Source organism: Rattus rattus, chromosome 13, assembly GCF_011064425.1.
Source record: "Rattus rattus isolate New Zealand chromosome 13, Rrattus_CSIRO_v1, whole genome shotgun sequence".
Lineage (NCBI taxonomy): Eukaryota > Metazoa > Chordata > Mammalia > Rodentia > Muridae > Rattus > Rattus rattus.
This window is the reverse complement of record NC_046166.1, coordinates 12,147,303-12,283,785: the sequence shown is the minus strand read 5'-3', so window position 1 is coordinate 12,283,785 and position 136,483 is coordinate 12,147,303. Positions and strand designations below refer to the sequence as shown.

The following is a 136,483-nucleotide window of genomic DNA, read 5'->3' as shown; positions in this document are numbered from 1 at the left end:
CCCGGGTGTCCCTTAGTCCCCAAGTTCTTATAAGGCAGAAACCATCTGGACATGCTGGCTCACACCTGTCATCCCAGCACTTGGGAGGCCGAGGTGGTAGAACACTCCCAAGTTACCTGCCTGTAAGGGTCACACCGTAAAATACCAGTAAAGCGATGAAGAAGAGCCTGGGCGACCCCGTACCCGAGGCCTTTTGCTTTTCCATGGGTTAGTTGATGCTTGACTAAGTTGATATACATATAAAATTAGACAGGTTTTTTGTTTGTTTTGGGGAGGGGGGGTGGTTGGAGGTTTTTTTTTTGTTGTTTGTGCTGTTGACTAAATTTGACAGAATAACTGTCTAGCTTATCTCGTAGCTGCTGTTCCCCAAATCTCACCCAAGGTTAAGGTCTGAGCTACCACTCTAGGATTAGACTGATTGGTTTTGGTATCTTGGTTTCAGGATCTCCACTGGTTTACCTAGGAAATTCTTAAGTGTCAACCTCATGTTTCTGAGACCATACATAGATGGTACCCCCCCCCACGCCCTCTCTCCAGCCACTTGTTTTGTAGGTTTGTGTTTTGCTGGGGGTGGAACCAAGCCCTTGCGTACAGCAGACACACCTCCCACACTGAACTACACTGCAGCTGCTCCTAAATTCAAGACCCCAGTGCTCAGAGGACTCCAGGTATGCCATTGTATGCCTAGGCACTGTCCTTTCTGAGAGGGTTCAGAGTCCAGCTGTGTGTCTCCTCCACACCTGGGCACATCTGCCTTCTAGACTCCGCCTAAGCTAGATTTCAGGTAGAGTCTGTTCATCCTTTGTCAACTTTAAGGTTATGTCCTCGGAACAGGCCAGGGCTCCACGCCCCACCTCACCAACCAGCCTTTGGAGAGGTGTGCAAGATGGATCCTCAGGCTTCCCTTGTGTGCACCTGTGACAGCCCGTGTCTCCATCTGGAAGGTTGGAGTCTCATCAGCCTGTGCTCCTCATGAGAGCGGCTTTCCATCCCCAATAGCCAAACACCCCCCAGCCAGGCGAAGTGGTATATACCTGTGATCCCAGCACTGAAGAGGTAGATCAGGAGTTAAGAATCCTCCTCAGGGGTTGGGGATTTAGCTCAGTGGTAGAGCGCTTGCCTAGGAAGCGCAAGGCCCCTAGGTTGGGATCCCCAGCTGGAAAAAAAAAAAAAAAAAAAAAAGAACAAAAAAAAAGAATCCTCCTCAGGCTAGCCTGGGCTACAGGACCTTGTGAGAATAAAACAGGAACTAGAGGAATGGTTCAGCAATTTAGAGGCCCAAGTTCAGTTCCCAGCACCATTGTCAGGCAGCTAATGGCCACCTGTAACTCCAGCTCCAGAGGGTCTTACAACCTCTCTGGCCTCTACACATAACCTGGACACTTACAGCATTTATACATAAAGATAAACCTGAAAAATAAAAAGGAATTGGCAAGATGGTTCAGAGTAAAATAGTTTGATGTCAAATCTGATAACTAAGTTTGGTCCCCAGAACACAATGGAAGGGGATAATCAACTCCAAAATTTGTCCTCTGACCTCCATATGTATGTCATAGCATGCAGACCCACAATCACACACACAGATAACACATATAAAAAGGGAAACCAGGCATGATGGTTTAGGTTTGTACTCCCAGCAGTTGACATGGAGACAGGTGGTCCCTGGCTCACTGGCCAGCTGCCTAAGCAAAGTAAGTGGTGCCTAAAGGAGCACATAGGTCCCTCTGGCTCCGGCATGCTTTTGTACACATGAACATTCACAAAAACCCGAAAGGCAACCCGATTGAGATGTCAGTCTTAAAGAAGATTCCATTGAGCCTGAACCTAGGTGGTGTTTTAGTGTTTCGGTATCAGATGTGTAAACTATGGGAAACTGCTCCACAGTGTGGTTGAAGGGGAAGTTTTTCTTGTAGATAATAAGGGAGAGGCATCTGGAAGGGTCCAGAACAGGGAGAGGAGTAGATGGAACATGGCCAGCAGACTGGGTTTGTCCATGGGGGGAGAGGGAGAGACGATCAAGAGATAAGGAGCCAAGAAAAAAACCAAAGATGACCAAGAGCACAAATACTCTATAGCGACAGGCTTTTAAGGGAGAAAGATGCTAGGGGAGGGAAGCCCATGTACTAGAGAAGGGTAGGGGGTGGGAGAGCCACAGGTGGTTATAAAACAGGAAACCAGAAGGAAAGGATGCACTAATAAGCATCGCAGGTTTGTCCTCGTTTCTTTTGAGTCTGGCAGGCATAGTGCCATTTTACTTTAGTCTCTACACTTGAAAGGCAGGCAGAACTGTGATTTGGAGGCTAGCCTGGTCTACATAGTTCCAGGAGAGTTCCCCTATCTCCTAAAACAAACCAAAAAAAGGATCTGTTGCTCTGTCACGCAAGGCTAGGGTCCCCACTCTGGTGGCAGTTTTTCTCCCTCGTCCTAAGGGGGTAAGCATAAGCTGCTGCAAAGTGGATGTGACCCGGAAGTGCATCTCTCACTGTCCTCTCCTTTTCTCCCCTGAGGGCTGAGACATGCTCCTACGTTGGCCACCAGAGGTCAGAACAAACCCAGGAGCCAGTTAGGCATGTCTACTAAGTAGGGACCCTGGAAGCCTTATCCTGGAATCAAAGTAGCCAGACTGAAGGATAGAAAGGCACAGAAATGGGCTGGAGAGATGGCTCAGCGGTTAAGAGCACTGACTGCTCTTCCAGAGGTCCTGTGTTCAAATCCCAGCAACCACATGGTGGCTCACAACCATCTGTAATGAGATTCGATGCCCTCTTCTGGTGTTATCTGAAGATAGCCACAGTGTACTCATATATAATAAAATATATAAAAAAAAAAAAAAAAAGAAAGGCACAGAAATGGAAGTGTTTAAAAACACAGTGTTCCTCCAGAAGACCTGGGCTTCATTCTCAGCACCCACATTGTAGCTCTGTGATCCACTTGTTCTGCTGTCTGTGCGTATACTTGTGGTACACAGACATTTATGTGGATAAAACATATATATGCACATGCATACACTTTTTGAAGCAGGAGTGAAGTAGAAACTTACAGTTTCTTTGAAAAGTCAGTTGTGTTGGATGATGTTTTCTGGGGCAGACATACAGAGTGTTTTCCTGAAGGGGACACCAGTGAAAGGATGTTTTGCTAAGCAAACACGTGAAAGGACACATGGTGTTAAGTATTGCTGCACTTCCCTATTCCTTAAACTTCATAGAAGCACACCAAAAAGCTTGTAGTGATCCGGTGATGTCTTGCTACTTCCATGGACGCCAGCTGATTGGCAGAGTGATGTCAGCTGATACAGATTCCTGCGGAGTTTTGCTGAGGCAAGACCCATGGGAGAACACATGATGTTTGGAGGGAGTATAAAAAGGACTCAATAGGGGGTTGGGGATTTAGCTCAGTGGTAGAGCGCTTGCCTAGGAAGCGCAAGGCCCTGGGTTCGGTCCCCAGCTCCGAAAAAAAGAACCAAAAAAAAAAAAAAGGACTCAATAGACAGTGATGGGAGTATGGGGGAGGGGCTTGCATAGCTAGCTTCGCAGCACTTTGTTGGTCTCATGTCTTCCTTGATCTTCACTTGGTTGAGAGAGACACAGTAGAGAACTTCCGGTATCCCTGCTGGTCCTGGTAGCTCCTGCTGACTCCTGTCCACTCAGCTGAGGCCTGGCTGTTTATGCTAGGCTGAGCCACCACTGCTGATTCGTGTTTGCTCTCCTGACTACTGAACTGGACTGCTGGTGTATATCCTTTCCAGCAGATGGGATTTGCTCCAAAGAACAATTTCTTTTTTTTTTTTTTTTTTTTCTTTTTCTTTTAGTGTAGAATAGAGTTTATTCAGGGCATGGGGAGGGGAGTAGAAAGGTTAGAGAGACAGAGAAAGACAGAGAGTAGAGGAGTAGAGGCCAGCCATGAGCATGTGGAGAGAAAGGGGGAGGGGAATGGGAAGAGAAGGAGAAGATGAGAGGAGGAAGGCAAGAGTCAAAAAACAATCTCTAAACAGGTCCACTTCCCCATGTCCTCTCTTTTCCACTACCTCTGGAGGGTGGTAGGCTAGAAGGGAGGTTAAAGCATTTCAGAACTCTTATTAAAAGTAGGTTTTGAAAAATTGAAGCCTATACAGGTTTTTTCCGTGTAGTCTATCTGTCCTAGAAATTGCTCTGTAAACTAGTCTGGCCTGGAACTCAGAGATCCACCTGCTTCTGCCTCCTCCGCCATGGGATTAAAGGTATAACAAGTTAAAAATGAAAAGAAAAACGGGAAATCTTGGAGGGCATGCAAAGGAAAAGGAACCTGTTACTCGGGAATCTGATTGAAGCCTCTTGCCAGTAGGAAAACAGGAATTCCAGTCCAATTACTAAGAGCCCAGGCCTTTCTCCCTTCTCAGGTACAATCTGGAATTTCCTCAGAATCTCATTTACAGGGATAGGACATGTACTGACCCCTGGTGGCTCTGGTTTCATTTTATATTATACTCCCATTCAAAGTTTCTGCAGAGCCACCTCATTTATCTCCTTCAGAGGATGAAGACGGAGCCTGCAAGAGTCACTGGCTCTAAGTGCTTACACCCACCCTGAATTCAGTCCCCAGGAACCACGTGGTGGGGGAGGAGACTGATTCCTGCAACTTGTCACCTGAACGCTTCACTGTGTAGTGGGCCCATATAAAAAAAATTGTAATGAAATGTAGAGGGTTTTTTTCTTCTTCAGGCAACCATGTGGCCCTCACTAGCCTGAAACTCACCCTGCCTGTGTTTCCTGAATAGTGGTATCTAAGGTGTGTGTTACTATGCCCAGCATTAAAGAGTTATTTTTATTCATGTGCATATTTGTCTGTGATATGTACATGCAATGCCCCAGAAAGCCAGAAGAGGTCATTAAATTCCCTGGAACCGGAGTTATGGGCAGGTGTAAGCCAAAAGTCAAGTCCTCTGGAAAAGCAGTATGTGTCCCTAACTGCTGACCAGTCTCTTCAGCCCAGTACATGTAACTGTTAGGGAGGGAGGGAGGAAGGGAGGGAGGGAGGGAGGGTGGGAGAGAGAGAAAGATTTCTCTAGCAACCTTTAGAGATGTAACCTGAGAGTTGACAAAATGGTAATGTGTATATACCATTTTGTCAATATATGTCTAATGCTGCACATGACCTTGTGCCCTCTTCTGATCTCAGAGGTCATTGCATACACACACATACCCACACAAATGTGCATACGTATATGACTAATAATAATAAAACTTTAAAAATAATTATTTTTTACCACATGGTCTGTGTAGCCCTAGCTGGACTGAAACTTGCTCTGTATATCAGGCTAACCTTAACTTTATAGAAAGTTCCCCAGCTTTCTGCCTCTTGAATTCTGGGACTAATGGTATATGCCACTCTGCCCAACTTAAAAATACATATCTTTAATCTACAGCTGTACTTCATAAACTGGCTAGACATAATATTCTTTTCAGTGTCAAAGCCACAAACCCCAGCCTGAGTCAAGATCCCAGAAGGCCTAGGGGACTATGTCAAAACTAATGAGGGTGGCAGCATGGAGCTGTCTCTGTCACCTCAGCATAGACATGTCCAGGCTGAGACCTCCTCCACAGGGCTTCTAGGTCACTGTTTAGTCCCAGCCTCGCACTTCCCTGTGATTTGCCAAACCAGCCAAGAAAAGGCCCAGGTTTCCCAGGTATCAGCATGGCATTACCTCTGTGATGGGACATTTGCAGAGCAACTCTGTATCAAGGCACTGGGGAAATGACTGGGAATTCTGTGGACACATCAGGCCTCCTCCCCCAGATAGGGAACTTTGAAATGCATACTTTGTTACTGAGGAGGTAGGTGCTGCAGAAGACAACTCTGTAGTCTATTCTCACTCCTAACAACTGTGTGTGGGCTTCAGGAATCACACTCAGGCCATCAGGTTTGCTCAGCAGATGCCTCCTCATCTGAGGGGTCACGAAACTCCCAACAGTGTAACAAGGGTCCAACATATGGTAGATGGGGACAGTCAGAGACAAATAGGGGATGCTGTGATGGGAGAAGGAGATTGTGCGACCAATTTAATCTTATCCCTGGGGGTTGGGGATTTAGCTCAGTGGTAGAGCGCTTGCCTAGCATGCGAAGGCCCTGGGTTGGTCCCCAGCTCCAAAAAAAAAAAAAAAAAAAAAAAAAAAAAATCTTATCCCTGACTAGCTTACAAATAAATGAGACTCAGACTGCGGTTACTTTATTTGGCTTTGACAATTACTGAGGAGTCATCCCTAACCTCCTGTTTTAAGTGTTGGGCTGGCTGCCTCCACAGCAGTGTACCCCAGATACTGTTTCTCCTGGTCATGTGCTCACTGCCCATCTCAGAGTGGCTCTCTCTCTCCTTCCTCCCGCTCCTTCAACTAGGTCATTCCAAATCCACCTTCCTCTGATCCCTTCACATGTGGGGTAGAAATTTTTAATCCCAATCTGGGGTTTTTACTCTGCCTTTGACCATTTCATTTCTAGATAAAAGACACACGCAACCTTTACGTTTATAATAAGCCTTAATCAGCACTAGACCTGGGCAGATTAGAATCTACTTTTTTTTTTTTTTTTTTAAAGATTTATTTTATTTATTTTATGTACAGCATTCTGCCTGCATATGTGACTGCAGGCCAGAAGAGGGCACCAGATCTCATTACAGATGGTTGTGAGCCACCATGTGGTGGCTGGGAATTGAACTCATGACCTCTGGAAGAGCAGTCAGTGCTCTTAACCGCTAAGCCATCTCTCCGGCCCAGTATCTACTTTTTTATTGATAATCCCGAGTTGTTATTTATATGTTTCATCTGGATGGTTCTTAAACGCCAACTGGCCAGCCCTAAAGGCCATGTTTTTTTTGGTTCCTAACCCATGATGTCTTTCTTCTCCATTCACTTTCTGTCTCTAATTTGGTCCCTAACTAGAGGAAGTAAGTGTCACCTTTATTTTTTTTTTCTTTTTTTCGGAGCTGGGGACCGAACCCAGGGCCTTGCACTTGCTAGGCAAGTGCTCTACCACTGAGCTAAATCCCCAACCCCGAGTATCACCTTTAAAGTCAGTGTAGGCTCTTCTGTGTTTCGAATTATAATGGACGCTTTATTTATACACGGTTTTACTTGGTATTTTTATTTTGTCAGGTTTTGAATCTAATAGGAAGGTTATCTTTGACTATATTTAGCAGTTTCCCAGCTCCAGGTCCATGCCATCTTTAATCAGCAAGCCTTTTGCAACCAAGACAACCTTTATTACACCACACTATGTGCAGCTGCCCTCGTCCTTGGAATATGTGTAGCTGTCTTCAGACACCAGAAGAGGGCATCAGATCCCATTACAGATGGTTGTGAGCCACCATGTGGTTGCTGGGGATTGAACTCAGGACCTCTTAACCACTGAGTTCTTTTTTTTTTTTTTTTTTTTTTTTTTGGAGCTGGGGACCGAACCCAGGGCCTTGGGCTTCCTAGGCAAGCGCTCTACCACTGAGCTAAATCCCCAACCCCAACCACTGAGTTCTTAAGAGCTCAGTGTTTTTTTTTTTTTTTTTTTTGTTCTTTTTTTCGGGGCTGGGGACGGAACCCAGGGCCTTGCGCTTCCTAGGTAAGCGCTCTACCACTGAGCCAAATCCCCAGCCCCTAAGAGCTCAGTGTTCTTAACCACTGAGCCATCTCCAGCCCTCCCCTACTAAATTAAAAAGCAAAACACAAAAGCATTGGCTTCTCCTAAGGGTAGAAAAGCTGAGAGGGAAGAATCAGCTCCTGCTCCCTTCGAGTGGACACTTCTAGAGACCACAGCTGTGGATGAGCCGCTTCATATTCTCCCAAGCCCGGCACAGCAGGTCAGCCCAGCCCTGTCCTCCGGAAATTAATGCTCTGCATTCATGATGTGGGAAAATGTAGCCTAGGTTAGCTGCCATTGGGAGGCCAAAATACCTCCCTGTAAACAAAGGGATGGGGGTAGGGGGCACAGAAGGAGCGTTGCCAAGGGAAGCACAGCAACAGCAGGGAGACAGAGACAGGCAAATCTCCGTAAATTCTAGACCAACTTGGTCTACACAAAGTCAGGGCAGGACCCTCCACTCATGGATACAGGAGCTAACAATTATCAGAGATTCAATATTACACATTTTCCTTAAAAGTTATTATATAGGTTTTTGCTTAATAACAATTAGGAGGGTCCTTAGCAATTTAAAAAATGTATATACCTCAATCCTAAATTTATATAAAGAGAAAAGGAGCCCAAAAAGAGATGAGACAAACACATAGATACATCAAACATAATCACAGATACCCAACCACAGGACCAAACGTAGCTTAAAAATAAATGGGTATCTTTAGTTATGATCTAATCAAAATAGAGCCTAGCCGAATGGCCAAGGTACTCGGGAATGTAATTTTTTTTTCTTTTCTTTTTTTCGGCGCTGGGGACCGAACCCAGGGCCTTGCGGTTGCTAGGCAAGCGCTCTACCACTGAGCCAAATCCCCAACCCCCAGTCAGTGCTCTTAACTACTGAGTCATCTCTCCAGCCTGGGAATATAATTTTAAGTTTGAGTCTTATTTCTAAAAACATGGGGCTAAGAGGCAAAACCAGGACTTTACTAAAACAGAGATATCTCTTGGCCAAGCCAGTCATCCTGGCTCTGGGGAGGTGGAAGCAGAAGGGTCAGGAGTTCTTGGTTTTCCTCAGCTACACAGAGTTTACTCAAGCCTGGGTTCCATGAGGCTCTGGTTCAAATATTTGGCAGGGGAATGAGCGAGAGATAACCCAATCATTAAGAGAATTTACTGCAGGCTGGAGAGATGGCTCAGCAGTTAAGAGCACCAACTGCTCTTCCAGATGTCATGAGTTCAAATCCCAGCAACCACATGGTGGCTCACAACCATCTGTAACGAGATCTGATGCCCTCTTCTGGTGTGTCTGAAGACAGTGACTGTACTCGTCATATATAAAATGAATAAATAAAATCCTTAAAAAAAAAAAATGGAAAGAATTTACTGCTCTTGAAGAAGACCATACAAACACACAAACACGTACAACTGAGCCATCTCTCCAGCCCCACACTTTGTACACATACAAATTTTAAATATTATTTCTGTTTGTTTCTTTCAAGTCTCTCTGTGTAGCCCTGGCTGTCCTAAAACTTGCTCTGTAGACCAGGCTGACCTCAAACTCACAGAGATCGGCCTGCCTCTGCCTGACGAGTGCTGAGATTAAAGGTGTGCGCGGGCTACCTTGGCCTGGCTCCTTACATTTTTAACAATTGCTTTTGTTTTGTTTATGTGTATAGGTGTTTGGCCTATATGTGTTTGTGTCCGTGTGCCTGGTGCCAGGCCAGAGAGGGCATGAGACAGTGGTGAGCTGCCATATGGGTGCTGGGAAACAAACCTAGGTCCTCTGGAAACTTTGCTTTGAATGTTAATAATAGAGAGGGGAAGGGGCTGGAGAGATGGCTCAGTGCTTAAGAGCAGTGACTGCGGGCTGGAGAGATGGCTCAGTGGTTAAGAGCACCCAACTACTCTTAACATGGCATCGGATCCCATTACAGATGGTTGTGAGCCACCATGTGGTTGCTGGGAATTAAACTCAGGACCTCTGGAAGAGTAGTCAGTGCTCTTAACCACTGAGCCATCTCTCCAGCCCAACACACACCTTCTTTAAACCCAACCTACACTCAGGAGGCAGACAGGTAGATTTCTGTGAGTTCAAGGCCAGCTTGCTCTACAGAGAGAGTTCCAGGACAGTCAGGGGTACAGAGAAACCCTGTCTTGGGAAGACAACAGCAAAGTCCCAGCTGGGCTGGGGAGATCAAAGCTTGAGGTCCTGGAGTTCTGATTCTCAGAACAGTAAAAGCAGGAAAAAGCAGGTAAAGTGGATGGGCATGGTGGCCACCTGTAATCCCATCATTCAGGAGGAGAGCCAGGAAATCCCTAAAGCAAGTGGGCCAGCTAGACTAGCAGACTCAAAGAGCTTCCCAGCCAATAATATGCCCTGCCAGATTTATAGGGTAGATAGATTGAGGGAGACGGGAGACATTAACCTCAGGCCTCTACACATAGATGCACACACCTTCACACGTGTACACACACACACACACACACACACACACACACACAGGACCAGTTACCACTGTGTGTAACCAAATAATGACCTGATACTCAGGACCAGCGAGAGTGGAGAGAATAGACTCTTGTAAATTGTCCTCTGGCCTCCACATGTGTACCTGTACCATAGTAAACAAACAAACCCATACACACAAATAAAATGGAATAATAAGAGATGTGGCGGCTTACATTTTTTTAAAGATTCATTTATTTATTATATATAAGTACAAGGTAGCTGTCTTCAGACACACCAGAAGAGGGCATTGGATCCTATTACAGATGGTTATGAGCCACCATGTGATTGCTGGGATTTGAACTCAGGACCTCTGGAAGAGCAGTCAGTGCTCTTAACCACTGAGCCATCTCTCCAGCCCCACACTTGTATTTTTGAGACAGGATCTTTCTATATAGACCTGGCTGTCCTGAGCTCACCATGCAGACCAGGCATATCTCTGTAAGTTCCAGATCAGCCTAGTCTACACGAAGAGTTTAGGAGAGCCAACGGTGCACAGTGAGTCTGTTTTTTAAAAGGAGGGGGATAAAGTAATGAAAAATAAAAGAAAGAACAAGAAGACAGAAAGTACTTCAGAAAAGAAAACAAAAACAAAAACAAAAACAAAAACAAAACCTAAGCCCCAGGTCTCCGAACTGCCCAGTTGCACCTTTCCTGCTTTTCTGCTGTAGAGAGACAAAGCTACCAGCCCTGCTCCTGATGTTTGTGGTGAGTGAGAGCTTCTCTGGACTCCCCTATTGCCTTGCATATTATTGATATCGGCATCTAGAGGGATGTCCTGAGAAGACAGAGGATTGGGATAGGACAGAAGTCCTCTGAAGGAAAAGGAGTGACTGTCTCCAACCTCTATCCAGAGCCCCCTCTGTGTCTGGATCCCAGTTCTGGAACCACACCAGGTGTAGGTGGTGGTGGTATATCTATGCCACGCATGGGTCAGAAGAGGACAGAGCTGAGTCAGTCCCAACTCTTGGAATAATGTGCAACCCCACATCGTGGACCCAGGGCCCCACAGGGATGTGGCCTGAGCCATCTCCCACCAGGAGTAAATGATGGAGTACAGATGCCTCAGAGCCAGGCCCCAATTCACGTACTCCAGTTACCCATTCACTGTTTCTCTAACCTTCCCCAGGAAAACAGACTTTCTCTCTCCAGGAAGCTCTGCCTGCCTCTAGAACATTCTCTGGCAGTGACCTGATGGAAGGAAGTCACTATTGGGCTACACCCAGGCCCCTTGTTCACAGGACGGTGTTCTTTCACCAAGGAGTCCTTAGAGCACAAGCATAGGTGACAAAGCAGGCTTTTCCAAAGCTCACCCCAGGTCGTGTCAGCTGCCAGAGGCTGAGTGGCTTTTGCATCCGAATTGACCCAGAGACAGCATCAATGTGCTGCTTTGAGGTGATTTATGGCCCGTAGCCATTTCATGTTTCCAGAATCCTATAAGGTCATGCCTTAATGCACTCCAAATGCTGGACATGCTGCTACCCCTACACTACTGGGCACGTGCTATCTTACTGTGTCAGTCTCCTAAGCAGCTAGGTCAATGATGTGTTTGTTTGTGTGTTGCTTATTTTAGATGGGGTGGGTGGGTGTTGGGGTGGAGGGGAGTGTGATTAAAGGCAAGTTACTAGTTTGAGACAGGTGTGTGGCAATTAAAGGAGGGGGATTAAGGGCAAGTGTGACCACACCTTGTGTCTTTTCAGTGACATCTTTGATCCGTGTAGGGGGCTAACAGCAGGGGTCTGTTACACCAGCAAGACTAAGGCAAGAGGATCTCAAGTTCTGGACCACCCTGGGTTACATGAGAAGACCCTGGTTAAAGATGGGGGAGGGAAAGGGGGAGGGAGAGGGAAGGAATGAAAACCTACCATTTGGGAGGCAGAGGCCACCAGGGCACCAGGCTGCCCCGGGGTACAAAATAGGATCTTGTTTCAAATAAACAAACAAACAGGGATGTGGCTCCTGTTCTGTTCTTTGTGGAGTGCTTACCTAGCATCCACAAAGCCTTGCATCACACAAACTGGATATGACAGTGCTGCAGGCTCAGCATCTGGGAGGGGGAGGCAAGAGGATCAAGAGTTCAAGGTCAGCAGTGGGAGGGAAACACCTTTGATCCCAGCCATCCGGAGGCAGCTGATCACTGAGTTCAAGGCCAGTGGTCTACAGAGTTCCAAAACAGCCAGGGTTACATGGAGATATCCTGTCCTCAACAACAAAGACAATGACAAGTTCAAGGTCCTTCTGAGCTACACACGTTTGAGGCCAACCTGGACTTCAGGAGACCCTAGTCCTGGGGTAACTCTGATCTCAGCACTTGTGGGGAGGAGGCCAGAGAGCTCAAGGTCATCCTAAACTACAAAATGAACTTACCCCTTGGCAGTAAATGATCTATGAGAAACTTCCCTAGAAGCTCTGGGCTTGCTTCCCTCCTCCAATCTCTTGGACACTATGTGGAAGTCCTCAGGACTGAGTTCCCTCAGGTTTGTTTCAGTTGGTCACACTTGTCCCTTCAAACAAAGGACATTTCTAAATACAAAGCCTGCTTTTCTCAGCATCTTCTTTGAGATGTTGAGCAGCCATCAGCTTCTGACAGGGCTGGGCCTGTCCTTCTGGCCTTTGCAGCTCAGATGAGCCTCTCTCCTCCCCTCCCCTCTCCTCCCCTCTCCTCCCTTTCCCTCCCCTCCCCTCCCCTCCTTCCCTCCTCTCTTCTTCTTTCCTCTCTCATTCTTGTTTCTCTGCTCTTGGTTAAGAGCAGAGTCTACTCTTCCATAGGGTTGGGCTTTGATTCCCAGCACCTAAATTGGAGGCTCACTTCAGGTAAACATCCAGACTCAGAGCAGATGCCTGGAGCAAGATGTTCTGATGTTCCAGCAGGAGGCAGCGTCCTCCAGAAACCAGAAATCTGAACAGAGCCCACGTGATCACTCTTTGGGCTCCGTTCATTTACCTGTGGGAGGGAAAGGAGGGACTAGAGTAAGCGAGACCACACCCACACTTGAGGGAGGCAGAGAGGCGCCTGCCTGGGGCTTCAGCTTGTGTGTAAACTGGTGTGGTGGTGCTGTCTTCAAACCCTACAGAAGCTCCAGTGAGCTCACTTCCTCCCTCCTTCCTATACAGCCCAGGAAGAATGCTTTCTCTTTCGGAAACTCTAAATGGAGATGCTCTTCCTAGTGGAAGAGGTCACTGTTGCTCATTGGTTAAAGCATCTGTAGATCAGCTGATCAGAAGTTGATGGTCATCCTCGGCTGCGTAGAGAGTTTGAGTTCAGCCTAGACTACATGAAAGTAAAATATCTTGGTGCCAGAGAGGGAACCTGAGTTCAGACCCAGCACCATGTTGAGTAACTCACAACTACCTGTAACTCCTTCACGTGCCTGCGTCATTCACACCCTCCCACACACATATACATCATTAAAAATCAACGTGTGTGTGTGTGTGTGTGTGTGTGTGTGTGACAGAGCTCCCCTTGCCTCTGCCTTCATTTTGCTGGGATCATCAGTCCTGTTGAACAATAAAATAAATATTAAAAAAAAAATTGGCCAGCAGCTTTGTGTGGTGGCACAGGCTTGTGGTCCCTTCTTCAGGAGTCTGAGACAGGACCATCAGGCAACTTGAGCTACATGTTAAAACCCTGTCCTCAAAATGCTTTGCTGAAAGGGCCCCTGAGCTCCGTCTGGCCTTGCTTCTGTATATTCTAGAAGCTAATGTCAATAAGCTACAGTTTGCTCCACCCTAGCTTGTAGGTGTCTACCTGATTTTCTCTAGGGAAGCACAGGGGTGCACGTGGCAGCCTGTTGGTGCTTTTGTACCTGATCATTTTTCCCTCTCAAAACAGTGATCCGGTTCCATAGAGGAACTAGGACCAAGCCTCTCTCTCTCTCTCTCTCTCTCACACACACACACACACACACACACACACACACACACACACTAATGAATGAAGATGCCTGCTGGGATGGAGGGTGTGGTACTTAGCTCTGTGCAAGGCAACGGCCACTTAGTGACTCTGTATGGCTTTACCTAGCTCCCTTCTCTCAGTCTTCCCTCCTTTCTTGCTTCTTTCTTTTCTTCCCTCCTCTGTCCCTCTCCCTACCATATAGCCTAGGCTGTTGTGGAATTCCATAGGTAGCTAAAGATAACCCTTAAATACCTAATCCTTACATGTTTGCCTTCTAAGTGCTGGCGTGACAGTTGTGGGTTAACCTGCGGTTTTCCCTCCCTTTCCTCATTTTTTTCTCTTAAAAAAAATAAAGATATATTTAATTTTTATTAACATGTGTCTATCTGTGCACATGTGCCCTGCAGGTGGCCTTAGAGGACAGAAGAGGGCGTTGGATCCCTTGGAGCTGCACACAGGCTGCTGTGAGCTGCCCTGTGTGGGTATTTGGGTCACCCTCAAGAGCAGCAAGTGCCCCTAAGCCGTCTCTCCAGAGCCCACTTCCCTTTTCTGTTTTTTAATTCCCCTCCCCTTCCTCTGCAAGCCAGGCTTTCCTGAAACTCACAGTAGTCCTCTTCTGAAGAAGTGCTGGGACTACAGGCTTGAGGCGGCACCTGGCTTTTGTGTTCTCAAAAGCGGGTCTCACTTTGTAGCTCAGACTAGCCTTCAATTCAGGATCCTTCCCTCCGCAGCCTCCTGTGTGGCAACACAGACCTGGGCCCTCCCTCCTGGGGGTTCTAACCTTTTTGCTATCTGTCTGTGGCGTTACTCAGCGGTCAGCTCTCAGCGCTGGTGGAACAGCTTCCTCTGAGCGAGGGAGGAGACGTCTCTGGAGACCAAGCAGCAGGTCTCTCTGGCTGGCAGAGGCCCCGCCTTCCTAACGCCTGTGGGGCCGCCGGGGCCAGCTCCCACTTCCCTATATGGGTGTGAATGTCACTCAGCCTGTTCACCAACTTGGTTTCCCAGACCCAGGAAGGGCCACGCCTTGGTGAAGAGATGCAATCAGCTTTCACCAGGGAAAGGAAACTCATCCTTCAGTCACATGGCTCCTGCTTTAGTTCATGTTATAAAACTAGATCTGTCTATGAAATCCATGGTGGTCTTGAACTCACCGAGATCCTCCTACTTCAGCCTTTCTAGTGTTGGGATGACTGTCGGTGCACAGCCATGCCTGTCTTGCCAGCTCATTTTGACAGAGGTATTTTGGTGGTTTGGGCCCTGAGCAGGCTGCCCTTAGCTCTGAGGTTCAGGAATTTCACTAGGACATCTACCTGGAGGAGTCTCTCTTCAAAGAGAGTTCATCTCAGAGAAAGAAAAGGTTTAGGAATTGTTTTCTTAGCCCAGGCTGTCCTTGAATTAGGAAAATAAGGATGGCCTTTCTGAATCTCTTGCCTGTATGTCCATAATTCTGGGGCTGCCATCACGGTAAGAGGGTGTATTGAGCTGAACACTAACTAGAATATTGCTTATCAATTTATTTTTTTATTTACAATTCAAATGTTACCCCCCTTCTGCTGCTTATCAATTTCTTATTTTTTTTCATGTGTTTTGCCTGCACGTTTGTATGTAAACCACATTTGTCGGATCCTGGGAACCAAAGACTGGGTCTTTTGTAAGAGTAACAATTGATCTAAACCACTGAGTGATCTCTCCAGCACCTTTTTTTTTGATTTTTAATATAAGCATGCTTTCCATGAGACCATAGTGCTTTCTCACCTATGAACATGATGCTAGGTTGGAGATTTAAAGTTTTTTATGTGTATGAATGCTTGGCCTTTATTTGTGTAAGTGTACCACATGCATCAGATCCCCTGGAACTGGAGTTACAGAGGGCTGTGAGTCACCAAGTGAGCACTGGGAATCAAATCTGGTTGTCTGCAAAAGGAACAGGTGTCATAATTGCTTCTGGATCTAAGATTTAAATATTACAACTCTCAGTTAAGATGTATTGCACAGTTGATGTAGACCAATAACACTAGCTGAGTGTACCTGCCTTTCTCTTCTGCATACAACGGAGGAGTTAGATAATATGCTGACCTTTGATCACATCAATAATTGTTGATTGAACAATAAAGTACGCTAGGTGTAATGGGACACATCTAACAAGAGAACTATGTGTACTAGGTCATCCTGGACTACATAGTAAGTCCTAAGCCAGCCTGGGCTACACAGTAAGACCCTTCTAAAGAAAAACAACAAAAGTTATGTGTATGGTACCAAGAGATCACTGATGGACTGATTCTTGTGCTTGCAAACTTCCTAGTTAGTGACAGGAGTTAAACTAGCTCCTTTGGTTCACATCTCCAGTGTAAGCCTTGGAGAGGATTTCTGATTTTGTTTGAAGGAGGGTCTTTCTATGTAAAGCAGGATGCCTCGGCCTCCCCTGTGCTAACATGTGCACCATTAGGCCTGGCTTGGGGTTCTGATTTCGTACATAGTGAGGGTGATAACTACCCTTTTTAGGAAGGCTCTGCCAGCCCTTGGGTTCAACATTAAAGGAATGTGGTAGCTCCTGGAGCAGAGGTGCCAAAAGCGTGTAGACAACACATCTTTGTGTTTACCATGGCTTCCTTCCTTAGCCGGTGATGTTGCGCTGGCCTCTAGTTCTCATCCATAATTTTATTTGATGGCTTCCTCAACATTAGTATAGCAATTTTTTTTTCCCGGAGTTGGGGACCAAACCCAGGGCCTTGCCCTTGCTAGGCAGGCGCTCTACCACTGAGCTAAATCCCCAACCCCAGCAATTTCTTTGTATCACTTCAATGTACAGTTCTGCCTGGTGTAATAAATAGGTCTGTCTTTCCCTTTCTTGCATTCCTCTTGGCTCGCCTTCCCTTTGGTTATCTGTGTACCTGCCTATGCCTGCTGTACTGAGCACTGGCAACCACAGCTCCTCATTTGCATCTTCAGAATTGAAGGTCCCTCTCCTCACAGCCTTTTTCATTACGTTGACTCACTAGGTTATTTGGTTACCTATTTAGACAAAGCCGGGTCCTTTGGGGGAGGGCTGTAAATCAGGAAAGGACTTTGGAATGAATTAGGGGTCAAACATGGTAGTGCACTCCTGTCATCTTGGCACATGAAAGATGGAGACAGAGAGGAGTTTAATACCGTCTGGGCAACGCGACACTGCCGAGGAAAATAAGAGGAGGCTCCAGAAGAAGCTCCGCTAGTAAGCTACTCCACTAGTAAGCTACTTGATTAGCACAAGCCTTGCAGAAGCTGGGTGTGAAGGCTTATACTTGTCATGCCCGGGATGGAGAAGCCTGAGCAAGGCCTTACTTGTGACTCAAGGATATTTAAGGCCAACCTGGGCTACATGAGATCCTGCTTAAAAGGGGACAGAACTGGAATGATGGCTCAGAGGTTAAGAGCACTTGGCTGCTTTGCTAGCCCAGGTTCGATTCCTAGACCCTACAAGGCAGTTCATAATTGTCTGTGACTCCAGTCCCAGGGGAGCTGACACCTTCTTCTGGCATACAGTTGGGGGACTGTACTTGGTGCGGACAAGCAAAGCAACCGATTTTGCTTCAACTTTTGCCCAGTGATGTGCTGGTTTGGGACTATAGATTAGCTTTATTTGCAAGTGGTTGGAGAGCAGAGAGATTTTTGGAAAGTTCCTATCTAGCAGAGAAATTGTGCAGATGGAGAAGGTCATCCTCAGCTACATAGTAGCAAGTCTGAGGCTAGTCTGGGATACAGGAAACATATCAGAGCATCCTGCAGACTTGGCACGGCATGCTGTCCAATTCCAGCACTTGAAAGACAAAAGAAGGGGGGATCTTTTAAGTTTGAGGGTAGCATGCTCTACACAGATCTCTAGGACCCTGTCTCAAAAACAAAACAGTGAGCTCAAAGTGTAAAGGTTCTTGCCACCAAGCCTGAGGCCCTGAGTTTGAGCTCTTGGTCCCACATAATAGAAAAGGAGGCTCACTCCTTCAAGCTGTCCTCTGTCTTAAACATGCTTGTCATGGCATGCACATCAAACCCAATAAATAGAATAAATGCTAAATAATAAAGGGCCCCTCCCCCAAACCAAACAGAAGTAAAAACGAAAGAACACCAAAGGCAGAGAGAGGCAGGCAGGTATCTGTGAGAATTGTTAAGTTTCAGGCCAGCCGGGGCTACATAAAGAGGCCAGGTCTCAAAGAAGGAGAAAAAAACGTTAAAAGGCTACAACTTGAGTAAAGGGTGAGGGGAAATCTAGGACCTCTCCAGCCCCAAAATTCTCCTCTAGGTGTGGCGGTACAAGAGCTACAGGGTTGGGGGTGGGGCTTCCATTCGGATAGGTGCACGTATTCCAGTAGTATTCAGGAGATTCAGGGATGCTGAACCCCGCCACTCCCAAAGTATTCTCATCCAGGCAATTCTCAGAAAAGTAGGTGAAGGCCGAGATCGCCGACGGTGTCCTCAGAACCGGACCAGCGACGCGAACCTAAAGATTCTCCTCCGAACAGGCCAGGGACCCGTCCCAGGATTCTCTTCAGAAGGTGGCGGCGGCCACGGCCACGGTTCCAACGGAAGAGCCTAAGAGCCCCAGCGGCTATGGGAACCAAGCCAGGTCACCAGCCACTTGAGGTCTACTCAGAGGCGCCTGTCCAGGCCCGACAGCCTCCGGTGCATTGTGGGTGGGGCGCCCCTGCAGAGCACAGCGGGGAACCCTCAGCTTAGCCAGTTGCTGGCCGCCCAGCGGCCCAGTCGAACCGCCCTCCAAGGTCCCAAGCAAGCCGGCCACGAATTGACGTGTCCTCCAAGACCGCACCCCTCACGGCATTCCCGCCCCAAACCTAAAGCCCACCCCCATGGCGAGTTGACTGGTTCTGTAACCCGCTCCATTCTTCCATTGGATGCTTGTCTGTCAGTCATCCTGGCCCACCCCCTAGGTCCGTCCCAGCCACCGGCGCGATCCGGAGGGCCAGCCGGCCAACGCGCTCATTGGCTGCTGCGAGCTGTCTGTCTTGAGGCTGGCCACACCCCCAGTGGGGTGCGGATCTTGAGCGCCCCGGCCAGACTTCATTGGCTTGCGGCGCCGCCACTCGGAGAGACGTGCCTCAACCCGGAAGTGTGAGAGGCAAAATCTGCCTAGCAACCGGGGAAGCCGGGCTGTGAAGCGGGCAATTTCAGTGTGAGAAGGAGCGGTGAGACCGAGCGGCGGCTCCGAGCGCGCCGCGGCAGCTCCTTCCGCCCGGGGTCAGCGCCCCGGCGCGCGCACGCGCACCCTCGCTGCCTGAGCGCGCCCCGCGCCGCCCGCGCAGTCGGTCCGTCGGTCGTCCGTCGTCCTGTCGCCGCCGCCGCCTCAGGCGCCACCCGCGGGAGCCGTCGCCGTGGGACGAGACCAGACCGGACCCGAGCGCTCTGCCTGAGGCTGGCCCGGGGCCCAGCTGCGGATCGCGCGGAGCTGAGCAACTTCGGTGAGTGCGGGGCAGGCGCCGCTGCCGGGGTCCCCGGCTTCCGGTGCCCCGGGCTCCCCCGGCTTCCGCTTGGCCGGTCTGGTGCGTTTCCCTACCGGACTCTTTAGGGAAGCTGCGTCTGAAGGCCCCCTGTTTCTGAGAGCTCCCCTTTTCCGTGGAGGAGCCCCGCGTGTCTGAAAGTGCCCTTTTCTGGGGTACTCCTTGTTTGAGGGCACCCTTTCTTTAGGGGACTTAGTGTCTGAAGGTGCCCTTTCTTTATAGGACCTCACCTCTCTGAGGGTGCTCCTTCTCTAGAGAACTCCTGCCTTTCCGCGAGTACCCTAGAAAGGGGGATCTGTGTTTCTGAGAGTGTCCCCTTTCTGAGGGGAGCACTGCTTTTTCTGATTCAACTTTTCTGAGGAATCTAACCTGAGGGACTCTTGTTTATCCGCATCCTCCCTCTACCCCACCTATGAACCCCTTGTTCATACTTGTGAGGGAGAACCTCTTTGAGAAAACCTTCAACTCTCTCAGGGGAGTCTCTCTTATACAACTACCTTGTTGAGAGGAACCCTATTTCAGACCTCCTGAGTTCCCAAGGGGAGCCCCTACTTCTGAGACCCTTACCTCCCAGAGGTACCCTGTCTCTTTGAGGGTCTGGAGTCATTCTTTGAGCACACCCCCCCCGCCCTTTTCCAGGATCTTTGGCTGGCCAAATTTTGTCTGATGAGTGCTCCCCCCTTCCTTTCTGGGATTCCTTGCCTCCCTCAGGAAGGTTCCACTTCCCTTAGGAGACGCTTTCTTTCAGAGGACCTCTTCTACGGAGGATGTTTCTGAGATCACCCTGCCTCTCAGGGAGGGAGCCTCCTCCCACAATTTTCTAAGGAGGTTATTTCTCTGCTTTTTCCTCTTTTTTTTTTTTTTTTTTGTTTTTGGACTGATCCGCTCTCTGAAATTCTAACCCCGCTTTTTTGCCCTTATTTTTAGTGACTTTTTCTCCAAGTTTTCTCAAATCTGAAGTGCTCCTTGGAGGTTTTTCCCCACTTTTCTGAACTGTTCCTCATTTTTTAGCAAGCTTTACGGCTCCTTTTTTTTGGAGGGCAGGGAGAGTATCTCACTGTGTAAGTCACTTGACGGCCTTGAACTCATAGAGATCTGCCTGCAGAGGCCCTTGTGAGCTAGAATTAAAGGCGCATGTCCTCACAATTTTAATTTTAATTTTTTTTTTCAGAGCTGAGGACTGAACCCAGGGCCTCGAGTTTGCTAGGCAAGCGCTCTACCACTGAGCTAAATACCCAACCCCTTAATTCTAATTTTTTTGAGACTCAGTTTTGTTACATTATACAGATCAGGCTGTCCTTGAATTAAGATTTTCCTGCAAGATTTTCCTTGAGTTTTTTTCAAAGAGACAGGGTTTCTCTGTGCAACACTGGCTGTCCTTGCTCTGTAGATGAAGCTGGCCTGGAACTCACAGATCCGCCTGCCTCTGCTTTTCCAGTGCTAGGATGAAAGGCGTACACCCTTCTTTCTTTTTTGAGGCAGGATCTCACAGGGGCTGGTCTGGAACTCACTCTGCACCCAGGGTAGCCACAAATTCATGGTCATCTTCTTGCCTCAGCCTGAAGACTGATAGCATTATAGGTGTGAGCCACTATTCCTGGCTTTTTCCCCCACTTTAGCTAGCTGTCCCTTTTCCTAGTAAGAGACAATGTGGATTCCTCTTATTCCTGAGGGGTACTACAGCATAGGAGTTCCCCCACCTACTTGTCTGGGATTTTTCCCTTCTTGAGATTTCTCTCCTTCATTTTGTGGGAGAGACATCATTTAGCCTCGAAGCCACTGATTTTAAGATCCCTCTTATTTCTGTGTGATATCCAAGTCTCTATTGTGAAGGGAAAGACTTACAAATGTTTTCTTTTGTTTAGTTTTCTTTCTTGACAGTTTTGGGGTTTCTCAGTTATTATTGTGTTTTATTTTTTAGACAGGGTCTTTCACTGTGTAGCCCAGGTTGCTCTCAAAGTGTCCTTGTATATATATATATATGTAGCTAGGCTGTCCTTGAATCATCTTGTTTAAGCTTCCAGAGTGTTGGATTTTTTTTTTTTTTCTTGACTTTTATCTTAACTTTCATAGGACCGAGACTTTTGTGGCTAGAGGGAAAGTTGGGAGACCAATATGCAAAACAAAAAACAGCAAAACAAAAATTTTCCTCCCTAATGCCTTTCTATGTTCTGGGATTTGAGGATGTTTGTGGGTATGTTACTCTTATTTTCTATCTTTTTTTCCCCTTTTTTTTTTTTTTTTTTTTCGGAGCTGGGCACCGAATTCAGGGCCTTGCGCTTGCTAGGCAAGTGCTCTACCACTGAGCTAAATCCCCAACCCCTTTTTTTTCCCCCTTTTAAAAAATTATATTTTTATTTTTGGAGACAAGATCTCTATTATGTAGCCCTGGCTGGCCTGGAACTCACAAGAGTTCTTCCTGATCTTCCTGCTTCTGACTCTTCAAGCACTGAGATTAAAGTCATTGGTCACCATACCAACTTTCCTTTTTTTGAGACAGGGTCTTGTCATGTAGGTCACTCTGCTCTCAAACTTTTGATAGTCCTCCTGCCTTAGCCTCTTAAGTGCTGGCATTTTAGGTGGGCAATGTCCCAAACTTTATTACATTTTCCTGACATCCGAGGCCAGTGTCAGAAGACTGTGGGCACTGAGAGACAAGGCAGAAACATTGTCTCCCTTTTATCACAAGGTCAAGCCTTATGTATGTTACTTCCTGTCCTGTTCCTCAGTCCTCTTGCAGACACAGGACCTTCCCTTCCTGAAGAAAAGAAAGCACTCCTTTGCTCTTTCAAGGCTTCCTGCTGCGTTGAGCCTCTGATTTACTTCTTGATCAAAAGAGGAGCCCCAGGTTGTGACCTTGGTTTGAAAGGACAAAAGCAGGAAACAGGTCATCTTAGGTCTGGAAAAGGTGCAAAGGGGGCAAGAGACAGTGGAGTTAACTACGTTTCAGTAAGTTTTAGGTGACTTTGACCTGGCCCAAAGGAAGGTTTTCCATGGTGTTTACAAATCTCTTATGTATTTTTTTAGTGGCCCACCCTGGATTCCAAGTCACTGCAGTAGCTAATTTTATCTGCTTTGCCAAGGCAGAGCTCTCAGGAGCCTAAGGAAATGAATGCTGGCATTGAGAGATGGTCCACAGGACAGAAATGAACTCAGTTTGAAATCTGAGTAAGTCCTAACCGCTTCGAGTCCCACAGGCTGGTTTCAGGCTGGGAACCAAGAGAGCTGGCCTGAGCAGAACACCAAAGTGGGTGAGCCGTTTGCTTTTAGCCTTGCAACAAGTTGTGTCCCTCGCTCGGTTCAGCTCAACCTTTACTTTTCTTTCTAGTTTGACTTAACACAGTCTTTCCCTGTTCCTTTTCCATCTTGGTCTTCCTTAATTTGAATCTTTTGTGAAGACTTCTGCTGAGGCTATAATTTGAGTTCTAAATCTGTCAGTGGACCATGTGGACACAAGTTTCAACTCGAGCTATTTTCTTCTGTGGAGAAGCAGTTGGAGAGTTTCCTGGGTCCTCAGCTCTTGGGGTAGTCAAGTCCAGGCAGGAGGCTGCTGCAGACCTGTTGCTTTTCCATTGCTTCTTGCTGGTCATCAGTAGGTCCTTGCTCTTAGTGAAGAGGAGAGATGGTGAGGAGCTTGGGGCTTAGGGTGTCCTGGGATGAGATCTACATGTATATATTTATTACTTGAAAGAAAACCCAGCTCATACAGTATTCAAAAAAAGAGGTAAGTGCTGACTTTGAAGTGAGAATTGTTTCCTGTTTGTTACTGTAACAAAATAATTGAGTCAGGCTACTTTATAAAGAGGTTTATTGACTGCTGAGATGGCACAGGGTGTTATGGCAAGAGACAAGAAGAAAGCTATTAGTGTGTGTAACTATGTATGCACACCTGTACTCTTTTATTGTTATGTATGTATACATGTACATCTGTCTATCTGTCTGTCTACTATGAATGAATGACAGAATTTCTCTGTATAACCCTGGCTGTTCCAGAACTCACTCTGTAGACCAGACTGGTCTTGAACCCAGAGATGGCTTGCCTCTGCTGGGATTAAAGATATGCCGCTATGCCCAGCTTTTTCTTTTCTTTCTTTCTTTTTTTAATGTTTATCTATGTGTGTCTCACGCGTATATAAATTGGAGTGCATCAGAAAAGGGAGTTGGATCCTCTGGAACTGTGGGTATTGGGAAATGAGCTTGGGTTCTGTGTAAGAGCAGTAAGTGCTCCTAACTGCTGAGCCATCTTTCTTCCCCCCTCTTTTTTTTAATGCATCCTGTTTTTTTTTGTTGTTGTTGTTGCTGTTGTTGTTTTTTTTAAGATTTATTGTTTATATATGAGTATACTGTCTCTCTCTTCAGACAGACCAGAAGAGGTCATTAGATCCCATTACAGATGGTTGTGACCCACCATATGGTTGCTGGGAATTGAACTGAGAACCTCTAGAAGAGCAGTCAGTGCTCTTAGCCGCTGAGCCATGTCTCCAGCCCTCTCTTAAAAGGTTAACAGATTAGCCAAGGGGGCTTCACCCTAAGGATTGATTCTCTTTTATTCTAAAGCTAACCCTTATATTTGCCATTGTACCCAGACTCATGTGTGTTAAGCAAGTGCTTTTTTACCATTGAACTGCACTGAGCTGTATTCTGAGTCTTTAAATATTTTTTAAGCATTTTAACTTTTTTATTTTATGAGTATGGTATTTTGCCTGCCTGTTAGTGTGGATCACATTGATATATATTCAAAAGAGGGTGTTGAATTCCTAAAACTGGAGATGGAGGTGGTTGTGAGCTACTGGGTGGTTCTGGAAGCTGAACCTGGGTCCTCTGAAAGATCAGTTAGTATTCTAAACTACTGAGCCATCTCTCCACACATACACCCCCAATTTTTTATTGTAGTTGTGAGATAGAATCTTGATATGTTTGTTGTTCATTCTGACCTTGAAGCTCATTCTAGCTCAGAAAGGCCTTGATCTTGGAATCCTTCTGCCTCAGATTCCTGAGCAACAAATATGGACTCATGTCTAAACAGCATATAGCCTGGTTAAATTTCTACTCTTGGGGTTGGGGATTTAGCTCAGTGGTAGAGCGCTTGCCTAGCAAGCGCAAGGCCCTGGGTTCGGTCCCCAGCTCCGAAAAAAAAAGAAAAAGAAAAAAAAAATTTCTACTCTCATTTTTTGGGGAAGGGCATGGTTGAGACAAGGTCTTATGTAGCCTCTGGAGTCATGCTTGCTCTGTACCAAGACCAGCCTCAAACTGCTGATCCTCTTGCTTCCCATCTTCCTAGTGTTGGGATGAAAGACCAATGCTACCATACTTGGCTTTCTCACCTAATAACAGCACAGTTGTGGTCTCTGTTGTTGGGGGTTGGGGAGGGTCTTAAACTACACCCATATCATAGCAGGATAATACCTCCTTTTTGGAGGTTTCCCTTTTGATGCTTTAAGGGGCTTCTTTGTCTTAGTTGTGTGGTTTACCAAGTTATAGCACAAACCCAGCATGTTACTAAAGATTGGAGTACACTGCTGTGAGTGAAAGTGAAGACTGGCCTGCTGCCAGGAGGTGCTCATAACTTGAGGGAAGGAGTGAACCTGAGGTAGTAGACTACTTGATGATCAGCACAGGTTGCTTATGATGCTCATGAAGTTAGGGCCCTGGCCTGGACTCCCAGACCAGGAAACATTCTGCCAAAGCTAAATATCCTCAGAGAGAAACAAATGTTGGAAGTTTTTCAGTTTTTCTGTGTTCTGTTACCAGATGTGAGAAAGATTTGCCATGTGGCAGGCACTTGTGTTTGCTTTGGCCTTGGCATCTCCTTCCGTCAAATGGGGTAATTTGTGAGTGAAGGGCAAGTAGAGAGATGCATAACTAATTAGACCGGAGGCAAAATAGAAGATAATGAACTAGAAGAATTGTGGGAAGCCAAAAAGTAGGTGAGCTGCAATCTTAAAGTACCCTGTCCCGTTTTGAAACAGTATAGGATGTGGAGCAGTTACCTGGTGAGTTACAACTTGAAAAATGAACCTTTTTCGTGGTAATGGATCAGATTTGGGAACAAAAGACTGGGAAAGTGTTGTACAAAGGCACTTAACTACACATAATAATAGTACTTTAAGAAGACTGGACGTAAGGCTTACTGCCCAGGAGGAGACTGGAAGTCATCTGAGCTCTGGGATCTAGCTCTAGAGAGTTGCAATGCTAACCCCAGTCCTGGGGCTGAGAGGAAACTAGGAGAAGGTGGATTGGGAATGAGAGGGCAGGACAGTTGCATGCATCCTCATCTCTGCTTTTTGGGATAGGTATTCACTACGTAGCCCAGACTGGCCTCATGATCCTCTAACTTAGGAACCTTCTGTCTCCTGAGGGTGGAGATTACAGGCATGTGTCTCCATGCCCACATGGGATACTTTTTTTAGTGGATTTTTTTTTCTTAGTAATTAGTGAAAGCCCTATAATCATGGTGGGTGAATAGTGTGGCAACAGATGGATAAAACCCAGGGGGGAAATAACCAGTGAAAAATCTGAACCAGGCCCTTCAATGTTGGAAACAAGTCAGTCTTTTATAGCCCAAGCTGACTCTAAACTCCACACCTAGCCCAGAATGCCCTTCATCACTGATCCTTTTGTGTCTACTTCCTTAATGCTGGAATTCAGAAGTCTAACAGTATGTTTAGTGACTTTGGCCTTTTTTTATGGGAGGGGGAGGCAGTGTCTCACATAAAATTAGGATTGTCTGTTAGTTTGTCATTTTATCTGTGTAAACAGGGTATTAATCTGTAGACCTGACCAGCCTTGACTACCTCTGCCTCCTAAGTGCTGGTATTAAAGTCATGCCTGGCTTGACTTGACTTTTAAGCTCCCCCTCCCTGAGGGTGTTTCTTTGTGTAGCTCTGGCTATCCTGGAACTAACTCACTTTGAAGACCAAACTGACCTCAAACTCAAGAGATCTGCCTGTCTCTGCCTCTTGAGTCTTTTAACATTTTAAGTAATGTCTACTAATCTTAAACTTTGAAAAGGGTTTTGGTTTGATATATTAAAAACAATTTTTGGTCCCCAGCTCCGAAAAAAAGAATAGAAAAAAACCAAAACAAAACAATTTTTATTTATTTCAGATGGGGTTTTTCACTGGTCATAGAAGGGTCGTTTGGTTGGCCAGGGAGCCCCAAGGATGTGCCTATGTTCACCTCTCCAGTGCTGGGATTAGAGGGTTCTTCACCATGCCTGGCATTTTGAACCTAGATTTTAGGACTAGAAGACAGGGGCTTACTGTGTCATCCAGGTTGGACTCAAACACATGGCAATTCTGCCTTAGCCTCTCTAGTGCTGGAACTGCAGGCATGAGTCATTATGTAAGCTAGCTTATTTTATTTATTTAATTAAAAAGTGTGTGTGTGTGCGTGTGTGTGCGTGTGTGTGCGTGTGTGTATGTGTGTGTAATCAACTTAGGGAATTCACTCTTCCCCTGAAATTACACTGTCTCTTGAGCCACAAATGTTGCTGTTGGATGGGTAGCCCCTCCACTCTATCTATTTGTCTAACAGGAAAATTTTCAATTTTTTTTCCATTTTAAGGATCTTTAAAGCAATAAAAAAAAGCCTTGGGTAGGTAGAACCAGTATTGATTTAGGTACTTTTTTTTTTGAACTGGGGACCGAATCCAGGGCCTTGTGCTTGCTAGGCAAGTGCTCTACCACTGAGCTAAATTCCCAACCCCGATCTAGGTACTTTTATTTATCAAATATGACGTGGTTATCGGGCAGTGCTGAAATGCATGCATGTGGGTCCAAATATTGCCCCTGTCCTGCTCCAGCCAAGGAAATGTTGATTTATATAACTGAAATAGCCAGGGAAGTCAGGGTTTCCTTCCTGCTGCAGACAGCACTGGTGTATTTGTTCCCTGTGGGATGCTGAGGATAAGAAATAAGGAGCCTCTTTGGGAACTGGGAAATGACTACTGTATGGGGTAGAAGTCTAATGAATGAGGTGTTATTTGTAATGTCCAGTGTCATGGCCTGGCCCTATTTGCAATCCCATCCTTTGTGATATATCACAGAGTATGTATAGATTCCTTATAAACTGGCCTGTAAAGGTTACATGAGTAATTAAGGAAGTGTTCTAGCCAGCACTTGGGAGTCTGAGGCAGGGGGATTGTAAATTCAGCCTTGGCAATATAATGAGATTTCTTACTCTCTGTTCTCCCACAAAAAATGAGCTGCTATGGCAGGTTTCTGTTTGCCATCAATAAGGTGGATTTATTTTATTTAAATTACACACATTTAGCTGTTGTGGGAGGGCATGTAGTCAAAGGACAACTTTTTCAGTGACTCCTCTCCTTCCACCATGTAGGTCCCTAGGATTAACCTCAGGTTGTCAAGAAAATAAAGTGTTTTTATTTATTTATTGAGGTTCTAAGGATGAGGTCTTAGGCTCTCAGTCTCATTAAGCAAGTAGTGTTACTATTGAACTACATCTCTAGCACCATTTAAAATATTTTAAATTATATTTATATATTTATTGATTGATTGATGATTTGTTGAATGATATAGGGTCTCACTATATCCTTAGCTAGCCTGGTACTCACAGAGATCTGCTTGCCTCTGCTTCTGGAGTGGTATATGTCACTGGATGTGGTACCACACACCATTAATTCTAGAACTTGAGAGACAGAGGCAGGCAGCCCTGAGTTTGAGGCCAACCTGGTCTATGGAGTAAGTTCCTAGATAACCACAGCTGCATAGAGACCCTGCTTCAATATTAATTATTTAAAAGCAGATTTATGTGTATGGGTTGCATTAGGATTCTCTAGAGTAACAAAGCTTATAGAATGAATTTCCCCCCACCCCTCTCTATATCTGGCTGCAGTCCAGATAGTCCGACAACGCTGGCTGGGAATGAAAAGTGTAAGAAGCCAGTGGCTGCTCAGTCAACAAGACTGGGTGTCTCGGCTGGTCTTCAGTATGTGCTGGAGTCTTGAAGGGAGCTCCAGTGCCCGTGAAGGAATGGATGTGCCAGCAAGCAAAGCGCAAAAGCTCTTCTTCCATTGTCCTTATATAGGTTCCCAGCCGAGGGTGAGGCCCAGATTAAAGGCGAGTCTTCCCACTTTAAAAATTCAGGATCAAGGGGTTGGGGATTTAGCTCAGTGGTAGAGCACTTGCCTAGCAAGCTTAAGGCCCTGGGTTTGGTCCTCAGCTCTGAGGGATAAAAAAAAGCCGAACACCAAAAATCAGGATCAAAGGCATGGCATATGCCTTCTCTCAAAGGTCCAGATTAGAAATGGATTCACCCACTTCAAACCAGAAAAAAAAATCTCTTACAGGTACGCTGTTCCTTTCTGCATTGTAGTCAAGTTGACAACCAAAAATAGCCGTCACATGGATGTTTGGCTTATCTGTACCACATGTGTTCCTGGTGCCCAAGAAGGCCAGAAGAAGGTTTAGGATCCACTAGAAATAGAGTTACAGATTGTTGTTAGTTGCTGGGAATTGAACCCAGGTCTTCTGTAAGAGTAGTCAATGCTCTTAATCATTAAGCCATCAACACCAACCTGAGGAATGCCTTTCAAAAAGTTATTTTTGTATGTGTTCATTTATTTACTTATTTATTCTGTATGTGTGTGGGTGTTTAGTGCATGCCATGGCATGTGCGTGGAGGTCAGAATCTGAGTATCAGCAGTCTGCCCTTTTCTGCTATGTGGGCCCAGAGGATGAGCTCAGATTGTTCGGCTTGGGGCAGCAAGACCCACTGAGCCATCCTGCCACTCCCCCACCCTCCTGCTATTAAAAAATAATGTAGGTCTGGTGATGTAACTGCAGAGCATGTACAAACCCTAGATTCAGTGCTCAGCACAGTTTAAACTCAGTGTAACTGATGCAAGGGGATCAGGAGTTATTGGCTACATAGAAAGTTTGATGCTTGAATGAGATACAAGAGCCTGGGAGACCTTGTCTCAAACAAATACTTAACTTAGTTTGAATTTAAAAATTGGAAGTATGACGTTTATTGCTTGATGTAACTTCCCATGCCGGCAAAAATCTCAAGAGTGTTTGCCTGCCTGAAGTGAGCCCTGGGTCTCACCAGTTCGGAAGTGAGCAGAATGGTGGCTTTTACTGAGCTGCCAGCCCAGCTGCAGACAAGGAGACAAGCCTCAACACCATGGGATTTCCTGGAGGTTACCCCTTGATGCTGCAGCCAGTCTCATTGGGAGCCTGAGTGTCTATTTCTGGGAGGTTTCAAGATGAAACCTCACTGCTTCTCTAACTTCCTCGCCTAGCTTCTGTTTCTTCCCTGGAAACAGAGGCCAGGAGGCTCTGTGGCATTTGCAAGGTTTATGATGGCTTTTGGCAATGGTTGATTCATGGTAACTGGCTGAGAAACCAGAGAACCTGGGGTAGTCAGTGAGAGCAGAATGCTCAGCTTTGAACCTGTGGAAACCATCATGCTGTGTGTTTGAGTCCTATGACATCCCTTTAGGGCAGAGGTATTAAAGTAGTTAAGAGCTAGGGGTTGGGGATTTATTAGCTCAGTGGTAGAGCGCTTGCCTAGCAAGTGCAAGGCCCTGGGTTTGGTCCCCAGCTCCGAAAAAAAGAAAAGAAAAAAAATAGTTAAGAGCAAGTAAAGTCTATCTCACACTGAAGCTTTTTTCCTTTTTTTGGTGGTGCTGAGTGTGGAACCCAGAGAACTGCTCATGTTAGGCAAGCCCCAAGAGATATAGCTACTTTCCTACTTGTACCTTCTTACTTGCTTTCATTAATTTTTTGAGACAGGGTCCTGCTGTGTTACTCAGGCTGCCTGGGACTCCATCTTTCTGTCTCTGTCCCCTTTTGACTACAGGGTACAAAATCTTCCTTTGTTGCCCAGGTTGATCTTCAAATCCTGGGCTCAACTGATTTCCCACTGTAGCTGGGACTGTTGGGCTACCTAGTGTTTTTTTTTGTTTGTTTGTTTTTTGTTGTTTTTAATTAATTTATTTTATTTATATGAATACACTGTAGCTGTTTTCAGACACACCAAAAGAGGTCATCTGATCCCATTACAGATGGTTGTGAGCTGCCATGTGGTTGCTGGGAATTGAACTCAGGACCTCTGGAACAACAGTCAGTGCTCTTAACCTCTGAGCCATCTCTCCAGCCCAGTTTTTTCTTTTTTTCTTTTCCTTCTTCTGAGGTTCTTGCTATTACCCTCGGAATTCAGGAACCTTTGGGATTACCACCATCCTTGGCTGGCTTTAAACTCTCACAGTTCTGTCTTATATCTACAGTTCTGAGATTATAGTGGGTACTACCCTATTAGCTTGAAATAAAAAAAGAAAAAAATCAGGGCTGGAGAGATGGCCTGATGCTTAAGATTGCTTGCTGCTCTTCTAGAAGATTCAAGCTCAGTTCCTAATACTTAGATTGTTTACAGCCACCTGTAACCTCAGATCCAACACTCACTACTGGCCTCCTTGGGTATCTATAGACAGACATGGGTTTGGTAGTGTACACATTAATCCTGGTACTTGGGAGGCAGAGGTAGATTGATCTCTCAGCTTGAGGCCAGCCTGTTTTACATAGTATGACCCTGTCTAAAGCCCCCAAAAGTATTTAAAAAATATTAAGAAATTCAGACAAGGAAGATTACTAGACATTATCATCTGACACAGAATCTCTGACCCAAACTCACTATGGAGTCCCAGGGAAGCTTGACCTGCTCCTCCTTTTGCCTCCTTTTGCCTGCTACCTTCTCAGGGCTGGGATGCCAGACACGCACTATGGCAGTCCCAGGGACAGAACACAAGGTTTTGTGTGTGCTGATTGAGGATTCTACTACCTGAGCCCCTTGGCCGTTGCTGATTACCTGGGGAAGGTGAGGGTTCTAGTAACTGCCTGCCTTGTCATGTATTGTAAAGTTAAGAGTGCACGAGGTTCCCTTTATCCTGATGTCACTCTGTTCTATCTGAATAGGAAGGTGCCATTTTGACATTGTTGTTCTGGGGTGAGGCTGGAAGTCTCAGGCTTGATGTTAATCTACCCAGGTCAATGATTGGACAGATATTTGTTTCCCTTAAGTATGGACTGTGTCAGGGCTGGAGTCAGAAAGCAGGTGGGTTCTCATTTAGAGAACAGAAGTGGAGTGTGAGGGGAGTAGAAAGAGGACTGTAAAGGAGTTCCTGATAGGCCTTTTTCTGTTCTCCTTCCTCTTAACACGATTTGGGAGATGGAGAGAAAGGCCCACCCTGGAAGTGGCTATGAACAAGTACAGTCACTGTGCTTGTGACTAGCTCCCATCTCTTGGTTCCTGTTGCCCGTGAGTGGATACTAGCTTCCTCTTTATTTTCTGTGCACTCTGAGAACTCTGTGCAGACTTAGTTCTTACACCCCAATTTAAGCACTGAAAATCCTTCTTTGTGAAATGGCATGTATCCACAAACCCAGAGACCCTATGGGACAGGGTGGACAACCAGAGCACTGGTGTCCTGTTGTGATATCACCAGGTTACCTTTTGAGGGGCTACCAGGGAGGTGTTATTCCAGAGGACCAGCAATTCCTGGCACCCACATGACAGCTCACAACTGTAACTCCAGTTCCAGGGATTCCAAACCCCTCATACAGACAAGCATGCAGTCAAAACACCAATGCATATAAAAATAAAAATAAGTTAAAAACAAAAAAAGAATACTTACTGCTTTTCCAGGGGATCCAGGTCTGGTTTCCAGTACCTTCATGGCAGCTCACTATCATCTGTAACTCCAGTTCTAGGGGATCCAATACTGTCTTAGTCAGGGTTACTATTACTATGAAAAAACACCATGACCAAAGCAGCTTGGGGAGGAAAGGGTTTATTTACCTTACACTTCTTACATTAATGCTTACACTATTAGCATTAATGGCAAGACAGGAACTCACACAGGGCAAGAACTGGAGGCAGGAGCTGATGCAGAGGCCATGGAGGATGCTGCTTACTGGCTTGCTCCATATTGATTACTCAGCCTGCTTTCTTACAGAGCCCAGGACCACAGCCCAGGGATGGCCCTCCCCACAATGGGCTGAACCCTCCCCCATCAATCAGTAATTGAGAAAATGCCCTAGAGATTTGCCTAAACCCAGTCTTATGAAGGCCTTTTCTCAATTGAGTTTTTCTTCACTCAGATTAACCTAGATTGTGTTGAGCTGACATAAAACTAGGTAGTACACATACTCTTTTTTGGCTTTTACACATGTGACACATGCCAGGAAATACATGCATACATATATATATTCCCAGAATTATAAGTGTGAGTTACTCTAACCAGCTGGTCTCAGACTCTTGAATTTATTATTTATCTGTAGTGCTGGGGTTGGACCCCCTGAGTTTTATCTCCTATTCTCAGGCTCTTGAGTTTAAATGATCTTCCCTCCTCTTGAACAGCTGGGTCTACAGTCATGTGCTGTCATGTTCTGTTACCAGCCCTATTTTTATTTTCTTGGTTCTGGGGATAGAACCTAGTTCTTCACCCATGCCCAGCATGATGTCTACTTTATTAATGAACAGTAGCCTGGCCCTACCACTAGTGGTTTTACTTATTTTTTTGTTAAATAGATATAAAATTCTGGATACCCGGAATGCTTTCCATAATTCATCTGATAGGAACTTCTTCAAATGTCACATCATTAGAGAAGGGCTTAGCTTTTCCTGTGTGACCCAACCTTCCTGTTTTTCATTTCTTTCTTCATTCTCTTCTCCTATCCCCTCATATGGGGATGCCTTATTCTGTATGCCTTGATCCTGAAAACCTGACTGGGATGTTGAAAGAATGAGGAAAGAACAGACAGACAAGCTGGGATCAGGTGGGCTGTGCTTGTTCCGATTGAGGTCATCTACTGTATAACAACCTGGCACCTTTGGGTGTTTCTTTTGTATAGCACAGAGGGGAGGAGTTAGCTAGTCTGGGTAGGAGGTTCAATAGGGGAGCAGTCTCATTTGCATCCCGGAGGAGGAAGATGTATGCGCTAGTCTTTGAAAACACTGCCAGCATTTAAACTGGAACCAGAGGTAGGCTTTGCCATCCCTCTAACCTAACCCTGGGAGAAGGTTTTATCAATTCCCATGGCTTCTGAGGCATTGGCTCCTTCATGTGGCTGTGCCCATGCCAACAATACACATCCACTGAGGACTTCATCCACTCTTTACACATTCACCCAGGACTTTCTCAGCTCTCTACAGTGGAAAAAGATCTTAGGGCTTCCACATGAACAGCAAGCCCACTGCCCTCTAGCACTAACCTAGTTTTAGCTTTCTTTTTTATTTTGAAACAGGGCTGTCTAAATGCCAGACTTTGGGAAAAGGAATTTCTTGAGAGACCTGACATTGTCTTAAGTTACCCAAGCTGGCTTTGAACTCACTTTTCTAGTCTAGACTGCCTCAGCCTCTCTGCTGTCAGGATGTCCTGTATCCCCATCCAGATGGTTCTTTGGTTCTTATGCTGCTGGGAACCAAGGACCTTGAGCTTGCTAGTCACTGGCTTATCTCTTTAGCTGCAACTGAATCTTTTTTTTAAATACTTTTTTTTTTTTTTAAGAGCTGGGGACCGAACCCAGGGCCTTGTGCTTGCTAGGCAAGCGCTCTACCACTGAGCTAAACCCCCAACCCGCTGCAACTGAATCTTAGCCTCCCCTTCTCTCTTCCTCTTTTTAGTTTTTTGAGGCAGGATCTCATATAATTCAAGGTAGCCATGAACTCCTGATCCTCCTTCCTCTGCTTCCTGAGTGCTTGATGATGTTTGTACCTGTTGTCCTTAGTGTTTCTTAAGAATGCATCTGTAAACTGGGGTCATTCTATCTTTTTTTTGTTTTTTTTAAGATTTATTTATTTATATGTAAGTACACTGTAGCTGTCTTCAGACACACCAAAGAGGGTATCAGATCTCATTACAGATGTTTGTGAGCCACCATGTGGTTGCTGGGAATTGAACTCAGGACCTCTGGAAGAGCAGTCAGTGCTCCTAACCACTGAGCCATCTCTCCAGCCCCATTCTATCTTTCTTATTCTCCATCATCTTCTAGAGCATGCTCCTGTTGGCCTATCACCTGCGATGCTATTGGTACCAGTGTTCTTTCTACAAGTTCTTTTTTTTTTCTTTTTTTTCTTTTTTTTGGAGCTGGGGACTGAACCCAGGGCCTTGTGCTTGCTAGGCAAGCGCTCTACCACTGAGCTAAATCCCCAACCCCTTTCTACAAGTTCTTGACCATCAGTTAGGAATGCATTTTAAGTTTTGTTCACCAAAAACTTGAATGGAACTTTCAGTAGAATAGAAAAGTGCAGTGTCCAGCTGAGTGTGGTGGCTCACACCTTTAAATCCAGCACTAGGGAGGCAGAGGCAGATAGACCTTTGAGTTTGAGGCCAGCCTGTTCTACAAAGCAAGTTCCAGGACAGCCAGAGCTACACAGAGACCCTGTCTCAAAAAAACAGAGAGAGGAGAGAGGGAGGGAGGGGGGAGGAAGAGGAAGAGGGGATGAGGAGGAGGGAGAGAAAGAAGAAAAAGGAAGGAAAGAAAGAAAGGTGCAGTGTCTCCAGTATTCAGCAGCGTACCCTGCACTGTTCCAGTGCTCTTGCTGTGGATTCTTTTTTTTTTTTTTTTGGTTCTTTTTTTTTTCCGGAGCTGGGGATCGAATCCAGGGCCTTGCGCTTGAAGCGTTCTACCACTGAGCTAAATCCCCAACCCCTGCTGTGGATTCTTGAGCCAACCCCAGCTTCTGCTATGAAAGGAGACCCAAACTTGGAAATTTAGCCCCCAAGTTTTTTTCTTCCCTTCAGTACCTTCATTGTGTAGGAACAGGCTCAGATGTTAGTTTATTTAATAGTGCATTAAAAGATAATTAGGGGGTTGGGGATTTAGCTCAGTGGTAGAGCGCTTGCCTAGGAAGCGCAAGGCCCTGGGTTCGGACCCCAGCTCCGGGAAAAAAAAAAAAAAAAAGATAATTAGACTATTTTTTACAGTGGTTGGGGAGTAAGGAGGCTCGGCTATTATTAGTAAAGTTTTTTTTTTTTTTTCTTCCTCTCCCCTCTTCCCTGGGCTTCAGGCATGTTGGGCAAGGTCTCCACTGTTGAGCTTCAACCCCTGCTAGAGAAGTGTTTTGAAAGTGGTTCACTAACATCTTTTTTTTTTTTTTTTTTTCCTATTCTTTTTTTCAGAGCTGGGGACTGAACCCAGGGCCTTGTGCTTGCTAGGCAAGCGCTCTACCATTGAGCCAAATCCCCAACCCCGGTTCACTAACATCTTAAAGTGGTTCACTAACATCTTGTTCTTAGGGCAGAGAAAGCAGAGGAAAACATGGTTGGTAATTAGGGTGTCTGCAGCTTGGACAGTGTTGTGAGCAGCTTCATAAAAGTCAGCCCAATGCATCAGGGCAAGGAGATTTCCATTCAAACAGCCAAGCCATAAAAGGACCCCCAAAGAGGCCTGCTCCCACTACCGCTTCATCATTTGTGTCCCTAGCTCCGTTTCCGTCATAGAAGGAAACCCTGTTGTGTTTTACCTTTGCTCTCTACCCAATATTTTCTCAGCTAGAGAAGTTGACACTGTCCTCTGGAGCAGCCCCCTGTCACCAGTCCAAAAGGTTGTGTCATTAGCTCATTAGCATGTCACAGCTGATGCCTCCTTCTTTAAACTGGACAGTTTGTCACCTTGGTGGCTCACAAAGGGCTCAACAGTTTAGACTCTGGAATCTACCCTGGCTTGGAGTTTCAGGGTTCCCATTTGACCACACTTGGTTCAGTTCATGGTTAATTAAGTTGGCATTAATCGGAACCAGGTGAGGTAACATTTTGCTTGTTTTGCTGTAATGCACACCATCTGATTAAGCACTGTGGCATCAGTGGCTCTTAGAGCAACAATGCTATGTGCAGTGGAAGCCCTGGATTCTGCCTACCTATCCTTCCTTGTGCAGGGATGAAACAGGAGGACCGGGACAAGTTTAAGAGCTTTTTTGTTTGAGCAGAAACATTTGCATTTCTTTTCCAGGTCCCTCACTGATTGATACTTTGTATCTTTTTGAGGTTGAAGAGTGCCTCTCTCGTAAGATACTGCAAGGTGTTGCTTTTAACTTGGAAGGTTTAGGTATAAGTAGGGGTCAATGACAAAGTTGCCAACTGTGAAACTCCACAGAAATTCTGACGGACTTTGGGAAGGCAGCGTTGAGGATAAGAATTTTTTAAATTTTTCAAATTTGGGTTGAGACCCACTTATGGGTTAAAAGTATTTTGATGTTTTTCCCAACACAACAGAAGCCATCAGATTACGTTACAGTTGTTGTGCTGTAACACATTCCAGTTATGTGTGTTACAAAAAGGCACTTCAGTTTTCAGGAGTCCAGATGTCTGTCTCACCACCATTTTAAGCTGGAATAGGAACATGGCAGGAGTCACTGTTTCAGTGATTCTGATATTAACAACTACTTTGTGACACTAGGCTTTCTTTTTTCTTTTTTCATTTTGTTTTTTTCCCCTCAAGACAGAGTTTCTCTGTGTAGCCTTAGCCATAGTACAGGCTGGCCAGGAACTCATCCACCTACCTTGAGGTCTGTCTGTCTTTCTTTCTGTTTTTTGTATTTAAAAAATTGATGTCATGAGTGTTTTGCCTGCGTGTGCATCTGTGTACCACATGTGTGCTTGTTGCCTGAGGAGGTGAAGAGCCTCCGTGTGGGTGCTAGGAATAGAACCCATGTCTTTCACAACAAGAAGTGCCCTTAAACCACTGAGCTAACTCTTAAGCCTTGGACTTTGTTTTCTTAAAGTTTCTTTCTTTTTTTTTTCTTTTTTCTGGAGCTGGGGACCGAACCCAGGGCCTTGCACTTGCTAGGCAAGTGCTCTACCACTGAGCTAAATCCCCAACCCCTTAAAGTTTCTTTATGATGTGTATGAGTGTTTTTCTGCTGTACTAGGTATGTGTTTAAAGACAGAAGGCATAGATCCTTATGGAAGGTTGTAAGTCACCATGTGGGTGCTTTGGTCTTCTGCAAGAGCATCCAGTAGTACCTTTAACTGCTGAGCCATTGCTCCAGATGTGTTTTTTAATTAACATATTTTAATTGAGAGTGTGCTCAAGTCAGAGGACAACTTTTGTGTATGGAACTGAGGTCGTTAGGTTTGGTGGCAAGCTTCTTTAAACTACTGAGCCATCCTGCTGTCCTGAAATAGGTTTTCTATGAACTTTTTACTTTCCTTGTTGAAATTGTAAATTGGCTTTAGATGCTTCATAACCTCTCCATACTTGCTTCCTTTCTGGTTATTATTGTCTCCTTGGTGTTACTTGAGAGGGTTGAGCGCAGGTTTGTTTTCTTGGAATTCCTTCTTCTACAGAGGCATAGGCCAGATGTGGATTACTGGAAGGGGACAGCTGTCCACCTCTGTATCTGGAGGTGGTTTGGCTCAGTGGGTAGGTTGAACTGTCTGCGGCTGGGGGAAGGAACCGCTGAGCCCATCGCACCCTCTCATTGGACGTCAACACCGAAGTTCCTGAGAGAGAGCCTTGCGAGGCCCCGGGCGCGTGTCTCAGAGTCACCAGAGGTGGCCGCGCAGGGCTCGGGCGAGGTCAGCGTGAGTCAGCCCTGGGCGCGGCCGAGCTGTTCACACTAAGCTGGCCAGGGCTGAGGGGCGCTTAGCAGCCCAAGCGGGAAACCCATCCGCTTAGCGCAGTGTCGCCTGGTCTATGGGGCAGGGAGGGCGGCGCTTCCGGGTAGGTCCTCCCAGCCTCGCCTCCAGGGGACCCCGCCCACAACAGACCCCGCCCATAACGAGCCCCTCCTTCTCGGGCCCCGCCCATCCGGGCGGGCGGGTGGCGTCGCCTTTAAGAGCTCCCCGGTGTTTTGGGGGCCGCGGGCCGGGGCGCGCTGACCTGGTGCGCATGTCCCGGGCGGTGACGCCGGCGCCGGGCTCCATGTGTGCGGCCGAGGGGCGCATTATCTGGCCGGCGGCGCGGGCGGGCGGAGCGGCGGAGCGAGCGCCGCGGGCCCGAGCGGCCCCTCAGGCGCAGCGAGCACGCGCGGCCGGCGCCCCCCGCCCCCAGCCCCGTGGACACGCGCGCTACCCCTGGGCCCGGTCGGCGCGCGGCCGGGTAAGTTCCCAGCAAACTTGGCAAGGCGGGGCGGGGGCGCGGGAAAGTGGGAGCGCGGTCGGATTCGGCGAGCTACGCTGCGGTTCGCTTCGCCTGCGCCGCTGGAAAGTTCCCTGCCGCCCGCGCACGTGGGGCTTGGGTCCGGGGTCCCGGGAAGTGGCCGAACCGCCTCGCTACCTCCTGAGCTTTTCAGGCTGGCAGGCCGCCCCAGTGGGGGCGGCGGGCGCCCAGCACGTGGGCGAGTGGCGTGGGGTGAGAGTCCACGCGAGGGTCGGGGGTCCCGGCCAGGCGGCGGCGTTGAATCCGGCGGCGGCTGCTGCGGCGGCGGCGGAGGCGGCGGAGGATCCCGTGTCAGAATAAGAGTCCCCGCGCGCCCACGCCTGCAGGGCCGCCCCCCCCACACCGTCCTGCTTGCGCTCGCGCCCTTCCTGCTTGACCCCGGGCAGCCACGGGACCCTTCCCCCTCTCTAGGTTCCTGGCTTCCTCGTGGCCCTCCACTTTAAATTTGCCTCCGGTCTACGATGTGGCTCTAATAATTTCTTTTTTCTTCCACCTGGAACGGGTTGGCATCAGTGACTAGACAGCAGCAGCTGGCCTTTTAAAGGGATTAATGCCAAGAATCGGAATTGATCACTTCAACAAGGAAAGGCTTCTGGGCAGGCCTCAGCCTCAGCAGGACACCGATATGGGTCTTCGGTCTCCGGGACCCAGAAATGAATGGGACCCCTCATTAGGACCTGTATGGCAGTCTGTGTGGTGTGTTTCCTCCCCACCCCTGCAGTTTAGCAGAGTTCTACGTACCTGACCCACTGCAGGTAGTTCACCCTTATCTTGGGGCTTTGGATTCTTTAGGACAAAGTCCGAGGGAGTCTCCTGAGTCTTACTTTTTTTTTTTTTTTTTTGACGGCATTAACTTCTTTTTGTCTTCTTGGAGTAGGCAGCACTTCTACGTCCCTGTTAATGTGTGTCCATTCACAAAGCGATAGATACCTGTTGTGGACATAATCCTGTGTGCTGAATCTGAGTCTCCCTCTTGTTCTGGTCTCATCCTGCTGTTTGGTGGTTACAACTTATCTTTAAAGCAACATTGCACCACAACACTGTGAATACCCTCCAGTCCAGTAGCTTATACCTGGCTCAGTGTGTCTGGGCAAGTTTCCGTTGCAGGTATAGTGAGTACCAAAAATGATCCCTCAGATGTAGGGTGTGTAATACCTAATTTCCAGTTGAGTTACAGCTTCTACAGGTCCTGCTGTTCCTTCCGGGCTGCTTAGTGGAGGGGCAGTGATTGTGCATTCCCTTTTGCATCAGAACTGGGGAACGATGCTGTTTTCAGCCTGACTGTGAGACCTCCCCCAGCTCCCGGACTTTAGGCAAGCTTCTTGTACCTCTGCAGTGTTATCTGATGACAGAACACTGTGCCAGCTTTTCTGTGTCTCTGGAGAACAGAATCCAGCTGGCCTTTGAGGGGCACAGTCACCAAACTTCTGCCTCAAACCCACAGTTCTCTACAGGAAGCAGTTAAATGTGGGAATTGCCCACCCTCTACTACCCCCTCTCTATCCACCTCTTATTCTTCATTAAGTTCTGAAATATTTTAAAAAACAATGTTATTTTTTGTGTGTTTGTACTTATGAGCATCTGTGGAGTCAGGACAACTTTCAGGAGTTGCTTATCCTTCCACCATGTGGGTTTGAGAGAAAGAGCTTGCATGATGAGGCTTCCGGGCAAGTGTCTTTTCCAGCTGATCAACAGGCCAGCCCTCTCTTTAATTCAAAGATTGCCTTTCCCTTGGAAGCTATGTAGTTCAGGAAATGGGAGCATTTGTGCATTACTGATTGATCGCTATGCCTTGTTAGTTCCACTTTGATGACATTTCTTTAGTGTCATGTCATCTCTATTAATGTGTCATTTGATAGGTCCTGTGATGAAGCATGTTGTGATGGTGACAGATCTTTATAATGCCTGGGTACAAGCCTCCTTGGGAAGCTTTCTGGAATCTGTTGTGTCTGTGTGCTGCCCCACCTCCACCCTCAGTAAGGAGCTATTTTGTGTTGGTTTTGTTTCTTTTTGAAGCAGGGTCTCACTCTAGCTAAGGTTGACTTGGAGCTCACTATATAGCTTAGGTTGGCCTCAAACTTGTTACAATCCTCAGCCCTTCTTTGAGTAATAAAGCCCATCCTTAAGACTTAGATGTTCAGTTCTCCAATAGCTGTCTGACTTGTTCTGCACCATTTATTCTGTGAATTTCTGGCATTGCAAGTAGTTATTTGCAGATTGATTTATTCAGTGCATATCGGTGTGCATACTGTGCCTCTGGCTTTATACTAGGACTCCCTGCTTAGAGAGGTGCAGTGAGATTAGTGGGCCAAGAAAACTTGGGGACAGAGGGAGAAGGGCTATATGACCTTGTGGACCTGGTATGAGAACTTTTTCCCTTTTTGGGGGTCACAAAATAAGTAGAGATTGAGTACATCAAGAGCAAAAGGAAGTTTCTGGGTAGAAAGTACTTGAACTGAAGGCAGCTGGAATTGTGTTCTCTCTCTCTCTCTCTCTCTCTCTCTCTCTCTCTCTGTCTCCTCTCCCTCTCCCTCTCCCTCTCCTCTCCCTCCCTCCCTCCCTCCCTCCCTCCCTCCCCTCCCTCCCCTCTCCTCTCTGCGTGTGCACCTCCGGCTCTGCTGGCACTGCAGCAACCCCATCCCCAATAATAGGCTTGGCAGGCTGGCAGCAGGTATTTCCCCTGAGAGCAGTGGGAAGTATCAGTGGAGCAGACAGAGCCCAGGCCAGACCTCACTTACTAGATCTGAACAGACAACTGAGAGGTGGTTTCCCACTCAGCTCCACACTCAGCAGTGTTAGCCTTTTCGGGAGAAAATTAAGATCTTGACATGAACAGTCTTGGTGTTCAGGCCTTTCCGAGAGTTGAGTTTAAGACTGCCCCAGTACAGCAGCTGAGTGCCTGAGTTTTGAGACTCTAGTGTTTTTGTGCCTTACAGGGAGCGGCAGGACTTTTTTCTTTGCCCTCGTAAGTGAAGTAATTTATGCTCAGCGTAGAGAGCTGGGAAGATTATGAAACAGGCTGGTAGGTGCAGTCTTAGAGGAGCATGGCTGGGGTTTCCTCCTAAGAACCAGAAGAACAAGTTGTTAGCGCCACAGTTTGAGGCTGAGTGTGATCATGGTCAGTGTGGATGCAGCTTCAGGAGGTGACAAGACTGTCAGGTAGCAGGGACTGACTTCATCGTCACCTGAACGAAGTGACCTCTTTGGATTGAAGTACTAAGGCAGTGGTTGAGCTAATCACAGCAAAGTAGATGTCGCCAGTCTTGGGGAAAGAAGAGTGCCTGTTCTGCTTGGCACTAGAAGGCTCCTGCCAACGTGGACCAGGACTTTCCGGTCAGGAGAATGTCAGGCTCAATCCCCGTCACTCCCCCTCCCCGAGCTTTCCAGGCTATATTTGTGACCTCTTTTTGTCTGATGAAAATGTAGGTTACTCTTTTAGAAGACAAAGAATTTATTTTAGTGGAATACCTGTAGGTAGACTAAGGACGGCCCTCAGGTTGCCCAGCCAGGACCTCTTGCTCCTGTGTGGGCTGCACTGGTCTTCTGTCTTCATCTTCGAAGAAGTACTTGTTGTTTCCCAGATGAGATCCTTAGGGATTTTTGTTCCATATTCTGTTCTACTTTCAGTTCTGGGTTCTTTATATGAAAGATAAAGATGTCACCTATGTCAGGACCCAGAGCATCCATCTGGGCTGGGGGATGGGGAGGGAAGAGGAGCTCCTGGCAAGCTGAGGTAGTTGTGGGGGGGAGGAGGTTTGAGGTTGTAGGACCCTTGGGGCTACTTGTCCTCAAAGATAAGCAAGGTACCTCCCAGATGGAAGTGTGGCTGGGGAGAGGGTAAAGGCCACTTGTTTTAAGGATTTGTTACCAACTCTAGCAGTTCTTTCCAGCCCTGAGCCTGACCCACCTGGCTAGTTTGGTAGGTCTGTTCCTACAGCCGACCTGAGGTGGTGCCTTTGAGTGCTTTGGGCTGCTGGATGGCCTGACTTAGCCGGCTCTGCCAGGGTGTGAGCTCCTCCTGCCACTTGCAAGTGACTGCTGCTGAACCGCCCTTTGGTCTCCTTTTCTGGAAAAGGGGTGGTGCTTTCTATCTGCTTGGAAAGAGTGTGTTAGGAGTTAGTGAGATAAGGAATGCTCACAGTCTCTTCATGCCTGGGGTAGAGACGTGGGCTTCAGCATAGTGGAGTGCTGTTAGGGACGCCAGGCCACTGTGTACTCCTGTATGGAGCACATTTCACCCTGGAACTGATCATCAGATGTCTGTGTGCCCTGCAGAATCTCACCTTAGCTTTGTGTCACAGCTTGGCCTCTTGTTCCATTCAGATGAAGGAGGCAAAGTCCAAAACCATGAGGAGGTGCTTGAGGGTCACCTGGGTTGTTCTCTGAAGAACTCATACTCCACCTTTCCTTCCCTTTCTTCTTCCCTCCTTCCCTCCCTCCCTCCCTCCTTCTTTCTTTTTGGCTAGTCTCTCAGGCCTCTGGCTACACCAAGTGGCCAGATTGGCTCTGTCCTTGTCAGGAAAGGAGGCAGCCTTCTTATAGAGCCCAGCACTCTAGCTTCAAGGTGGCCTCTTCAGTTTTTACTAGGCAGGTTGCCACGGACCCTTTGGGAGCCGTGGATCCTACTTAACTGTCTTTGTCATGGCGTAGCTACTGGTGGATTGTGGGGTGGTGCATGCAGTGGCCCCTGGGTGCACTAGGGTCTTTAACTTTTCTAGAGTCCCTTCTAGAGAACAGCTTTCCAGGTAGCTCTTCAGCTAGCTTGGGTAGGCAAAATTGTCCACCAATGCTTAATTTAGCCTTTTTCATCTTAGGTGGCCACCTGACCTTGTAGCCCCAGCTTGTTCATCTGTTGGCGAGTGATTTTTGATTTCCTAGGATAGCTGTGAGGAAAGTGGGAAGTGTCAATAAACAGGGTATTCCAGCCTCTGCTCTTCTCACCTTGAGACTGGTTACCACAATGTAGCCCTGGCTGGCCTGGAACTTGGTATGTAGACCAGGGTGGCCTCTTAATTCACAGAGATCTGCTTGAACCTGCCTCCCAAGGAGTTCACTACCATGTGACTGGGCTTTCTTTATGGTAGAATTCCACCACAAGCCAAGGATGTGGAGGTTGGTTTGTTGTTTTAGATTTACGTATTTTATTTTGTACACAAGTGTTTTACCTGCATGTTCATCTGTACCAGGTGTTGCCTAGTGCCTGTGGAGGTCAGAAGAGGGTATCAGATCCCCTGGAACTGGAAGTTACAGTTGGTTGTGAACCACCGTGTGGATGCTAGGGACAGAACTTGGGTCCTCTGCAAAACAGTCAATGCTCCCAATTGCTAAAGTATCTCTCCAGCCCTGGATGTGGAGGGTTTGGGAGCAGGATTCTCACCTGCATGCTGGCTGGCCAGGTTATCTTGAAGGAGAAAGGAGCACCTGTGTGATAAACCTGTTGCCCTACCCCATCACTGCTCCAGACACTGCTCCTGCACAGGTGGCCTTTGGGACATATTTGGCACTGTGGAACACATCCCTACCTTAGCTAACTGCTCACCTCAGCTGGTGACCTGGGTACAGGTTTCTGTTCTTTTGAGTTTCCAGGTGTGGGTTTTGTACAGAGATGTAGTTTCTTGTGTGCTCATTCTCATTCATGTTCACAGATGAAACATTTTTTTCCCATCTGCTGCTGGAGGTTTGACTAGGAAAGCAAAATGGCATGTATGCGCAGTTGTTCTTGTGTGCTCGTTCTCTACCTTGTTCCTTTGAGACAGAGGCTCTCCCTGAGCCTGGAGCTCACTTGTTTTTACCTTGGCTGGTGTCCAGCAAGGCTCAGCAATCCTGCTCCCACCACAGCACTGGTAGGTACGAGGCTGTGATCTACTCGTTATGTCATGCTGGGAACCCAGCTCCAAGTTCTTGTGTTGGAACCACAGGTTCTTTTACTTCTAAGCCATCTAGTTAGCCCCTGGTTCCTATTTTTTGACTGTAGACTAGGCTGGGCTTGAACTTATGGTATGCCTTCTGCCTCTGCTTTCTCAAGGCTGGAATTACAGGTATGTGCCATGAGTGCTTAGCCAAACCAAATTGTCTTAGAGCTGGGTTGAATTGGTTGAGTTACTTTTAAACCTGTGACATACTTGGCTTGGGTGTCATTGACTGGGTGCCTGAGTTTTCTCCAGTGTCTCATTTGGTGCTCCAGTTTTTGAGTAGGTTGAGTCTTATAAGTGGTAAGGTTTCTTCAGAGAATTCTTGAACCAGTTCTGTCCAGAGGGTTCTCTTACGACCATTGATAGGACACAGTTCCTGGTATGCCTGCCTTTTTCTTAACTTGCTTGGTAGATGAACTCATGACTCTTGCATCACTCCAGGAAAGCTTGCTTGCTTGTGACCAATGGCTCATTGGGTAGCTCTCACTGCCTGTGTTGACCAGGCTGGCCTCTAATTCAGAGATACACCTGCCACTGTCTCCTGAGTGCTGAGACTAAAGGAGTGTGTCACCTGTTCAAAGATTTATTTTTCATTGATTTGCTTCTTTAATGCCTCTTTGTATGAATGTATGTGTGCTTTGGGTATACCCAGTGCCCACAGAGGCCAGAACAGAGTGTGGGATCCCCTGGCATTGGAACTGAACCAAGAGCAGCCAGGTCTCTTAACCACTGAGTCATCTCCAACCTGTTGTTTGTTTTTGCAGTAAAATTTTGTGCAATCTTTTCTCCTGTCCACCTGCAGAAGTCATATTTCCTGGTGATGAATCCTAGGGAAGAAGTAGGAACTTGACATCAGTAATGGGTGGTACTGCCTCACCTATTTTATTTTTCTTTTTGAGATAGGGTCGTTCTATGTACCTGACTGTTTTAGAAATCACTGTGTAGAGCAGACTGACCTTGAATTTATAGAGATTGACCTATCTTTGCACTCTGAGTGCTAGGGTTAAAGGTGTATCATGGCACTTAGCTGTTCATTATTGTGTGTGCATGACGTGTAACTGGGCATTCCTCTCCTTCCACCTTTAACCGGATTCTAGGGAATGAACTCGGATTGCCAGGCCTGTAGCACTTAAGTGCCTTTACCTGCTTAGTCATCTTTCGTTTTGAAGTTTAGGTCCTGAGTATGAGGGTCATCATGGTTAGATTTTTCAGGCTGTTTCATTAAAAATGGAACTGTTAGGTCAAGGGTGATTAATGGTACTAGTATGCTTCAGGCCCTGGGACGAGCACCGCAATAAAATAAAATAAAGAGTACCTTTTTGGGGATAAGGAGATAGTTCAGTGGTAAAGCTAGACAAAGAGCAGGCACCTGTAATCCTAATGTTCCTACAGAGATGGAAGTGAATATAGGAGAATCCTGGGAGTCTCAAGGGTTAGCCATCCTACTGCCTACAGCACTGAGCGCTTGGACAGAATACTCTGTCTCCAAGTGGAAGGTAAGGGCTGAAGCCTGAGGTTGTTCTTTACCTCTATACATGCACTTTGTCTTGCATGCACCTGTATTGGCAGACAGGCAGCGACACACACACACACACACACACACACACACACACGGGGGTGGGGAAGGGAGGCACACAGACACAGAGACACAGACACAGACACAGACACACACAGATTTTGAAAAGTAGCCTTTTGGGCAGCAGACCGATGTAGTATCCCCTGTGAGCTTTCCTTTGTGCTCTGCTCTGTTGAACCCCATACTTTAGGGTGAGCCAGGAGACTCTTCATGGTACAAACTGGAAATTAAGGCCCAAAAGGGAGAGAGACTTCATACCATTGACTTGTAGTAGGAAGGAGCTGGGTGCGGGCTCCTTGTAGAGTATCCCTGGTCAGTTTGCCTGACCTGTCATTTGTTTTAGGTTTGCTTAGTTTGTTTATATAGGTCCAGTTTCCCTTCTCCTGGCCTTGTCTGCTTCTGAACTTGAAGTCATTGTGTCTTCTCTGCTGAGAAGAGGACAGGATGTGAGAAGGAAGTTATGCAGAGCTGCTTCAGGAATCTCAGGGCTTCCTATCCCAGAAATATAGCGTGATGGTTTAAAGCTTAAGCAGTGCTTCCTTATCTCATTAAGAAGTAAATGTGATCTGGGTGGTGATGGTGCATACCTTTAATCCCTGCACTTGTGAAATAGAGGCAGGCGATCTCTGAGTTTGAGGCCATCCTGGTCTACAGATCGAGTTCCAGGATAGCCAGGGCTGTTATACAGAAACCCTGTCTCAAAACAAACAAACAAATCAAAAAACAAAAGAGTGTAGGGGTTGGGGATTTAGCCCAGTGGTAGAGCGCTTGAGGCCCTGGGTTTGGTCCCCAGCTCCGAAAAAAAGAAAAAAAAAAGAGTAAATGCTCCTAACTGTAGGCCCACTTGAGATTCAGAATTAGCCCTGGCAGTGGGGAGCAGCAAGCAGAGTACCTATCAGCCCTGTGGCAGCTCTGGCAATGCCCAAGTTTGTCCAGGGGGAGGTAAGCTTGGCACACCCTGCTTAGGGTGATGTTGGCAGAGGGCTCAGTGTCTTGCATAATCCCCCAATCTGTGCTAGAGTTGGAGCCCCAGGTCCTGTGTATGCTGCATGTCAGGCTGCCCCTTTTGTATGACTTTTATGTCTGGAAAAGTCCATTGTGGTTCTTGGAGTGTTCCCCACAGCATCACAGAAGACATGGAGCCGAGGGTCTTGGTTTGGGATTGGGAAGGTGACTTTTCTGATACTAGAGATTGTGGGAAGTGCAGAGGGGTTTTCTCTCTCCAGAGATAGAAAGCAACAAAGATAGGTGGCCCCAGGGAAGGAACCGTACAATCTTTGTTGTAGATTGAGTTGGCACGAGGTTGCTATCTTTTGGCAGTGATTGGAGTTCCCTGTATTGTCATGACTTAACTGAAGAAGCAGGAAGGACAACAAGCTGCTCATGGTCATCAGTGAGACTCCTGAGTCGGAAAGGCACTGTTGGGTATTTTAAAACTTATTTTTTTTATTGGGGGCAGGTGTGGAACCCAAGGCTTCATGCATGTTAGACAAGAGTATTACCCTTTTTGAGTTATTTTAAAAGTTTATCCAAAGGCTAGGGATAGAGCACTTCCCTAGCACACATGAGTTCTGAGGTTCAACACCACAAAAGAAAAAGCAAAAATTCCATGGGCACATGAAAGCCTAAGCTGCCATTGTGGTCCTGGAGTGCGGCACAACTCAGGCTTTTTTCCCCATCATGAAGTGACTGGGTGGAGAGCAAGATGGGGGTTTCTGAACAGAGCTGCTTAACTGGCAGGTTGGGATGGATGACAGAAAGACAAGCATGGCCCCAGTCCTTGCCCAGCGACTTTTGAGCTTTGAGCAGCTTCTTTATTACTTCAGCATCTCTGTGCCACCCTCTCCCACTATCCTAGGCAGAGCTATGGTTTCTTAGGAGTAGTGGAGTAGCCAGTTCACCCTCTGGACCTAGGGTTTATGGACAGTGTAATGGGCAGGCGTTGGGTCATTGTTGAGCATTTACACAGGAGAATGTGAAGTGTACCTGCGCAAGACTGTGTGGGCTTCTGTGCAGGAAAGCCCTGGGGAAGGAAAGACCGTTGGCAAAGACAGGTTGACACTCCTATGACCTTGGGTTTGTCTGCTTAAATAAAAGAGGATAGGTGTCAAGAGATACATTGGGCAGGTTGGTGGTAGTTAACTGGAGTCAGAGACTAGGGACTTTTTGTCTGCTTGCTTGACAACTGTTGGGAGTAGCTCCCAGGCTCTGCCTCTCGTGAGCCCTGACTGAGATCCTGTGCTAGTTAGTAAATTGTCCTCACTTGGCCTTGGAGGCCAGTGAACTGGGGACTGGGAAGAGCTGTAACAATGCCTTTAGACAAGAAGTCAGTGCGAGGCTTTTTGAGATGGCACTTGAGTGGGGACTAGAGGGTAATGCAGATTCTAAGACTGAGTCTGAGTTTTAGGGGTGCAAAATTGGTAGTTAGGTAGAGGGGGGAAGACCTGGATCCTAGAGAGGCTAGATGTGAGTGAGATAGCCCATAGCTCTGGTAGCCTTTTCCTGCTTTGTTGCCCTGAGTGGAAATGTGGTGTGACCATCTGCTCTCTGCGAGCTTAGGGAGTGAATCTGACCCTGGAGGAGGTCATCATTCCTCCATAGACAGTAGTGCTCTGTGCAAGTGAGTGTGGGGAGAGTTGAGAGAAAATTGTGGCAGGTCTCTTGCATGTGCAGGAACAGCCTGCTCAGTTTTTCTGTCAAATTAGAAGGACCCAGCCCCTACCGTAGCTGGGAAAAGAGCTTTTCAGCAACTAACTTAAGAGTTAGTTGGGAGCGCATGTATTCAAGGTTCTTAAGCTATTCAAGCTTGGAGGATTTTAAGTTTTTATTTATATAATTATTTTTGAGACAGGTCTCATGTAACCTAGACTGATCTGGCACTTGCTGTGTAGTCAACTAGCATTGACCTCCAGATCTCCTGCTTCCATATCTTTCATTGGGATGAAAGGTGTCGGTTACCACATCTGATCTTTTGATTCAGGGTCTCTTCATAGCCCAGACTGGGCTCAAACTTGGATGTGTGAACCACTGTATCTGGTGTCCAATTTGAATTTTGGAACCTTTTCCAGAAAGACCCAGGGAAGGAGCTAGTATGATGATGTTTGCTGCCAAACCTGTCAGCTGAGTTCCATGCCTGAGACCTGCATGGTGGGAGAGAACTGCTTCCTAGACGTTGTTCTTCCGCACATGCACACCTTATGCCATAGAGAGGGTGGGCTGGGGCTAGAGATGGCTTACAAGTTAAGATGGCTTTTCTTCCAGTGCACACACATCAGATCCGGGGTATGTAACATAATCTGGGGACTGGAGAGGTGAACCAGTGAGTGAAGCACTTGCTATGCACTGAGTTTGACTTCTCAGCAGGAGCAATGTCTGTAGGACCAACATTCACTATGGGGTGATGAGATGGAGACAGGAAAGACTCCTAGTTCACACAACCAGTTAGCCTGCCATCAGCAACGGTAACAGGTGCTGCCTTGAGATGGAAGGTGAGGACTGACGTCATCTCTGACCTTCACATGCAAGGCATGGCACTTCTTTCTGTGCCTGTATTCACACACTTAGGCATTATGTGTGTGCACATGTGTACACATAGGAAATTTCCTCAGAAACACTTTATCTAGTAGCTTTTGTGATGGTTTCATGAACTGCTCAGATGATTTTGAGTTTTAGTTCTTTTGGCAGACTTGGGAGGAAAGATGGGTGTTCTTCCCAGGATACTGGCCTGAAAGTGGGAAGAGGATGTGGTTGTAGGTAGGGGACTTTGAGTTAAAATGGCATATAAGTGATCATCGTCAGGGTCCTGATTGGATACTGGATAGGAGAGGCTAGGATGAGGTATGCTCTGGTGACTGCTTACCCTTAGAAGTTTCTGCATACAGCCTTTCCCCCTTCTTGAGACAGTGTCTCCCTGTGCAGTTTAGGCTGGTTTTAAACTTTGGATTCTCTTGTCTCAGTTTCCTGCCATTCTTGGCTGCACACATACTTTGACCCTGATTGTCTCCTGTGCTGTCTTGAGCTATATGTATGTTATCTGTTAGAGATGAAGGTAATGATGGCTGTTGGCTTATAAACCAGCCTGCAATTTGTAAGTCTCCAAATCCCCTTTTTCTGCTTGTAGACTGGCAGGCAGTTACTGTCTTGTTAACAGGGGCTGGTGGTTGTGGTTGACTGTGTTTCTGGAACTTACCAAGGATTTTTTTTTTCTTTTTCTTTTTTCTTTTTTTCGGAGCTGGGGACCGAACCCAGGGCCTTCTACCACTGAGCTAAATCCCCAACCCCATCATCAAGGATTTTAAAACAAAACCCTGAGTCTGCCTGGAGCCCCAGGCCTGGGCTATGGAGAGCCTGGGGCTAGAGTCCCATCAGAATCAGGAGTAACCTAGGCCTTCAAGTGCTACTCTCTCTACTATTGTCAACACCTGAGAGACTGGGACAATGGCTCTGACATCTCAGCTTCAGGTTCCTCACTGTCAAGTGTGGTCTCAAGGGAAGTACCTTATGTGGAAGGGTAGCAGTGATGGAGACCTTGAAGGTTGTGATGGCAGTGCTTCCTAATAGTGGGTGGGTTTTGCTGGTACCTCCTGGGTATTGGGGGTGATGCTGGCAGCCCTTGATTCTGGTTATGGGGATCAAAGAATATTTATTAGGCATCAGAAGACTAACCTTTATGGTCTACCAGCATGTAGACCGCGTAGTTACTTGTTTACTGTCTTGTGTTGCCAAACTGGTGTATACTTGAGATTGGAGTTAGCAGAGGTTTCTGAGACTGCTCACAAATACCAGGTCCTGTCACCTGGGAATGTGGAGGTGCTGAAATCAGTTTTCCAGAGGTGAGGTTAAATGGGAACCATCTTACTCTAGACTGCAGATTTCCCTGTGGCCATTTCTTTTCTTTTTTTTTTTTTTTTTTTTTTTTTTTTTTTTTGGAGCTGGGGGACGAACCAGGGCCTTGTGCTTGCTAGGCAAGCGTTCTACCACTGAGCTAAATCCCCAACTGTGGCCATTTCTTTAGACATGCCTTTTTTTTTTTTTTTTTTTTTTTTAAATAAGCTTTTGTGGTACAGTGAAGTGACTTGGTAGGCAAAGGTGTTTGAGTTAATCCCTGGTCCCACATAGTAAAAGGAGAGAAGTTGTCCTGTGGCCTCTTCGTGCATGTTCCCACACAGAAATATAATGAAGAGGATCCCAGACAGCTGGAGATGTGGCTTAATGGTTAAGGGCACTGACTACTCTTACTGGGTTTGGTTTCCAACACCTACATGGTGTCTCACAACCATCTGTAACTCTACTTCCATGAGATCGATGCCCTCTTTGACATCTGTGAGCACCAGAAACACATGTGGCACACTGATATACAGGCAAAACAGCCATACACATAAAATTAAAATAAAATAGATGTGCATAGGGAAAAAGAGACAGATGGATATTTGTGTGTTTGATGCCAGTCTCATCTATCACTACTGAGTTTCAGGCCATTCATTCAACCACCCTGCCTTAAAAGTAAATGAGTAAATAGATGTACTTTTAAATAAAGCTTCGGGTTGATGTGTGAAGCAGTTTGCACATACACATGAAGGCTAGGGACATGAGTCTTTTAAGATTCTGCCTCATCTTGACATCTCTGGCTGGGTATGGTGGCACATGCCTTTAATCTCAGCATTCATAAGGCAGAGGCAGGAGGATCTCTGAATTCTGGGACAGCCAGAGCTACATAGTGAGACCTTGTCTTTAAAAAAAGAGTCTTTAAACTAATAAATGTGTGCATTGCCACATTTACATATGTGAAGGGTCAGGACAACTTGCAGAAGTTGGTTCTCCCTCCACCGTGCAGGCAGCAGATGTGGCTAATGCCTTTGCCTAGGAGCCGTCCTGTGGGCCTTGTCTAGTGCCTTTGCCTAGGAGCCGTCCTGTGGGCCTTGTCTAGTGCCTTTGCCTAGGAGCCGTCCTGTGGGCCTTGTCTAGTGCCTTTGCCTAGGAGCCGTCCTGTGGGCCTTGTCTAGTGCCTTTGCCCAGGAGCTGTCCTGTGGGCCTTGTCTAGTGCCTTTGCCTAGGAGCCGTCCTGTGGGCCTTGTCTAATGCCTTTGCCAGGAGCCATCTTGTGGGCCTTGTCTAGTGTCTTTGCTAGGAGCCGTCCTGTGGGCCTGGCCTTTTGCTTTGAGACAGGTTTGCTTGCTGAGCCCTCCTGACTTGGCTGAGTGCTGGCTAGTGAGCCTCAAGGAGCCTCCAGTCTCCTTAACCAGCAGCACCTCATTGGTTCTGGTTGAATTGTTGACTGACTGTTCACTGGTTAAGCCATTCATTGTAAGCCCTCCCTTCTCTGTCTCTCAGCTTCTCACTGTGCATCTCTGGCTTGAACTCAAAGAGATCCACCTGCCTCTGCCTCTTGTACTATTATTTAAAGGCCCACGCCACCACACTCAGATAGCTTGTGCCTGCCTGCCTGCCTGCCTGCCTGCCTGCCTGCCTTCCTTCCTTCCTTCCTTCCTTCCTTCCTTCCTTCCTTCCTTCCTTCTCTTCCTTCCTTCTCTTCCTTCCTCCTTTTTTTTTTTTCTGGAGAGGCTTGTGTAATCCTGACTGGCCTTGAACTCGAAGTCGTCATCGTGTCTCAGCTTCCCTGGAATGCACCACTGCACTTGGCTTTATTTTTAATTTGAGATAGGGCCCGGACAGATGGTTCGGTAACTATAAGAGCCTTGGCTGGTTTTGGCAGGATACCTGGAATTGATTATAGTGTCCTCATATTGTCTCAAAAACCCTCTTAATTTCATCGATCAGGCACACACATGGCATATAGGGAGGCAAAATACCCATAAAATAGGAAAATTTTAAGACAGGATTTTACTCTAGTTCAGGCTGTGGAAGTCTTTTGAGTACTGCATTGGTAGGTAGCATCACCGTGCCTGGCCTTTGCTCTGAGCCTTTCCTACCTGAAAGGACAATCACAACCAGAACATAGTGCAGGCAGGGGACTCTTGAATGGCCTCTGTTGAGTTTTCCACACACTCTCCATGCTAGACTCTGCCTATGGGATAGGCTGCCTTGGCGCTCAGGATTCCAGGATGGAGATGGGCATTGTGATGCTCCTATTTTCCCTCTCCTGGTATTAATTGATGGGGGATCTGTTTGTTTTGTTCCCCTTACATGGAGTTGATGTGCTGGGAGCTGGCCCTCTGTCTAGTGTGGCATTTTGTACACAGGCTTCTAGGAGATTTGGGGTGCTCAGGTTTCCATTTAAGGGAAGAGTGTGGCCAAGATGAAGTAGTACTCTCTATTCTCCTTGCTGGTATCCTGGACTTCTCTTGCTTGTACTGTAAGGTGAAGTTGCAACAGGTGTGCTCCAAGGGAATTGGAATGCTGTGGTAGGCCAGGGCTATCTAGGAAGGCCAAGTCCAGGGTGCTTGGGCAATGCTCTTAGAACACCAGCCACAGGCTTTCCTGGGCCCTTTTCTGCCATGCATTTGGGAAGTTGCAAGTACTGGTTGATGCTGGAGCTTGTCTGGGCTATGATCTGATAGGAAACAGGTCCTAGGCCCTGCTTTGCACTGTGACGTCCCTGTGCATGCATGGTCCTGGAGGGTTCAATGACACAAGTAGCTCAACCTTGAAATCCTGTAACATGGCTCAGACACCAAGGGCACAAGCTGTGTGTTCCTCCCCCCCTCCCTGAAATAATGTCCTTGCAGGTAGAAAGCAGTGATAGGTGCCAGGGACAAGCAGTAGGTGGGGAGGTTCACTTTCACAAGTTCTGTAAACTATGGTCATAGTTTTGCTTTAAAAATAAAAAGATTTATTTATAAAGATTTATATAAAAATACATTAGCTGTCTTCAGACACACCATAAGAGGGCATCAGAGATGGCACTACAGATGTCTGTTAGCCACCATGTGGTTGCTGGAATTGAACCCAGGTCTTCTGGAAGAATAGGCAGTGAGTGCTCTTAACCATTGAGCCATCTCTCCAGCCCATATTTTTACTTTTCATACTTCATTGAATGTGTGGGCATGGGAGGAGTTTAGAGGACATCTTTCAGGAGTTGTGTTTTGTAGAGGTTGAACTCAGTTGTCAAGCTTGGCAGCCTTTGTCTGCTGAGCCATCTAACTGGCCCATGTAAACTTCTTTTGGATGGGCATTCAAGACAGGGTCTTTCTGTGTAGTCCTGGATTCATTCTGTAGACCAGGCTCTACTCAAACTGAGCTTTCTCACAGCCTCTGCCTCCCCAGTGCTGGGATTAAAGGGTTGCACCACCACCGCCTGGCCCTCATGTAAACATTTTTAATAATGCAAAACCACACATTTAAGAATGGTCACAATAAGCCTGGGTTGGTTACCAGGTGAAGCAGAGTAATCTCCATACTGTGGGTTTGAGGCCAATTTGGACTATAGTAAGTCTCTGACGTGGGGAAGTTAAGAATTTTACCTTGTGTACATTTACTATACAAAAAAATATGACCTCAAAAATAATCTGTAACTATGAGAACATGGATCTGTCTGCCAGGGATAGTTTAGAAAGAGACTAAGGCATAAACATTGCAGGCCTGACTTGTGTCAACTGCTAGGGGATTTAGAGAAGTGCATGTCACTCTAGAAAGTTCATTGTGACATCATCTTGTGTGTAGAATATTGGAGCACAGAAATTCCTTGGTGTTCCTTTAGCTCCCGTAGGAGCAGAACCTAGATACGCTTCCTCCAGCTTGGTGGGGTGACCCTCCTCAAGCCCCTGAAAACACCAGGAAATATTGGGGAGAGTCTTAGGTCTTCCAACTGCCCTGCTTAGGGGGGGTCACAGGTATTCATCATTTTTTCCATTGCTATTTGTCAGTGTGTCGGGTAGTTGGAAGTATGTTACAAACTGATGTGTTCTCACAGAGGGCAGCTAGGAAAAACTGTCTCCACATTTCAGGCTGAGTCCTTAGTGACCTCAACATGTGGCCCTTGAGCAGCACACACCAGCAGGACATCCTGTAATTCAGCTCTCTGCTCACAACAGCTCCCTGGAGCCCGTGTTTGCTCCCACAGGGCCAAGGTTTATTATTCTCAAGGCTGCTCCCCTCTTTGTTGCCCAGTGGGGCTCTCCTGAGTTTCTGATGACTGTTTCTGATGACTGTTTATCAGTCTAAGTTCTTAGGTTCCTCCTCTAGCAGCTTGTAGAACTCAGGAAGACATGTTCCTCTTCAGTATGGGTGTTGCAATGTTGAGAAGGAGCTTCAGGGCTCACCAGGCAACCACTCTCCAGGAACTTCCTGTGTCCTGTTGTCTGGAAGCTTCCAGAGTGCTAGGCCTTAACGATAGAGGCTCAGTTATGGTACTTGTGGTGCTGGGACCCACTAGCCTCCAGCCCCTCTTCTTTGCTTTCCGACCCGGGGATTGAATGGGCAACTGAGTGGGCAGCTGACTTATCACTAGCCAGCACATGGGCACTTTGGAGGTCCTAAGGACTTTAAGAACTCACACCAGGAAAGGGGTTGGAGAAAGGAGTTATCACAGGGGAGCAGTCCCAGCTTCCCAGCAAAGAAACCATTTCCTTTTTTCTTGTCACACTTCCTTCAGGTGTCTGACAAGCTTTTCACACACTGAGCATCTCAGTGCCGAGCACCTCAGACCTTGCTGAGGCCTACAGACCTTGGCCTCGGTACATTTCAATATGCAGGTGTGTGCAGTTCCCATCAGTTGCTTGGACATTGGAGGAACGTCCACATCCACACAGGAGCTGAGACATTTTGAGGAATGGCTTTAAATTACAATAGCTAAAGTAAGAGTAGTTGTTTCCCGTGGAGGTCCTACCTGAAGAGAGGCTGTCAGTTGGTCCATAGCACAGTACTGAGGGGGCTTCAGGAGGACTGAGGGCCACTGAGAGCCACAGCTGACCAGAAGCATTTTGGAACCTTTAGACTGGCCAGTAGGGAAGGAGAGTGTGGTGAAAGTTCCTGCTCTCTGGTCTGTGAGAAGTTAGGCAGGACACTGAACCTCTGCAGTAAGAAAGAAGGGAGGGGTGCTGGCTAGGGGCTCAGTAGGGACCTCTTGCCTGCTTTGCACAGCAGAGGCTCTAAGCTCCATTTCTAGCATCGCAGCGGAAAAAAAAAAAAGGAAAAAGGGTGCATGTACATTATGCCAGCCACTAGTACCAAGACAGCAGTGAGTTCCCAGCAGTCAGAGGGAGCAGGCTTTTCTAGACTCAAAGTTGGGCCTCTGGGACCTTTAGCTGTGAGAGAGGCTGAAGCAACAGCTGCTCTCTGGGAGGCCTGAACTCATGATGGGGGCTGGGGCCCACATGGCTGCCCTCTAGCCTTAGATTCTGAGGAAGGACGGAGTTTGTATTTATGACTGGTTTGCCCTAAGTTTGTGATGGAAACATTGTTTGTGGGTGCTGACAACAGTGTAGGGGGGACAGGACATGGTCCCAGCTATTGCCACATCCTAATCTATTTAATTTGGCTGAGTGTGCTGGTTGGGGAGTGCTTGCTTAAGTGACAGGGACTCGCACTAGAAGTGGGAAAAGGGAAGGAATGGGCTTCTTTGCATGACAGGGACCTGGGCAGACAGGTGGGCAGGTGTGAGGAGCAAGGAAGGGAGAGAGACACGCTTACTAGTCAAGATGTGTGCGTGCGTGTGGTGTGCGGTGTCATGTCCATCCATCCGTCCGTCTTCAGGGATGTTAGGGATAGCTCATTGTGAGGAGATGATTTATCCTCCATCAAGGCCTTTGTTACCATATAGGTAAGGGAAGGACAAGGTGTGCCAGGGATTGTGGGTGCTAGGACTTGAGATGGTGGACAGGACTCTGTACCATTCTTATCCCCTAGTGCTAGCTTCAGTTGCCACGGGGATGGGCTGTATGGCCAGTTTCCCCACTGGCTCCTTTGCTTTCCTGGGACTGTTTCTCTAAGTCTCTAGTCTGCTTAGTCTGCCATGTCCCTGCTCACAGGGGACATGGTTAACAAGGCTTTTTGCCCTAGGGAGAGCAGGCACTGCTCAGGTTCCCTGGGGGTGACCTAGAGCTGAAGCCCAAGCTATGCCCTGTGCTGTTGTGGCTGGGGTCCCTCTGCTGAACAGCTCCAAACTGCTCCTTGCTAGCCCTTAGAGGTGAGGTTCCTTATTACCATTTGAGATAGTGCTTTTGGTTGTACTCTGTCATGTATCACCACTGCTCAACTCTGTCATTGTATAGACAGACACAAACAAAGAGGGAGGGAGCATTGGTTGTGGCTGTGTCCCTGGAAAACTTTGTTTGAATATAGGTAGCAGGCAATAGGGTGCCGATCCCCAAGTTGGAAACTGAATGTGAGCTGGAACAGAACTTAGCGATAAAGCACATACGTAGTGTGCATAGTACTAACTAGCACCTGGGAGGAACTGGAACTCTGAGTTCTAGGCCACCCGGGCTACATTAAGAATTATGAAGCCGGGTTGGGGATTTAGCTCAGCAGTAGAGCGCTTGCCTAGCGAGCGCAAGGCCATGGGTTCGGTCCCCAGCTCTGGGGGGGGGAAAAAAAAAAGAATTATGAAGCCTCAGCCAGGTGGTGGCTTTAATCCCAGCACTCCAGAGGCAGGCAGATCTCTGTGAGTTTGAGACCAGCCTAGAGAGTTCCTGGACAGCCAGGGCTACACAGAGACATCATGTCTTGAAAAGCAAAATAAGAAAAGAATTATGATTTTGTGTTGCTGGGTATGGTGGCACATATTTTAATCATAGCACTTGAGAGGTCATGGCAGGCTGATCTTTGAGGTCTATCTGTCTGTCTCTATCTCTGTCTCTGTCTCTGTCTCTGTCTGTCTGTCTCCCCAAAAAAACCAGACTTGAGTCTTTGGTTTGACCTAATCCTTTTCAACCTGCCAGCACTATGGTGCCTCCTTTGGTGCTCTACTAGTATCTGCCTTCTCGTGTTGTGAGTTCTACTCATAGAGAGGGTCCAGGTGAGCTTTGTGAAGTAGATGCTTGGTTTGTGCAAGGCAGGTGCACTCTGGGTTTAGGAGAGTCAGAGACAGGAGCAACAAGAAGGGCTGGGCTCTTGGGTCTGTCAGGAGGACACAGGGGCCAAGGTGGCAAATGTTTGAGTGCAGATTGCAGAGATGTCAGTGAGGACAGGCAAAGAGTAGAGGAGTACAATCATGCATGTCCAGGCGCAAGAGTGTAGTATAGCCAGCCCTTCCTGTCAAATGCTAGTGCCTTCAGACACCTGTGTTGTCTCCTGTGTTGGCCATGAGTAACCTAGTGGGGTCTTGCTTTTGCCTTCATCCTGGTGTTAAAAGGAGCATCCTCAAGGCCTTGCCCCAGAGGATCAAATGACAACAAAAGATGGCGCAGCCACAGTGCCAAGGCTTGATTTCATGACCGTGAAATGCATGACTGAGACTCCCATGCCTGTCTTCCTGTCAAAGTGTGGTTTCTCTCCAATTAGGACACAAGGTCAGGGTGGGTTATAGGAGAAGGGTATATGTGTGAGTGGAGGACCCAGGTGCAGGGTCAAAGCTAAAACATAATGACTTATCAGGGGAGGTAAAGAGTCTCCCATGAGCTGGTAATTGTGCACTTAAGGGTTACTTGATATTGTTTTAAATGTATGAGTTTGGCATAAAAACAGCAAAGCTTTCCGAACCCAGTTAGTGAGGTGCAGTGGTGATCACATGATTACTTTAGTTTCAAGAAATGCTCCTTGTTGTGGGAATGCTAAGTGGGTTCTGCTAGGTCTCTACTCATTTCTCGTGAGATTCACATTGACTGATTGGAGGGGCTGCTGCACTGGGCTCCCCAGACTGATTCCTCCATCCCAGTCCTATTACTCAAGTACAAACTTACAGCACTAGCTTATGTTACACGTTTTAGGTTTCTGACTTGAGGCCAGGCAGAGACTGATCACACAGCCTGTGCCTTATTGCTTGGTGGGAAGGTCCACAGATTCTGGAGCTATTTTGGGTAGGGGTGTGCTGAGAGTGCCTTTCTGGGGAACTCTGGAACAGACTGGGCTGGGGACCACTAGCAGGTACAAGAGGCAACAGAATAATAAGTTCAAGCACTTCTCCAAGATAGTGGCTTCTGGAATGTGGGGAGGCTGTGTGGATTAAACATTTCTTAGATTTTTTTTTTTAAAGATTTATTTATTTATTTTTATTTATTATGAGTACACCGTAGCTGTCTTCAGACACACACTAGAAGAGGGCATCGGATCCCATTACAGATGGTTGCGAGCCACCATGTGGTTGCTGGGAATTGAACTCAGCACCTCTGAAAGAGCAGTCAGTGCTCTTAACCACTGAGCCATCTCTCCAGCCCCATTTCTTAGATTTTTAAGTGTCACAGTGGCCTGGTAGTTTATTGTGGATTATTGTTTGTATGTTTTGCTCCTTCAAGAGTGCCCATACTCAGGTGAAATCTTAATTGGTAGATAAGGCTAGAACCTGTGATTGGGCAGTGGAAGGAAAGGCGAGAAAGGGGAGAGAGGTGGAGACGGGAGAGAGCAGGACGAAGGAGGGAAGAAGATGGAGCTGACCCAGGTGGTCTGGAGAAACCACAAGTAGCTAGGGATTGCATAGTAGGGTCATGGAGTAAGTAATGTAGGATACATTTGCCCAATCTAGGTGTGTAGCTTGTATTTATATCAATTGAGTTTTGTGGGTTTTGTGTGGGTTTTGGAGTTGAAGATTTACTGTTATAATCTGGCTGGTTTATTATAAGACTCCAATGTTATGTTATGGGGCTAAGAGGATCTGAACTAGGCCTTTCTCAGTTTTTTAAGAGTGGAGACTTGGTGTTTATTTTCATTATTTGAAGCTAGTCTATTGTTTACTGTCCAAGCTGTTGGCTCAGACAATCTTGCCTCAGTCTCCTGTATAGCTGTGACTATAGGACACATATAGGTGCAGGCATCCCTCGTGATGACCTGGATTTGAGATTCCATCTTTGGAAAGGTTTTGTTTCAGATGTGAATCGTCTACTGTGGGTGGATTTTTGGTGTATAAGGCTGGAACAGAGGGCCAAAATGAGTTTCATTTGGGTGCATGGGCACTGGGCTGGCTGGCCTCTGGGGTGTGTAGATACTGATGCTTTGAGTCCAGTCAACTGCTAATACATTGATCGATGGATTAAGAAAGTACGTGGTTTGTGAGTGAGTGAGTGTGTGTGTGTGTGTGTGTGTGTGTACGCGCGCGCGCTTGTGCTTGTACACATGGGCGGGCCAACTTGTGAGAGTTGGTTTTCCTATTTACCATGTGACTCTTGGGGATTGAGCTCAGGTTCTCCGGCTTGGTTAAGTGCCTTTACCTATTGAGCTATTTTGCTTGTCCAGAGGCTTCTTGAAATAAGGAACCCAGTTCAGAAACATCCCTCACCCTAGCAAAAAGGACAGAAGTGGCTGAAATTCCAGACATATTTAATATCAGAACTAGCAGAACTGAGTTAGGGAGGAATGTATACTTCTGATCCCAACAGACAGAGACATGAAGATAGCAATAGGTTTAAGGCTAGCTCAGGGATATGCAGAGAGGTTTAGGTTAACCCTGAAATTAGGTGATCTTCCTATTTCTCACTCTGAGAGTAGAAGAGTATGCCACCACACTCAGCTTCTTTTATAGGCTGTGAGTCCTCAGGCTTGTATGGTGAGCACTTATGCCACAATTGTGTGCCCAGCCTCTGCTCAGGGTTTCTAAATGGCAGATGCATTGTATTTGGTCAGTTGGGAAGAGAATTTGTACCTCCTAACCATGAATAAGGGATTTCTTTCCATTTGTTTTGTTTACTTTTGTGATGTTGGAGATGGAATCAGGCCAGGAAAGCTTTAGCTCTGTGGTTTTTGGTGTTTTCTTTTGTTTGTTTGTTTTGAGACAAAAATCTCTGTCTTGTTCTAGAGTCAAATCATCTTCTTGTCTCAGTCTGAGGCGAGTACCAGGACTTTAACATGACTGTAGGTTTTTCCCCCCTTGTGCATCATGTTTTTATGCTGTTGTAAACAGATTCTGTTGTAGTTTTCAGTTCTGACTGATGTACCTCTGTGGAAACACAGCTGACTTTTTGCACTAATGGCCTGTGATTGACTGGGGCCAGGGTCTTGCTAAATCAGAGCATCACAAATTGAAAACACGCAAGGGTTGACAAAGTAACTTAGCCAGTGAGGTTTACCACCACCGGACCACTCAACCTGAATTTAATACTTAAAACCTACATGGTGGAAGGGAAGAAGCAGCTTTTGAAAGTTGTCCTCTGACCTCTCTATGCAATTTTACTGCTTTCTTTGCTGGGTGTGGGACTGTCAGCTGGAGGTGTGGGCATTGGCCACCAACTGGGAGACATGATCAGGCTGCATATTGCTAGCCTGGGAACAGGTTGAAACTTAGAACTGAAAGGTGGCTTCTGCAGAAATTGTTGCTTTTGTTCTACATACAGTAAAGTTGAAATCATCACAGGGTGGGGTCTGTTTGTGCTGGCCTTGATCCTGAAGAGAGACAGGTGTTTGGGTACCTATACTAGGGTTTCCTGCCTCTGTCTGAGAAGCTTGAACTTGGTGGGTCAGGCAAGTGAGGGTTAACAGCATTTGTTGGATTTCCCAGTCTGCATTGAGCTGGAAGGCCCTGGTAGTGTCTGCAGCAAGGGCTTTTACATGGGAGGGGCCATGTGCTCTTTGATACCCAAAAGTCTCTCTGGCATTTACTTCTGGCTTTACTAGGCAAATTTTTCTGTGAGAATATTTCTTACACCCATGAGTCACAAATTTCTGAACTGAGTTTAAAATGAAAGATTTCTTGGTGGGCATGGTGGTGCATGCTTTTAATTTCAGCACTTGGGAAGCAGAGACAAGCAGACCTCTGAGCTCTAGATCAGCCAGAGTTATGTGCTGAGAGCTTGTATTATAAACTGAAAACTAAACGGAAAAGGTTTCTTTGTAAAAGTGTATTATGAGTGTGTCTTACTTACATGTATGTGTGCCATATGGGTGCTAGGAACCAAACCTGGGTTCTCTACAAGAGTAGCCAGTGCTTTTAGCTGTTGAGCCATTCCTTTAAAAACAACAAAGCTGGTTTCTTATTAGTACGTTTTCCTGGCAGTTGTATGGACACAAAGAAAGAGAATAGAGGTGGTATTGACACTAGGCAAGCCATGTGCATAAAATTCTGAAAGTGGAACCCAACCTGACACCACAGACTGGGGCCTGTTTTTGGAGCCACTTTGCCCATGACCTTGGACTTCTTTAGCCATATGTCTCACCTATCTAGCATAAGTCTCTTCTTCCCTGGGCACTTATGCCCTCCTCATTCTCATTGACAACCCTGTACTTCTTTTTTTTTTTATTTTTTATTTATTTATTTTTTTTTTATTAACTTGAGTATTTCTTATATACATTTCGAGTGTTATTCCTTTCCGGTTTCTGGCAAACATCCCCTCCCCCTCCCTTCCTTATGGGTGTTCCTCCCCACCTCCCCCATTGCTGCCCCCCCCCAACAGTCTAGTTCACTGGGGTTCAGTCTTAGCAGGACCCAGGGCTTCCCCTTCCACTGGTGCTCTTACTAGGATATTCATTGCTACCTATGAGGTCAGAGTCCAGGGTCAGTCCATGTATAGTCTTTAGGTAGTGGCTTAGTCCCTGGAAGCTCTAACCCTGTACTTCTACACTGGTGGTGGTTCAGAGCGGGGACCCCACTGGTCTGGGTACTAGGCAGGTTTCCTGAGTATTAGGTGTCTATTTTATAAAATGGGGTCTACCCAGAGGCCATCTCCACATTGATCAGTAACTGTCAGTTTGCTCTTAACCATTTTGTTACTCTTGGCTTGCTGTGAGGACAGCCCTTCAAGCATTTACTGTGTGTTCTGGGTGATAAATGAAAACTATCTGGATTTGGCCTATTACTCAGTGTTATTGTCATGCTATTGTTGAGAGCTTTGAAGATAGGTCTGGGGTGTTGTTCACAGGTTACCCCATGTCCACTAGGCCTTAGAAATGGATTTGCTTGTCTGGGCTCCTGCTGTGGAGGGCAGCAATGGCAGATTTCATTTCCTATGGCTGGAGGCATTTTCTACTGTGGGTGCTGGAGACAGAGCCAGGTCTTGCTCACACTTGGCAGGCTCTACCACTGAGCTATACCCCAGCCCTGGAGAAGTTTGAAATTTCTGGATTCCCAACCATCGTATGGAATTCAGTGTTTTTCTTTCTTTTGGTTTAGGTTGGCCAGCACATTGAGCCAGCACATCCACATAAGTTGCCTTTTGACAGAGCTGTGGCCATGACGGCATGGTAGGACCAGCGTCGCGGACCCTGAGGCCAGGTGAGTGCTAGGGACTGGTGTCTGTGGATTGGAAAGCTGGCTTAGACAACCTCCACATATCCGATAGGGCTCTGCTCGGGAAGGAAGACAGGGGGCTGGGTCCCTGTGACATCAGGTATGACCCTTGAGCCTTGGGATAGACATCATGTTTATTGGTCATCTGCTTAAAAGCTTTGGGGTGGCAGGGATGACAACCAGAGGTTAACCTTTGATCTCCAGCTGTATCTCCTCCTAAGTGGCTAGAATTGTTCTTTAGCCACTGCCCAGCTAGCTCTAATGTGGGAACTGCAGAATGCAAAAGGCCAGAACTCCACATGGGGAGGAAGGGCCTTTCTGTCATCACCAGGGCCTCAGAGTGACATTTTAGCTCCACACCATGTACCTGTAAAAGGAGGAGGAATTGAGTGGTATTCTAGAAGTAGAACATGGCTATGAAACCTCCTAAGACAGCTGTCTCAGTTTTAAGACTTTAAGACCATAACATGGTGTCTTGCCAAATGGTTCACAACCACTCATTGGCATCTGGTTGGCTACTGAGTGAGATTTGGTTTCTCCGACATCCCTGCTGTGATGGACACTGGCTATGACAGTGTTAGGGTTTGGTATTTTATTTTATGTGTATTAGTGTTATACCTGCATGTGGGTGTGTGTACCACTCAAATGCCAGGTACCCAAGGAGCTCAGAAGAAGGCATCAGATCCCATGGTATTGAAGTTAAGGATGGCTCTGAACACCATGTGAGTGTTGGGAATTGCTGTGTCCTTTGTGAGAGCAGCAACTGCTTTTATTCTTAACCTTTGAGCCACCTCTCCAGCTGCTTACTTTGGTTTCTGAGACAGGGTATTACCATGTAGTCCAGGCTAGCCTTGAACTCACCTTGATCTTTTGTCTCAGGTTCCAAGTGCTCAAATTACAGATTTGTACCACCAACTCTGGCTTGTTTCTTGAGAGAATATTATTATGTAGCCCTAGATGAATCCCAGGTAATCCTCCTGCCTCTGCCTCTGCCTCTGCCTCTGCCTCTGCCTCTGCCTCTGCCTCTGCCTCTGCCTCTGCCCTGCCTCTGCCTCTGCCTCTGCCTCTGCCTCTGCCTCTGCCTCTGCCTCTGCCTCTGCCTCTGCCTCTGCCCTGCCTCTGCCTCTGCCTCTGCCCTGCCTCCTGCCTCTGCCTCTGCCTCTGCCTCTGCCTCTGCCTCTGCCTCTGCCTCTGCCTCTGCCTCTGCCTCTGCCTCTGCCTCTGCCTCTGCCTCTGCCTCTGCCTCTGCCTCTGCCTCTGCCTCTGCCTCTGCCTCTGCCCTGCCTCCCAGGTGCTGGGATTGTAGGTTTTAATTTATGTTTTCTAGGATGTGTCCTGGTTTAATAGTTGGCCATATTTACCTTTTACTGCAGCTAGCATTTTCTGATCCCTGGTCTTCATGTGCTGGGCAATTCCTGGCTATTACCAAGGTCCACACAAACCACGTGCCCACCCTAACAGGTCCTTCTGCTGGTTCAGGTTTGTGGACAAAGTATGTATCCTTGAATCTCATTTGCTGGGGGTGCAGGTGTGTGCGTCTAGCTTGTTTGGTAGAGATGATGCGCACTCATGTGCTGAGATCATGTGCTGAGCTAGAGATCCCAAGTTAGGCATGGCTTTAGAAAAGCATATGCTTCCCAGAGAAAGTATACATCGATAGCCACAGCACAGTCAGGCATTGTCTTCCTGCTAAAGAAAATTCGTGCATATTGCAGAGTCCCTGAGACATCTTTGCTGGAGAACATTCAGCTGTGGGTTCTGATTGCTCCTGTGGAGATTAGTCAGGCCCTACCAGAATCATACAACTACTGTCTGTTTACCTAGAACCAGCACCCAAAGCTATCCTGTGGGTGCTGGGAAAGGACAGTGACAGGGAAGCTTATCATTACTATGCCAGCACCTGGATGGAGGGTGTGGGTAGTGACCCTGTGTTCTTTGGTGACAGTAGAGACAAGGTGAAGGAAGCAGAGATAATGCTGGCTGGAGCCTCTTGTACAGGGTTCTATCATCTTTAGTCCTATATAAAGTACAGCATGGATCCATTTTCCTAAGGAAAAGTGTGTATGTTTGCTCTTTATTACTACAAAGTTCATTGCTCTGCATGTGCGTGCATACACTGTTGAAGGGCATATGTTCACATAGCAGGGTGACTGTCAGGTCTTGTTTTCTCCTGCATTTTATTACTAGATGGCAATTTTGTAAAGCTGGTTTTTGTGGAGTCAAGTTTTTGCACTTTTATTGTTTTTGTTTTATTTTTCCTGTTAGATACTATAGAAGAAAGAGATAATGTCTCTAAGGACCAAAAGAGAAGGGCAGAACTTGAGTCAAACTTCAAATCACACTGAATTTGCGTTAGGAGAGTGACAGTTGTGTCAGAAAGGCCCACCGTAGTAGCACAGATCAGGTGGGACAGGTGATTGCCAGCAGTAGCAAGTCCTAGAGTTATGTGCGTTGAGTCCACTACACTGGTGCAACTCGGTGGGAGAGTGCTGGCCTACTGAGACCCTGGCTTCATCCATAGTCCATACGAAAGAAAAAACACAATTGAGGGTGATCTAGGTCCCAGCTTCTTGGAAGGCTGTGAAGCCCAGGAGTCTAGGTCAGCCTGTGCAGCAGAGTGAGACCCTGGACTATAAAAGTAAATAATGGGAAAAGTCTCCGAGTTCATGTTGGCTCTCAAAGAAAAAGAAGCTGGCAAGTCCTTATTCTCCTTTACAGGACGTTGTGGAGCCAATGTGGTTTCTTTCGCATGTGGAGGAGACGAAGCATGTACCCTACTTCTCTAAACTGAACTTGGTAGTACCAAGATACAGAAGAGGGAGGCCCATCAGCATGGACTGTGTTTATTTCTAGAGACACGGTTTTGCTGTATAGACCAGACAGACTAGTCTCACACACACAATTCTCTGGCCTTAGACTCCCCATTGCATGGGTGATAGTCATATGTCACTACAGCTTTTGAGGAAGGTCTGTAAATAAGTGACCAGTTTGTCACTGGATAGTACTGTGGAAGGAATTGGATTTGCATAGTAAGTAGCCTTAGTGGCCAGCATAGCAGTTGTCACATTCACTAATTACTATGAATATACAAAACTCTGAGTTTAGTTTTACAACCACAGAATGAATTTTTGTTGTTTTGTTTTCTTTTTGAGACAAAGTTTCTCTGTGTAGCTCTGGCTGTCTTGGAACTACTCTGTAGAAGAGGCTCAAACTCAAGAGATCTGCCTGCCTCTCCCTCCCTAGGGCTAGGATTAAAGGCACGTGACACTGCTGCCAGACTCAGAATGAGTTATTAAGAGGTGCAGACAGGGGGTTGGGGATTTAGCTCAGTGGTAGAGCGCTTGCCTAGCAAACGCAAGGCCCTGGGTTCGGTCCCCAGCTCCGAAAAAAAGAAAAAGAAAAAAAAAAAAAAAGAGGTGCAGACAGCCATATTCAGTGGCTACCAGTGTCTAGAGTTCGGGCAAGGTGGTGGTGTGAACTTCCAGAAGGATGTGCCTGGCCATTTTGTCTCAAAGATCAGTTTACAGGAAATTGTTCATATGTTCACTGCAGAAAGCTCACTCACAGAACCCAACTATGGCAAACAAATGACTTTAGTGGGTGTGTGGAGAGGACAAACATATTCATAGAGAGGGGGGATGAGCTGTTAAGTGGTTCAAAGTGTCACCAAGGGCATGTTCAAAGCATTGGCTGGCTTCACAAAGGCCAGTGTAGGCATGGAAGACAGACCTGGGGAGTGGACATGTCCCATCGTGGCATCATTGTTACTTTGTGGGTGTGCTTGGAGTAATAAAAATTTTAGGGTCGGGGTTGGGGATTTAGCTCAGTGGCAGAGCACTTGCCTAGCAAGCTCAAGGCCCTCGGTTCGGTCCCCAGCTCCGAAAAAAAGAAAAGAAAGAAAAAAAAATTTTAGGGTCAGCAAGATGGCTCAGTATGTAAAGCACTTCGCAATAAACTCCAAATCCACCTGCAGTGAACCACTGAACCTTATGCCTCAGTGGCAAGTGCTGAGCTTTGGCTGAGTATGTGCTGTTACAGTGTCTGCAGTATCAAGAGTTGATTCCTTGATTGTAGATTATAGTGCTGAGAAGGCCACTTCTCATGAATAAACAGTGTAAGAGGACAGGAGTTAACCTTTGAAACTTTGAGACACCTTTGAAACTGTTCTAATCCCAAGCCAAAAATTCATTTAATGATTTTTTTTTTTTTTAAATTCAAGCCAATAGCTCAAATAGCAGGATTTTTGTTCTTTTCTTTTCTTTCCTTTTTCCCACCCCCCTTAGACAGGGTTTCTCTGTGTCTCCCTTGTGGTCCTGGAACTTACTGTGTTACTCAGGCTACCCTTGAACTCTGAAATCTACCTGCCTCTGCTGGCTAAGTGCTGGTATTAAAGGTGTGTGTCACCACAGCTCGACTGTATTTAAGCCAGGGTCCCATTAAATAATGCTAACTGGCCTAGAATTCTCTATGTAGTTCAGGCTGGCCTCAAATAATCTGAGATCCACCTGTCTTTTCTAGAGGGCTAGGATCAAAAGGCATGCCTTCTTACACCAAAGTCCTTGTTTTGAAAGAGGATCTTAAATGGTGGTCTAGGAACTGCAGGGAACCACAGCCTTTCCCAACACATCTGTTCTAGAGTTCCTTATCCCACATATGTTTCACAGGCCACACTGCCAGGTATTCGAACCTTTGCCCTGGGGCAAGGCTCATAGTCCCATTTGTGTGATGAACTACTGTCTGGGTCTAGCTGTCTGGGTCCCCTGATAGCTGCCATTGCTGGCATGGTAGCTGCCGGCTCTGGAGCTGTACTTGAAGCATCTTTCCTTAAGAACCAGCTCTTGCTATTGATTACCAGGCTCAAATAGCTGCAGCCCTTGGGACTTGGACATCACCTCCCCTGCTCCCACAACAAAACAAAACACCAACCAGGCAATAGCTAGCTAGCCATTTTAGAAAAAAATGACATTTTCAAAGTGTGGTATCTGGTGGCATTCAATATACTCATAGTTCTCTCTAATTCCAAGACATTTTAACATTTTATCTTTTATGTATATGTGTGCATGTGGGTGCTCAAAGGCATTGGATCGGGGTTGGGCAGCAGTAGAGCACTTGCCTAGCAAGCGCGCAAGGCCCTTGGTTCGGTCCCCAGCTCCGAAAAAAAAGAAAAAAGAAAAAAAAAAGGCATTGGATCCCCTGGAGCTGGAGTTGGCAGGCAGTTGTGAGCTGTCCCTCTGGTCCCCTTATTAGTCATTTAAATGGCTGCAAGAAATGTCTATTCAAGTGTTTTCCTGATTGTATGTGTGCGTGTGCGCGTGTACGTGTTTCATTTTGTTTTTTTGAGACAGGGCTTCTCTATGTAGCCTTGGCTGTCTTGGAACTCACTTTGTAGTTCCTTGAACTCAGATCCACCTGGCTAGTCCTTTGACTTTCGAATTGACATGTAATTTTGTTCTTCCTTGGAGGGGGAGCTGCTGTGAACCCAGCAAGCTCCCTTGACTGTCCCTTAGCCATAAGAATGTTTCCTCTACTGGTAAGATGTTTTGGATACCAGACCCTCAAGGAGAAGATTTTGTGTGTCTGTTTCACTGTATTGATATTTTGTTTATGTTTTGAGACAAGGACTCACTTTGTAGCTCTATGTGTCGTGAAATACATTCTTGTAGATGAGGCTGGTCTTGAACTTACTAAAGATTGCCTGCATCTGCCTCCCAAACTGGGATCAAAGGTGTGGGCGTAGCTGGTAGTGGCAATTGATGCTCACAATTTCAGTTTTGATGCAATCTAAATTATCTTTGTGTGTGTGTGTGTGTGTGTGTGTGTACACACTTGTGTATGCACATGTATCCCTAGAGGCCAGAGGATAACCTCCGAATGCCTTAGGTGCCTTGTTTGTTGAGAGCAGGTCTTCACTGGCTAGGCAGGCACAACTGTCTCCCTGTGGTTCAGCCACACTCGTGCTATTGCCCTAGCACTTTGTAAAGTGTGTTTTATGGGTGGCAAGGTCAGCACTGCTTCCCAGCTCCAGAGTTGCTGTTGGTAGCTTTTGGTGAGATGCATGAGAACCTACTGCCAACTCCAAGCCTCACCTGTGCTTTAAGAGTCTATAAAATTAGGTCTTTGAGAGCACTGACTGCTCTTCCAGAGGTCCTGAATTCAATTCCTAGTAACCACATGGTGGCTCGCAACCATCTCTAATGGGATCTGATGTCTTCTGGTGTGTCTGAAGACAGTGACAGAGTACTCATATAAGTAAATCTTTTAAGAAAATTAGGTCTTGGGCTGGAGAGATGGCTCAGTGGTTAAGAGCATTGACTGCTCTTCCAAAGGTCCTGAGTTCAAATCCCAGCAACCACATGGTGGCTCACAACCATCTGTAATAGGATCTGATGCCTCTTCTGGTGTGTCTGAGGACAGAAACAGTGTACTTATATATAATAAATGAATAAATCTTTAAAAAAAAAAGAAAATTAGGTCTTTGGTCCATTTTTTAATAGTTCAGTTGTTTTTTGTAACAGTGTCTCACTCTGTAGCCCAAGCTGGATTTGAACTTAAACAGTTCTCCTTTTTCAGCATCCCACTTGTCAGGAATACCTATGTGGTAATCCACTATGGTAATCCAGTTAGGTTTGGTTTGGTTTTTCTAGATGCCTTGCTCTGCTGTTCAGACTAGGCTGGGCTGCAGAAGTGCTGCTTTGCCCGCCGGCTTCTGTTTGCTTTCAATTGCTGTCTTCTTTCTTGGCATGAAAATTCTTCTGGCATAGTTTACAGGAGGGGAATAAGGGAAAGCAAGTGTGCTCTAGTTCTTTTCTAGTTTGTTTAGCAAGTGTCTATCCAGTGTCTCTTTTGTGCTGAGCATTGTGCCTGCACTGGACCTTGGTAACATGGAAGAAAGAAGTGTCTCTTGTCTGAGGAAGGGGTCGGAATATATAAACGGATGAGCATGAGGACAGAAGCTGCACGTTTCACCTGAGACCTAGTGGAAGAGTCCTGTGGGTAGGGAGCAGAGCCAGCCTTTCCTTTAGGATTGAGGAGTGGTGGGTGGTGGGGTGGCAGAGTCTACTAGAGGTCGAAAGCTCATGACCTCCTCTGTGATGCCTCATGTGGTAGCTCAGCTCTGTGAACTGGAAGTGGCTGCAGCTGCAGGAGTGTGCAAGGGGAGCTGTCTGCCCACAGGCGTAAAAGTATTAAGGGTTCTAACACGATTCTTCCTTGTCGTGGGCTGTAGAACCTCTTTTTTTCTTAGAAGTGGGCTGGCTTCAAAGCCCCATCTTCCTACCCTGAGCCTCCTACAGGGAGGAGCAACAACCAGCGCCACTACTGTGGCAAAGGTTGCCTATGTGGAAGGAATGTGGGATACATCTTGGTCCTTCACTTTTTACTCAGCATGTCCTTATGGAAGATGTTTCTTCTGAATCTTTGGGTATATTGTGTATGACAGGTACTAGCATGGATGAAGGACCAGGTCCTAAAGGAATGGTCTCCCTGTGAGGGTTATGGACTCTTGTTTTGTGATATTAGTGGTCTCTAAGGCTTAAGAGATGCTGTGGCCTGCTAGTCCTTCCTCATAATGATACCTCAAATTTTGGATTTGGGTCATTACACAGCTCTCAGTTTTCCTTCACATGGCCACACTGGACAGCACATTCCTCTCCCTGGGCCGAAGGCCAGCACAGGACACAGCTTGAGGTCAGGTGTCTTAATGTGGGGCTACTCCTAGCTTGGCCTCACACAAACATACCGGGGAGACTGAGGACTCTTGAGATGACACACATATAGCTGGTATGTTCCCTATTTGTAGACCTTACTCCCTGCCTGCCTCCCTTGGGGCTCTGATCAGGTCAGATGCACAGCCATTTCTTGTCTGGCTGGATTTAAGAGGTGGCTGTTCCTAAAAGGGGGCTGTACAAAGAAAGGTACACGGGGGCCAGGCTGGTATGTGGCTACTGACTTTGAGGTTTGCAGCACTTAGCTGGATCTAGGGAGGCTTCTGTAGTTTCTCTCGGGGCTGTGGTATTTCATGGGGATGACTTGTTCCTCAAAACTGCTTTGATTTTTGCCAAGGTTATCTGTACATCGAAGTGTATAGGAACCCAAATACAGATTTGATTCTGTGATTCTGAGGGAGGAGCTCTTGACTAGCACAGGATAGATAGGTGCTGCCACCAATCTTTACTTTAGGCCTAAAATTTTACTTAGATATTGATTATGTACTTGAATATCTTAAAATGACTTATAATTTATTCATCTTAGTTTTCTTTTCTGTTTCTAACTTTTATTTGTTTTGAGACAGAGGGTCTCTCTATAGCTCTGGCTATCTTGGAACTCTGTGTAGTCCAGGTTGGCCTACCTCTGCCTTTGGGTGCTGGGATTAAAGGCATGCAACACCACACCCAGCCTTTAATTTTCTTAAATATATCTTAAGGAACCTTATTTTGGAAGCATCTTTTACATATCTCCTACCTTAATAAGATTGTAGAAAAGTGTTTATTTGCAAAAGCAGACACTCGAACCCTCTGTCCTCTCCTTTTTCTCCTACTCCAGCTCCCAGCCTTGTACATACTAACCAGGTGCTCAGTCCCTGAGGTCCCCTCAGTCCCTGGGTTTTGTTTTGAGATAGGTTCTCACTCTGTAGTTGGTAGCCTGCACTTACCCTTCCTGACTTGACCTGCTGAGTGCTGAGATGACAGGTGCCACTATGCTGGCCCGAATGGTTTTCTGTACTCATGCAACAGCTCTGCATACTGGGGGCTTGGAGTGGTCTGTTGTTGGTCAGCATTGCCTTAGAAAACAGGCCTTTACTTAGAGAAATGGTAAGAAATGGAGGCTGGGGGAGGAGCTGAGCAGGTTGTGTGTATGTATATACATACCTGTAAACATTAGGAGTGCATACATGTATGTTTGTACATGTTGTGCAAGGCTGGTCTGCGCGCTTGGTGTTCTGGAGCTGAGGTATAGAAGTGTCTGATGTTTCCTTTGTCGTGTGTTTACTGTCTGCTGACAAGTTGTCTGTCCTGTGGAGTTGGATGCTCTTCAGTCAGGCATCTTGTCTTGGACTCAGCCTCTCTCCTTGGCATCTAGATGTCATCCAGTGTTCCCTGCTCAGGTCTGGGAGTCTTCAAGTAGTCATTGGAGGCTGACAGGCAGCTTTGGAAATACACACACCCTGTCCCATAGGACAGAAGCACCTGTGGGTCACATATTTTGTATTTTAAGAATCCATGTCCTAGTCTTATCTTCAGATACTAGGTGAAAACCTCAGAAGTTTCTTGCCTAGTCTCCAAATTCCGGAGCCCCAGCATGGACTGGATAAGGTGTCCCACTTGGTTTGGAGTCAAGTACTGTTACTCAACTAGGTCTAGAGTTCCTGAGGAGGATGGCAGAACTTAGACCCAGTATCAGTTCTTTCTGGGACCTCCGTCCTTCCCTCAGGACCTTCCCCATCCTCATGGATGAACCTGCCAGATAAACCTACCTCAGGGTTTCACTGGCGCACATGGCCCCTCACCAAGCTTTAGATGCCCAGAGACCTGTTCTGGTTTCCATAGCTCCATTCTTCCACAGAACCTCCATGGGCTATAGGTTTCTACACCCTTGGCTATAGTGTGCTCAGGTTCTATTTTCCCCGAAGTCCTCACAGAGGCATCTCTGAAGTCCTTGGCTGAGCTCTGCACCAGAACTGAGAGCTCAAGTGTCCTTCTCTGAAGCAGTTGGATTTGTAGCACACCACTTTTTTGTCTAATGGGGCCTCTTTGCCTTTAGAGTTCCACATATGTGAGGAAAGGCTAAGGCCACCCCTGCAGCTAGCTGCTTGTCTATGCTTTTCAGAGACTAAGGGTTGGGGCCTGAATTTGGGTTGAAATTGCTGGTTGCATGTCTTTTCTGAATCCTCCTTCATTCAAGTAGATGTGCTCTGGGGTGTGTTTGAGAAAGCAGGCCTGTTAACTGCTGTGTTAAGATACTGGAAACTGGATTGGCATAGCTTTGTTCTGTGTAAAACCAGAAACACTAGGCTAGATGGCCTTAAAGGCTGGAGGCCCATCATGGTGCATAGTTTTATTTGGACACAGTCATGCACATTGGAGTATGTACAGTCAGAACCGCCAGACAGAGTCCTCCCACAGACAGCACATGACCCTATATCAGAGGTACTAGACTACTCCCATAGTTTTTGTGACAGATCTTACTATACAGCCCTGGCCCATGGTATTCACCCTGTAGTTCAGTCTTGTCTCAAACTCATGACAAGCTTTCTGTCTCAGTCCTTTTCAGATTGGGATGATAGGCTGCTGGTAAGCATTTTAAAACTCATTACTCAGCAACTTGAAATTGTCTCCTTCAGTCTGTTTTCGGTATCACTCCCATGTTTTTTCCAAATGCTGATAAGGGAAGAATGGGGAAACTGAGCCTCCACTCTGTTCTTTGCCCTGGATCACCTAAGTTGAGTTGGAGCCTTTTTACTTGGCCTCACCAAGGCAGTATTTGAAGGTTGAGACTTGGCTTTTGAGTCTGAATTCTTCCAGCAGAGTTCCAGCCACTCTGTCATTTGGATGTGTGGCAGGAGGTGGCTTGGGCCCACCCAGGCAGGTCTAAGTGTCTGTTTTGGTTTGGAGGAAACTTGCCTGTCACAGCTTAGCTGTCTTCTCCCTTATACCTTTCCAGATGCTCGGGGGCATGGCTATAAGAGCATGGCTGTGCTGTGTGGTCAGAGCTTCTGGGTCCCAGTTGCTGATGGGGGATGACCTGGCCTCCAGCTTGGAGCACAACTCTCTGGAGAGTGCCAGCTACAGGCCAGGAGGAGCCGGCAGCAGGGCCTCTTGTGTCATATGCTTGGGCTCTGTATGATCCTGGGACAATGGCACCTTGGCATGTCTTTCAGTTGTCCTGTCCTTGTCACCTGACTTAGTGTAGGCTGCTTCATAAGGCCTGCTTTCTTCCAGACAGGAAGTGAGACAGGAAGTGATGGCCCCTTAAAGCCCCAGGGCAGAGGCTACCCTTAAGGTGTGTTCCACAGTTGCAACCAAACTGTAGTCTTGAATTTTCCATCTCAGTTTCAGAAGAGTCCATTGCTTGAATAGAACCAAATAAAAGTAGAGCAATCCCCCTTCTGCTCTCTGGGCTTCGTGGAGCTTCAGAGCACATCTAGGAGGAAATGTGTTCCCACAGCACTGTCTTATCCTCTGTGCCCTACTATTTATCAGTCAGACACTACTTTAGAGTAAAGGTGGACTCTGTGATCCGGGGCCCAGACCCCCATGCTTCCCTGGATCACCATGCTATCACCTCCCCACAGGCTGTCTGGACTGTCTCCATTAGGACTGAGTCTCCACCTGGCCTCTGCTTCTCTGCTGCTTGCTCTGACCACTTAGTCTTGTCACCTGACACCCTTGGCCATTTCAGTCTTCGCCCAGCTGTGCATTCCTGAGCACCAAGTAATCCCCAGCCCCTAGGACAGCAGCTCCTCTGGTAAAGGCCCTGGGCTGCCAATGAGTGAAGGGGTGGGAAATGTTTTCCTTTCCCTTCTCCTTCCTACCTCTTAACAACTCCTTCCTCTTTCCCTCTCATAGCACTAAGGTTCCCAGGTTACAAACATTAGCTGTCAGTTTTGTCTGAGCCTTTCTCACTTACTGCCCCTCCTCTGTTCATGTTTGGAACACACATTTTGGAGTATTGCTAATCAAGGTTGAGCCACTACAGTCAGAAGGACACCAAAGTCTAAAACCTGTTGCGTGTTGTTGATATGCTGCTTAGCTTCAGCTTGGAGAAGCTTTTCATTCCCCCACACACGCATGCACGCACCCACGCACCCCAGCACGCACACAAATACTGTAGAATTTAAAGCTTCTGGTCCCAAGCACTTGTGGGAGACTTCCCCATGGTGTGTTAGATATACAGTTGAACTATGATTTGTATCTGTGGCTTAGAAAAGGATGGTTACTGGCCCACCATGCTTAGCTTGTGCTGGATGACTTGGCTCTAGAGTTCTTCTGAGAGGTCCTGTTCCCTGTTGCAACATTCAACCTTTGGCAGTTGACTTAGAACCAGCTTCCTGCCCCAGGTTCTCCCTCCAGTTGCATTGTGGTATTTTATTGAAAGGCAGCACATCCAGGTAGCAGTTAGTGATGTTTGTACTACCCTAGATGTCTACCGTTGGAGTACTACAAGTACTTAGGCCTCTTGGTTCCAGGTCGGCTGAGGCACCTGTGTAGGATTCTTGTTGAGAAAGCCCAGTGCTACATCTTCACTTACCCACCAGCCTTTAGGCCCCACTGAACGTTGCTGGGGTTTCTGCACAAGGCAGGTGTAGGAACCAGCCCAGGATGTTGGGGCTTGCTCTAAGTGTCCTAGCCCCATTCCTTGGTTGGTGGATGGCCCTTGTGATCTTCATATCTCTTAAAATGACCATGGCAGTGGCTGCTGAGACCTCCCCCTGAACAGACCTGTGGTAGCTATTCTGGTGTGGCTACTTTCTTTTTCCCTACTTTGGGGATTTTTCAAACCACCACCACCTCCCCGCCCCCCTTTGCAAGTGAGTGATTTAAACCCTTTCTCTGCCTCTTAGGATGTTCCTAAAGGAAGCTGGTTTCTTCCTGCCCACATTGTGTCTACTGTATAGTGCCTATCTATGTTGGTCCCAGGGATACCTTGTTCCTGGTGCCCTTGAGGGGTTGGGACTCTTCTTATCGCACAGCTGTGGTAACTCAGGCCCTAGTGGGGAGGGTACAGCCTACTGGGACCTTTCTCTGGCACTCACCCCTCCAGCTGTTCTTGTCTTTCTGGAGGTGGGGAAGCAAATCCCAGACATCCACTCTCCTGCCTTCAGCCATACCCACCCTGAGATCTACTCAAGGTTCTGGGCCCTGCTTGAGTTCTGAGGGTACTTGTCTCCATGCAATGGGCAGCTCCTAGGGATATAGAAAGCAGTCCTTCATCCCCTGGTGACCTTGCTTTTCCTTAGCTCTTTCATAGCAGCAAAGCATTGAGGTAGTGGGGTGGAGAAGGTAGGTATTCAGGCAGGGTTTCTGGTGGATTCAGATGAGCTAGGAGAGGCTGAGGTCAAGGCCTTGGGCTGCCTTAGGAAAGCCCGGCCTTGCTCCTACTGAGTTATGATGGCAGAGCTTGGGGGCAGGGCCAGACCTAGAGCTTCATTCTTTTTTGTTGTTTGGTTTTCAGGGTCTCTCTATGTAGCCTGGAACTCTGTGGACTAGGCTGTCCTTGAATTCCTAAGAGATCCTTTTGCCTCTGCTTCCTGAGTGCAGGGATTAAAGAAGGGAGTGTGCCACCACCAGTGAGCTTCACTTCTGAGAGCCATAATGCCCCCAGTTCCCATGTGCCCTACCTTCAGAGGTCCTGCACTCCCCTGTCCAGGCCTGGGCATGTCTGTGTCTGCCTCCTCTTTTCTAGAACTCATCAGATCTGCTTCAGGCAGTACCCTGACACCCCAGGGCAGTGACTTGTTTGCTTTCGCTGGGAGGCAAGACAGGCAGATTGTCAGCAAGTGTGACAAGGTTTGTGGTCAGGTTTGTTGGAGGAAGAGCAAGCCTTAGAACTTTCTAGTGCTGAGATGTTGGGTACTGTTAGAGTGGAGGGTGTGGTGGGCACTCCAGTCTCTGGGAGAGGTTGCCAGGATACAGGTTGAGACAGGAGAGAGTTGGGTGCAGATGAAGCCCACTGAGGTTGTGACCCTATCCCCATCTCCACTCTTGATAGAGTTGTGTTAAGGGCAAAGCATTAATTTAACCTAGGTGGTGATGGAGAGGAGAGAGGGAGGCTCTTGAGTCTAAGGTCTATAAAAAAGGGTGACTGGACCACGGAGGTGAGGGTGGACTCTTGGTCTGGCCGTGGGAGAGCATCCTTGATATGATCCTCCAGCCTCTCTTGGAGGGGGTTTTCAGAACTGGCTTTGTCTAGAACAGGCCTTTCCTGCCATATTTTCCAGTGGGAAAACCGAGGCACCTGGAAGGAAGTATCCCACCATTAGGATGCAGAATCAGAGGGCTTCCCCATCAAGCCTGCTAAAGATATGGGCTGAGGTTCTCTGCAGGGCTATACTCAATGCCAGATGTCTCATGGAGCTGTCCCTTGGATCCTGCCAGAGCTCAGCCAGATTTTTTTTTCCTGTCACTAGTGAATCTGGGTTCTCTCTGACTTTCCTAAGCTGGTGTCCTACACTGTTAAGTAAGAACTGGCTTATGAGCGGCCCCTTTAAGAGCGCCTTGTCCCAGACTCCTCTGTGGAATGCTAGCAAGCTGTCCTCCTGTCTCTGCGAGGGTTAACAACACTTCACTTCAGCTGTGTTGTCTGGAACCGGTTCAGACTGGTTTTCTGGAAAGTGCTTTGTCTCTCTGACTGAATCCTGGGAAGGGTCATGTGGAGCCCAGTGATGTCATGAGATCAAAAACTGACTCAGCGTTTTTTTCTCCCCTTTCTTTGAATCAAGATATATGTGTGCCACAGGTACAGGGCCATGGTTTTGGCACCTTGGGATGGACCAGTCTATACTGTGCTCAGAGTGTATCTCTCCCAACCAAAGAGCTTAGTATGACCCTCACTTCCGGCTCCCTGGAGGGCTCAGGCACACAGCATCTAAGGTCTCACCTCTGTCCAGGTCCTACACACACCATTACAGTACAGGTGCCAGGCCCCTGGGCTGGTTTTCAGACCCATAATAGGCGCCATTCCTCCACAGAAGGACCCTGTCCAATAACAGCCGCCACTGCTTTTCTCCCACTTGGATTCCATGGCTTCTCAGAGCTGGCCACACCCCAAAGGCCTGTGGGACTCCTTCCTGCCCAGTCATCCTGAGAGTGTGAAGGAAGTCTTGGAGGGGCTTCTGTGGCCTTGTCTTTGTTGTCCCTTCTCTAGCCAGCCTCCTCTGTGAGGAAAACAAAACTACCCTCCAAACTAAACTTCTCAGAAGGGGTTCAAGTGCTGTGTCCTCCCTTTCACAAACAGAATGAGTGAAGAAGCATGCCGAACCCGCAGTCAGAAGCGAGCCTTTGAACCTGACCTAACGGAGGATGATGTGGAGAGCAAGAAAATGAAAATGGAGAGAGGACCATCAGAACTGCCGGTGGATGGAGACAGCAGGGTGATGCCAGAGCCCAGTGCAGGCCCAGCCCATGGGTTGCTGAGGACAACAGAGGCCATGGGCACAGGATCTGGCGAAGGGCTGTTAGGAGACGGGCCTGTGGACATGCGTACCTCACACAGGTGAGTGAGAAAAGACAGGGGGCTGGGTTGGAGCCTAGCAGATGCAGGGTGTTCCCGAGTCCCAGGTTGGGACACTGCCAGTGGCAGGTCCATGTGTCTTGTGGGGGAAAAAAATCCCCTGTTGTCAGTGGGGTCTGCCACCTCTGGGATTGACTGAAGCATTTCTTTGGTGTGAGTACCTCAGGGAGGCCAGGCTACCACACCATGTCTGTGTCATTTTTCAAAGGAGGGGACTCTCTGCTCTGCCCGACTTCTGTCATCTCTTCTGTGGGTTTCTCCTGTACATCACCAATTAGTTCAAGGGGACTTTGCTGGAACCCACACTTCATGACACTCATAGGTAAAAGTCTGAAGGAAGTCAGACTCAACCTCCCACAACTTCACTCATAAACCTTTTTTCCTAATACCTATATTACCCTTTCTTCAGAACACTCTAGAATGGGTCATTTACCCCAGATTCTCACTGAGGACACAGTCTCCTATCCTATGATGCATACTCTCTCCACTCCCCTTCTGTTCACTGGGATCATGCACCTTTGGGGGTTCCTCATCCACCTCATGCTTACTCAGTGAGGTCCAGCATTAGTGGAGTGCAGGAGGAAGCTAGTTCTCCACATGTTCCCTGAAGTGTACAGGGGTTTCAGTCTTCAGTTTTGTGTAAAATTGGTTGTCAGGATCCTGAGGCCTTCCATGTTGGCCACTGTGCTGTAGAATCCTGAGGACTTGGGAGTTCACTGTGAAACTCCAACGTCCTTTCTACTGAGGACATTCTGTGAACTTGCCATTAGGAGGGCTTCTCTCATCTGTGAACACATGGAAGGATCTGCCCATCATCCAAGGAAGTGCAGACAGGAAGCTGAGGAGATCAAGGTCATCATCAGCTACATATGGAGTTGCAGGCCAGCCTAAGGACACAGGACCCTGTCTTAGTAATGATCTCCTCCTCCTCCTCCTCCTCTTCCTCCTCCCCCCTCTCTGTGTTGTGTCTTTCTCTCTTTGTCTCTGTCTCTGTCTCTGTCTCTGTCTGTCTCTCCACTGCTTTCTGCTGCCCTGTTCTAAAACTAAGGACTTATTTTAGAATAAGTCACAGTGTTAGGCTGAGGCTCCTTTTCCCCCTTCTGACTTTGTGGGTCCTCAGTTGTCTGGTGAGACCTCTGATGGGGTGAGTTCCCAAAGCAGTTGGAGAGGGAGTTGGTTCTTTGGCGCTATACCAGAATGCTCCATGTTTTCTTTATTGTGGCCTGCTCCTTTGTGAGTGGGATGGTGAAGTACAAAGTTTTACGTGTTAAGGTATGAAAGATCCCTCTTCTGTTGCTAAACACAGGGGTACACCAGGCCTCTGCACTTCTAGGGCCTTCCCAGAGCTGTTGATTCCAAACAGTCCGTTAGATATGGCATTCACCAAAGCTTTCACTGGCGACTTCTCAACATGCTTCATACAGTGTAGTTCAGGATAATATGGGGAACAAATCACCCAGATATCCTGAATTGAGAGCTACATAGATACTAGACACCCCCAAGACTCTGGCTGATGCAGGTGTAAGAGTGGAAAAGAAACCAAAGGCCAGTGGACAGAGTGAGGGCTAGGTCACACGCTACAGCTCTGCCTAGGCAAAACATCTCAGCCATATTTCTTCCTGGTGAAAAAGTCACTCTGCTTTGCAGACGATGAAGTGACAGGAAGTGTGTTCTTGAAGGCAACCTCTGCAGTATGGGAACAGTCTGAAGGGAACAACCCTGTTGTCTGTGTTTGGTCTTTCTTTGGGTATCTGGCCAGGGTCACCTTTATTTAGGGCTCTCCCTCCAGCACTGTGTGTTTTTCTATGGGTGTCAGACAGGAGTTGGGTTCCAAGCAGATTCATGAAGTGAGTCTACCCAGGGTAGTGAGCATTGAGGTACTCTTGCTTTGAGCTCACCACAGCAATTTATTAGATGCATACAGATAAGACCTTGTAGGCTTAATGCCATAAATTTCCCTGTTCAGCTGTTAATTTCCATACAGTGTCAGCTCAACCCAGTAAACTGACACACTTTTCTAAGGTTGATAAGACAAAGCTAGTCTGGGGTTGGGGATTTAGCTCAGTGGTAGAGCGCATGCCTAGCAAACACAAGGCCCTGGGTTCGATCCCCACTCTGAAAAAAAAGACAAAGCTAGTCTTATCAAAATTCAAATGATACAAATATGTTTACATTATGTGCATACAAGGATCAAGGTGCACCACATTAGTGACCAGGCTTTCCAGTTAGTTAGCCAAACTGAGGTGTGGGGGTGCATGTCAGCTGTAGATTGAGTTTATTCCCCCCACCCCACCCACAGGGTCTCACTGGTAACCCTGGTTGGCCTGGAACTATGGGTGCAGACTAGGCTAGCTCTTAACTCAGAGATCGGTCTTCCTGCTTCTGCTTTCCATTGCTGGTAGAGGTATGTCCACCAGGCATGGCTCTTCTAAAGTTTTGTTAACTTGTGTGTGAGTAAGGGGTGTGTGTGTGTGTGTGCCACACACACACACACACACACACACACACACACACACACACACACACACAGAGGGAGGGAGAGAGCATGCCTGTGTGCTTGCAGAGGCTGGAAGTCAGCCTCAGGCACCACTCATCAGAAGCTGTCCATCTTATTTCTTAAAACAGGGTCTCTCATTGACCTGAGGCATCTGTCTCCTTGTCCCCAGTCCTGAGATTATAGGTGCCACCAAGTCCTGCAGTTTCCTCAGTAGCTTTAAAAGTGGTGTGCCCTTGGGTCAGCCTAGACCAAGAGGTGAGCATTGATAATGCTCTGGTGATGTGGTCATTGCTCTCCAAGGACGTTCCATTTTCTGATTGGACAGCTTAGCTTCCAACAGATGAGCTTTGTGTGTATACCTGTTGTTTTGCCTGGCTTTAATTCCACACCACGTGTGTGAGATTCATGGGCATCATTTCACAGTACAGAAAGTACCCTCTGTCCCTGTGGGCTCTGCTCTAATGGTTTCAACAATCACTAATAATGAGTGGGCTGGGGCTGATGTAACCCTAGTACTAATATATTCCTCTTGCGCTATGGCAGAATACCGGACAAAACCTGCTTAAGGAGAGAAAAGTTTAGTTGGTTAATGGTTTGAGGATATAATTCATTGGGTCAGGATGGCATGGAGGCCTGCACATGAAGCATTTGGTCAGCAGTGTTTCTGGGATCAGAAAGTAGAGAATGATGAATAATGCTGGCACACAAATTGTCTCTTCCTTTATGTAGAATTGGACCCCATTCCATGGTATGATGTGTTTGTTCACAGTGAGTTTTCCCTCCCCTTGCTGATAGGCTGGAGGTGTGTCTTTTAGGTGATTCTAAATTCATCAAGCTAAGAGCCAAGATAAGCCATCACAGGTAGAGCATAGGGCCCTGAGGTCAGTGCCCAATACCAAAAAGAAAGGGTGTACAATTTGTGTCTACACTAAGCTTGTGAGGACTTCCTGTTTGCTACCTCCTAAGCAATATGACACACCTGCTTACAGCATTCATGCTAAGTCAAGTGTTTTGAATGATGCACAACATAGCATGTAGAGATTCTGTGCAAACAGTCATGCTCCATTATAACAGAAGTTGGAACATCTCAGATCTGGGATGGGGAAGAGACCTGGTACCAGGTGACTGGTACCAAGGGTGTTGGATGTATGCTTCTGGAATTTCTTTATGTGTATGTATGTGTGGTGGTGTGTATATCTAAGAAGGGCTGTCAGCTCACTGAATCTGGAGTTCCAGGCAGTTGTGGGCTGCCTGATGTGGGGGCTGGGAATTGAACTTTGGTTCTCGGCAACAGTAGTGTGTGTTTTTAACTGCTGAGCCATTTCTCCAGCCTGCTTCTAGAATTGTACTTAGCTCTTTCAAAACTTACTTCTCTTTTTGCTCATGCTCCCACTGGGGACATTTTGAAGGCTTGGGTAGGCTCTGGGGGTGGCAGAGACATGGGATTTCCCTTTGAGGAGGTGACTGAATTGAAATCAGAATCACTAAGTGTATCTCAGTGAATGTTTGTGTGCCTTATTGCAGCCAGGTGACTTGTGATATGTGTGGCAGATGTAGCAGGATGGTCTGACTAGCATAGATGACTCTATGATGGTCTCTTTCACTTCAAAGTTTTCTTGTAGTCTCCTAATGTGTGTTTTATATTTGGAATAATTGCATTTGGAGGGCTGAAGAAAGTATCAAATCTCCTTCCCAAAAGGCATTGAGTGGCACAGCAAGACAGAAACTGTTCTCCTTGGTACCCAGAAGCCTTCCAGGGCTCACAGCATCTTCCCTGGAAGCTCTCTCCTGGGGATTTGCTGTAAGAGAACAGTGAGATGTGGTGTGCTGGGACTGCTACACATTCTTCCATCTCTCTCTTTTTTTTTTTTTTTCTTTTTTTTTTTCGGAGCTGGGGACCGAAACCCAGGGCCTTGCGCTTTCTAGGCAAGCGCTCTACCACTGAGCTAAATCTCCAACCCCTCTTCCATCTCTCTTAAGGCTAGGCTGAAGACCAGTAGTTTATCTGGTGTATGGGGCACAAGGTAGTGCCCTGCGCGCCCATCATGGACGTGGTGATTGTCTTGAAAAGTTAATAACCACAGCTGTCATACCAGCACTTAGGAGGACCAAGAGTTATGGTCTGGGATAACACAGTGATACCTGTCTCGAACAAGGAAGTAACTAAAATATGAAGAAAGCAATACAGAATTAAAGTGATCAACTGAAAATGTTAACATGAAACAAGAGAGTGTTGCTGAGGAAGAAAGAACAAGAAAGAAGGCAGATGTATCCACAGAGTGACCAGTGGCAGGGGTGGCAGGCTGGACATGAAGTCCTGGTCAGTCACATAGGAGTCTAAGGTGACACCCCATAGAGTTGAGGAAAGACAGGTACCAACCAAACAGCGGAGCCTTGGGTGGCTTCATGAACAATGAAGTGTGAATTAAAGAAAGAGTCATCTCATAGCATCTGAGACAAGCTAGAGAGGGGCTTTGGAGGTGGGGAGCTCATTGTGTAGTTTTGGCTGGCAGATTCTCCTCTGCTTCCTGGGTGCTAGAATTAAAGGTGAGCAATAGCTCAAAGAGGGACATTTTATAAAGATGGAGAAGGAAGAAATCAGTCATGAGCACATAGGTACCCAACCAGAGAGCCTGGAATGCCCAAGGCTTAGACTAGATTCATAAGAACTAGATGATCTTGGGCTGGTGACAGGCTCAGTGGGTAAAAGCACTTGCTGCTCAAGCCAATCAAGCTGGATCCATAGAACCCATATAGGTGGAGGGAGAGACCCAGCTCCATAAAACTGTTTTCTGCCCTTCATACATAACTGTGTCATGTGCCTCTCCCCCATCATGTACACACATATCGTAGTAATGTTTAAACAGAAGGTCGCTGATGTCTTGGTTTACTCTTGGTAACTGGTAGTCCAATTAGACACAATCAACAAGGCTACAGAGGGTGTAGCCACCGTTGATTCACTGGGCCTGGTTGGTAATCTGCGTAGCACACACTGTAGCTCAAGTGTGCATTGAAGATTCCTGGGTGGTCTGTAATAAAGACAGCAGATGATGGCAAGTGTCGGGCAAGGATGTATAGAAACCAGAGCCCCCCATATGCCCCGGGCCAAGTGTAAAGTAGCATAGGTAGACATTTTCTTCCAAATCTAGACATAAAACCATGAGAGAGAGATGGAGTCACTTCCCCCACACAGGGAACCTTGGGCATTCATAGCCCTAGCAACATAATGCATGCCAGCCCAGAGGAGATAAACCCGGTGTCTGTAAAGCAGATCAATACTTCATTCACAGGAAGGAAGTAGAGAACATTCTAAACAGATGAACCACAGCTGGCCATGCTGAATGAACCATGGCAGACCCCAATGACTGACCACATATAATTAATTTACAGAACATGGCCAAGGAAAAGGTATGCATAAGGCCCTGCATTCCATCTCCAACACTGAGAACAAAAGGAGGGAAAAGGATTAGAGATGAGGGCCACAAATTGACTAAGTGGTTAATGGGGCTTGCCACTAAGTCTGATAACTTGAGTTTGAACCCCAGGACCCCACATGACCATCTTCAGTCTCGCATGTTGTCCTCTCACTCCTGCGTGTAGGCTGTGGCACATGTACACACAAAACAAACATTAGTTTACAAAATTACATTAAGATGTGGGAAGGAGGATGTGAGTGACTATGTAGGGCCAGGTGGTGGAGAGCAGTGCAAGGGGACATTGTGCTGCCTTTATTGTTAAGTAGAGTGCCGTGTAGTTTGGACTGTCTCAAAACTCCTTATCCTCCTCCTGCCATCTCCTGAGTATGTGCATTTCCATGCTGATTATGTCTGTGATATATCACCCTTCTATGTAGATGATTAAGACACAAATGGGATTTAGCAGTCTGGCTCAATGGGGAAGCATTCCCTTTTTGTATACAAGGCTATGTGTTCCACCTATATTGCAAAAAAAACAAAAAAACAAAAAACCAAAAAGGTGGGGTGGGGGCACACTGTGGTATGACTACCATACCAGATATATGGTATCTGCATGGTGCATTCATGGAAACAGTCCATAGAGATTACCCCAGGTTGTGTTTTGTTCTGCAAGGTCCCTCATTGGTCAAAGCTGAGCTGGTACAGACAGAAGAAGCTGCTTGCTGCCTTACATCCCATTCCCACTCTGAATCTCTGCTGAGCTCCAGCTGGCCTTTAACACCCCACCCCCAGCCCCCAGCTCCCAGTGCTGGAATGATAGGTGTGCCAACATGTGGGCCTTCTTGAACCTTTTCTGTGGTATCAACTTGGGCTGCTGCAGGGTAAGTTCTATGCACTGTGTTGTTCTTGGAGAGGAAGGAAGTGCTGATAGTATGGCTTACTTGAAGGGAATGACACTGCTGCCCAGCGATACTGTCTCCATGCCCTCATATACCCTGAGAGGAGGTCTGTGGCCTCCAAGGCCAACTTGCAGTTGGAGTCCAATGTCTCTTTCCAACCTGTCCCAGGTCAGTGCTGGCACCTGCCCTTCAGATAGTTTGTATCTTCTCTTTCTTCCCTTTGTGTCAGTTGCCATGTACAGGCTGTGGCCTTTCAGCCAACATGGGGCCTCGACTTTTGGGAACTTAAGGTTGATCTTATCAGCGCTTTAGTCTTTGATTTGTGAAGCTCAGATCCCAGGTCTGGTACTGGATCCTCTAATAAGTCAAAACATCAGAAAGGCCATTTGCCACTGGGCTAGCCAAGCAGACACCAGTGCAGGTGCTGTTCATGTCCTCCATGGCAGAGTCACTGTAAAAGGACTGAAGGGTGGTGGCACATATGTAGTATGTACACATAACACACCTACTCCTGTGCTCCTGTGTCTTCCATAAAAGCCAGATAGCTCTGAAGGTGCAGAGGGAGAGCTGTGTGGGTGGCCTTGTCTCCTTTGCAGAAGTGGGACAGGCCTCAAAATACGTGCATGGTGCCAAAGCAGCAGGTCAGGTCCTCACTGAAATCTTCCTTACCAGTGGCTGTTTAGGACAGGGTATAAAGTACATCTAGAGTAACCACCCCATAAAAAAAAAGAGGCCCTGCCTGCCAGGCAGCAATCTGCAAGGCACAAGGAAGAAAGCACCCAGCTTGGTACATGTTTTAATCCTGGCACTCAGGAAGCAAGGGCTAGTGGATCTCAGAGATGAACCTGGCCTACAAAAAAACATTCCAGGACAGCATAGTGAGGTGCTATCGCACACACGTACACTGGGGAAAAAAAGGAAAACAAAGGTTTAGGTAGCTGGGGAAATGGTTCAATGGATAAGTTGCTTGCTGTGTAAGCTTGAGGGCCAGAGTTTGATTTCCTCAGAATCTATATAAAAGCTGGGCAGGACATAGTGGCTGCCTGGAATCCCGGTTTTTAGGAAGCAGAGATGGGGTCTCCAGGATAAGCTGGCTGACTAGACTAGCCTGAGTTAGTAGATACTGGGGTTCAACAAGACATCCTGTCCTGTCTTAGTTCATCTAGTGTTGAATTATCAAGGAAAATGCCCCAAGTCAACTCTAGGCCTCTATATACATGTGTTACACATACCTTAGATGCATGTATACAATTGATAAGTTTCCACACACAGATGTATGCATACCATAGGTAAATATTCCAGGTAAAAAAACACAGCTGCCCAGCTCCTGATAGCTGGGGGTGGGAGAACTGAGAGTCCCATAGTCATGTTTGTGGGTACATAACACATGACTTATAGGCAGACCTTCTCTAGTTCTACCCTGTAATGAGTTCTGACAGGCACATACACTTGAAGCAACAAGGTTTTTTAAAAAAAGTATCACCCAGAACCTTCTTCTGAAGAACCGTCCACAGTGGTCCACACACACTCTACCCTCCTGGCTTCCTTTGCTCACTATGGTTTGTGGTATTAGATGAGTTCTGCAGCCTCCATTCTTCTATACAGCTCTGATTTGGGCTGGATACTGCTGTGTTTATCATGTGGTCATCTGGACAGTGACCAGCCTTAGCCTTGCCCTTGCTCCATGCCCAGCAGTTGATGGCAGGCTCCTGAGGTCTGTGCAGGTCCAGTCATGTTAAAGAACATGAAGGCTTTCCCTTAAAATGTCCAGATTGGTTTTTTTGTGTTTTTTTGTTTTGTTTTGTTTTGTTTTTTTCAGATTGTTTTTAGTGTATGTGGCAGCTTATTTCTTATGATTCTACCACTGGGTCCCTGGCCTACTTCTGGGTCAGGTCCTCCTCTGTCACCTTCCTCTTGTAATGGAAGCACAAGGCCAGGTCTGTGAGAGAAAGGTGACTGCCCATTATAAACTGCACTTGGGGATAACCACACACAAGCCAACCATGGGGACAGGTTGAATATCGTCTTTCCCAGCATGCAGTCTAGGCCCTTAGCAGTCTGCTGGAATTCATCCTGAACACCTCTGTCCTAGCTGTTAGGGTGAGGTCTCAAGGTATACTCTCATCGGCATGTGCATATGCAATCCGTCACCTCCCATCTCTTGTAGTCCCCATTAGGAAGACTGTCCTTGAGCTATTCTCAGACCCATCTCCACCTTCTGTCTGTTACCAGTGCCAGTTGAGTGCTGGCACTCACTTCCTTTCTCTCTATATAATTCTCTGCTGCCTGGACTTCAGAGAGCACCAGGTAGCTTGAAGAACAGGGAATGCCTCCCTAAGTTCAGAGAGAAGTCTATAGGCTGCCTTGTCTCTAAGCTGTTGTATAGGCAAGTTCTACTCTGGGGACTCTAGGTTACACTCTTAATACTGGTTCCTCTTGCCCAGTTGCCATCTCTTGACTCGCGGTCCTTTATCTCTGACTCATGTTCTTCCTTTTTACTATGGTCCTATTGCCTTTATTACACTTTTCTCCATGGGCCACGAAGATGAGAGGATCTGTCGTATACTGGGCTGTCTGGGACACCGGGTTGTTGTGTTTTCAGTATCCTCTAAGTGACCCAGCCCTTATGGCCTTCTTGTTCACATCAGCTTTGAGTGGGGGAGGGGCCCCAGAGTGCCCACACACTACCTATTCCACAGTAAACTTTCTGGGCTGCTGTAAGTGCTCGTCATTGAGCCCCTCACCTCTTTTATTTTACCTTTTAAGATAGTGGTCTAGGCTGACTTAAGACTGATAGTCCTCCTACCCCAGTTTCCCAGATGTTGGGGTAATGTGTGAGTGGTTATGTGGCTTCCTGTTTCTAATGGTGGGCCTCTGCCATTCCTGCTCAAATTGGGTCATGTGTTGCTGGGCTCACCTTCCTGGAGCTGCCGCTTTGTCAGCCACTGTGGCAGGTACCTAAAATATGAGAGACATAGAGAGCTCACTGCTAGCTCACGGTTTTAAGACTTTTATTTTATATTCATAAGCATTTGTTTGTGTGTATATGTATATACCACATGTGCCGAGTGCCCGTGGAGGCAGCAGAGGGTGTCAGATCCCCTGGAGCTGTGGGTGTACAGGTGATTGTTAGCTGAGCTCTCTCTAGCCTCATCTGATGCTTTTTACTTGGTACTGTTTTCCTGGCCTTGTGCTCCTGGAGGCAGTCCTGCCTCCTGTCCTGTAGAAGAACAGAGTGAAGAAGGGTCTTGAATGTATAGAGCAGGTAGAAGCAAGAGTACATGCTAAGACTTTACAAGGTTTGGTGACTCCGGGTGAGCAGAAGGTAGACTGCCCTAGCCTGTGAAAGGGCTCTGTAGAAAGGGAGTGTGGGTTGTACAGATATTGTCAAGAGCCTAATAGTGAGTCTGGTGACTGGCTGTCTGTCAGGGAAGAAGAGCTGACAGCCCTGGTGTGATGTCAGATGCTGGCTACATGCCTTTCCTCAGAGCCCTGTTGTCTCTGTTTCATCATAAAGTAAGACTTTTTACAGTGCTGAAGGGACAAGCCCTCGGGAACACATGAATTTCTGAAAATAAGAGACTAGGATGGGGATGTGCCCCTAGATGCCTGAGGGAGGAAGGACACGAAAAGCCAGAGAAATGTCTGAGTTTCCTGCAGCTAAGGTTCAGGAAGGTACTAAGGTGACATATTGAAGGCCCTGTGCTCCCTCAGAAGTTGGAGACAGTGGAGGTGGTTTCTGGTGGCTGGAAAGACATCTTATACTTAGATCCCAAGCATAGGGAGAGAGAGAGAGAGAGAGAGAGAGAGAGAGAGAGAGAGAGAGAGTGTGTGTGTGTGTGTGTGTGTGTGTGTGTGTGTGTGTGTGTGTGTGTGTCCGTGGACCTGGTCTGTCCTACTTTTGGAACACTCAGTGGGTTTGCATGGAGTGCTCTGGTTTTAGTATAAGTGCTGCCAAAACAGAGCAAGTACTTAACTTTTTTTTTTTTTTTTTTTTTTTAAAGAGACAAGGTTTGCCAATAGCCTAGGCTAGCCTCACGATGTAGCTGAGGAGAGCCTTGAACTCATGATCTCCTTCTACCTGCAGAGTGCTGGGATGGCAAGCCCATGTTGCTACACTAGCATATAGCTCAAACTTTTTTTTTAATGTCTCACTGTGGAGCCATGGGTGGCCTTGAACTCGTGGAGATCTGCTGCCTTCTGTCTCCTAGAGCACTGGGTTTAAAAGTGTGTGCCACCATGTCTAGCAGTAGCTTGTAGCTTGTATTTGAAAACACAGCTTCAACAGCCAGGGAAAACGACATCATGGGTCATGATGTGTTGGGAAGACAGGACTTGGGAGTTCACCTGGTGACCCAGTCCCGAAACTGAGAAGAGAAACCTTTTTGTGAAGCCGGAGAGATGGCCTTGACAGCTAAGCATGACCTGCTCTTCCAGAGCACCCAAGGTGGCAGCTTACACCTGCCTGTAAATACAGCTCCAGGCATCCAATGGCTCCAGGCAACTGTGGATTTGTGGAATATGACTGGATGTCTGATGTGGTAGAAAATTTGAAAATAATTATTCATTGGATCAAAGGTGACTGTAGTAAGTCTCTGAAATAGCAGCATATATACATGGTATTTTTATGCTCCTTGGCTAGCTGATGAGATATGTTTCAAAGATACCCATATTAAGTTGAAGGTCGTAGGGCTGGGGTTTAGCTCAGTGGCAAAGTGCTTGCCTAGCAAGTACAATGCACTGGGTTCGGTCCTCGGCTGTATATAAAAAAGTTGCAAGTTATAAATAAGGCAGTTCACTTTAAATCTACCCAACAACATGGAGGTTTGATCCCTGGGGCTGTAGCCGTGCTTCCTGATTTTCTGTTGTCGTGAAGCAAAAATCCTAAGGCAGGGACCACCTCCATTTAGTAATTTTCTTAGAACACTTGACTATTTCAGTCTTCACTTCTGTACTTGATGGTGGCTGTTACAGTGGAAGCATGTACAAGAAACCAATGCTGGCAGTACCAACGGAGAGTAGTAGTTGTGCGGGATGGCTGTGTGCACCACAGGTGCTCTGTAGCTGCACCTACCCGTGAGCCTGCACACAAGAAACCTGTGTGTTTTTGAGACCAACTCTTCTGTAGTCCAGGCTGTTCTCGATTCATTGTAATCCTGTCATAACCTTTCTCTGGTACTAGGGTTGCAGGTATGAGCCACTACACCTGACCCCACTTCCACTTGGCTGAGGCATTCATTGCATGGTGTTTCTCTGAGGGAAGTTGGTTTGTGCTACAGCCAGTGTCCTGGTTCTCATGCATACCCTTGTGCTGTGGACCTCCCCACAACCAAGTGTCATCCCAGTGTTCTATTAGTTGGTGACCTGCTGTGGAACAAGATCCTGTTTACTAAGGAAATATGAGGGCCACATCCCTGTCTTCACTGTCTCTTTCTTATCAGCTTGAGGGTACTGATGTGGATGTTACTTGTGGTCTTAAGCTATAAAGAGGAACTCTAACTTGACACCACAGATGAGACATGGTAACTTGTCAGAGCACAGTGCATGGGACCAGCTTTCTCTGCTGAGCAACTCTCAGGCTCCCCCATCCTCCAACAGTGGCAGTCTCCTCTCCAGGGAACCCAAGTTGTGTGTAGGGCTTGACTGAGTGACCCTGGGAAATCACTTAGCCTTCCTGTGATTTGTGTCTTCCTTTGCACACTGGAAGGGTAGGCACACTGTGGTTGGCATGGGTGGTCAGGGTTCCTGCTGATGGCTTCTGCTTCTGCTGTGTTTCTGAGCCAAGCACACAGGACTTAGCTTTCCTAAGGCACCAGCTGTTCTTGGGTAGGCGACAGGCCTCTGAGCCCATTGGCATGCACACACATTGGCTGTGGCGTGCTTGCGCCTCGCCTCTCTCTCTCTCTCTCTCTCTCTCTCTCTCTCTCTCTCTCTCTCTCTCTCACACACACACACACACACACACACACACACACACACACACACACTCTGTTTTTACAACCCTCAGCTGTTCTTCTCCTTATCTAGAAGGAGGTGGCAGTGCAAGTTGGGCACTGCTTATCCTTGCTGTTCTGTGGTGCAGTCCCACAGGTCACATGCTGCCCCCCCACCCAATCCCCCAGTCTTACTATGCTGGAGCTCCAGAGCCTCAGTCAGACCTGAATGTAACGAAAGCACTTTGAGAGGCCTCACCCCACTGCTTACCTGTGGTAGAAAGGCGGAGCATGCTCTGCGTGTAGCTTTCCTGCTGGAGGCCTTCTGGTTCCAGCTGGGAGGCGTGGTGACAGGTGCTGTGCAAGGCCAGCCTGCTGACAAGGGCTCTACAGTACCTGTTTGTGTATACTGCTTATCCCAAGACAGGCTAGCCAGGACTGCTGTTCTTGTCACAAGTGTCCAAAGGAGAAAACATCAGGGCAGCAGGCTCTTGTGGGGGTGAGTCTATGTGAGGTGCTCTTGTGCCCAGATAGTATGAAAGGTCATTGAAAAGTGTCACCTGGGACTGCCAGATCAGCCTGATGGGCACTAATGTCCACTGTTAAAGCTCCCTAGTAGGTGCCAGGCATGGTGGTACACACCTTTAATCCCAGCACTTGGAATGTAGAAGCTGATGGATCTCTTAGGTTCAAGGCTAGCCTGGTCTACATAACATGTACCAGGACATCCAGGACTATACAGAGAAACTCAGTTTCAAAAACAGGGGCCCTTTAATAGGACTTTCTAGAAGTGGGTTTGGGTTTAGGTTGGCAGTGATACAATAAACAGGACAGAAGTGCTCTTAGCTTTGAGTCAGAGGCACTGCAGGTGGTACTTGAAGTAGAGGTACCTTCCCATCTTCCACAGACCTTCCAGGGACCCTCTAGGGACAGCTCCTTTGTCCTGCTGTTCTGGTCATCTGAGCTCAGCCTGCACTACCTACAGACAGAAGGCTGCCTCCACTGCCCTGTGTGGGGAGCTGCCGAGCTTGTACACTGGTACAAGCCTCTCCTGCCTGCCTTCTTGCTCCCTGCTTTGTCCCAATGAGTATCCTATCTGTGGGGAGAGTCTGAAGAAGGAGTCATAGGCCTAGTGTAATAGTTTGAAGCAGTGCTAGGCTAATGTTTCACTGTTCAGTGTCTCTGCAACTTAGCTGCCCCCATGTCAGCTGTCCTGGCTATACTGGCTCCCATCAGTCTCATGCAATGGCTGACACTGGCCAAAACTATCTCTGTCCCCTCAAGACAGAGAGCTTATCCCCACAACCATGTGGCCCAGAGCATTAGACTCCTCCTAGTACCTGTGTTCTGAAAACCTGTATGGAAGCTGCCAGGCTGCTGTGACCTGGCCCAAGGATTCAGCAGTGTGAAACCCTTTCATGGTTTAGAGTTCAACAGCTACCCACATGTGCAACCTGATTGGACAGGCCAGAGGTAGACCCCATTCTTCACACCCTTTGCCAGTAAGGCTGAACAGGCAACTCCCCTAGACCATATTAGGGCCCAGGAAGGCTGGAGACAACTCCTGGAGTACTAACCCTGCCCCATACCTTAGCCTCCCAGGTCTGTGTGTCAGTATCTGTCAGGGTAGTTTGGAATTGACCAGCACTTGTGTCTGTGTGGCCTCTAGGACACTGGCCTGCCTGCTCTGGAGAGACAGCCACTGTGGCCAGGTAGTAGAACATGCCGATCTCTGAGTGCTTTGCACAGACAGCCCCATTTTGTCAGAGTGAAACAAGTCCTTTAGAGCCAGCCAAGTTGCCCACTGCCTTGGGGAAGCAGAACTCCGATTCTGCTTGGTGCTGAGACATCTGAAACTTCAAAACCCTGAGAGAAATGGCGGGGAAGAGTCTTCCCTCAGGAGGCAGACAGAAGTCAGCGTAACTTTGCTGTCTCTCACTTTGTGGAACACTTTCAACAGCCTAAGTTACTAACCCACAGCTTTGTGGGTGCATCTCCTCTCCATAGGAAAATGCTAATGCCTGTAGGAACATCATTGTGGGGACAGGCCTCTGGCTGAGTGTAGAAGCCCCATGGCCTCTTCACCCAAGTCAGCTGAGCATAGGTGAGTCCGCTTCCCCAACCTCAAGGTTGGGGTGGTTGGGACCACTGCATGGCCCTGCCATCGAGGCGCCATGATACATCTTTGCCCTTATTGGCAGCTGAGGCTGTACCACACCTGTATTGAGGGATAGGCTCAGGGTGGGGAGTCCCTGCTGTGAGTCAGGGACACACATGCTGTGTAGAGAGGGAAGGCAGGCCTGTTCAGAAGGCAGGGTGGCTGTGCTTGTCCATCCTGACCCATCTGTCTGTCTATTTTCACAGACATATACCTGGTGACAAAGGCAACGTCTGAAAGTAGTTTCTTGGGAAAGTAAGGGGCCCTGCAGGTCTGATGTTCTCCCTTGGCTTATGTGCCATGGGGCTAATGAATGCCAATGTGGGCCATTCCAAAGGCCAGAGGGTGATGGAGACAGATCATGGCTGGCCGGGACTTGGTGAATAGGTGTAGAGGTCAAGCTAATCTGTGTTGTAGTGCAAGGTTTGGGTGCAGAAGAGTAGGCCATGGTAGCCAAGCTGGCCTTGAGGAGGACTTGTCCTCAGTGATATAGGTGTCTTTGAGCTATGAGCCATGGTTGGTTCAGAGCCAGGTGCACTGCATACACAATGTTTCAGAGCCCTGTTGAACACACTGTTTTCATGTGTAGTGTTGGTCTAGGCAACAACCTTTTCTTGGGCCTTCTTCAGTTTGAGTGAGGTACATGGGAGTGCTTGAGTTTAGGGTTTGTAGGACTTGGGTGAGATTCCCTTTAACCAAGTTTGGGGTGATTTCTTTAATATTTTATACTAAATATTTTGTAGGTATATGTTTTGTGTACTTAAGTGCTATGTCTGTGAAGATAAGGTTGTGTTAGATCCTCTAGAACTGGGGTTGCAAACAATTATGAGCTGTAGTTTGGGTGCTGTGAACTGAACTCGTGTCTTTTTGCAATACTGATTTGTCCTCTTAACCACCGAGCCATTTCTCCAGTCCCTAGGGCCATTATTTCTTTATTGCGTCCATTCTGTTGCTGCCTGTTAACTTGTCTTCTGTCTTGTTTCTTGTGTATTCCAGTGGGTCATGACACTAAGGATAGAGCCACTATTTGTCATAGCCTGAGTCCCCACTGTACAGTGGGTACCAAGAAGATGTGGGTTTGAAGTCCCATTTGAAAACTCCCCACCCACCCACCCACCCCAGGCCAATTCCTCCATGAAGCTTCTTCCTCCCATCAGGCTGAGGGGCATGGATAGAAAATGAGCCCCTTCTCTGGTGTGGGACATCCCTGTGCAAGGAGGTTTAAAAACTCAGCCCCTTCTCCAGGACACTGCACACATCTCTGGTAGGAGCCTGGCTCAGCATAGGCAGGCAGGACCGGTTCACACAGCATCCAGATAAAGTTGTCCCAGACGGCCTGGCCATGCTCCAGAGGTCTGCATGCCACTCTCCATGCCTCTCTCCATTTTATTCTCTCTCCTACCTGTGGGTTTTGAAAGTCTTCTGCTGAAATCGCACCTGTGACTCTTGCGTGTGTTCTTGTTTCTAAGTTAAAAGCTGTCTAGAAAAGTACAGAGAATCTTGAAAATACTTGTGTTAAAAGCTGATCTTTGGAAAGCTTTTTCCGTTTGGAAGGGAGAGGAGGGGGGCTTGTGGTTTCTCAGTTTGTAAGAGATGAGCACAGGATATAGGATACAGGCCCAGTCCCCTGGAGGCTGCGCAGGAAGGGGAAAGTGGAGCCTCCATTTTCTGACAGCACCTGAACCCTTACCTCTTCTCAAAATGAAGGCTGTGTGTCACAAACCGGTTAGAACTGCCCGTTGCCATGGTTTTCACAGTGGAAGGCACAGTTAAAGGGTCACGTGACCACCGGGGAGGGAAATGCCTTTGTCACATGACTTTTTGGTGGCCTGATTAGCATAGAGGAAGTTCACTCCAGGCTGACTGCTGCTGGGATGCTGAGTGATACTGATAGCAGTGACATCATCTCTGAGACGAGTTATTGATTAGTTGGGGCCCAAGATAGGGTCAGAGAGCACAGTGGTCAGGGCTGCCTTCCAATGAAGCCTGAGCCCAGAATGGTCTCTGCCCCAGCCCTGCCCTCATCCCTCATGGAAATCTCAAATTTTATTAAGACAACTCAGAAAGATAGAAAAGAGATAAACCCCACAGTTGACTGCCCTTCAGTCTGCCCAGAAAGCCAGTTCTGAACTATAACTGTCCTAGGTGAGGCCTAGCTGTTTAGTCCAGTTGGGCACTCTCCTGGGCCAGTGCCACAGCCACAGCACTGGGCTGCGCCACAGTGTGCAGTTGGTGGCATGCACAGTCAGTAGACTGGAGTTGAAGCTGTCACAGGATTACCTTGAAACCTGACCTTGGGTGGGGGCCCCTGGCACTGTCATAGAGTGTTTTAAGAGACCTGAGGAAGATAGATGTCCAGATTTAAAAAAAAAAAACTTTTTAAAGAGATTTATGTATGTGTGTGTGTATGTGTGTATTTTTGTGCAACAGTGCTTTGCCTGTATGTATGTCTCTGTGAGGGTGGCTGCCCTGGAACTGGAAATTCAGAAAGCCGTGAGCTGAAAATCGAGCCCGGTTCTCTGGAAGAGCGGCCAGTACTTTAACTGTGGAGCCATCTTTCCAGCTCTCTCAGTTTTTTTTATTGATTTATGTGCATTGTTGTTTTGCCTGCTTATGTGTGTGCGTGAGGCTATTCAAATCCCTGGAACTTGAGTTACAGTGTGAGCTGTCATGTGGGTGCTGAGAATTGAGCCTAGGTTGTCTTAATCATAGAGCCGTTTCTCCAACCCCTCCAGGGTTCCTTTTACATGATTGGTTTCTGAAATGCCAAAGCCTAGCATTCAAGAACCTCCAGTTTCTGTAGACCCCAGTCTTGGCCCTTCAGACTTTGTCCTAACTCTTGGCCTGATGAGCAGGCAGCCACTGCCAAAAAGATCAGGCTGTGGTCAGTGTTTATGTATAGTGTCATGTAGGAACCGGGAAGCCAGAGGCAGCATCAGGCCGGTCAGCCTCTGTTCTCCCCGCCCCTACTCCGGCCCCCCATGCCTACTCTTTTTGAGAATACACCTGGCAGGAACCACTGGTGGGGACCCAGAGTCTCTTCAACCCAGTGACTCACCTCACTCTGCTCTAGCCCAAACCACAAAACCAGATCTGCACTGTGACTTCCACCTAATTTTATCCTGTCTCCTGTGTCCTAGTGCCACCTAGTGGACATGTTCTGAGCTGCTTTTCCACAAGGTACTTAGCAGGGATACACATCCAGGGGCAGTTTATACCTTGCTCTCTGTGGACAGTACTTTTTCTAGGACTTAATGCCTCCCTCTACCCTCCTGTTTTATTGCAACAGAGCAGATTGGTTTTAAGGATTTAGAAGCAACAAATGTGTATGCCCTTTAACACCCTTCACAAAGAGGGAAGTCTAATTTTAGGGTGCTCCTGTGTGGGTTAACTGATGTAGGCTGTGTTGGGCCAGCAGCTTAGAGACGGACTGGTCTTTAGCTGCTGTGGAAAGAGTGGTCAGTATGTGTGCAGGGTTGAAGACAGAGCCATCACGCTCTACAGACGGGAGCGTGGAGTCAGTGAGGAAAAGGCCTTTGAGTTTGAAAACTTGTAGGCACTGCAGCCACTTGCTATGTATGTCCTAGGTAGGGACGGCACAGCACAGCAAATGACCCCAGGTCCCCTTATGAGGTAGAAAGCAAAAGTTAACAGTATGCCATTGTGCTGTTCAGTCTTCTGGAGACTGTATGGGACTAGGTTAAGGGAGGGGAGGGCTTCCCATTGGTTAGCTCCCAGTGTGAATGGCTTTTGAGTGCAGATGTTCATCTACCCAGCACTCAGGGCTGAGACAACAGACCAAGATCTGAAGCTCTGTTTACCTGTGACAGAGCTCTGGGGTCAAGTAGCACTTTCTGAAGTATCCATGCTGCACCCGAGTACTCAAAGATGGAGCACCATCTGGTGTGGGTGGCCCTGATGACCAGTGATGATATCCATGATGCGGGTGGCAAGAGGAGGCCAGGAGTGATCGGGCACCTGGGATAGGCTGGCAGTGCCCGGTGCCATGCACCTACTGCTCTGTTGTAGTCTGGCCTGCCTGGTGCTCTATCCTGCTAAGCACCTGTTTCTCTCCATTTGACAGTGACATGAAGTCTGAGAAGAGACCTCCCTCGCCTGATGTGATTGTGCTCTCTGACAGCGAGCAGCCATCAAGCCCAAGGGTGAATGGCCTGACCACAGTGGCCTTGAAAGACACCAGCACTGAGGCGCTCTTGGTGAGCCTTTGCAGAGCCTGTGCCCATGCCCAGAAGCACAGCCACCGCGCTTTGCAGAGCTTCTGCTAAGGCTTTCCCCAATTTTGTGCTTTTGTTCTCATAGAAAAGCAGCCCAGAAGAGCGAGAACGGATGATCAAGCAGCTGAAGGAGGAATTGAGGCTAGAGGAAGCAAAGCTGGTCTTGTTGAAGAAGCTGCGACAGAGTCAAATACAGAAGGAAGCCACTGCCCAGAAGGTACTGTGCTCTTGCCTACCCCAGAGCCTCAGAGAGACTGGCCCAGGGCAAAGGCCCAACCCACAGGGTGCTGAGGCAAAAAGGGAGCAAGCAGGAAGTAATTTTAAGGGGGGGGTGGTATGTGTGTGCGTGTGACTATTCACACACCAACACCTGCTGATGCATCCTGTTATCTTGTAGCCTACAGCTTCCTCAGGGAGCACTGTGACCACCCCTCCCCCACTCGTGCGGGGTCCCCAGAACATTCCTGCTGGCAAGCCATCACTCCAGGTTAGTGTGCCTTTCTGCTTGTTGCCCAGCCAACCACTATTTACAGTCAGGCTGCTAAGCAGCCACAGCCCTTGGTCCTGTGGACTTCCTTCCAAGTAAGGTGGCATGGGGCTTCAACAGACTAAAGGACCAGACGGTCACATGTACCCCAAGTTACACCACTAAACTAGGCTACTATCGATGCCTCAGACTGGTCTGTGGTGATTGTTCAGTAAGACTGAAAGAATGGGTTTGGGGATTTAGCTCAGTGGTAGAGCGCAAGGCCCTGGGTTCGGTACTCAGCTCCAAAAGAATAAATAAAAAGACTGAAAGAATGGCTAGAATAGGGTTGGGGCTTTAGCTCAGTGGTAGAGCACTTGCCTAGCAAGCACAAGGCCCTGGGTTCGATCCTCAGCTCCGGGGGCGGGGGCGGGGGGAATGGCTAGAATAGGACAGGCACCCTTAGGTGGGCTTTTACTGAGGCCTCTGCCCACAGACTCTGGAGACTCTGTCACAATCTCATAATAACTTCCTCTGGGCTCCCATGATTCCTGGTATAGTAATGTATACAACAAATAGGCATTTTAGTTTATCTTGGGTTAATTGGCTTAAAACAAAAACCAACCTAGGACTGTGGCTTCATTGGTTGAATACCTGCCTCATGTTACAAAGCCCTGAGTTGAAGCCATATGCTCACCCCTTTAATAGCACACAGGAGGCAGAGGCAAGTGGATCTCTTGTCAGTTTGAAGCCAGCCTGGTCTACAGAGCTCCAGAACAGCTGGAGCTGTTACCCAGAGAAACCCCTGTCTCAAAAAACATCCCCACATAAAGTGCCTTAAACCTCTCATCTCAGCACTGAGGAGGTGAAGGAATTCCTCAGGGAAAGGAAAACTCATACAGACCTGGGCGGGCCTTGGTGTCTTTGACAGACCTCCTCCACTCGGATACCCGGCAGCATCATCCCACCACCACTGGTCCGCGGTGGGCAGCAGGTGTCTGCCAAACTGGGACCACAGGCCAGCTCTCAAGTAGTCATGCCACCACTTGTCAGGGGAGCCCAGGTGAGTCAGGTACGTGTGCTGGGGCAGGACCAAGGGCCCAGCCATTCTGTGGCCTGCCAAGGTTGGTTAGTCTGAGTGGTGTTTCTTATGCCCTATCTCCCAGCAGATTCACAACATCAGACAGCATTCCTCCACGGGGCCACCACCCCTCCTCCTGGCCCCCCGTGCCTCAGTGCCCAGCATGCAGATTCAGGGACAGAGGATCATCCAGCAGGGACTCATCCGGGTCGCCAATGTCCCCAACACCAGTCTGCTCGTCAATATCCCTCAGGTGAGGCCAGAACCTAGGTGGGAGGCAGGGGTGGGAGCAGGGACTGGAGGGGCCTTGAACCCCCTGAGGGTGGTGGTGCAGTTCTAGATGTGGAAATCACAAAGCATATTAGCCGTTAGCAGTTAGGAAGCTTTTGAGAAAGTGGGGACTACTTTAGGATGGGGAGACCACTAGAGGGACACCAGAGCCTTCAGAAGCCCGCCAGCCTTCAGAAAAGCCACTGCTGCAGCACCTCCCCCAGCTCCTGCTGACTTGCTCAGATCCTCTGGGCAGGCTAGGAGGACAGCATGTCACATTCTCCTACAGCACAGTTAGCTATTCTTAGCCATGTGTCCCTCCACCTCTATACAGAGCCTCTGAGACGGGGAGGGTCTGTCCCCACCCCTGGGTAGCAGGATGGGAAGAAAAGGGCTAGAGTTAGGAGTTTTGTCTGACAGATGAAATTACCCAGTCTGCAGGCCTTTTGCTGACGAGCCGAGTTCTTTCTTCCTTGTTTGTCACGTCCTGCCCTCCTCAGCCTTCCTTAGACAAGACAAGGCTGGATTCTGGACAGCTCTGACAAAGGGTGTTTGCCTGTGTTTAGGTCCAGCTCTAGTGCACAATGACTGTCTCTGGCACCTCCTTGGAAGGGCGTGTCCCAGCTGAAACAAAAGGCCTAGAGAGCGAGCAACAGCGCATAGCACCCGTGTCCCACCTCTGCTATGTTCACTATGCCACCAGGGAGCTCTGCTAGTGACAGAGCCAGGGTCCTGGCTAGTCACACAGTGGAGATCTGAGCTGGGTCCCATGCTAAGTGGGGCCTTAGCATCTAGAGCCCTGCAGAGTAGTGTTTTGGGGCTTTTGGTAACTTCATCCAGGGAAAGAGCGTACAGTCCTCTTTGTATCTTCTGGAGGGAGATCATGACAATCCCCACAACGAGACCACTGAAATGGTCAACCTTGGTTTCAGGAATGCAGTGGTGGGTGGGTGGAGACACAAGATAATGGAGCTATGAAGCTAGTGTGGTGAGGACGGAACAGGAACTGTTTCCCTGTGGGCCTGTGCACACTCAGAACTTCTAGAAGCAGCACTCTGGGTATGGACCTCACAGCTTCCCATCCAGGCTGGGTGCACAAAACCTGAGTGGCCTGGTCCTGTCCTAGGCTTGGCTTTATCCTTATCTCCTTGTTCCTGCAGCCATGGATCTATGTGGGGACAGGCCACAGGTTTGTTTTTGAGACAGTGTCTTACTATAGCCCAGGTTCAAACTCTAGCTCTGCCTCCTAGAGCTGGGATTAAAGGATGGACTGCCATACCCAACTCCAATTCTAATCCTATAAGGATTCCAGTGTGCATCTGGGATGGAGCCTGCTTTAGGTGCTGCTCTCAGCCTCCCCTGGTTGTCTTCCACAGCCTACGGCAGCCTCACTGAAGGGGACAACAGTTGGCTCTGCTCAGGCAAACTCTACTCCCAGCAGTGTGGCTTCTGTGGTTGCCTCTGCTGAGTCCCCAGCTAGCCGGCAGGCTGCTGCCAAGCTAGCGCTGCGCAAGCAGTTGGAGAAGACACTGCTGGAGATCCCCCCACCCAAGCCCCCTGCTCCGGAGATGAACTTCTTGCCCAGTGCTGCCAACAATGAATTCATCTATCTGGTCGGCTTGGAGGAAGTGGTGCAGAACCTGCTGGAGACGCAAGGTGAGTAGATGGCCTCACCTTGCACTACAGCCTCTGGGGAGACACAGTTCTGCTGTGAAGTCAGTCCCCAGTGTGGGTAGGGGTGAGGTGGAATAACTGCTGCAGGAAACTGACCCTTGCATGAGCATGGGTTATGAAGGCAGAGGTTTTCAAAGCTTGGGCCAGGTTTCTTTACTATCATTGGGGATGATGCAGATAGGACATCTGCAGGACCCCGTTGAAGTAGCAAGAGAAGGGAAAGAGTGTGGGTGACCCAGACACAGGCCAAGCATCTTGGTGTTGAGCTGGAGAGCAAGTTAGTGGTGGTCGGACTCACCTCCTTCCTCAAGTGACTATGTCAGATACCATGAGCAGAAAAGGTGAACATGACTACATCCAGGGAATCTTGGCCCCTTGACTGTGGTCCTTAGTGCTGCTTCACACACAGGTGTGAGGGGCAGAGTGCACACAGAAGGACTTCTGTTCACTCCAAAGTGCAGAGAGGAAAGTGTTGGTAGGAGCATGCACATCTCTGCCATTGCCTCCCTTGATCTGGGTTGTTCAGTGTCTGCTCCAGACTTCCAGGACCCCCCAGCCCCACACACTCGAGTTAGGGCCACACCTAGCTGCAGCGTAGGGCACTGTGGCCCAGTCTGAGGTTTGCATACTCCTTCCTTCAGTAACTTTCTGCAGCATTCCTGGAGCATAGCACTGCTGAACAACCCACTCTGTGGCATGATGCTAGTAACCTGTGTCTCTCGGGGTGCCGGGAGAGACAGACTAGGTGTGCATTGCTGGGAAGCCTGGGTGCTTGCATTCTGTAGTAAGGTGACATTGAACAAAGAACTGCTGGAGAGGTGCCCACTCATGAAGAGCACTAAGTGCATGCAAGTTCTGGATTCCCTCCCCAACAGGAGGCTAGTATCTGCCTATGGAATACCAGCAGTTTGCTCTGACAGCCTGTCACTGGGGTCAGGTTTCCTCTCCTGTTGCTCTGTACCAAAGCACTGGCCCAGGGCAGGTCCAGTCTAGTCCATACCCTTATTCAGTGTTGATGTGCACAGGAAAGGTTCGGTCAGGGCTGTAGACAGTTGGTACGACTACTGTATCTTAGCTCTGGGGCCTCCCCAGAGTCCTGTCTGCAAAGTCCCTCAGTCTGCGTTTGTCCTTCTGCCCCATCCATGCTATGGCCTGCAGTGAGGCCCAGAGTATCTGTCAGCAACTCCGTAATGCAGCTGCTCCTGGGGCCCAGACCTAGTTCTATTGCCAGTCACATGATGACGAAGTTACTTGTCTTCAGGGTTTGGGTATCATATCCCCAAGGAGAGGGAGTGAATACTCACTTGCCCACAGGCCCTTGCAGGGTGACTGATTCCTTTAGCACCTGTGTTAGTGCATGGCAAGGCCAAGGTGACCTTTAAGAGTCCCGGGATGCTTGGCCACAGCCTTCTCCATCTATTGCAGCGGGCAGGATTTCTGCCACCTCAGCTGCTGCCGTGTTATCCCGGGAGCCTTACATGTGTGTGCAGTGTAAGACAGACTTCACATGCCGCTGGCGAGAGAAGGGTGGAGCTGTCATGTGTGAGAACTGCATGACATCCAACCAAAAGAAGGCACTAAAAGTGGAGCACACCAGTCGCCTGAAGGCCGCCTTCGTGAAGGCGCTACAACAAGAGCAGGAGATGGAGCAGCGACTGCTGCAGCAGGGCGTGGGCACCGCCAGCATCAAGGCTGAGACTGCAGCTCCACATCCCTCGCTGAAGCAGGTGAGAGCTGAAGCTCTTGCCATCCCTAGATGGCAGGATGTTCCGGAGGCGCCCCCTTCCGCCCACCCGCCTGGTGGTTAACTGCAGGCTAAATTGCACTTACTGCTGGCATTTGGCAGCCAAAACACTAATTTGCAGTTTCTTTAGATTTTGTAGCTTTCACCCCCAGTGCACTGGCAAGTTCTTCCGTGTAAAATGACTGCCGAAAACCTAGCTGGAGCACCCTGGCTAGCTGGAGGAGAGTGGTGCGAGACCCATTCTCCAGAACCTGCTTCTCCTTACACCAAGTGGGTCTGAACCCACCCTCCTCTTTTTCTTCCTTTTCTTTTTTCACACAGGGTCTCCCCATGTAGCTCCAGCTGTCCTGGAACACACCATGTAGACCATGTTGGCCTAGAACTCACAGAGACCCACGTGCCTCTGCCTCTTGAGTGCTTGGATTAAGGTTTCCACCACCATACCCAGTGCCTGGCTCCTTTTTGTGGTTTCTGTCTGATCACACATTGTACCTCACAAACACACACACACTCTCCTGCAGTATGTGGAACCAGCGGGTGTTGGCACTGTCACCATGGCCAGGTCTAATAGGGTACCCTCAGCCAGTTTGGATTAGTGTCAGACCTTGCTGACATACCTTTCAATCCCATTTGTATAGGTCATAAAGCCCCGACGTAAGTTGGCGTTCCGCTCAGGAGAGGCCCGTGACTGGAATAACGGGTCCGTACTACAGGTCAGAACCCGGCCAGGGCCTCGCCCAGCTGCAGACTCGACTGTAGTTACCAGCTCTGGGTGTGCTCGTGCTCTTACTCGCTTTCATGCTTTCATTCGAGATCTCCTCTCACCTCTTCACAGACCTCCCCTGACTAGCTCCTCCTTTCCCTCTTTATCTATCCCCTAGTGTAACTCACATGGCCGTTTTGACTTTGGACTCTAAGGACCCAAGTGGGTGGGAAGAGGTCAGCCAGACAAGGAGAGACTACTCGTAACCTACCCACCCCTGCCTACCATAAGCCCGGTTCTTTTTCACTTCCGTAGACTTCCAGCCAGCTGTCCCGGGGTTCAGCCACAACACCTCGTGGTGTTCTACACACTTTCAGCCAGTCACCCAAACTGCAGAACGCAGCCTCAGCTACGGCCCTGGTAAGCAGGACTGGCAGACATTCCGAGAGAGTCGTGGGCACCAGCAAGGGCACCGCCTCCAACTGGAAAAAGACACCTCTGAGCACAGGTACACCTCTGCCTCTATGGGGACCCATTGCCACTAGGCCACCTTTCCTTGTTTGTGAGATGCAGTCTGACACAGTTTCCCAACAGCCTCCTCCTCAATCTTAATAAGGGCATCAAAAGTAGTACAGAGAGTCTGCATCCTCTACCCTTCCTGAGAGCACAGCCTCTTGCTCCCATCTTGAGGCAAGTGACACTCTAGTAGAAGGGCTTTTTTTTTTTTTTTTTTTAAATAAAAAAAAAGAAGGGCTTGGCTCATGGCTTCCTTTTAGCCTGTCTCACATGCCCCTTAACCCCACCCACCTCAACCCTTTCTAGCAGCTAGTGGTGCTTTGCTGCCCTGCCCTAGAGCTTAGGGATACCAGCTGCCAGCCTTGGCCCATATCTCTTCTTGGCCTTCTCTCTGTGCAGACCAGAGAAGAACCATGAACCCAGAAAGGGTGAGCTGTGCTGGGTGTTAGTGGAACAGTGTGATGCCATCCTCAGCATAGGAATCCCTGCAGGGGCTCCTAGTCCCTAACTCTAGTGTCCTGTAGCCCACTGTATTGGGCTCAGCGTTCCTTGCAGCCTGTGGGAAAAACAGCTGGAGGCATGGGTATGTGGCAGCGAGAGTCAAAAGCCAGGGAAAGCCTGAGCAGGCAGTGTGGTAGGAGTGGCACAGGGGTCTGGGCGCACCTGGCATGTTCACGACACAGAGCCAAGAACTAGTGGGCTTGCCTGAGCTGGACGTACCTGGAGTTTGTAAGTAGGAGAGCAGACACAGTGATACTCAGCTTTTGTCCCTGCTACTCGGGAAGCTGAGGCAGGAGGATCACTCTAACCCAAGAGTTTGAGACAAGCCTGGGCAGTGTAGGAATTGCTGTTGAATTAGAGAGGAGTTCAAGAGGAGTTAGCCCATATGTGCCCTCACCTCACATTTGTATGCTGTCAGCCATGAGGGAGAATTTCTCTTCAGAGTCCTACTGTTCCATGAAGCTCTATGCATTGATGCAAGAGCCCTTGTATGAATTTACCGATCTCTTAGCACTCAGCCCAACCACTGATCACCTCAGTAGGGTCTGGGATTGGGGGCAGCGTGGAGGTCTGTGGGACATGATCCTGCTCCTGGGTCCACTGGGTATGTGCTGAGACAGCTGAGTCTAGGCTGTATCCAGGGCCTTACCTCGCTGGTTCACCACTGCCCATTACTGCTCTGTTGCAGGTGGGACCCTTGCCTTCGTCAGCCCAAGCTTGGCAGTGCACAAGAGCTCCTCGGCCGTGGACCGACAGCGAGAATACCTCCTGGACATGATTCCTCCACGCTCCATCCCCCAATCAGCCACATGGAAATAGTGGGAGCCGGCCCAGCCGAGGACAGGCCCTCTGCTCTCCCGAGGCCCTTGGTCTAGGACACGCAGACTACCCTCCTAGCAAGTTGCCTGAGACAGCTCAGGCCTTGGCTCTTGCCTTGTTGTGGCCAGGAGAGTGCCACCATGGTGCCCAGGATCAGAACCAGGGACCTTCCCTATGGGCCTTCTCCTTCCTTTTTGCCTTTAGTTTGCCCGACACCAGCAGAAACTCGGACCTTGGGGCCAGCTCTGCCTGGCCAGCGTGGGTGGGAGCTCACCCTGGACACTGTGACACACCCGGGCCAGACTGGCACCGGGGGCTCCCGAAGTTGAGCCGGGATTTCGTTTTCTTTTGGCTTTTCCCATCTTAGCTCCCCAGTCTCTGCCTCTTCATGGCCATCTATAGGTTGAAGTTTGGGTTTTATTGGGTTTTTTGTTTTTGTTTTTTTTTATAATCACCTCATAATGATGATGGAATTAAAGTGAACTGCATAGACCCAGGGTCATGGTTGTGCACAGTGCAGTCTGGCAGGCTCTACCCCAGAGGATGCTCAGAGTGGCAGCAGCAGAGATGGCAGGTGCCACCCTGGCTCTGGTCGTGTCTGTTGCTGCTCACTGCAGTCCCTGGCTTCCACACTTAGCAGAATGAACCGCAGCCCAGATCTGTCTGACATCCAGAGGCTCCAGAGGGATGCTGGGGTCCGCCATGCTGGAGTCAGAGCTGACTGCTGGCTGGGAGGCTGCTGGGTTACTTTTCGTGGTTTATTTTATTAAAAATTTCTATCCTTTTTCTCTTCATTTTGATGGACACAATCTCAAGATGCCCATGCCTGCCAAGAGGCATCCAAGTAGGGCCCAGCCAGAACCCTTAGGTCTGGAGTCAGCAGGGCTTACTCCCTCTTAGTCCACAGGGATGTCTGAAAGGGCTGAGTCTACTTTTGTTCTGTTTTGTTTCCTTCTCCCTCCACTCTTAACAATGGGTTCCATGGTGAAAGGCAGAAGCAGCTCTGTGTCCAGCACGCACGGTGCGGCCTTCTGCTCATGTGATTGGTCGCCGTCGTTTCCCCATCCAGCCCTGGTTTCCCTTGACACAATACAGTTAGGGACTTTAATTTAAACCCTTGTTCTGCAGACCATCGCCCTCTGCAGACATGCCCCTGCCTCCTCCTAATAAAGGCTCATTTAACTCCGTGATCACTTGTGTGGAAATCCTCCATCTTTAGAAATCATTTGGACATGTGGGCGTTCTGAGTTTTTGGAAGACCCTTTTGTTGTGTGATACCCAAGTTGCTCAGTACTTTTGAAGTGTGTCACTTCCCAGGGTGGATTTGGGGGAATTAACAGAAGTTGACTTTTTAAGGGGGGTTGTTTTTACACCAAAAAAAATATGAAAATATATGCAAGCATTTCTTCAATCCTTGAGTATTTTTGTGCCTGGCAAGTTAGTTCCTGTTATCTACACTTCCTGAGTGGCTGAGCCTCTGGTCAGCAATTTAGGCTAAAGCCTTCTGGCTCCGTGGAACAGCAACACTGGGTGGCTTCCCTCAGCCAGAAGTCCTCATCCCTGTGCAGTCACTGATGAGACCAAGTCACCTAGAACTGGATGCAGACCTTCCCTTGAGTTGATGGTCTGACTGAGAGCTCTATTGTCCTGGTGCATTTGTGACCTCCCTACCCCTCAGTTTCCCAAGTCTAATGACTTCTGCCAATCACGACATCCACCTGTCATCTAACGTTCGTGGGTCAAGTTTATGCACCTCACAAAGAACAGACCTCTGTCTGTGGGTCACACTAAACAGGATGACAGGCTGTGGTGAAGGTCTCTGAGGAGGGCTGGAGTGAGGTGCCTTAGCTTACTTGAAAGTGCTGCCCATTCCTCTGTGCCACACTGGCCTAAGCAGCAAGCCCTCAAGATGATCAGTCTGGGGACTGGGCCGGGAGGACCAGGTATTTAGGGTAGAAAGCTGCCACCCCCACTGAAACTGGCTGTAGTCCCTACCCTGAGTGGTCTGTGTCCTGGGCTTCTTGAAACTCCCTAGAGGTAGACTGGCCTCTGCTTCCCGAGTGCTGGGATTAATGGCTTGCACCTCCATACCTGGCTTGTAACTTTCCTGTCTATCCCTGGGGAGGTGAAGATGGAGGTGATGGTTCCTACTTCATCGATTTCCCAAAGGCAATCACAAATATCAGTGGCTCTCGTCAGCAAGGTCACAGGCAACCCCATTTCCTCCACTCATTTCGGGGACAGGTTTGAAGGAGCCAAGCGTAAGACACACCTGTGTCTGTTTAACCACCCCTAGGTGCTTGGTGTCCAGAACGTGGAAACATCAGGAACCAGGCTTTTGCCAGATGTGTGACCTAGGGTTGTTGGGATGTTGGTCTTATGGGCAGACTCCCGACCTAACTTCCCCTCCTCCCCACCACCTCAGGGAAAGCAGAAGCTTGCCCTAGGCAGTAATAAGGGTTTTAAGTACTGGCTGTAACACACCTCTATGCTACAGTCTCACAGCCTGAGTGCTGTTTAGGGGATGGGTGGTCCTCATCATTCTGAATGATGTCAGCCTGAAGACCTTGGACTGTTTCCAAAAGGTGGTCAGTTTTATAATCCTCAGTGTTTAACAGTTACACTAGTACAAGGTATGGGGGTTGGGGCAGTTGCTACTTGTATTTATTGTGACTGAACCTATGACAATACATGTTTTTAAAGTGTGCCACCACAACTGGAATAGATGTTCCAATAATGAGCTGAAATTGGTAGCCACCATGTCATGGGGAAGTCGGAAACCTGAAGGACAATAAAGAAATGGACCAAATGTCAGCTGTATTGTTCCTTAATTTCCTTGGGCTCCAGTGTTTTGTCCCAGCTTCCAGTTTCCTTACATTGGAAGAGTGAAAGGTGGGGTGCACATGCCTTTTGAGAATGGCACCCCTCCACTCTGATCTCTGTAGCATCATATTTAACTTCAGCAGGCAGAGGATTCAGGTAAGAATCTCAAGAGTTCAGCCCATCTGAGGTCACACAGGCCTCTATTCAGGCCTGTGGGGCTTTGCTGTTGCAATGTTCTCAGCCCAGACAGCCGTGGGCTCATTCCACAGTCAGGTCTGCATCCACTTGAGATGCTCAGTTTTATATGGGTTTATTTTGAGGCAGGATCTGATATAACCCAGGTTGCTTGTGAACTGACCTCTACCTCCCAAGTGTGGGGATTATAGGCATCCAGCACCATTGGAAATATTTTTCTTTAAAGAAGCTGATGACTAGAGATGGCTAAGTGCTGGCTGCTCTTCCACAGGACACAGGTTCTAGTCTAGCACCAAATTAGCAGCTCACATCACAATCATCTGGAACTCCAGTCTCAGGAAGTTTGATACTCCATAGGCTCTGTACACGCATAGCACACAGACATACATGCAAACAAAACACTCCTAACATAATAAAATTAAGCCTGGCCTGGTGGTATACCACCTTTAACCTAGCACTTAGGAAGCAGAAGTATGTGAGTTTAAGGCTAACAGTCTACAAAGTGAATTCCAAAACAGGGCTACAAATACTATCTCAATCAAAAGACAAGATGTGTATGAGTATCTTGCCTGCAATGTGTCGGGTATGCCTCTGAGCCACCCTTAGCACACTCCGCCAGGGTGTGTCGGGGAGAAGGGGGCGGGGAGTCAGACGCTCAAGCTATAGTTCATGTTTGTCATCCCAACACCCAGGGGACTAAAGCACAAAGCTGGTGATTTCTAAACCATTCAGAGCTGTGAAACTGAGTGTTCTGTTCAGCAAGGGCCTTCCTTAGTCTGGCTGACCTGGAATTCCTTCATCCTGCTACCTCTGCCCCTCAGATGGTGTGACTATTGGTGCACCCAAAATGTGTGTAGTGCCACAATGCTTGGTTGAAAAAGCTATTAAATTGATGCCAGATGTAGTGACGCACACCTTTAATCCCAGTGCTCAGGAGGCAGGTGGTTCTGTGTTCAAGGCTAATCTGGTTCACATAGCTCTAGGCCAGCTAAGCTTACATAGACCAGGTCAAAAAAAAAAAAAATTAGAAATAGGATCTTACTGTGTAGCCCTGGCTAACATGGAACTTTATGTAGACCAGGCTAGCCTCTATTACTTAGGTATCTGCCTGCCTCTGACTCCTCAATGCTTGGGGTCACTACTAGGAGGACCATACCCAGCCTTTTAACTTTTTTGTGTATGGATATTTTCCTGCATGTATGCCTTTGTACTGTATGTATGCCTGATACCCAAAGAGAGGGTTAGATCCTGTAGAAACGGAGTTACAGTTGTGAGCCACCATGTGGGTGTTAGGACTGAACTCAGCTTCTCTGTACTTTTATCTACTGAGCCATGTCAGGCCCAGCAATCCCCCTGCCTTTTAAGATTTTAATTTGTATTTGTGTGCATAGGTATGTGTCTGTGTAAATGTATATACCAAGTGTGTGTGGTGCCTGTGGGGACCAAAAGAGGGTGACATTCCCTGGAGCTGCAGTTACAGGCTATTGTGAACTATCCAACAGGAGTGTTGGGACTGAATTCAGGTCTTTTGGAAAAAATGAGGGTTCTCTTTACTGAACTAACACTCTCTCTCTCTCTCTCTCTCTCTCTCTCTCTCTCCTCTCTCGCCGCACAGGCATGCGTGTGCACACACACACACACACACACACACACACACACACACACACACACACCCTGCACACATGTTAATCCTGCTCTTGAAACAGTGTATTACCGTGTAACTCTGGCTTGCTGGCTCTTCCTCACCTCTGCAAGGCACAGAGCCAGTGGAGGTTTTTCCTGATCCATGATGCATCCACACTGATGCCCAGGACCCAGCATTTCTGAGCATTTCTCCAGGGCTCTGCCCTTGTGAGTCAGGCACTGTCTCAGTGTCCCCAGGTGTCCGCAGGCCAACTGTAAGCTATGGGTTTAAGCACTGTTTTAAGCTGAGAAACAGGAATCGTTAGTTCTGTTCACTATGACCTGATACCTCTAAACTGAACATCATAATGTGCATTGGGGTGGGGGGGGGGGGATAAAGACTGTCAGCTGACACCTAGATCAGCAAAAAAAAAAAAGAAAAAGGAGGGGGTGGGGAGAATCCAGGCACAGTGGTGTTCACTTTTAATCCTAACACTCAGGAGGCAGAAGCAGGTGGGTCTCGGAGTTTGGAGCCAGCCTGGTCTACATAGAGGGTCCCAGGATAGCCAGAGCTATATAGCCTTAAAAACAAAACCAACCAACCGACAACAAAACAAAAGCCCATAGACAGATAAACAAGAAAAATGGGTAGCTGGTCTTGGTGCATGCCTGGAATCTCACTGCCCAAGAGGCAGAGGCAAGAGGATTGCTCCATTTTTCTATTTGGATTACACAGTGAGTAGCCCAGGCTGGCCATGCCTACATAGCAAAACCCTGTCTCAAAAACAAATCTGGGGCTGTGGCTTAGTGGTACAGTCCATGCCTGGAAAGCCCCAGTGAGCGGCTGGGGCTTGCTCGTAGATCATCTCTTTAGTGACAGTAAGATTCTAGATTCCACCCCCAACACTAGAGAGAGGGGAAATGGGAAGTGGGTGGGTGAACTCAACTAGTGTGAAAATAAGAATTCATTCTGAGCAAAGTGTGCTGGAATCTCAAAAGACAATATAGACCCTGAGTCTAAGCCACACTCTTCTCCAAACCCCAAGGATGGTGCCTTTGCCCTGTTTTTCAGGTGCTGAGGACAAATATACAGCCCATATCAATTGGTTCCTTCTGTGTGTGTGTGTGTGTGTGTGTGTGTGTGTGTGTGTGTGTGTGTGTGTGTGTGTGTTGTGGGGGTGTCTCTCTCTAGCCCTGGAGTTTAGACCCTCCCCCTTTTTTTTTTTTTTTTTTTTTTTTTTTTTTTTTTTTTCGGAGCTGGGGACCAACCCAGGGCCTTGCGCTCTCCACTGAGCTAAATCCCCAACCCCGACCCCCCCCCTCTTATAGCCTCAGTTTCCCCATCTGCCAATAAGGCAGTAAGGGCCCAGCATGAGGAAACAGTTTCACATTCGACTTCCAGGGCACCAGAAACCTGTGGAGGAGAGGGGATCTGGGGCTGAGCCCAGTAAGACGCTCGACCAGGCAGCCCCTCAGACTATGTGGGCCTCATACATGTTTTCCAAACAGCCATTGTCACCAAACCCCTGTAAAATCAGAGGCAAGACTCCCATCTGCCTCTTCATTTAGAGTACTATGTTAGCTCCCTCCATTTTCTCATTCCTTTCCTATTCCAGCCTCAGGAACGTCACCAGCATCACTCTGTTGTGTGTCCTTTTAAATGGTTTGGGCCCAGCCCCAAACAGCCTTAGTCTGTCCCTGGATACCACCGCCCACGGGTGTTCCTCAGTTACAACTTAACACCTATCTCCACATCTCGGCTCTTCTTTTACTTGGTATTGCACTTGCTTCCTTGTTGAAGGCAAGGATGGTTGAAGCCTCTTCTCGAAGTCCCAAGATATGCAGAATGGGGCTGCACACCTTGGAAAGTAGAGGCAGGAGAATCCAAGTTCCAAGCCATCCTAGGTTGCATAGTGCGATGTCTGGAGTAGCCACGCCTTGATCTAACATTAAGATACAAAATCACCACCACCACTACCACCACCACCAACAAAGCAGATTACCAGTAGCTGGGTCTGTTATTTCCCTGTAATCTCGTCCTATGGAGAAAAGTACCATCACTCAGAACTCCCAGCTTCAAGAGACCGGAGTACAAACCACAGCTGTCTCTGCACAACTGGACACCTGTGTGGGTACAGTTCCCACAGCTGTAAATGCTGTTCCAGCCAACAGGCAGTCGCGCTGGTCCCAATTCAAGCGTCATCACATCCCGGGGAACGACTATAGAACTTTTAGAAATTTGTCCGGATTGGGGACATGTAGGATCAGGGTTTGAATTTCCCCACTCCCGGAGATTTTTAGGTCTAAAGCTAGAATTTCCACATATGTGCCTTTCTCTAAAGTGCCGAAAGCTCCCCAGCCCCTGCTCAGTGACTAGGTTCTACGGCTAAAGCCATTTGCGAGGAAGAGCGAATTTATTGCAGGTTCCAACCTGGAACTTGGCGTGCACGGCTGATCCGCAGTTTCTCTGCACCGCGGTAACCCACCGCGCAACAGCTCATTCCGCGCAGGCGCAATGCTTCTCTCTCTTCTCTTTGCGCCCCTCCCGGGGCCTTCTCACCAGAAATCGAGGATGCGCATGCGCTCTCCAGCAATCGGGTTGTGTAGGAGGAATCAGAACCCAACAGCCGGCCTCAGCGGGCCGCCGCCGTGGGGGAAGGGGAAGGGACAGGGCGCGTGCGCAGTGGCGCGCGGCGATTTCGCGGGTTTCCCGAAGCTCGCCCTTCGCGCGTGCGCCGCCCTGGCTCTGTGCCTGGTGCGGCGGGAACAGCGAGAACCCCGGCTCCTAGCCGGAGTCCCCGGCCCGCAGCCAGCCATTGCGCGCCACCTGGCCCGCTGAGGGCCGGGCGGACGGGCTGAACTGTAGCAGCTCGGCGATCAAAGACTTGCATCGTTCCGACAGTTCGAGGCCGTCAGGGTAGAGCACGCCGCGCTTCTGGCGCCGGGGTAGACCAGCAATGTCCGAGTCGTCGAAGGGCATACACCCGGTGACCATGACGTAGAGCACAACGCCCAGGCTCCACACGTCGTATTTCTTGGGGTCGTAGGGGATGCCCAGGAGCACCTCAGGTGACGCATACGCGGCCGAGCCGCAGTAGGTAGTGCTTAGGTCTGGGTAGCCGTGCGCCTGACGGCCGAAACCGAAATCCGTGAGCTTGACGCGGCGCTCGTCAGGACTTAGCAGCACGTTTTCGCACTTGAGGTCGCGGTGCACTAGGTGGTGGTCGTGCAGGTAGCGCACAGCGCCTGCGATCTGCGAGAAGAGTTCGCGCGCTTGCGACCCCGGGATGCGCCCGTTACGCTGCACTGCCTGCAACAGGTCGGTGGCTGCTGCCTCCATCACGATGTACAGCTTCCCGTTGCACACTTCGATGAATTCGAAGACGTGTACGATGTGCGGGTGCCGTACTCCCCGCAGGATGGACAGCTCTCGAGGCAGGAACTTGTTGACGAAGTCCGGAGGCGCTCGCCGGCGGTCCACCACTTTGATGGCCACCGTCCCTTTATACTTCTTGGAGGTGGCCACCTTCACCTTGGAGTAGCTGCCCTCACCTATCGTGCGGCCCAGCTTATAGCCAAGTTCGCTCAGGAGTTTGTCGCCCGACATGGTGGCGCCCGGGGCGCGCGGGGAGCAGGAGGCGGCTGCTGTCGGGGGGCGGCCGGACTCCAATCTCGGGCCTAACCCATGGTGCTTGGCACCTGCACCCCCGTGCCCCCATGTGCCCACTCCCAAGGCCCTACAGCCGCGATGACTTTTATTGCCCGGGTAACAATTTCTGCCTTGTGAAGTGACTGCGGGCGTCACTCGGCTTTGGGGTGGGGGCCCTCCCTCCCCCGCCCCGCGGGCTCCCTAAACCCTTCCTAGGCTTTGTGACTCAATCGCCCTGAATGGTCAGTTCCTCATGAGAGGCCACTGGCGAGGGGACTGACCACTAATGTGGAACAGGCTAAGTCCCTCCCTGAAGTGATGGTGCTAAGCTGGGTGGTAACCAGCCTGTTGCCTTGGCCCTTGGAGGTGGGGGTGGAAAGGGGCAATCTGCAAACCTCGAGCCTGACCACCATGGCTCACGAATGAGAGTAGGTGAACTCCAAGGGTTTTAGTGCAAGGAACAGGCGCCCAAGAGAGCTCTAGACGCCAACCACAGTTACACCCGTCTAGGGCCAGAACGAGGAATGACTGACTTCCGGACCGCAAAAGGCTAGCGGAACGCTTCAGAATTGTGGGAGAACCTCCCGAGTGACGGAACTTCCGCCACACTCAAAATGGCGGCCGCGAGTAGCCTCACTTCCGCTGGCCACCGGAAGTCGCGGATCCTGACAGTATGGCGGCGTCGAAGGTGAAGCAGGACATGCCCCCACCAGGGGGCTACGGCCCCATCGACTACAAGCGGAACCTGCCCCGCCGGGGACTGTCGGGTCAGTGTCTAGGTGTCGACCTGTTCGTCGCAGACCAGGCTTCTTTTATGCGGTTAGGCGAGAGAGGAGAGCCTGCGGGCTTCAGAGCTCACGATGTGAGGGGAGGCAGAGTTGGAGTCTTGGTTCTCTAGTGCAGCATCCCAGAAGCCTGACTGTTCACGTCCCCTGTTTTCTTTCCTTCTTTTTTTTTTTTTTTTTTTTTTTTTTTTTCGGAGTGTTGATTTGAACCCAGGGCCTTTCCCTCTAGCCTAGCGCTTTTATCCCGCTTCGTAAATCCCCCCCCAAAAAAGCTTTTTTTTTTTTTTTTTTTTACGTCCCCTGTTTTCTAATTGGCTTCCACGGGCTGGGAAACTAAGCCTGCGAGAAGCGCTAACCCGGAATTAGGCGTTTTTGTTTGTTTTAGGCTGGTCTCAAACTCTGTAGCAGAGGATGACCTAGAACTCCTGATCTCTTGCCTTCACTTTCGAAAGCTACGCTGATAGGTATGCACCGTTATACTTTAAAAAAAAAATTTTTTTTTTTTTTTTTTAGATTTTGCAGATAGGGGCTTACTATATAGCCCAGGCTGGCCTCAAACTCGTGGCAATCCCGCATCTGCCAATGGATTGCTGGGATGACAGACAGACCCACCCGAGGCAGGATGTGTGTTGATTATAACGTAGCATAGAAGCCAGGCTAGTCTTAAATTCTAGCCTCCCTAGGACTGGTTCCTTTTCTGCCTTTTTCTACAGACTTTTATGGAGCCCAGGCCAGCCTTCATCCCAGCTCTCTGCCTTCATAGTGCCAGGACGACAGGCATGTGCCCACCATACTAGGCTGTGTTTTTAAGTTTTCTTAAAGTATTTTAAGTAACATTTACAATTTTATTATCGACTTCAATAGGGAAAGAATATGAAGAGAGTTAAGGTCCCCACTCTCAATGCTCAGAGTTACAGAAATACAGTAGTTAGAGACTGGGGCCCAATTAGTAGAGTGCCTGCCTAGCATTTCAAAGCCCTAGGTCAAACCCCCAGCCTTGCATAAACAGGACTTGGTGGTGCACACCCATCATCTCAGCATTTTGGATGCTGAAACAGTGGGGATCGATGGTTTAGGATCATCCTGGGCTATGTGGATCAACCTGAACTATATGATGCCATCTCACCCTAGGAAAAAATGGACTCAGTAACTGAGAGATGGCTCAGTAGTTAAGGGCACTTGATGCTCTTCCAAAGGACCTGAGTGCGTTAACTCTACCTTCTACGAATTTAGATTTTTGGAATTTATTCATCAGACTTTACTGTGCATATCATGCAAACTGCCTCAACTAAGAAAACAAGACTTCAGGTCCTATGTGACAGCTCACCTTAGATCCCAGACATGAGAAGCAAGGATGGGTTCACTGAGTTCAAGGCTAGCCTAGGTAGGCCATGTGAAGAGTGCTTCTGTATTCTAGAGAGAGGAACCTCTGGGGGAAAGGCAACCCAGCCCCTGGGCTCGATAGTTCAGGGTTGGGGACTGGGTGTGCCAAGTACACACTGAGGGATGCTGGGGGAACCTGGAGGCCAAGTCAGTCGGCTTTGATATGTAAAATATGAACCTCTGTCCCTTGTCCCAGAGCCTCACCTGTTCTGGCTGTGAGGCATAGCCTGGGTCTGCTTGTCTCTCCCCTGTCTTTCTTCATTTTTATTACATTTTGTGTGTGAATGAGAGCAGGTGTGCAGTGCCTTTTTGCACATAAAGGGTTGAGGACAACTTGAGGAATGTGCTTCCGTCCACCGCATGGGACTTAGGGATTGAATTCAGGTTCTCAGGTTAGCAGCAAGCCCTTTTACCCATCGTGCCAGCCTCTGTCTTCGTTCTTCCTTCAACATTTAAGTCCTGATGTTTCTGAGTGCTTACATCTGGTCATGTACACTGCATGCATGCCCAGTACCTGTGCAAACCACAGGAGGTCATCAGATCCCCTGGAACTGAAGTCATGCGAGCCATGTAGGTGCTGCAGACTGAACTTAGCACCCTCTGCAAGAGCAAGTGCTCCCTCTCCTGCAGAGGGCCCCAGCTACTCTGGAACTCTGGATTAAAGGCGAGTGCCACCACTGCCTGGCTTTTTTTTTTTTTTTTTTTTTTTTTTTCCTTCCTTTCTGTTTTTTAGTATTTATTACTAAATATCTGTGGGGAGTATGGAAATGTAGAGGTCAGAGGACAGCTTTGCAAAGTCAGTTTTCTTTTATCTTTCTGTGGGTTCTATTCTGCAGCACAAGTGTTTACCAGCTGAGCCATCTTGCCAGTCTTCTTTCTGTCTTTTCTTTTTTTTTTTTTTTTTTTTTTTTTTTTTTTTTTTTTTTTTGAAGCTGGGGACCGGACAGGGCCCAGGCCTAGGCAAGCGCTCTACCACTGAGCTAAATCCCCAACCCCTTTCTGTCTTTTCTGAAGTGTTAGACACCCAGGCCTGACCCTCTCAGGCCTGCACTTAGACTAAGCTGGTGGCCCCAAGTCAGGGTGGCTTACTTATTTATTTGTTTATTGGTTTCTGTGAGATAGGGTCTCTCTGTGTAGTCCTGGCTGTCCTGGAACTCATTCTGTAGGACCAGGCTGGGCACCAGCCTCAGAGCTCCACCTGCCCTTGCCTCCTGCTTGCTGGGATCTAAGGTGTGCCCGGCATCATTTGTTTTTAAATGTTTGTGTTCCCACATTTATTTAGAGACAAGCTTCATTGTAGCTCTTGAATTCTCTGTGTAAATGAGGATGACCCAGAGCTTCTGATCCCTCTGCTTCTGCCTCGTGAATGCTGGATGACATTTAGTGTGTCACTAAGCCTGGTTTCTGCGCTGCTGGCTATGGATCCCAGGGTTCATGCCTGTTAGGAAGCCGGCTACAGCTTCAGCCATGTGCCTGGCCCTTCCTTTTGTTCTGAAGTCACAGTGTTCCTTCTCCCTCCTCTCCAGTTCTTGACACTGCTCCCCTGGGCGTTGGTGCCCTGCACCTTTTTTGTTTGTTTTGTTGTTTTGAGACACTCAGGTGTTTTTGTTTATTTTGAAATTTTTATTTATTTAGAGACAAGGTCTCACTATATAGCTGTGGCTGGCCTGAAACTCCATGTAGACCAGGCGGGCCTCGGACTCACAGAGATGTACCTGTCTCTGTCTCCCAAGTGCTGGGATTGAAGACGTGCACCACCATACCTGGGTAAGAGTGAAGTGTCTGTATGCACGTGAATGCAGGTGCTCACGGAGGCCAGAAGAACTCGTCAGGTTCCCTGGAGTTGGGGTTGTGGATGCAGACCACCACAGTCCCGGCTGGCCATGGCGGATAGGATACTACCCACTGCAGACCCGGCTGGCTGTGTGGATGTAGGCATTGCAGTGTTTCTTCAGTCGCACTCCAGCCTGGTGCACAAACTAGCCAGTGGGACTCATTGTGTCAGCATCCCTGCCTGTGGCTCTGCTTCTGGTTCTGGTTGCCGGGAACTGCTATAGCCTGGGGAAGCCAGGAGGAGCCTCCCTGTGTGCAGACCCCAGACTGGCTTCAGACTGGTGTGTCTTGTGCACCTCCCTTCCTCTGTAGCTGGACATGGCTTCCATTCACAGCTTCACCACCCCACGCAGACCTTTCGTTGTTGTTATTTTGGGGTTTTGAAACCATCTCACTGTGTAGCTCTGGCTGGGCAGGAACTTATCTTGTAGCCCAGGTAGGCCTTGAACTCACAGATTCCCCTGCCTCTGCCTCCTGAGTGCTGGCGTTAAAGGTGTTGAGCCACTGCACGGGGCAGCTTATGTGATTTTCATTATGGGTGACTTGAGTCTGTATCTTGGATCCTGTGTCATCCCTGCAAATATTGTCATTCCCTATGACCTGTTGAGCTAATGGTGTCATTTACAACAGGACTGGTCCTCTTATTTAAGGAATTTGGGCTTGTGTTCTCCTAGATACATTTATATATCTATCGTGTGAGTTGGGTCAGGGCTGTGATGTGCACATCTCCTCTGTTTGAACCAGAGCATGTATCCATGGCTGGGCTGGAACGTGAAGTACACTAGGGAAGCCTCAAACTGTGGTTCTCATGCCTCCCTCCTGAGCACTTGGATTATAGGAGCGCTGGTCTAGACCTTTATGCAGGTGAACTCCTGATGGTTCACCTGCCTTTGCCTCTCAAGCCTTCCTGTATTACTCCCAGCCTACTGTTTTCTTTCTTTTCTCTTTTTTTTTTTTTTTTTTGAAACAGGTCCCATGGAGAGCCTAAGGTGGCCTCAAACTAAGGATGACCTTGAACTATTGATAAGGGAGGGACAGGAGGTCAGCTTGTGAGGCAGGCGAGCACTCCACCAGCGGAGCCAGCTCCAGGAGACCAGGGGCTCTGTGCATCTCATGCTGCCAGTGGTCTTGGGCTAAGAAGACTTCTGTTCCCCATTAAATTATTGAGACTCTTTGTACAAAGGCAATTGGCCGTAAAATGTGAGGGTTTATTTGTGGATTGTGAACGCCTGGTTCTGTCCTCCTAGCAAACATGACTGTCCCCGTGCCAGCATGTCTTTCTGCATACACAGCTGTTTGGCTGTTTGAGGTTGTTGCATTCGAATCCTAAAACTTTGCTCTTGAAGGCAGCCAACACCTCCCTGTCTTCCACGTGAGTTTAATGACCTGCCTGTGGGTTTCTATAAGGGGAAAAGGTCCTGGTTCCGATGGTGATTGTGTTGGGTCTGCACACAGTGTGGGGGAACACTGCATCCATTCACAAACTTACCGATTCAGCAAAGAATGACACAAGGTGACAGTAGGGGGCCGAAGTGAAGGATGTGACTTCTACCCCTACACACCCCAGCCCTCCAACCTCCATGGCGCCTCCTGAAATGCAGCCCACCCCAGCGATCTCTGTAGCCACCCAGGTACAGAAAAGGGCTGGGCATTGGCATGTGACTCTTGTCCCAGGCTTCTCACTCTAGATACAGCCAGGACAACACTTGGGTGCCCACGTGTAAGGACCAGAGCTCCCCACCAGGGCCTGTTCTTCTGTTCAACCCATAGTCTAGGGCTGAGTCTCTTAGCTGTTGAAAATGAGGGTGCAGTGCTGCCTCTGTACCACGGTCAACTGGCCAGAGAACACCTGGGGCTTCCCCAGAGAGCTTGTACCTCTCAGCCTGGAACACAGCCCTAAGGTTTGAACTGGCTTGGAGAGAAATGTTTAGCTCCTAGCCTAGCCTAGGATCCGGGCAGCCCTTAGAGGCTTGCTGAGATCCAGGGACAGTCAGGCTGCACCCCAGAGCCTGACCTACCCCCCTGTGGCCCAGCCTCCATACCATCTGTAGTCACTGGTAGGTGACCCCTGGGGCTTGTCCTGCCAGTCAGGATTGGCACTGCCCCTGCTGGTCTTCAGTAATTATTTATGGTGGCCCCTGTCTCCCCTGGAAGCAGGGCAGGTGGTCTACCCCGCTGAACCTGCAATGCCTACACCACTCCTGGAGTCAGGAGCAGGCTGTGTGGCACCCCAGGGCACTTCCAGCCTCTTCCTTATAGAGCAATGGTTTGTTTTGTTTTGTTTTGTTTTGTTTTGTTTTGTTTTTCCTTCGGAGCTGGGGAATGAACCCAGGGCCTTGCACTTGCTAGGCAAGGGCTCTACCACTGAGCTAAATCCCCAACCCCCTAATGCAACCCTTTTGTTACAGTTCCTCATGTGTGACTCCCTCCCCAGTATAAAACTATCCTGTTGCTACTTCATAATTAATTCTGCTACTGTTATGAATTGTAATGCAAATGTCTAATACGGAGCCCTAGACTCTGGGGCTCTCCTGTGTTCTTCAGAAAGTGTGGCAGCCCAGACTGCCCTGACTAGCAGCAGAAGACAGACTGTTCTGGGGAAGTGGCTAAGGACAGTCTACCTGTGGAGGGTGTAGAAAGCAGAGCCAGCAGATAATTCACTGGGTACAACTGCCCAGTGTTACTGAATGGGGTCCTGGAAGTCACCATCCTGAGAGGGGGTTCTTGTTTCTCTTACAGGATACAGCATGTTTGCTTTGGGCATCGGGGCCTTGATCTTTGGCTACTGGAGAATAATGAGGTGGAACCGGGAGCGTAGGTAGGCTGCTCACCACTGGGTCTCTGTGAGGATGAGGATGTCCTTGGCTGTACAGGGAGAAATGTGTATCCAGTCCCTACTTCCCAGCTGAAGCAAAGAGCGGTGACCAGGTCCTCAGCTGTTGGACTTGGGCTTCATAGCTGCTCCGTGGGTGGTAACCAGCAGAGGCAGGCTTGGCTTGGTACGTGGAGGCAGGTACAAGAGAACCCAAGACCTTGAGGGTCATAGATGAAAAGTGTCACTGGAAAGAATCCTCTTCCTAGGCCGTATCACTGGGTTCTGTTTCCTCAGCCCCTGAAGTTGAGAGGTTCCCGACTCCCTGTGGGGATAATAGGAACTGTGGAAGAAGGCCAGCAGGCCTAGCACCCTGCTATTTTGAGAACAAAGGGAATTGGTTTTGTAAGGCCCAGAGCCTGGTGCTTCTCCCCTCCATCCAAAGCATCAAGCAGGGCTATATTTAGGATTTTAAAAAAATGTTTATTTGAAAGGGAAGTGTGAAGCCAACAGTTTTGTGGCTGCTGTAGCCTGTGCCAGCTGTGCCCTAGCTTGCCCTCCTGTCCCAACTCAGGTGGCCCATGATGACCCCTCCCTCCCCTTCCCCACCAGTACCCTGTGGCCCAGTGTTGTCTGTGTCCCACACTCCCCAGCAGTCACGTCTGACACACTGGGTATTGGTTTTCCAGGCGCCTGCTGATCGAGGACTTGGAGGCCAGGATCGCCCTCATGCCACTCCTCCAGGCAGAGAAGGACCGCAGGTAGGCTGGGGTGGGAGGCCAGTGGCGCCGTCTGGCTGGGAAGGGGCAGATGTTGCCTTGAGCTCAGCCATGCCCTGTGACCACAGGACCCTGCAGATTCTTCGGGAGAACCTGGAGGAGGAGGCCATCATCATGAAAGATGTGCCCAACTGGAAGGTGGGGGAGTCTATGTTCCATACCACACGATGGGTGCCACCCCTCATCGGCGAGCTTTATGGGTTACGCACCAAGGAGGAGATGGAGAACGCCAACTTCGGCTTCACCGGGTACACTTAGGGCCTGAGCCAACGTGCATAATAAAGAATAGTCAAATAAACTGTTGACTCTTGCGACTCTATAGTGACTCTATTGCAGATCCCTATACTCTGGGCCTGGTGCCCAGTCATCACAGAGTTAAGTCACCCCCTGTGCTTTGGCCAATGGCTGTATGCAGCGCCTCCTAGTGGCTCCTGATTAGCAGGCACCTAGTCACAGGGCTCCGCCCCCGAGGCCACCCATAAAAGACAGAGCAGAGGCAGCTTTCCTGTGCGACCATGAGCAGCAGTGTGCACAACGACACGGGCCCTGTCCAGTTGCCGGAGGAGAGGCGCTTTCTCAGGTCAGCAGGTAACGGGGTCGGGGCCAGGGTCGCAGGCCGGAGGCAGGTGATCCTGGAGCCTAGGGTCTGCTGGGAGCTTGCAGGTGCATCCCAGGCCAGTTGCCAGGGAAACTGCATCCAGGCAAGCCAGCCCTCGTAGTTACCCATCAGGTTCTCACTGTCAGATATGGTGTGGGGCTTGGAGTCACAGAGGCTTTGACTATTGATTGCCACTGGGAGCCACAGGAGGCTCGGGATGGGGGTTATGATGCGCTGCCAAAGCCCCTGGCACATTTTTGGGTGTAGAATGTATGCATGACGCCAGGTGAACATGTGGTGGGGAGGGCATCCAGGTTCCTTGACTTTCTAGAAGTAATTTGGGATTGTCAGGCTCAGTTCCCTTTAGCACTGAACCTGAAGAGAGATCTAAGCCTGGCTGCTCCAGTCCTATGAGCTGGAGTTGAGGGGAACCCCAATACCAATCCCCAAGTGGCAGATAGGCTGCCCCGCTTCTCCCTCCAGCTCTTGTCCACTCTGCACCAGGGTCAGCGATGCCCCTTGGTTGTGTTCTCCAGGATTGCTCACTGTCCCTGCTGTCATAGTTTCAGTGGAGACAGGGAAGAGGTCAGCACCCCTACCCTGCAGAAGCAGCCCCCATGGCTGTCAGACCAAAGTGGGACTGAGCCTCTCCACAGCCATGCCTGTGAGTGGAGGTCCGAGGTCCCCATCAGGTCTGCCTTCCTCTAATCTCCTCCACCTTATTTTTTAAGAGTCTCTCACTAAACCTAGACTACTGATTGTCTATACTGACTGGCCAGCACGTCCACAGATGTTCCTGGTTGTCCCTTAACAGTGCTTGGGTCGTGGGCACACTTACTGTACCCAGCTGTTTATCCACCTCCAACCGACCCCTGCAGGTTCTAGGAATTAAACTGATCGCAAAGCCAGCAGTTTGCTGACTCTTTTTTTTTTTTTTTTGGTTTTTTTTTCGGAGCTGGGGACCGAACCCAGGGCCCTAGGCAAGCGCTCTACCACTGAGCTAAATCCCCAACCCCCAGTTTGCTGCCTCTTAAGGCATGTCTGTGTACTTGTTGTGAAGGTGTCTGTACAGAAAATATGCATTGGGTCCCCTGAAGCAGGAACTGCCCAGTGTTGGTGCTGGGAGCTGAACTCGGGTCCCTTCGAGAGCACTTCTGGGTCTTAGCCACTGAGACACCTCTCAGCCCCCAGCAAGCTTTTGAAACAGTTTCACTAAGCAGGACGAGTGAGAGTCCTGCCTCACGCTCCACATGCTGGGATTCAAGGATGTGCCACTATGTCTGGGCCTTACCCTACACTGAGCACAAGCTGGCTGTGCTGGGCCAGAAGCTGGGCAGGTGGCCCAGTGCCTTCTCCATCTTCTTCCTCTACCACACACACTCCTACCTCGAGGTCTCCTGCCCTGTACCTGTGGTCTCTCTGTAGTCCCGGCTGTCCTGGGACTCGCTCTGTAGACCAACCAGGTTGGCCTTGAACTTAGAGATCTGCCTGCCTCTGCCTCCTGAGCGCTGGGATGAAAGTCATCAGTGCTTTAGTTCAGCTCTGACTGTATCTTGGTGTGCTGTTGAGCCCTTCCTACCCTGTTCCCCACATGTGCTAACTTTGCCACAGCTCTTTCTGCCCCAGATCATTCCGGACTTGCTCCACGTGCTCTCCCTTCCTGCCTTGACCTTCCTCCATGCTTCTCCCATCCTCTAGGATGCTCTGCCTGGCGTCCCAAGCACTAGGATGAAAGTTATGCAGTAGTCCATGTCTCGGCATTGCCTGCTGGGCAGTGTGCACCCTACACCACCAGTCCACACCCGGAAAGGAAGTGAAGAGGGATGTTAGCATCAAGCACACCCTGTCCTACTCCCAGCCCCAGTTCTGTAGTGCAGTGTCCACCGTGCCAGTCTGCCTGCCCTGTCACAGGCAGAGGCTCCCTGTGCTTGGAAGTGCCCGGCACTGCTGTCCCTTCCTTCCTAAAACTTTATCATTTCCCCTGATGCTGTGTGTGGAACCTGGGCCTCATGCATGCTTGACAGGTGTTCTGCCAAGCTAGAGCCAACAATAAATTGCTAATGACTTTTGAACAGAGACTCTAGAATCATGTAATCTGTTCTTGCCTTCAGTTCTGTTAGAGGTAGGCTGGAGACAGTCCTCAGCCAAGTGGTGGTAAAGCCACATAGCCCAGCAGCCCATCTCTCTGGTTTCAGATATCTTAATTTTCCTTGTTTAGATAGGGTCTCATGCTAGGCGAGGTGGCACACACTTTTAATACCCTTTAATCCAGCCCTCGGGAGGCAGAGGTAGGTGGATCTCTGAGTTCAAAGCCAGCCTTGGGAGTTCCAGGATAGAACAGTAAGGGCTATACAGAGAAACAAAACAACCCCTCCCCCCCAAAAAAAAAACCCCAGCCAAACAGAAGTCTCACTATGATGTACCCTCAGTTCACCATTCTGCCTCCCAAGTCCCGGGGTTAAAGGAGTAAGCTACCAAGCCTGGTTCAGATATCTTAAGTTCATTGTCCAGTTGAAGGCCCCCTCCCATTTTCCTGAATGAGCTGCTAAACTTCCCTGAAGTCTTCAAAAACGTTGTCAAGTCACACTCATCAGTCTGCCCCCTCCTATGTGCTGGAGCTTCCTCTCTGGCCCCTGTGTCAGAAATCAAATTCTTTTAAGGTTTGGGGTTATAAATCCGAGAGAGGAAGACAAAGGATTCGATGATATCCTGGGCTATGCAGCAAGATCTTGCGGCATGGGGGCTCCGCGTCTTTCTGATGTCTGAGTCGCTGGGCTCAGTCTCAGTTTTCTGGCAATAAAACCACCAGTGAATGACTCACCACCAGAGGGCTCGCATGCCTCAGGCTGCCGCTGCCATTTCAAACCACGCTTATGGGATGGGAAAACTGGGCAAGAGATGGTGGACCTGGGTCTCAAGGTCACTGGAACCCCCTCCTGGGTAATGACAAAGTGAGGGTCTTCGGCCAGGGCTGGGCAGCCATCCTCGAGTCTCTATTCCCTGTCTGCACTTCTGAGCGTGTTGCCCAACTCTGCCTGCAGCACCTCGGAGGCAGCCGCCCTGGAGCGGGAGCTACTGGACGAGTACCGCTTCGGGCAGCAGCAGCTGGTGGAACTATGTGGGCACGCCAGTGCGGTGGCTGTGACCAAGGTACCAGCCCCCTTTGCTTGGGGTTACTTCAACTCGAATTAGGAAACTGAAGGACGTGGGAGCTCACCGCCAGACCAGACCAGAAAACCCAAACCCAGAGTGTCAGAGACTCAAATTGGGGGGAGGCACCTACAGGGTGGGCTGAAGCTTCCGAGGTGCAGGTCTCCCACAGGTGATCTACCTGCCAGCTATCCCCGCCATATGCACACCTCAAAATGCCCCAATGAGAAAAGAGGTCCTAGGATGGGCAGTGTGGGACCGCAGTGGACTAAATGAGGTCCGAAGCGGGGTTGGGGTGGGGTGGGGGGGACAAACTACATGTATTTGGCTCCGCTAAACCTTCACCCCCAAGATGACAGGAGGTTGTTGTTGACGTCAGAGGCGCTTGCTCTGAGGCCCACTGAGTGGGTCTTGGGATCCTCCACGTAGAAGCCCAAGGAAGGAATACAAGCACCTCCCAGCACCTTTCAAGTTTAAAAATTCAATTTATTGTACACGGCCCCCGGTTTGAGTGTGAGCATGTGGGATGGGTAGGATAGTTTGTGAGCCAGTGTTCTTCCACCATGTGGGTTTCAGGAAAGAAACTACGGTCCCTGCAGAGGCTTGGTAGCAAGTTTTTCCGCTGGCTTGGTTCACAGTTGCTAACTCCACAGTTGGGGGCCTGAGGCAAGTTCAATTGCTGCAAGTTCAAGACCAGCCTGAGTTAGAGTGAGGACCTCTAAAACAACAAAAATTATGCAGAGACTGATCTTTGAAACAGAAAGCAGACAGATAGAAAATACCGAAAGGTAAAGGCAGGGGTTGGGCAGAGACAGATGGCCTAGGCGCCATTCTTGTTGAATTGCGGACATCCCTCCGGAATCACCCCACTTTTCACCTGTTAGAAGGAGCTGGGCGAAGGACGTGGGAATGTGTCCTAAGGGTATGCGGAGTAAACAAACCACACTGGGACTAGGCGCATTATCCGGGTTCCTACTCTGGCTGAGCGAAGTCGGCCTGCCTGCCCCACATGCAGACCACCTTTCTGCCACTGCTACGTCCCTCTGCCCCAGTCCCCCCAAACCCCACCGAGTCGCCCTGCTGTGCTGTCTCAGGTGTTCCCCTTGCCCTCGCTGTCGCGGAAGCAGAGAACGGTGCTTGTCGTGTGCGGCCCGGAGCAGAATGGCGCCGTGGGGCTGGCGTGTGCCCGGCACCTACGGGTGTTCGTGAGTAACAGGGCCGTGATGTGGGGGACAGAAACGGGGCTGGGGTCCTGCTGCCTCCTGCCTCCATCAACGAACCCCTGTTCCCCCCAGGAATACCAGCCCAGCATCTTCTACCCGGCGCGTTCAGCCGACGCGCTGCACCGTGATCTGACCACGCAGTGCGAGAAGATGGACATCCCCTTCCTGTCCTTCCTGCCCGCCGAGGTCAGATGCGCCCACACTGCCCCTGCCCTGACCCGTCCGAGCGTTGCCACTGACACCGTTCCCCTCCCCAGGTGCGGCTCATCGACGACGCGTACGGGCTGGTGGTGGACGCTGTGCTTGGGCCGGGAGTGCGACTGGCCGAGGCAGGCGGGCCCTGCGCGCGCGCGCTGGCCACGCTGAAGCGGCTCTCCATCCCGCTTGTGAGCCTGGACGTCCCCTCAGGCACGCCACCCAGGGGCAGCCTGGTTACCTTAGCCTGTTTTTTCCATCCATCCCAAATTCTCCCCTCTGCACCTCCCCACCCCCACCCCCGGTTTTCCTCGTCCAACTCTATCGACCTCAGTTTCCGCGTCTGGCCTCATCCTGTTTCACACCCGCCCTGGGTATGGGAACAATACAAGTGGCTGCCCCAAGTGACTCGGTGTCCCCTTGGTCCGGGTGCTCAGCTCCATAGGCACCATCCACCGCCAGCCCAGTTGCTGGACAGACGTGAGCTCACTCGGCAGAGGACACGCCTGCCAGGCCAGAGCTGTTAGGGACAAACAGCGCTCAGCCTGCCGTGGGGACTGCGTGGGGGTGTCCCCAGCTAGATGACTCCAGGACCAGCCCAGCCCAAAGCCGAGGCATATCTAGTCTGAGGGATAAGGCAGTAGGTGGTCCCGTGGCTCTGGTTAGTGCCTGAGGCAGGAGAGAAGTTCCAGTTGCTGGTTCGTGGACTGGGTGGAGCCGAAACTCCTGGTGGTTTGGGGAGGGGGTACAGTCCAGACAAATGTAACACGAGGTGGGTCAGAGAGCCAAGATGTCTCAGGTCGGAGGGGGAGGGTAATCAAATCCAGTGGGGATGCGGGGACACAGTTCTGAAGGAGGAGGTCTCAGGTCACAGCGCAGGGTGGGGACTTAGTCTGAGAAGGGAGGCTGAGGTCAGACCGGAGGTGGGTGAGGAAGGTCTGATTTGAGCCAGGCGGCTCCTGACCTGACCGCTGCGGAGACGCAGCTCGCAAGGCAGAGGCTGGGTCTTGGCAGGCTAGCGGTGGAAACGGTGTAGTTGGAGGGTGGAGGCGGTTCTGCGGTCAGCAGGTCTGACCGCTACCCACGTGCGTGGAGGGAGGCAGGGCAGACTTGATCCTGGGCCCGAGGTCCTCTGAGCTCCCCCTCTTCCGCCCCCAGGCTGGGATGCCGAGGCTGGCGGCGACGCGAAGGACACGGTGCAGCCCGATGTGCTAGTGTCCTTTGCGGCGCCCAAGAGCTGCGCTGGCCGCTTCTCCGGACGTCACCACTTTGTAGCCGGCAGGTTCGTGCCTGACGACGTGCGCCGAAAGTTTGGCCTGCACCTGCCAAAATATACTGGCACCGACTGCGTGGCCTCACTGTGACCCGCACCAATAAACATCTCCAACACCTCTCTTTCTGCCTCTTTTGTGCACCAGGCCAGGGGGTGGGCAGGTGGAGAGGGGACTTCCCTCCGGAGCTGCGCTGTGGACTTTCCTAGACTGGAGAACAGACCCTAAGTGGGACTTCCAGGCTGCCGGGGGTGGCCTGCAGTATTTAGGACCGAAGTTAGACAATATAGAGAACGTCCAGCATCCTAGGACGCCCAACAGCTTCAAGTTTAAGACCAGAGGGAGCCCAGAACAGGGCACAGGACCCAGGTGGAGAAGGAGGGGGAACTCGCGGCACCCGGCGGGCTAAGGGCGGAGGCACCGCGGGAGGCATAGAAGAAAGGCGACCCGCGGTATGTACAGGGGCGTGGCTTGCGGCTGCGTCCCGCCCCTTTAGTTCCTTGCAGCTGCCAGGCCCGCCCCAGTCCGATCCCAGAGTTTCGCAGAGCAGCTCGGACCTGGCGATGTCGTCACCTCTGCCCTTGCTCTATCTCTGCATCGCTGCCGCACACCTAGCGGGAGCGCGAGGTGAGATACCCCGAGGTGGACAGCCGCGCACAGAAAGGCGGGCGGGGGTGGGGGTGAACGACACCTCATGAGCGTCCCAGAGAGCGGGTGCAAGAGAGATCTTCCATCCTTCCAGGAAGGTCCACCCGGCCAAGGCTTTGAACCGTAAATCTTCAGGTTTCTAAATCTGCCAGGGGGTTGTAGCTGTCCCACCACGGGGTTGGTGACAGTCCCAGTTCTCAGAAGTCTGGGGCTCCAGGAAGAAGGGGTTTGTCTGAACCTGTCTACCTTCCTAGTTCATCTTGGAAGGCCAGAGAAACCAAGGATTTATCTGTTGGCACCCTGCACACATCCTACCTACAAAGACCCGGTAGAATAGATGGCAGGAGGGACTTCCAGGAAGAGACCGTGTTTGATGAACATTTGAGCCTAGAAGGGTAGAGTGGGATTCAGAGTCACCTAACCTGTGGAGGGAAACAGGGCTTCACGGTCCGCCCTGGTACTGGGAAGGCTTCCTGGAGCGGGTGCTGCTGCAGTCCCCAGGGCTAGAGCTGGCCTCTCAAGTCCCCAGTTGTCTACCCCATGAAATGTGGTAGTCAATGTTCCCTCTGTTGCACCAAAAGGGGGGGGGGCTCTCAGTGGTCCCTATCTTGTGCCTCCTCTACCTCCCACAGATGCCACTCCCACCGAGGAGCACACTGCAACCGTCAGGGGTCTTCAGGGACGGCCGCCAGACCCCGGCCAGCCCTCGCCGGCCCTGGAGGACTGGGAGGGTGAGTCACTTCAGCAACCCGCCTGTGTGATCTGGGCTTGGTGGGGTCAGCGGGGAGGGTAAGGAGAGTGAGGAGTCCTTGGACGTGACAGCTCCTGGAGGCCCTGACCTCAAGGCTCCAAGCTGGAGGGACTAGCGGGAGGTGGGACCCGGGCTCAGCGTACGATGCCCGCAGAGGCCAGCGAGTGGACGTCGTGGTTCAACGTGGACCACCCGGGAGGAGATGGTGACTTCGAGAGCCTGGCAGCCATTCGCTTCTACTATGGTCCCGCGCGCGTGTGCCCGAGGCCGCTGGCGCTGGAGGCGCGCACCACGGACTGGGCGCTACCCGCTGCAATAGGCGAGAGGGTGCACGCCAACCCAGAGCGCGGATTCTGGTGTCTTAATCGCGAGCAGCCGCGAGGCCGCCGCTGCTCCAACTACCACGTGCGCTTCCGCTGCCCACTGGGTAAGGGCAGGGCCCATAGCCTCGGGCGGGCAGGCACAGTGCGACCCTGAGGAGCAAGGCCCAATGATGGCAGGGCATGGGCGTGCATGGCGTGGTAGTGTGGGCGTGGCTTAGAGGAGAAACGCCGGTCAGCAAGCGAACTTTGAGGTTGCTAAGAGCTGGACCCGGGTTATAGTAGGTAGTGCATTGACATGCCAGGTTCCCATCGCCCATCCTGAACAGCTCGGTGTTAGGGGATGCCTTAAGCCTCATTCTATTGAAGTCCGATGGGGAACAGCAGGGCTAATCAGGAGCGCACCTGGCAAGGAGCCGCCGCCCGGAGGGTGAGCTCTGTGCAGAACTGCTGTCTGCCGCTGCAGTCAGGGAGGGTGTATGTTAGAGCAACCGAACCCACAAAGTTCAGAAAGCCCGCTGCCCAAGGTGGGCAGATCCACCTTATCTCCCTCCTTGCTCTGCAGAGGCGGCGTGGGGCGCTTGGGGCGCTTGGGGCCTCTGTTCCAAGAGTTGCGGGCCAGGCCGTCGCCTGCGCCGTCGCAGCTGTCAAAGCTCATCTGGGGACACATGTCCTGGGAGCCCCCAGGAGGCACAGAAGTGCGTGAGATCCCGTTGCCCAGGTAGGAGGAACGGGGCCAGAGGAGGGGATGACCAGGGGTGAGGCCCACATAAAAAGGGGTCCAGAGGGCTGGACCAGTTGAAGTGGAAGCCGTGCATACACTAAGGAGACTATATAGAAGGGTCGGTGGATGCTGGGCAGGCACAGGAAAACCTGAGGGGTTATTTCCCCTGGTGTACACAGAAAGATATCCATCCCTCTGTGTAAACAGAAGCCAGTTGCACACTCTGGGTGCACGCATGCAGCCATCAGTCTCTGCCTGTCCTGCTCACCCACGCAGACACGATGTCCAACCCCTCCCCAACCCCAGTCCCGGTGCCAGCCAGCCGGCCAGCCAGGAGGGGACTGGAAATTCCACTTGGGCCTGGGTTCCACAAACATGGTCTGCAGACAGCTGCTGTAGGGCCCTCATATAGTGGGGGCACGATGTGGCCAGTGCTGGGGACCCCACCCGGTGCCTCTGCCCTAAAGTTTCCACTGGAACTTTCCACTTTGTGGAGAAGCAGCAGCTTTGGAAGTGAGACAGATGTTGTCCGAGACAGTCCCTCTCCCAGCCCCCACCTAGGTATTCCTGCCGGATGAGTCCTCACCTTCTTTTAAGAATCAGCCTCTTCGGTCCCCTCTTGGAACTTCTCCCCTGCGTCTGTGGACCCACATTCCTCACACTGTTCCAGCTCTGCCCACTTAGCCCTGTCTCCAGACTCACTTAAGCCCAGCCACACTGAAGTTGGTGGGGGAATGGCAGGAGGCAGGGCTATATGTTTGTCGAAAGACTGAGTGCACAGCTCCCCCCAAGAGTTCTCTCTGCCCCTGCTGCTCCCATGTTCCCCTAGGATGTAGCTCTGACACCTGCGGGTGCCCCAACCACATCCTCTTGGGCTCGGTGGTCACCCCATCTGGGCGACCGCTGTCAGGAGCCAGGGTCTCCCTTCGAACTAGACCTGGCACCGTAGCCACCAGTGACACCCATGGAACCTTCCGGGTGCCTGGAGTCTGCGCTGGCAGCAAGGCCAACGTCAGTGCCCGGATGAATGGCTTCTCTGCTGGTACAGCCCAGGCCCATGCCAACACCTCCAACTCTGCTGTGGTCACCATCGTCCTTGAAGAGTTAGGTGAGTGTCCCTGCAGCCAAGAACATGTGACTTACAGAAGGATGTTCCAGGCCAAGGGGGGAAAACAAGTTGTGACTCACTTGTTGACAGCACTGGATAAGGCGGGCTGACCCTGAGAGAATTCGAAGAAGAAGGGGTCCCTGGGGTATAGCAGGGTCATGAGCTTGGCCAACTCTGACCCCCTCAGGGAAGCCGTACCTGGTAAAGCACCCTGAGTCTCGAGTTCGAGAGGCAGGTCAGAATGTGACCTTCTGCTGCAAGGCCTCTGGGACACCCATGCCCAAGAAATATTCCTGGTGAGTGTCCACGTCCACGCAAACTCAGGGAACCCTGCCAGCTTTGGGTTGAATAGGGTGGTACCATGTGGTACTTCAAAGCCTTCTAAAACAAGGTGTGATGATGAACACATGATCCCAGCACTGAGCTGAGGCATGAGGACTGCTGTGAGCTTGTAGTAGTGCAGGTTACATAGAGTGTGTGTGTGTGTGTGTGTGTGTGTGTGTGTGTGTGTGTGTGTGTGTGTGTGTAACCATGTTGCCAAAAGAAGAAAAAGCAGAGCAGGCCTGGTGGGGCCCTGCCTGTAGAGGCTGGAGGATCAGGAGTTCAAAATCACCCTTTGCTACTCGGCCTAAAGTGCAGGAGACCTTGTCTCAATAAAACGAGACCCCCTAGGGGTGAATGCTGGCCTCTGTCTTCCCTAAAAAGTGCAGAGGCTCCGATGAGGCTGAGCCCCAGGAAGCCACTCTTCAGCTAGAGACAGATGCAGTCTGGCCACCATTCTTAAGGTCCCCATGATGCTGTGCACTTACTGCTTTCTTCAGGTTCCACAACGGGACCTTACTGGACCGACGCCAGCAGGGGTCTGGGCCACACCTAGAGCTCCAGGGGCTTCGTGAGGAGCAGGCAGGGGAGTACCACTGCAAGGCCTGGAACGAGGCGGGCACCGTGCGATCCCGCGCTGCCCACCTCACGGTGCTCGGTGAGTGTGGTCCAGTCCCGCCCCACCCGAGCCCAAGCCTCCCACCTCAGCCTCCCTCCCATGACCTGGTTGTGTGGAATCCCCAGCTCCCGGCCAGCCAGCCTGTGACCCCCGACCTCAGGAACACCTGATCAAACTTCCGGATGACTGCGGCCAGCCGGGTGGCGGCCCCACGTACCTAGACGTGGGACTGTGCGCAGACACGCGCTGCCCCGGCCCCGTGGGCTCCGGCCCGCGCTGTGGGGACGCAGGCTCTCGCTGCTGCTCAGTGCTACGCCTGGAGAGCAGAGATATCCGCTGCTCTGGCTATGTGCTCCCAGTGAAGGTGGTGGCTGAGTGTGGCTGTCGCAAGTGCCTGCCCCGTCGGGGACTGGTGCGAGGCCGCGTGGTGGCTGCGGACTCTGGGGAGCCCCTGCGTTTCGCCAGGATCCTATTGGGCCGCGCACCCATCGGCTTCACCTCCTACCAGGGCGACTTCACCATCGAGGTGCCGCCGGCCACCGAGCGCCTCGTGGTGACCTTTGTGGACTCGAGTGGTGAGTTCGTGGACAGCATCCGCGTGTTGCCTTTCGACCCTCGCGGCGCTGGTGTGTACCACGAGATCCGCGTGCTGCGCAAGGCGGCCGCAGTGCTGCTGGACGCGGAGCAGGGCGGTGAAATCCCGCTGGGCGGCACAGAGGAGGCGCCAGCACTAGGCGAGCTAGTCTTGCCGCCCCGGACCTTCCACCACCCCGACGGCCGTCCCTACTCCGGGCCCGTGGAGGCGCGTGTCACCTTCGTGGACCCTCGTGACCTGGCGTCGGCGGCCGCGGCGTCCAGCGACCTGCGCTACCTGGACAGTTCGGGTGAGCTGGCGCCGCTGCGCACCTATGGCATGTTTGCAGTGGACCTGCACGCACCCGGCTCCACCGAGCAGCTGCACGTGGCGCGCGCGGACGTGCGCATGGACGCCGACCACGTGCGCATGCCCGGACACGCCGAGGCTCTGGCACTCTGGTCGTTGGACCCAGAGACCGGCCTGTGGGAGGAGGAGGGGGCTGAGCAGGGAGGAGGCGGCTTCCGGCGTGAGAAGGAGGCGGCGCGCGTGCGCAGGGAGGAGCGCACGTTCCTCGTGGGCGCGCTCACGGTGCGCGAGCGCCGCTTATTCAACCTAGACGTGCCCGAGCGGCGCCGCTGCTTCGTAAAGGTTCGCGCCTACGGCACAGATCGCTTCGCGCCCTCAGAGCAGGTGCAGGGCGTGGTGGTGACGCTGCTCAATCTGGAACCCGCGCCCGGTTTCACGGCCAACCCACGCGCGTGGGGCCGCTTCGACAGCGCGGTCACAGGGCCCAACGGCGCGTGCGTGCCGGCCTTCTGCGACGCCGAGCGGCCCGACGCCTACACGGCCTTCGTGACCGCGTCTCTGGGAGGCGAGGAGCTGGAGGCCGCGCCGTCGCGGCCACGCGCGACCGCGGCCACCGTGGGCGTGGCAGAGCCCTACCTGGAGCGCCTCGGCTACCAGCGCACCGATCACGACGATCCCGCGCTCAAGCGCACCGGCTTCCGCTTGAACCTTGCACGTCCACGCGCGGGCCACGAGTCCGAGGCGCACGGGCCCGTGTATCCGTGGCGCCGCCTGCGCGACTGCGAGGACGCGCCGGTCACCGACAGTCACTTCCGATTCTCGCGCGTAGAGGCAGACAAGTACGAGTACGACGTGGTGCCATTCCACGAGGGAGCGCCCGCCTCGTGGACCGGCGACCTGCTGGCCTGGTGGCCCAACCCGCAGGAGTTCCGAGCGTGCTTCCTGAAGGTGCGGCTGCAGGGCCCCCAGGAGTACATGGTGCGTTCGCACAACGCGGGCGGCACCCACGAAGACACGCGCGGCCACCTCTATGGGCTGCGCGACACTCGCAGCGTGCGCAACCCTGAGCGCCCGGGCGCCTCGGCCGCCTGCGTGGAGTTCAAGTGCGGCGGCATGCTGTTTGACCAGCGCCAAGTGGACAGGACGCTGGTGACTGTGACCCCTCAGGGCAGCTGCCGCCGCGTGGCCGTCAACACCCTCCTGCAGGACTATCTAGCCCGGCACCCGCCGCTCGCCCCCGCGGACGACCCCGCCACCTTCGCCATGCTGGCTCCGCTTGACGCCCTGGGCCACAACTATGGTGTCTACACGGTCACCGACCAGAGCCCACGGCTGGCCAAGGAAATCGCCATCGGCCGCTGCTTCGACGGCTCCTCGGACGGCTTCTCCCGGGAGATGAAGGCGGACGCGGGCACAGCGGTTACCTTCCAGTGCCGAGAGCCGCCCGCCAGACCCAGCCTCTTCCAGAGGCTGCTGGAGAACCCCGCATCGGCCCTTGGCGACATCCGTAGGGAGATGGGCCAAGCCGCCCGCGATTCCCGGGTTACCCAAACCCAGGCTGGGGACACCGGCCCCTTCGGTTCTGGACAGTGACCTGGTCCACGACTTCATTCTGCCTTGCTTTGGACTCGTGTATCTTCGAAAAGCCTCCCCGCTTTGGCTCCCAGGCTTGAGTCCCCTCCCCCACTTGTCCACCAAGAATTTGTTCAAGATGAAAACTAAGGGTGGGAATTTGGGGCAGGCAGCCGTGGCTGTGACCAGAAACAGTGTCCAGTTGTAGGTGAACGTGGTTGTCCACCTAAGGCCTGGGCCTCAGCCGAGGCAGGTTCTGAATGACTCCAATGCCCTGGGTTGCAGCCTTTGTGGGCTCCCCTGCCCCAGCTTTGGTTCTGAGGCCGTATTTATTGAGATAAAGCCCAGGGGGTGGGTTTGAGTTGGGATACAGGTTGGCCCCATGGAATGTGAGGAAAGGGTGTTTTGGGGTTGCCATGCAGGAGGAGCTAGGGCTCCAGGGGGACGGATCCATGGTGCTTGGGAATGCCCTCAGGACTTGGGGGCAGGTGCTATCGGGCTCAATTAAAAATGCTACAATTCCCAACCTCTTGTGTCAGTTGTAAAGGATGAAGGCTGGGTGGGGCTGAGCCACACAGGACTGAGTCTGGGTGTGATCCCAGCAGCCTGAGACAGGAGGACATGCTTATGTCGGAGCCAGCCTGGACTACAAAGCCAGCTGTTTCTGAAAACCAAAGGGATTCCTGCTGGCTGCAAAGGATGTGACACGCGCGCGCGCGTGCGTGCGTGCGTGTGTGTGTGTGTATGGTGTGTGTGTGTATGGTGTGTGTGTGTATGGTGTGTGTGTGTGTGTATGGTGTGTGTGTGTGTGTGGTGTGTGTGTGTGTGTGTATGTGTGTGTGTGTATGTGTGTGTGTATGGTGTGTGTGTGGTGTGTGGTGTGTGTGTGTGTGTGTGTGTATGTGTGTGTGTGTGTATGTGTGTGTGTGTGTGTGTGTGTGGTGTGTGTGTATGGTGTGTGTGTGTGTGTGGTGTGTGTGTGTATGTGTGTGTGTGTGTGGTGTGTGTGTGTGTGTATGGTTGTGTGTGTTATTGTGGTGTGTGTGTGTGTGTGGTGTGTGTGTATGGTGTGTGTGTGTGTGTGTGTGGTTGTTATTGTGTGTGTATGGTGTGTTGTTATTGGTTGTGTGTATGTGTGTGTGTATGGTGTGTGTGTGTGTGTGTGTATGTTGTGAGTGAATTGTGTGTGTGTGTGTGTATGTTGTGAGTGAATTGTGTGTGTGTGTGGTGTGTGTGTGTATGGTGTGAGTGTATGTATGTGTGTGTGTGTATGGTGTGTGTGTGTGTGTGTGTGTGTATGGTGTGTGTGTATGGTGTATGGTGTGTGTGGTGTGTGTGTGGTATGTGTGTATGGTGTGTGTATGGTATGTGTGTGTGTGCGTGCATGGTGTGTGTATGTGTGTGTATGTGTATGGTGTGTGTGTATGGTATGGGTATGTGTGTATGGTGTGTGTGTGTGTGTGTGTAGAGTTGTCTCTGACTAGACAGCACAGTAGCCCCACAGATGCTGGGGGCCTCATGGCTACTGGGCTTGGCTAGTGGTTCAGAATTATAGGGAAGGAGGGGCCCTGTGGGGAAAGTTCCTGGGTGCTGTCCTGAGCACCGCATGCTGAGACCCAGCCATACCTTGGCCAACCACGTGGGTGCAGGCACCACTGGGGACCTCCTCCTCAGAATGATGGGAATCAGGGCATGGCAGACCTCCTCCTAACTCCAGTGG

General features: G+C 49.3%; 5 protein-coding genes across 14 annotated transcripts; 4 read left to right on the top strand and 1 right to left on the bottom strand.

The window, feature by feature from the left end:
• The first annotated feature begins 19,009 nt into the window (after nt 1-19,009).
• On the top strand, nt 19,010-108,307 carry Gatad2a (GATA zinc finger domain containing 2A). Of its 10 annotated transcripts, XM_032918531.1 has the most exons (13): nt 19,010-19,441; nt 63,242-63,343; nt 78,311-78,568; nt 97,574-97,706; nt 97,810-97,941; nt 98,122-98,211; nt 99,122-99,253; nt 99,357-99,524; nt 100,918-101,197; nt 102,641-102,942; nt 103,598-103,672; nt 103,978-104,170; nt 105,368-106,880. In XM_032918531.1, the coding sequence occupies exons 3-13, from the start codon at nt 78,312-78,314 to the stop codon at nt 105,496-105,498; spliced, it is 1,893 nt and encodes a 630-aa protein (XP_032774422.1). In that variant the 5' UTR covers nt 19,010-19,441; nt 63,242-63,343; nt 78,311; the 3' UTR covers nt 105,499-106,880. The 10 variants fall into 10 exon arrangements, with proteins under 10 accessions (XP_032774422.1, XP_032774420.1, XP_032774421.1 ...); XM_032918529.1 differs by lacking the exon at nt 63,242-63,343 and having other exon boundaries at nt 19,041-19,441; nt 99,122-99,262; nt 105,368-108,307; XM_032918530.1 differs by lacking the exons at nt 19,010-19,441; nt 63,242-63,343 and adding an exon at nt 38,250-38,544 and having other exon boundaries at nt 99,122-99,262; nt 105,368-108,307.
• A 1,951-nt stretch (nt 108,308-110,258) lies between these two features.
• On the bottom strand, nt 110,259-114,293 carry Tssk6 (testis specific serine kinase 6). The gene is made up of 2 exons (XM_032918871.1): nt 112,143-114,293; nt 110,259-110,419 (listed from the first exon to the last, which is right to left on the bottom strand). Exon 1 carries the CDS (start codon nt 113,744-113,746, stop codon nt 112,925-112,927), a length of 822 nt encoding a protein of 273 aa, XP_032774762.1. The 5' UTR covers nt 113,747-114,293; the 3' UTR covers nt 110,259-110,419; nt 112,143-112,924.
• A 105-nt stretch (nt 114,294-114,398) lies between these two features.
• Nucleotides 114,399-121,699, top strand: Ndufa13 (NADH:ubiquinone oxidoreductase subunit A13). Its single transcript, XM_032918874.1, has 4 exons — nt 114,399-114,555; nt 120,529-120,607; nt 121,291-121,362; nt 121,449-121,699. The coding sequence occupies exons 1-4, from the start codon at nt 114,462-114,464 to the stop codon at nt 121,636-121,638; spliced, it is 435 nt and encodes a 144-aa protein (XP_032774765.1). The 5' UTR covers nt 114,399-114,461; the 3' UTR covers nt 121,639-121,699.
• An 82-nt stretch (nt 121,700-121,781) lies between these two features.
• Yjefn3 (YjeF N-terminal domain containing 3) lies at nt 121,782-127,940 on the top strand. The gene is made up of 6 exons (XM_032918872.1): nt 121,782-121,960; nt 125,020-125,128; nt 126,223-126,333; nt 126,424-126,537; nt 126,609-126,759; nt 127,705-127,940. Exons 1-6 carry the CDS (start codon nt 121,896-121,898, stop codon nt 127,908-127,910), a joined length of 756 nt encoding a protein of 251 aa, XP_032774763.1. The 5' UTR covers nt 121,782-121,895; the 3' UTR covers nt 127,911-127,940.
• A 422-nt stretch (nt 127,941-128,362) lies between these two features.
• On the top strand, nt 128,363-135,289 carry Cilp2 (cartilage intermediate layer protein 2). The gene is made up of 8 exons (XM_032919295.1): nt 128,363-128,444; nt 129,098-129,196; nt 129,371-129,643; nt 130,072-130,257; nt 131,042-131,368; nt 131,556-131,664; nt 132,190-132,347; nt 132,434-135,289. The coding sequence occupies exons 1-8, from the start codon at nt 128,381-128,383 to the stop codon at nt 134,782-134,784; spliced, it is 3,567 nt and encodes a 1,188-aa protein (XP_032775186.1). The 5' UTR covers nt 128,363-128,380; the 3' UTR covers nt 134,785-135,289.
• Nucleotides 135,290-136,483: the final 1,194 nt, after the last annotated feature.

Coding starts and splice junctions, on each gene's coding strand:
- Gatad2a (XM_032918529.1), top strand. CDS start 78,312: ATGAGTGAAGAAGCATGCCGAACCCGCAGTCAGAAGCGAGCCTTTGAA. Junction 97,942..98,121: donor AGGAAGCCACTGCCCAGAAG/GTACTGTGCTCT, acceptor GTTATCTTGTAG/CCTACAGCTTCCTCAGGGAG. Junction 102,943..103,597: donor CACATCCCTCGCTGAAGCAG/GTGAGAGCTGAA, acceptor CCATTTGTATAG/GTCATAAAGCCCCGACGTAA.
- Tssk6 (XM_032918871.1), bottom strand. CDS start 113,746: ATGTCGGGCGACAAACTCCTGAGCGAACTTGGCTATAAGCTGGGCCGC.
- Ndufa13 (XM_032918874.1), top strand. CDS start 114,462: ATGGCGGCGTCGAAGGTGAAGCAGGACATGCCCCCACCAGGGGGCTAC. Junction 114,556..120,528: donor GCCCCGCCGGGGACTGTCGG/GTCAGTGTCTAG, acceptor TTTCTCTTACAG/GATACAGCATGTTTGCTTTG. Junction 120,608..121,290: donor AGGTGGAACCGGGAGCGTAG/GTAGGCTGCTCA, acceptor TTGGTTTTCCAG/GCGCCTGCTGATCGAGGACT.
- Yjefn3 (XM_032918872.1), top strand. CDS start 121,896: ATGAGCAGCAGTGTGCACAACGACACGGGCCCTGTCCAGTTGCCGGAG. Junction 121,961..125,019: donor GAGGAGAGGCGCTTTCTCAG/GTCAGCAGGTAA, acceptor CTCTGCCTGCAG/CACCTCGGAGGCAGCCGCCC. Junction 125,129..126,222: donor GTGCGGTGGCTGTGACCAAG/GTACCAGCCCCC, acceptor GTGCTGTCTCAG/GTGTTCCCCTTGCCCTCGCT.
- Cilp2 (XM_032919295.1), top strand. CDS start 128,381: ATGTCGTCACCTCTGCCCTTGCTCTATCTCTGCATCGCTGCCGCACAC. Junction 129,197..129,370: donor GGCCCTGGAGGACTGGGAGG/GTGAGTCACTTC, acceptor CGATGCCCGCAG/AGGCCAGCGAGTGGACGTCG. Junction 132,348..132,433: donor TGCCCACCTCACGGTGCTCG/GTGAGTGTGGTC, acceptor TGGAATCCCCAG/CTCCCGGCCAGCCAGCCTGT.